Below are 142744 nucleotides of genomic sequence, written 5' to 3'. Positions count from 1 at the left end.
ATGCTCTCTGTCTTTTTGCCTCAGTGATGATCATGAGGCTAAAATAGCTAAGGCATGTGTGTAAAGATGCTTCCCCTGCATTTGAGGGTAAAAACGACATGACTCTGAATCATACTAACAAAGTGGTGTGGCCCCCTATGTCCAAGGGTTCTACCTCTGTGGAGTCACCCAGCCGTTCACCAAAAAGATTTGCTTAAACTTTGCATCTGAATAGAAATAATGACTTTGGTCATTATTTCCTAAACAATACAGAATAACAACTATTAATGCAGCAAGTGATTAACAACTAACCACACATATTACCTAACACATTATATCAAGTGTCACAGGTCATCTGGAGACGATTTAAACTAAACAGGGGGACACGGGTAGCTTAGTGGAGATACTACACCTCTTCACACAAGGACTCATGAATCTTCTGATTTTGGTATCTGAGAGGGTCCTAGAACAAGTCCCTGGGGATGCCGGGGGATGACTGTAGTAGAATCCTAGAGCTGAAACAAGGTCCCCGAGGACCGCCCACCACCTGCTAACAGTGGCTCCTTTGATAGCATCCTTGACAGATGGTGGACCAAAATCCACCCCGTCATTAGATTGCTTTTGTTGGCAAGACACAAAACAACAACAACAAAAAGGCTTCTCTGTGATGGAAATTCGGTGTCTTGGTCTCTGCCCTGGAGCCCAAGAGGGACAGGCAGAAGCCAGTTAAGCACTGGTGGTTGGGATGGTGAGGAAGCAGGCAAACCCTTCCCCAGCCCTGGGGGCTAATGCCCACCTTCCCCAGCCCACTGGCTCCTCAAGCCTCATGAAAGTGATGAGAACAGGTGACAGTGTGGGCGGGAAACTGCTCCTTTCTGTCCCCGCCAAGCTGACTCCAGAGTCACGCAAGCCCAGGGCAGCAGCGGGTGAGCCCCAGGCCCAGGGCGGCCTTCTGAGACGCTACTCCTTTGCTTCATCCTGGCCACGGCACCCAGTCCTCCTGGGCCCCCTCCTGGGCCTCCGGGCATGCTAACCCGACACCCGGCCCTCTTCGCCGAAGACTGGTCATTTGCATGGTTTTGGCCAGGGCAGTGGGGGTGCGGGCTGGGCAACGTGGCTGTCCGTGACCTGACAGACAGCTCTGTACCTGCCAGTGGTGGAAGAATTCAGAACCAATGATCTTCTCATCTGTGCCAGATGTCCCCACCCCCTCCCCATCCCCCCCTCCCCAGAGTAACACCCACCTTCCTCAGCCTCCCCCACCTGACTCCTCCCCCAAGAAAGTGGGGTCCCTCAGGCTGGGGAGGGCTCCCCGGCTCCTGCCCTGGCTAGACACTCTCCCGGCCACAAATCAGCTCTGACCTGCTGGTCTCTTATCAGTCGTCTCCACTTGTGGGTCTCTTCCCCTAGGACGGTCCTCCCAGGTGGGCAGGTGGCCTTTGTCACCAGCTCCCCTCCGTCTTCTAGAGGGGCACCCAGCACACAGGCCGAGCTCTGTGGAGACTGCAATGAAGGCAGGAGAGGGGAGCCAGCCGTACCGGGCCCGTGTGGCCCCGCCAGTGGAGAAGGCTGCCTGCCTGGACGTGGGCACGGCCAGGTCTGCCCTGGGGAGGCAAGGACGGGGAGTGCTCAGGGGAGCTGCTGGGAACCGCTCACTGTGTGCACATACGGGCCTCCTGCTGTGTACACCCAGAAAGCAGCTGGGTCCTACTAAGTGCCCGATGCCTGCTGTGTGCCATTGGGCATGACAATCGGGGAGGGCGAGGACGTCTGCAGCAAGTGAATCCACAGCGCTGCTGACCGTCTCTCTGACCTGCCGACCTGGCACTGCGCAGCCCTGGTGGCTTTGTGGGGGCTCTTAAAATACAGACTTGGTAGGAATAAGTGCTGCCAGGAGGGGGCGGCCGAGCAGGACGGAGAGGAGGGGGCGGACGGAGATGCAGAGGGCACCGCGAGCCACGGCACGCACTGCGCAGTGAGGACCCCGGTGCTGGGCTGGTGACGAGGCTGCTGCACAGCTGTCATGAAGGGGCGCCAGGCACACACTCCACCATGCCCCCGCCGCCCTGCTTCTTGCATCTCACTCATTTAACAAGAATAGAAGTGAAGAGACCGCGAGCCCCACACCGGCCCCAATGCTGCCCGCTCACACCTGAGGAGGCGCCCAAGCAGCAGACAGAGGAACTCACAAAGTGACACCTGGTGTAACCCGATCACCGTGAGGTGCTGCACCAAGAGCCAAGATGAGGAGGAAGAGCTGGAAATGAAAGGGTCCTTCGAAAATGTGAGGGTGCCCCTCCCTCTGGTTGGAAACACCTTTCTCCAGACCTGCCGCCGCGCTTGGGAATCTGCGGCTTCGACCCTGTGCTTTGTGCTTTAGCAAAGAAAATCAGGAGAGAAATGCAGGCGCGGACCACGGAGAAGTCAGAAAGACAGACCTGACCGTGTTTCACCATCGTGACCTCAACTCCGACTCCACCTCACCTCTCACAGTGCTGAGGTCCAGCGCACACACACACACGCACATGATCACACACACTCATATACACACTCATACACACACTCATACACTCACACACACACTCACACCCAAACACTCATTACACACTCATACACACAATCTCACACACTCACACACAGAGTCACACACTCATACACACTCATACACACACACTCATACATACCCACACACTCACACCAAACACTCATATACACACTCATACACACTCTCACACACTCACACACACACTCGTACATGCTCACACTCACACCCAAACACTCATATTCACACTCATACACGGTTAGAAACACCTTTCTCACACACTCACACACACCCATACACACACTCTCACACACTCACACACATATACTCACATACACTCACACACACATATACACACACTCTCACACATGCTCACACACACACTCGTATACTCACACACACTCATACACACTCACATACACATACTCACACACATATACCCACTCACACACATACTCATGCTTTTTGTTTACTAGAGAGATAATACACACTCCCTGGTCACCTGTCTCCTGGCCTGACAGTGCAGGACAATCCCTCATGTCCACAAAGCCAGCCGTCTTCAGGTGGGCTTCAAACTGCAATCCGGGGTTCTAGTCACACTCCCCACGGGGCTCAGTGCGCGTGTGTGTGCGTGTATGTGTAAATTTAATCAACTTAGTTTGAAAACACTATGTGTACCCAGGCATGGTGGCACACCTGAGGCCAGCTGAACAAGGTCGGGAGACCCTGTCTCAAAATAACTAGTGAAAGGGTCTGGAGGTGTAGCCCAGAGGTAGAGCACCCCTGGGGTTCAACCCCCAGCACCAGAAAGAAGCGGCCCAACAAGAGACAAGTTCCTCTGTATTCTCAAACACATCTCTGTTTACCCATGTGTTAAAATGCACTTACAACCCTTTGGTGTCCTGGATGGAAGGCCGGCCCCCTGGCAGGACGGCGGAGCCCACCCACTGCACAGCCCTGGGAGCTGCAGCATTTACCTGTGGCCGTGCTTCTCCCTTCCACCACCAGGGGGCGGGCTCGCAGCTGAATGGCCGGGCCGGGGAGCCCTGGCTCCTCCCACTGGAGGGACCCTTGAGAAGCTGACTCTGGCTCCTAAATCTGCTTTCCCGAACTCCTAGAAACCCAGACTCCACCGAGGGGTCAGGCGGTGTGGAGACGTGCTCGCAGGTTCTTCCAATCAGTCACCTACCCCATGCATGCGTGAGTGTGGCTGATGGCCGCGGGAGGCACTGTGCTCACCACAGGGAGTAGGGCACTGTCCTTGACCTCCAGGAGCAGTGGCCGGGGCCTGGAGAGCCAGGGGAAGGTGCCCAGCGGGGTCTCAGAGCAGGCTGTGCAGCTGCCTAGCAGAGGGGCCGGGCCTGGTGGAGTTCTGACAGGTGGTCAGCACCTTCCCGGAGGGAGAGGACAGACAGCAGGCAGTGCTTCAGGAAGGTTCCTCACCTGGTCCCCAGGGCCCGCCCCCAGACACCCCATCCTGCTCTGCCCCCCCACGGCCCAGAGCCTCAGGGCCCACCCACGGCGCTGTTGCTCCCTGGGCCTTCCTGGCTTCCTCTGGTCTTCCAGCAAGCACCATGGCCTCCCTCCGTGCCCAGCCCTGACCTGGCCTCTCCTCTGACTTCCCCACCTCAGCCTTCGTCCTCCATAACGCTCCTTGTTCTTGTCTGCAACACCAGAGCTGGGCTTTCCCCCTCAGCCCGCCCTGAAGCTGCCCAGCGGGATGGATGGGAAGGCACCCGCCCCCAGCCCTGCCTGGCTCACCCCGTGGACAAGTGAGGGGCTGCTCAATGCTCAGCTGTGGACCGCAAGAGCCCTGGGACCTCACTTTATTGGGGAAATCAACCCTCCCTGCTCTTCTGGAATCAGCTCTCTCTGAGGGATTTTTCTCCACTAAGAGGTGGCACAGAGCCATCTTCCATTCTCAGAAGACGTCTGCAAAACATGAGGATGTCACTGAGTCCTCAAATGGTCCCTGACATCATTTTCCACAACATGGAAGTCCTGGCATGTTCTTGAGTGAAGCGACTGCTGCATGAGTGTCACCCTTGAGAGCACCACGTAATGACCTGAGAAGCCACTGGGGGGTTTGACAGCCAGGGTGCATGGCGCTTGGCAGACCCTCACCCAGGTGGCCACACCTACAGGAAGCAGAAGAGGTCTTGGTAGCTGCTGCACCCACGTGACTGAGTCAGTCCAGGAACAAGAGCCACGTCAGCAGAACCAGGGAGAGTCCCATGGGAGGGCGAGATTCCCTGGCAAGATGTCACTGGTGAGCTTTGTGACAAAGCCACTTTAGAAAACTCCATCATCCTGTGGTTTTCAGCACAGAGGAATGAGGACAGCAAACGCTCAGGGTGCTGACGGGAGAATCCGCCTCCCCAGAGCAGCTCGCACACTGGCTGTTGTCTAGGGTGGTCGCCTGGCTGGGCAGCTTCGTCTGGTTTTGTTACTGTAACAGGACACCTGCAACCAGGTGGCTAATAAAGAAAGAGGGTTATTTTGACTCACAGTTCTGGAGGCTAAGAAGTCCAAGACTGGGCAGTGCATCTGGTGAGGGCCTCAGGCTGCACCCCAGCGGGTCTGACGAAATGAAGGACAAGTGGGCATGTGAAAGAGCAAAGGAGGCCACACTCCCTCAAGAGCCGAGCCATTCCTGCAGAAAGAGCATCAAGCCATCACAGGGGCTCCATCCCAGGAGCCACCTACCTCCTGAGACGTGCCACCTCCCACTGCCGCATGGAGGAACAGAGGTTCCCACACGTGGATTTTGGGGGGACATGTCCACGACATAGCACAGGGCCAAAGCCAACACCGAGATATTACTGGAAACAAAACATCATCGCTTTTTTCTTAGATACTTGTGTTTCCCTCATGAAATACTGGAGATTATCTGAGGCCATCAGAGTAGCTTCAGATCTGAGATTTCCCTTCAAAATAACGATCATAATGAAGTCACAACCGGCCACCTCACTTGGCGTTCGCCTGGGACAGGTTGACACACAGACCTGAACGTCAAGGGAGTGGGACCGGGACGTTTCACCGTCTGCTTGAGACAGGGATCGAAGCTGGTCTGAAAGACAAGTTGGTCTGGGCCCCGGGCTCTGCTCCTGACCCCTGGCCCTGCGACCATTCTGGGGAGGACACTAAGAGTCAACAAGGGGACAGGAAGACGTTGGCATGCATGGTGCACAGAAGGGTGTTGTTCTGAAGAGGAGCTCAGGCTTTCCCCCTTGGAGGATAGTTTTAGTTTTTATTTCTTAATTTTTAAAATTAATCAATTTTGGGGCTGGGGATGTGGCTCAAGCGGTAGCGCGCTCGCCTGGTTCGCCTGGCATGCGTGCGGCCCGGGTTCGATCCCCAGCACCACATACAAACAAAGATGTTGTGTCCACCGAAAACTAAAAAATACATATTAAAAAATTCTTTCTCTCTCTCTCTCTCTTTCTCACACTCTCTCTCTCTCTCTCTTTAAAAAAATAAAATTAATCAATTCTTACCTGACAAACAATAATTGTATATATTTATGGGGCGCAATGTAACCTTTTGATATACATGGACTTTGTAAAATATTAACTCAAGCTAACTAATGTATTCATCACTTTACCTACTAATCATTTTTTGCAGGAAGAATATCTAAAACCAGGCTCTTCTGAGGGACCTTGGAGTGCCCAGTATGTTACTTTTGACCACAGTCACCACGTGGCACATGTATAGCTGGAACGCTTTCCCCGTCTACCTGGAGCTTTGTGCCCTGTCTCCCGTTCCCCGTCCCACTCTCTGCTTCTGGGGTTTCAACTTCTTTGGCTTCCACATACAGGAGGTCACGTGGCCTTTGTTCTCCTGGGCCGGGCTTATTTCATTTAGCACATTGTCCTGCAGGTTCATGCATGCAGGTGCCCATGACGGAGTTTCCCTATTTTTCAGGTGAATGGTGTTCCACGGTGCACGCACCTCACATGTCCTTCACCCATTCTCCCGGTGACGGAAGGTGCTTTGATTTCGGGTCTTGGCTTCATGAACCTGGGAGTGCGCTGACTTCCATGCACTGACTTGGCTTCCCTCCAGGTGTCCCCAGGCCTGCTGGGTCAGATGGCTCTATCTTTGAGTTTTTGAGGAAACTCCACGCTGTTTTCCATAATGTCCGTACTCATTTACACACCCACCGGGGGTGCAAGGGCTCGTTCCTCTCCAAACCCAGCGCCACGTACCTCCTGTCCTGATGCTAAAGTTCTACCTGGTGCTCAGTGCGGCCTTGTTGGTCCGTTTCACTGGTGATAGAGAAGCCCAGCCCTCTTCCTGTTCAGGTTTGACCGTCGGTCACGTTAGCAGTCCAACCTGACTGTGCGTCCAGACTGCCTGGCCCAGGCCCAGCTGCCGACCCCTGGCTGTGTGTTGCAGTGGGCTGCATGATCCCCGAGACTCGGTTTCCCTGCTGACAAATGGGGTGCTCAGGAGTGTCTGCGAGCACCTTTATCCGGGTGAGCTCTGCCGTATGACGCCTGCACATAACTCTCAGCTGACTCAGGTTAGCTATGGTCATTTAATCCCGCCCAGCAGGACTGTTCGGATGAAGGGAGGCAGGAAATGAGGGTCCACTGGAGTCCTTCCTCTGACCAGAGCTCTCCTCGCTCTCAGACAAAAAGCTGAAGTCCTGAAAATCTCCCCAAAGGCCACGGCTGCACTGATCCATTCTCCCCGCGGGTCTCTCCTCTGCATCCGTGTGTCCACCTGGTCCAGCCTGGCGGCCCTCTGAGCATCCTAGCACATGCCAGCACTCTCTCTCCAGGGGCCCTGGGCACTGGTTCCCAGGTGGCCGGTGGGCTCTTCCCCTGGGGTCTCCCATCAGACACCGCCTTCTCCACGAGGCTCCTCTTGACCATGCTGGTCAGTGTTAGCTTCCTACTGCTCGCCTCTGGCTTCACTCTGTCCATGGAGAGTGGGGCCGTCGCTGTCCTCCACGGTGGAGCGCACTGCCCAGGGGTCCTGAGAGCTGAGCGTGGCAGGGAGGTCACCGCATGCTCACTTTTCTCTCACAGTGTCATAAATCACCTAGGTCCTTGCGGCTTAAAATAAGAAACATTTGCTCTCTCGCAGCCTCTGTGGCTCCAGACTTTGGGCGTGGCCTGGCTGGGCGGTTCTGTCTCTGAGTCTTTCCTGACATTTCTGTGAAGGGGCCACAGGTCAGCCTGACTGTGACCACGCCTCTTGTGACTGCAAGAGGCTCACTCACTGCAGGATGGCAGCCCTCAGTTCCTGGCTGGCCATTGGCAGGAGGCCCCACTCGTCATCAGTGGGTCTCAGCAGAGCCGTGGCTGTCCCCGCATCAGGGTGGCTCCTGACGCCCAGACAGAGTGATCCCAGAGACAGACCAAGACAGGGGCTCAGGTCCCTTATGAGCCAGTCGGAGTCACGTTGTATCACTTCCGCCATGTTCTGTTGGCCACACCAACACTGCCACCGCTGGGAGGGCGTGACCACGGGGGAGGGCTCACTGGGGCCCTCTGGGGACTGGCTACCACAGAGGCACTCCTCTTGGTGCTGCGTCCCAGGCCTGGCAGGGGAGGGTTCTCTCTGCATCTGCGGCTCGAGTCTACTGCGTTAGCACAGCTAAGGTCGCAGGTGTTTTGTGAGGTTAAATAAAATAATACGTCATCTCAGGACAAGCCAGGAAGACAGCAAGTAAGCAGCAAATACTAACTGTGCCTTCTAAGACCAAGGTCCTGGTCAGAAGTGTTTCACACGAGGGTGACCAGACCGGACTGTTGTCCAGGAGAGTCACCCGGCTTTGGCGTTGAGAATGGGTCAGGAGGGAGAGAGGTGCTGGTGGCATGGACCAAGGTGGAGACCTTGTGACAGTGGAAAGGGCTAACCCTGGGGAGGACGGGCCATGTGCCATGTGCCAGAACCTCTCCAGGAACCACGGGCATCGTGGGCCTCCATTTCTCTGCAGCAAGGAGACCACAGGGCAGACTGGGTCAGGCTCAGCAGATCAGCCTCTTCATTCCCGCTTCCCTCCTCCAGGTGAGGCCTAGGTCAGGGCGACACGTCTCGGTGCTTGACCAACGATGGCGTCAGTTAGTCCCCTAATGTGGCTTTACGGGTAACGTCAACCCAGTCTGTGGCTCCTGGGGTCCTTCCCAGCCAGTTGGAGAGAGTGGCTGCTCACCAGTCAATCAGGGCCCACCGACAGTTCCCCGAGGACAAGAGCCCAGATTTGATCTTTTCCAAAAATTCCCTCTGTCGTCTTCCTAAGCTGGGGTCAAAAGCAGATGAACCCCGAGTGGCCCTAACTTCCCCTGATAGCCGTGTCCGAGGCAAGCTGTTGGCCCAGCATGTCTTGGCCAGCTTCTCTGAGCTCCTCCCACCTCTGCGTGCCACCGCAAAGGACGCTGTTTACCAACCTGGGGTCTGGAGAGGTGAGTGTGAGGGCTGGCCCAAGGCAGCCCGCGTGGGACCGGGGGCCACGGCAGATCCCCCAGAGCCCCGGTGGGCCCATCTGCAGAGGGATAAGGCAGTCTTGGGGTGTTGTAAAGTTCAGGCGACATGGTGTGTTTTAGTCGGCTCTTCTCATGGCTGTGACTAAAGCACGCGACCAGAACAGTTGTAGAGGAGGAAAGGTTTATTTAGGGGCTCACGGTTTCAGAGGTCTCAGTCCATAGACAGTGGGCTCCATTCCCCAGGGCCGGAGTGAGGCAGGACATCATGGCGGAGAGTGTGGCAGAGAGAAGCAGCTCACATGGTGATCAGGAAGCAGACTCCACTCTCTAGAAACAGAATACACACCCAACCCCCCCCAGCCCCACCTCCTCCAGCCTCACCCGCCACTTCAGTCACCGCTGGGTCAACCCACCAGAGGGCTCTCACAACCCGCCACTTCCCCTCTGACCTCCCGGCCTTGTCTCACACGTGAGCTCTGGGGACATCTCACGTCCACACCACAACACGGTCCTCGTGTCTGCACCTGACAGACACCAGCAGTGTTGACCGAGCCCAGGCTGGGGTGCTGGGGATCTGGGGGAGCTGGGGTACTGGGGGTGCTGGGGGTGCTGGGGTGCTAGAGTGCTGGGATGTTGAGGTGCTGGGGGTACTGGGGTTGCTGGGGGTGCTGGGGTACTGAGGTACTGGGGTGCTGGGGTACTGAGGTGCTGGGGTGCTGAGGTGCTGGGGGTGCTGGGGTGCTGGGGGAGCTGGGGTACTGAGGTGCTAGGGGTGCTGGGGTGCTGGGGGTCCTGGGGTACTGGGAGTGCTGGGGGTGCTGGGGAGCTGGGGGAGCTGGGGTACTGAGGTGCTGGGGTGCTGGGGGTGCTGAGGTGCTGGGGTGCTGGGTGCTGGGGGTGCTCAGGTGCTAGAGGTGCTGGGGTACTGAGGTGCTAGGGGTGCTGGGGGTGCTCAGGTGCTAGGGGTGCTGGGGGTCCTGGAGTCCTGGGGGTGCTGGGGGTGCTAGGGTGCTAGGGTGCTGGGGTGCTGGGGGTGCTGGGGTGCTGAGGTGCTAGGGTACTGAGGTGCTAGGGGTGCTGGGTGCTGGGGGTGCTCAGGTGCTAGAGGTGCTGGGGGTCCTGGAGTCCTGGGGGTGCTGGGGGTGCTAGGGTGCTAGGGTGCTGAGGTGCTAGGGGTGCTGGGGTGCTGGGGGTGCTCAGGTGCTGGGGGTGCTGGGGTGCTGGGTGCTGGGGGTGCTGAGGGTGCTGGGTGCTGGGGGTGCTGGAGTGCTGGGATGTTGAGGTACTGGGGTGCTGGGTGCTGAGGTGCTGGGGTGCTGGGTGCTGGGGGTGCTGGAGTGCTGGGATGTTGAGGTACTGGGGTGCTGGGTGCTGAGGTGCTGGGGGTGCTGGAGTGCTGGGATGTTGAGGTACTGGGGTGCTGGGGTGCTGAGGGTGCTAGGGGTGCTAGGGTGCTGAGGTGCTGGGGGTGTTGGGAGCTGGGGGGTGCTGGGGTGCTGTGGTGCTGGGGGTGCTAGGTTCTGGGGGTGCTAGGGTGCTGGGGTGCTGGGTGTTGGATGCTAGGGGTGCTGAGGTGCTGGGTGCTGGGGTGCTGGGATGCTGGGGGTGCTGGGTGCTGGGTGCTGGGGGTGCTCGGGTGCTGGGTGCTGGGGGTGCTGGGTGCTGGGTGCTGGGGGTGCTGGGTGCTGGGTGCTGGGGGTGCTGGGTGCTGGGGTGCTGGGGGTGCTCGGGTGCTGGGGTGCTGGGGGTGCTGGGTGCTGGGTGCTGGGGGTGCTGGGGTGCTGGGTGCTGGGGTGCAATCTGCGCACTGCACTAAGCCTGGGTTGCTCCCCGCTGTTCCACGCAGGCCGGCTGCTCTGGGCTTGGGTGTCACCTGTAGAGAAGGATCAGTCATTGTGGGGAGATTCCGTGACAGAGCCTTCGCGCACCTGAAGGACAGCAGATGCTTCCCATTACGCTGCCGGCCCCTCCCCGTGGCCAGTGAGGAAGGAAATGAGAGGTGCTGGCCGGAGCCCTGGACCTAAGATTCATAGAAGAGTCTAGAACTTGTCCCCCCAGATGGAAAATCAGACCGAGTAGGGTGGGCGCAGGACAGCACCCAGGCGCGTCCACCCCCTGCTTGCTTCTCTACCGGGTTTTATTGGAGCTCAGCCCCACTCATTCTTTCCCACGTGGCCCCTGGCTGCTTGCCCTCTGCAAGCACAGAGTCGAGTTGGGCAGAGGCTGTAGGGACCTCAAACCTACGATGTTTACTGGCTGGACTTTTTGGCAAAGCTTGTTGACCTCTGCTGTAGGCCAGCAGAGAGGGGTCGGGCTCTGAGTGTGGGAGAGAGAACCACCAGAAGACAGCTAGGCGGAAGCACCGGGGCCGAGGAGGGACGGGGAAAGGCAGGGCCGGCAGGAGATGAGGGAGCCCTTTAGGCAGTAGGGAGCCATTGCAGGCTGTGGAGCAGGGGGGGGGGGCGTGTTTGCTGTCGACTCAATGTGATTATTAGAGGGGCTTAACAGAATCATCTCTTCTCAATTTGACCAAGAGTTTTCATTTTGCTGGAAACAGACGGAACAGATGGGAAGCCCGCGAAGCAGTTGCTGGTTTGGAATGGGGTGTTGGCTTAAAGAGGAGCAGCTGTGACCTGCTTCCCCACTCACTGGTGGGAGGTCACCTCCCTTAGAAGTGGAAGCAGTTACCTCTGCAAAGGAGAGACTCCCTTTGGCTGTGGAGCCGCCCTTTCCCCCAGGTAGGTCCCCAGATGGGACTTGGCCACCAACACTGAGCCTTCTCTACCTCCGGCTCCCGGAACGCCACAGCTCTGCCCAGGGGGCATCTTGAGCCAACTTGTGCCCGACTTTCCCGGAGGGTGTGCGAGATGCTGTTTCTCTCAGGTTTATTTCACCCTGTGTGTGTGCATGCAGGTGTGTATGTGTGTGCAAATGACGATTAATAACCATCTCGCAGAACATTTTTGTTCTGAGAAATGCATTCAACAACCCCCTGTTTGGGTGGCCGGATGGAGGGGGAGCTGTGGGTAGCCTCCTCCTCTGTCCCACTGACGCAGACTGGTGGGTGCCGCATCTCCAACAGAGCTTTGCAGTTTTCCAGATAATTTATGCACATGTTGATTTCTACATCTGCAAGTGGCTGCGGCTTGATTAGCAATTTAAATGGAAATTTTCTAAACACAATGAATTGGCACCTAATTTGCATTTCTTGTCAGTTATCTGTGGCCTTAACTCATGGCCCTGAAAACATTCCAGCTGCAGACTCCGACTCCGGGGAGGCCTGACACTGTTTGGGGGATGAGAGTGATCTAGGGACATCTTGGTCACTTGACTCCAAAGGTCGCAGAGGCTTCAGGAGCATGAAGCAAGAGGACAAGACGGCTTCCATCCAGCCCCAGGGCCTGCGGGTGGAGGTCTCCTTCCTTCAGCCTGTCCCCTGCCGCAGGGCAGGTTCCTCACCTCTGTTTTCTGTTCTTCAGACCCACACGGGGCTAGTCTGGACTCCTCTTTCTGTCTGGAAGGGTCAGACAGGCTCAGCCTCCATTTCCTCTCTGTGGTCACATCCAGAAGGGCCCTGAAGGAGGCTGACAGACCCACACACTTGTTCCCCACCTTCTGCCTGGGCCCGGGTCACCTCCAGGATCCCCAGTCCCGACACTCAACCCCAGCACCCCCTTGGCCCCTGTCAAGCACCCGGCAGCACCTGCCTTGGCAGAAGCTTGTCCTGGGCCTGGAGACCCAGAGCTGATGGACTTCCACAGTCCCTGTTCCTTGAGTCGCTCAGGCCAGAGCAGCAGCCTGATTCAGTCGATAATGGAGCATGCACCAAAGACCCTGGGGGGCCTTCCTCACGGGGAGATGCTAAGGAGAGGGCTGGGGAGCAACTCCCCTGAGCTCTAGCTTGAGGCAAGCATGCTGCTGTTTGGTGGCCCTCAAAACTGGGCTTTAGGAAGCAAGGGGGAGCAGCCCCAGGGGTGGGCAGGCGTGTGGGCACAGAGACCCAGGACAGGGATGGCCCGCACCCTCCTTGCAGGGAGCTGAATCACAATGTGGGCGTGGATCGGTTCAAGGGTTCTGGGGACCAGGGGCAGCTGGTCCCCCTTCCTGCCCTGCCGCAGTCTGGCTGGGCACAAATCACGAGACACTGAAGCAGGAACAAACTTTATTTCTGAACTCCACCAGCACACTCCACACATGCTCCTGGGAAAAATGCCCAACGCCACGCCCGGCGGCTCCTCCCGGGACACACTACCCCAATCGGAAATCCCTCCTTTGGAATTCCCTCCTACCGCACTTCCCCAACCAATGGGAACTCTCCGGGAGTCCCCAGAGAGCTCCAAAGTAGCAGGCCTAGGCGGACAGCAGGGGTCTAATCTCCAATTGAATGCACATCTTAACATAATCGTTATCATCTCAATGGCTTGCTGGGGTCACCTTTCAACCAAAAATGTCATGCGTCATTCCTACTTGGCTATGGCTCTCAGCACTGCCCTGCCACCTAAGGGGTGTGTGGGCCTCTGGCAAGAGACTTAAAGTCACTCCACATGCGATGAAGGAATGATCGCACTCCAGCCCTGGCATAGAGCGCAGTGGGCGCCTGGTGTAGAGGACGGAGTGGGCGAGTGTCGTGCTAACCTCTCCCAAAGTTAGGCAGTTCAGAGAGCAGCCTGGAGCAGGTGTTCAGTCCAAGAGGTGTCCCGTGGCCACTGGAGCTTCCTGGAGTCTATATTTAAGCAGCAAACCTAGATGGAGACGGGCCTGCGTCTGGCCGTTCTGCACAGGCTCGCGCATCTACTGCCCGTCCTGGCTGCAGAGTCCCCAGGAAAGGAGAATGTTTGCTTTGCAGACTGGCTTGATCTGTGGAGTCTGTAGAAGTTAATCAGCATGTTCTCCCTGGGTTAAGGAAAACAGCAGTCCTTTATCTGAGGCAGAAGTCGAACACATCCACTAAGGAATTTAGACGATGAGTTTGTTCTTAAGTAGAAAACGGGAAAACAGGCAGAATCTTTAGCCGTTGAAGGTGTGCAATTCGCGGTCAACAACATGGGTCTGATGAAAGTTTTCATATTTCACAGCAGTAAACAGGTGAGAATGTGCGGCTCTCACAGGAGATTGCAGGAAACCGAGTCCATTCGCCCACGTGGTGGCGAGGTCCGGGTCCCAGGGTGGGGCAGCCTCCCGGCCACGCAGAGGAGACGAGCGGGGCGTCTGCCTGGGAAGGAGTCCTGGAGTCCCACCATCTAGGGGAGGCGAGCGGCATAGGCCACCAAGCAGAGAAGTCGGGGTTACCACAGCCCAGAACCCTGGGGAGCAGCCCCATGTTGTCCTTAAGGAAAAGAAGGAGAGGAGGATCCATGTCCCCGAAATGCCCCATTAGAACCTGGCCCAGGCAAAGGGGCAGAGACACCGGCAGGAGAACCCCCTCCAGGACGCTGGCGTCCCTGGGGCTAGGAACAGGTGGAGGGAGCGCTGTCGGTAAGGGCTGCGTTTTGCACGGCCACCAGGACTCGCTCGTTGGGAGGCTGGCCTGGCAAGCGCGCGGAGCCAGCCAAGAGCCAGGCTGAGGATGTCACTGCAGCTCCCTCCCTCAGTGGGGCTGCAAGGGACACGTGCCACTCATCCAGCCCGTCACCTGGACCAAGGGCCCTGAGAGGGAGGAGGCGGGGCTTGGAGAAGCACCCGGAGGGACGGAGGTGCAGTGTCAGCCTGTGGCCACCCTCCCCGGCCCTAAGCAGCTCTCGGCAGAGCCCCACCGCTCCTGCGCGGTCTGGGGGGGCGGAATTTTGGCTCCCTCGGCCTCCTGCCCCACTGCCCTGGCAAAATTGGGCTGTGGACCTCCCAAGTCCCCACCCTACAGAGGTCTGGGGAGAAGGCACCAGGCACCGGTTAGAGCTTGCTTGCTCACTGGGGTTCCCTGGAGCTGGGACGCTGGCTGGCCGGGGCTGGAGCCAGGGTCTGCTTGTGCTGGATGAGGCTGAAGGCTGAATCCACTGGCTGCTGCTGGGTTGCGGGGCCATCAGGTGGGGAGCTGCCGCCAGCAACAGAAAGCAGACAGGACGGCCACCCTCGTCCCTCCTCCCGCCTTCCTGTGTCCCTCTGGCACTCACCATGACAGGGAGCAGCTGGCAGCTTGGGAGCCGGGTCCACGGGGCTCCAACCTCAGTGCCGCACACAGAGCACTCGAGCGGGTGTGTGGAGGACGCGAGCCCTCAAGTGCCCGCTCTTGGTGACGTGAGGCACATGTGTGAGCACAGGAGGGGGACCAGAGGACAGAAACCTGAGTGTGGACACAGGGGCAGAGGGCATGGGGAAGCTCTTGGGCTCCCAGGCTTTGGAAACTTCTCCACGGCCAACGTGCATCAGTGCCTTGTTTGTGTGACATACACATGTACACACAGACACATATGCACACATACATGTGTGTGTGTATATATGTACATATATGTAAAACACTCTTTTTAAGCAGCTATAAACATGTGACATTAGACACATGGAGAAAGCAGGCTCACGGGAGACTTCCCCTGGGAAGAAGAATCCAGAGAGAAATTCCCCTACTGAGACTCCGTAGAGGGCCCAAGGGTGCAAGTCTGAGGTCCTGGGTGGCCACCCGGGTGGCCCCAGCTGTGTGCTCAGGCTCAGCCCTCCCTCCTCTGCCCTCAGGCCTGGGCCCTCACCGAGGCTCCTGGGGAACCTGTGTCCTGGCGCGTCCTCCTGCTCGGTTGCCATGGTGACGCCAGGCCAGAATCTGGGGAGGTTGGGCAGAGCGGGGTGGGCGCCTGCTACTTTCACCAAGCCTTGGGACCTTCCAGATGGCCTCCTGCTGCTGACCACAGTGCCTTATCCTGCTTCACTCTCTTCCCCTCCCCCTCTCCCTCCCTCCCTCCCCCTCTCCCTCCCTCCCCCTCTCCCTCCCTCCCCCTCTCCCTCCCCTGCTGGCAGCTGGAAGTTTGCCTCCTCACTCCCAACAACAGAGCTTGGTGCTGATAACGCCAAGGTCGCGGGTTCGTTCCCCGTACGGGCCACCAAATGCCGCAGTCTGGCTGGGCACAATCAGGAGCCACTTGTCAAAAGAAACTAACTTTATTTTTAGAACCACACACGACAAACAAAATAGTCTCTCAGGAAAAACCCTCAGAGCCTCAACTGCCACCACCGGCTTTCCCCAAGCCTCTCTCTCCCCCACAAGCTTCTCTCCACCTCCCACAATCCTCCTGCTCTTGAGGCCGATTGGCTGGGTCACGTGGGCGGAGCCAAAAAAGTCCCCCAATGAGCAGCTCCGTGGTCTGAAAGGGCAGGGAAACAGTCCAATGAGCATCACCCCAGAGGAGCCAATCAGCTAGATGTTGCTGGGGCCGCTGTGAGCCAATCATCAGCCAAACTTCCAGCTGCCAGCACTCCCCCTCTCTCTCCCCCTCCCTCCCTCCCTCCCCCCTCCCTCCCTCCCCCCTCCTCTCTCTTCTTTCAGAAAGAGGAAGAAAGCTCCTCCCACTCTCCACAGCCAGCAGCGCCCTGCTTGCCACCTACCTAGGTGCCGCCTGTGTGGACTCAGGGTCTCCACAAGCACCCAGGCATCTTGGGGCCACTTGTGCTCACAGCTAGCCCCAGAGCCACAGGTCCTGGTGGACCAGAGCTGGACATGACCCTGGGCTGTTCCTGGCTCAACAAGCTCCCAGCACCCCACCCCCACCCTTCCCCAGGCATCCCAGATCCCAAAGAGCAGGACTCAGGAGTCAGGGCGAGGCGTCAGGGAGGAGCAGGGGCTCACCAGACGCGCCCCTGCTGGGACGGCACAGGAGCTGGGCCCCATGAGCCCAAGCCCTGGGGCCCGAGGACCTGGACCGTGAGTGTGCCGTCAGGGCCGAGCCTGGCCATGGCTCCCTGTCCCGCTCTCCCAGACTGTCGACCTCTAGGAAAGAAGCCCAGGAAGCCCTGGCCAGCCGGAGCAGTGTCCCCTCCACCTCTCGGCCGGGACACTCAAATCCCCAGAACGTCTGCGAGTTCTGACAACTGCGAACCCCACCCCACCACGCCCGGGAAGCTCCGGGAGCTCGTGAGTTTGGGAGCCTCAGGAACAACCAGAAACCGGGCCACCTGGGAGCCCGGCCACCTGCCCTCAAGTCCAGGTGGGCCCAGGTACTCCGGGAATATTGAAAATGATGAAAAATGCCAAAGCAGTCACTGTATTTGGGTATATTTCTGAAGTGCCAGGTCGTTTATTGAAGACACTTTTTTATGCTTTTAACAGCCTGACCGTGTGACAAGGGACACTAGGCGTGACAACATCCCCCCCCCCCTTATCTGGCCCTGCAGGTTCAGCTCTTGGTGGCTGTGTGACCAGCAGGGTGTGGCCAGCGGCCCCCCTGGCCTGCCCCCAGGGTGGTCCTGCTGAAGCTCCATCTGGAAGGCTCCAGACAGGGACGGAGGAGACCCAGCCTATGGTGACATCCCTCCCACCACCACGTCCTGGCCATGACTGCATCTGGGCCCTGTGTCAGGAGCCTCTCCCCGTGTAGGGCCACACACAAGAGACAGATTGACAGCAGCTTCCAGACACCACCCTGTCCCCAGACCTGTTTGGCCTCTGGTGCTGACACTATCAGCTGGGTCCCAGACTCTCTCCCCAGGCCCCCTGACGGGGCTGACGCTGTGCTGGGCCAGTTGGCAGTAGATGGCCCCGGGGAATCCAGGGAATCCGTCATGAGGCAGTTGGGCAAGTCCCCAGGAGTTCAGCAGCCACTTCCTGGGCTGCGACTCATGTGGAGAGGACAGGAGTGCTGGTCACATCACCTCTGTCCATGGCTCATCAAGTTCAGAAGGGCAGTCTGCTCTCTGACCCAGCCCTCTCTCCCCGCAGCTCCTCCCTGGGCCCTGCCTTCTGCCACAGAGACCCCCCGGGACACTGTTTAGATGCTTGGCCTCTGGGGAATCCCACACCTCCAGGGTGGGCGGGAGCTGGCGTCCCTCACACTGAGCAGCCCCACAAACCTGGACACGACATGAGCATGTGACCTGGGCTCTGATCCACCCGGTGTCCCACCCCAGGCTTTCCTCAGTCCACACGGTGGGCAGATCAGCTGAGGTGCCCCTGCTCCCGACAGAGGCAGCCTGTGCCCGTCCATAAGGCTTGGACGGTGAGTGCCAGCACCGACTCTGACTCAGGAGCAGGTGGCTCTGGAGCCCAGGGACAGCGAGGGGATGCAGTCCTGTAGGTGGCCTGTAGGGGGCAGGAGTGACACCAGCGGAAACAGCCAGCATCTGAGGAGGCTGACAGCATTGCCGTCCTCCATTATCCCTGTGATGAGAACTGGGGCTGGTTCTGAGCCTCCCAGTTCCTGGGACCTTGCTGAAATCTTGCCCAGCGAGGGTGTCCAGCCATCTTCTGTTTGTCTGAAATCTCCACCAACTTTCTGGTGAACTCCTTTTCTACCTAAGGCAACCAGAGTCAGTTTTTATTTGCACCCCAGAACCTGGCCGATCCTTGCATTGTAGAGCAATGGCCCTGGGGCAACCCAATTCCTAGTTGCCCCAGGGCCTTTGCACATGCTGAAGCATGGCTGCCTCCTCTTTCTTGAGCTCTCAGCCTCATCTCTCATCCCATCAATTGCTCCCCCAGGAGCTCCCCCAGTGCAGCACACTGATGGTCTCCAATGCAACTATCAGGCACCTGCCCAACTCCTCTGCAGGTAGGGGACTGTTTGTTTTCCCTCTTTCTTGTGTCCTCCAGACCCAGCATCCCCAATAAATGGCATAGGTTGGCTCCCTGTTGCTTGGGAAGCCCAAATCTCACACTCTGCCACAGGTCCTCCTGCAGATGAGCTCCAAGCCTCTTTTCTGTCTGACTTTGCACTTGATAGTGCAGGAAGATCTTCACTCCCTGAGTGAGAAGCTGCTCTGGGCAGGGGCTGTGTGGCTAGAGCCAGGCAGGAATTCTCCTGGGTTTCTCCCCAGCTGGCAAAAAGCCAAGGTGAGGACCTCCTGTGGCTGTTTCATCACCGTGTGTTCCATTCCTGCAGCCTCCCCACAGCTGGAGCCGGACTCACCACGGACCAGCCTCGCCCCAGGCTCAGGGCACGGAAATCAAGCAGCATAGAGAGACTAAGCAGAGAGCAGGAAAGACGACAGAGAACACAGAGGGGCTCACCCGAGTCATCAGCTGGGTTTGTTCTTAAAAGTAATTTGGTAAAGAAAAGAATAAACGGCTTCTTAGTACAAAAATCCAAGGTGACAAGTACATGGTTTATTCTTTGTTATACTAAGTATACATGGACTAAATTCTTCTCCAAAGGGCAACTCAGGTTGAGTTTTTTCAGCCTGAAGATATTCTGCTAATAAGGCACCTCTGAATATAAAATGGCCCAGAAAGTTAAAAATTAAAAAAAAAAAAAAGGCAAAGACATATTTGGCAAACACAAATGAAAAGAAACAGGAATAAAAGTGTTCACAAAGAAGAGAGAGAGGCAGAGAAAACGCATTAAGTAGGTGAAAAGGCCTGATCTGATATTAGTAAGATTCAGCTAAAGAACAGGGTCCTGGTTATGGATTCTCAGATGTAAGTAAATTGTAATCTCGTAGCAGAGATTTCAAATTCGCAAGGGACTTTCCACCAAAGCCAGGCCGGGTAGACGATTTTTTTTTTACAAGACTGACACTTTATGGCAAAACAAGCAGAAAGAACGGAGGTGAGGATATAGTAGACTTAAAAATCTCAAGTAGCAAGCTGCCTCTCTGTGTAACCATGACTCAAACTCTTTTTGTTTTTAAAAGAAAATGCAAAGGAGCATGGGTGTGAAGCAGCCACCTACCAGCTACAAAGATGATTCACTGAAGTCAGAACGAGGTTAAACAAAACAAAAATCATCCTCAAAAAATTAAGTCCACACACTGCACGACGTAGAAACTACACTGATGATCTAATGGGGCAAAACCACTCTTAGTTGTATTTTTTTACATTCATATGAATTTAAATTATTTGAACAAATTCTTACAGGACCCTCCATTGGGCTGATGAAGCCTGTAGTAAACTTTACATGTTAATTTGGGAAGAATCGACTTTAACAAGTCTTTCCTACCCAGTGTTGGATGCTCAGTCTATTTTTTAGAAAACCTTTCACATTTTCTTCAGGCTGGTCAATAAGTTTTGCAGAGGTAGCATGATTCCCTTCTGAGTACTTACAGGACAAAGCAAAAAGGGAAACTGTGCCTATCACACTCACAAATACAGGTGCAAAAATCCCAAATAGAACCCTAGTTTTAAAAAAAAAAGAGAGAGAGAGAGAGAGTCCCTATGAGGACAGCAGCACATCTAGGCCCAGAGCCTTCCCGTGGGGCTTGGCCACGTGGGATTTATATGAACCAGTGAGCACTAGCCCTCGGTCTTTGTGTCAGGAGACATGGCTGTTGTCCTCCCCTCCCCACTGACCTCGGGGGCACACTGGGGATCTGGTCATACTGCTCATCTCTGATTTGCTCCGCGTTACCTGAGGACACCTCAAGGAGACGGACAGTCATCTAGAGAATAACTAAAACTGGAGAAAAAGAGGCCCAAACAACCGTCCAACAGAGGGACTGTCCACATCAGAGGGGTGCTCCCATCCACTACGTCAAACCTGCAAAATCTGCTACATCAAGTAGACACCAGGCCTCGTTCAGACTGACGCCATTTCAAAGACAAACCCTAAAGAGGAAGGTCTAGAAAGGGGGTTCTAGTGCCCAGGTGCCCGTTAGCCATCAAGCAAGCCACCTTTTCCTGGGCACCCAGGCTGTCATCCTCAAGGACCTCTAGACGGCCACTTCCAGGGGGCTCAGGGTTTCAGATGGACATTCTTCATCTGTCCTGCTGGACCAGCGGCCACAGTGGGAGTCAGACTCAAGATTTCTCAGACCAGATGTCCTGGGGACGGCTGCCTCTGCTGCCCTCGAGTGGCTACGGGGCAATGGGCCAGTGGCCCACAGTGCTGTTGGGTCCAGTCAAGGGCTGGGGCAGAAATCAGACAATTCAAAGAGCCTCCCCCCTCACCTGACCATACACCTCTCATTTTATGTGTCCACGCAGCTGCTGTGGCCCATCTGGGGTGCCTGGACCCTTCCTGCCCAGAAAGCCTCCTTCATGGCTGATGCCCACCTAATTTTAGGGGAATCTTCACCAAAGATCAAACACTCATTTCTTTGCCAAGCCCCAAGTCATTCTTAAGTCTCCCTTTTTCAAAGGGAAAGATCCAGAATTCCAAGGGAATGAGCCAGGAGGCTGTCAACACAGCCTTCATCTTCTGTCACTTCCACGGGACAACTTCCAGCTGGTTCTCACAGCTGTGGGAGCCCTCTACTGGGGGAGGTTCCAATGGTCTCCACTTGGGCTGCTACCACCCACCGAGCGGCTGAAACAGCACACATTTAGTTTCTCACAGTCCGCAGGCTACAAGTTCAAGGTGAAGACAGAACAGGGCTGCTGTCTGCGGGGGCTTCTTCCTGGCTTTTAGACCACCCTTCTCACTGTGTCCTCACATGGCTTTTCTTCTGTGGGTCCAGGGACAGAGGGGGGGGAGAGAGAGAGAGACAGAGACAGAGACAGAGACAGAGACAGAGACACAGAGAGAGAATGTGTCTCTTTTGTCTCTTTCTCTTCTTATAAGGACACTAATGCTATCAGATAAGGTCCCACCCTTCGGATCTCATTTTTCTTTGTCTTAGTCTACTCCTCCGGCGAGGACAGAATACCTTAGACCAGAACATTTATTTATAAGGAACAGAAGTTTATTCCTTCTAGTTCTGGAGGCTGGGAAGGCCAAGACCAAGGTGCTGGCAGGTCAGTGTCTGGGGAGGGCTTGATGTCTACTTCCCAGATGGTGCCTTGAGGCTGCATCCCCTGGAAGGCTGTGTCCTCACCTGGCAGAACACATGGAGGAACCATAGCAAACCTCGGTCACCTTCCAAGGCCCCCTCTCCTATGGGGGCAGAAACAATTCTTTTCCTTTCATCCTTCTAAGCTCCTGGCTGGGGACCCTGTAACAAAACACAGATATCAGGAGTGACCACAAGCAGGAGTTCACAAACAAGTGTATCAAGGGAGTCAACAGAGTAAGGTACAGGCACGGAGGAAGCCCTCGGGGCAAGGTCCATGTGCATCCCTCTGGCCTGTCCCACGTCCACAGAAGGCGGAGGGAGAGGTTTCCCTGCAAGACCTGCCACTCACCTGTCTTCAGCTCAGAAGAATACTTTGGCATGTTTGGGAGTGGCGGGTTCTGTTTTTCTGCATCCCAAGCATAGTCACATTGGGGGTAGGACTTCAGCCTATGAATTGTCTTTCGTTGCATTATAATTTCACATAATATTGGAGTTTGTTTTGACATAATCATATAAGCATGGACTATAATTGCTCCATTTCAGTCTTGAGAACTTCCCCTTCCCCTCCCCTCCTCCACCCCGGTCCACAACACTGTTCTTTAACTTGCTCATCAAACCAGGCAGAAGTGGGGAGAGTCCTCTCCACCACCCTCATGTTAGGAGCTGCGGAGACAGACAGACAGATCCATTCAGGATCAAGTCGTATGGCCACAGCCACATCACAGCCCTGGTCTACTTCCTGTCACGTATCTGTGCTGGCTAGTGGTGGTTTCTGTCACCCTGCCCTCTCACATTCGAGACTCTTCTCCACCCATCTCACTCAGCTCTGTGACCTAGGAGGACATTGGTGGCTTCTGCATTGGATTCCTTTGTCCTCTGGCTTCTGATTGGACTCACCCAACAAGAAACACAGGTGGACAGTGACAAGAGAGGACGGATCCCCTGCCTTCTCCATGCCTGGCCGTGGCTCTGCAGGAGCTGGGCACCTCCCTGGCTGATGCTACTACTACCCTTCAGTGGCCCTAAATCAGGAAGGGTCCCCTAAGGCCACTCTTGCTTCTACAACTCGTCCCTTCTCCCACCTCTCTTCAGCTAACTGAAGCCACTTTCAAGGTTGTTGGATCTCAGGAGACTCACCCGATGCCTTCAGCTTCTTCTTAGGGCCCCTGGTTTTGAGTTATGCTAAAACCGTAACTAGCCCTAGAGAAGGAAGGTGCCAGAGTCTTTGTTACCTCTGACTTCTGTTCCCATCCCCAGAGCCCATGTGCACTCTCTCTGCCAAGCACCCTTGGAGACTCCTCCAGGCTCCAGAACTCGGGGTAACTCCATCGAGTCACCATACCAACATCTCCAGTAGGTGAGGGTCCAGGGCTCCTGTTGAGGGGCTGGGGCTAGGGGCCCCTCGGTGGGTGAGGAACCAGGGGAGGAGAGGTGAACTCCTCAAGCAAAGCAGCCTTGCTCTAGCATATGAAGCCCCCGGGGAGAGGGCACCATGAAAGATGGGATCCCAGGAAGGGCACAGGGCGGGGGCCAGGAGGACAGAGAGCTGGGTCTGCCGTCCCACCAGCAAGGGGGAAGCCTGTCTCCGTGTCTTCAACCAGGGCCTTTCCCCAGGAGTCTCCCCTGCAGAAGGCAGCAGGGCACAGCAGCCTCGCTGCACCTGGTCTGGGAGGCGTCTTTCGCAGCTTCTCGTCACGCGGATGAGACCTCCTTGATCAAGAAATGCACTTTTCAGGAATGAGGCACCATCGGCTCCCCCTCCTCCTTTTCTTTCTTTTGGGCTCCGATTAGATTCTGCCGTCTTCAGTTCTTCAGCATCTATTTGTAGAGTGCCTGAGAGCGGAAGAAATCCCTGAAACCCAGAGAGGCAGACCGCTGTCCCCATGATCACAGTCACTCCAGCCTTCTGGACCTGTGGCCCCAACCTCAGGAGGGTCAGAATTCATCAGTAGGTCTGAGAACACATTTTCCTGCCTGTGACAGTTCCAGCAGCTGCCACACACCTCCTCCCTGCTGTCATGACAGCACCACTGTGGACAAGGAGATGGAGCCAGGGTCCTGAAGACACTGGGGGGGTCCATGTGCCCTGGGACACCTGCAAAATATTGTCTTCTCTCCATTTTTCTTTATCCATTTTAATTTATTTTAAGATCCACACTTATTTCTTTCCACTCTTCAGTTCAGCTGGCCATGCCAATCTGTATAACTCTCCTGCTTCTTTCCTCCTCTTGCCAACAGGACAGTCCAGCTACATGGTCTCTTTCCTGCATCCCATAAATGCTGTTTGCTCAAGACTCCTTTGCAAAGCCAAGGAAACATATGGAATCTCTTTTCAAGAAAGTGAATACACATGACCGAATTCCATTTTATCTCAGGAGTTCATGGAAGTGTGATGGAGCCCACCTAGGAACCACCGAGGGCCAGAATTTCCCAATTTGTTATAGGAGAATGACCTGTATCAGAGTCCCCCTGGGTTGTTCCCAAGATTACATCAGAGTCATCAGAGATGAGTGCCAACATCTGGAGGGTTTATGAGCATCCTGAGCAACTTCATTCACAGTGAACTCTGAGAAGCATTATCAGGGACTCTCTTCTCCCAAACTCTGAACTAATCTCTATTTCCAATGATTTTACTCTTAATGAATCTCTACGGGCAGTGCTCTGTATACCAGTCAAAACACTCATGATCCAATCTCTGCTTGACCCCAGCTGTGGATGGAGAACTTGGATCATGTGCCATCTTGTTTTCTGTGACCCCCAGACCAATTACTTTGGGACATTTTAATGTTGGTTATTCTTTGCAAGGTTTTGCTCTGGGATTATAACATGCCATTTGAACTATTTTCTTTGAAGCAGCTTTAATATTTGAGTTGCAATAAAAAATTGACCAAGTTTTTTTTAAATGAATGTTTTTCGCCTTTGCTTATATGCAATGCTGAGAATTGAACCCAGTGGTCACACATGCCAGGCAAGTGTGCTACAGCTGAGCCATAGCCCCAGCCCCCAAAATGACAAGTTTTCATCTGACAATTAAGTCTAAGTCTCAGTTAAGTCTTATTTCCATGAACAGCAGGTGAGGGCTGGGGATATACCTCAGTGGTAGAGCAGTTGCCCAGCATGTGCAAGGCCCAGGGTTCCATCTCCAGTGCCATGGGAGTAAAAAAAAAAAAAATCAAAAAAAACGGTAATATTACTTCTACTTCAAAGAGTAGTCTTTGTAGAATATACAAGTTACTTTAAATGAATATATATATATATATATGGAATATTTAGAAACAGGGAAAGCATAGTAAAACAGGACTCCTTAGATTTTTTTCAATAGAACTACCCAAGTAGCAGAGGAGAGTAGACTTGTACCCACTGGGGATCAACACCACAACATGAGGAGCTGCTGTGGGGAGAATCTGGAAGTTTTGTGTTTCACCATACAAATTAGTGCAAACAGGGTCTTCCTCAACATATCCATATTTTAAAATAGTGTATTTTCTTCCTTAGAATTTCAAGTAAATTTGATGTCCCTTGAAGTTGCCCCATGTTTATTGAGACTGAATACAAATCGAGGCTCAGTTCTCCGAGGCCAGTTTGGGGAATCTGCCCTTCAATCCTCCGTGCCTGTGTATGCCAGAGACTGAATATCTATCCACCTACAAACGTTCACGTCTGATCTTCAGTGTGATGGATGAGGAGGTGGGACCTTGGGAAGTATTTGGGGCACAAGGGTGGAGCCCTCACAAGTGGGGCTAGTGCCCTTAGAAAGGGATGAAGGGACCAGAATTGGCTTCTTCTCCCAGGAGGTCACCAGGCACAGGCATCAACTCTGAACCAGGGGGCAGACCGTCTTCAGACCCAGGCCTGCTGGCACCTTGAGGTGGGGCTGGCCGGCCTCCAGAACTGGGAGAAGTGCATTTCTATTGTTTCCAAGCACCCAGCCTGGGGGACTGGGTGTGGCCCCATGGATGGACTAAGACAAGGGACATTTCTGAATATGATTTCTCAGATTCCTCCCCTTACCTGTTTACCAGTGTATTTCCTTGCATCCAGATGCTGGCCTGAACCCAAAGTCCTGGCCGCCCTTCACTGTTCTGGGTGGGTCCGGCAGGCAGGGCGCCGCGGTCTCCATTCTCCATGTCAGCCCCAGCGAGCCAACAGTCCCACAGTAGTTGGTGCTCGGTAAACACCTCCCAGGGGTGGCACCAGGGGTGCCCGCCCACCTGTCCTGGTGGGCCCAACGCTGCCCGCTGGGAGCCTCAGTTCCAAGAGGCCAGCCAGGGTGCTGCCCACCCCCACCCCCCCCAACCCCCCCCACCCCCCCGCTCCCTCCAGCCAGCTGCTCTGCCCTCTGCCACTTGCCCCGTTGTCCTGGCGACATAGCTGCACAGCCAGCTGAGTGTGGCTGGAAGCTCGGATCGTCCCTCTAAGCCACACTGCTCATGCGGGTCACGCATTCTACCAGGGTGGCCTCTCCGGTTTGCCAGGGCCCGGTGGGCGCCAAACGCAGACCAGGGTGCACGACTAAGGTTGCTTCCGGGGAAACCCACCTGATGAGCTCCCGGGAGACCTCTGTCTCAGGTCACCGCGGGAACAGGACGCGGACTGAGCCACGCCCTGTGGGTACTGTGCACCCGTGGGCGAGGCTGCTGAGTCGTGTGCGACCTCCCCTCCTGGTCCAGTCCCTGTGGGGAGGGGTTCTAGACTCTGGAAGGATGAGAAGCTTGGAAAACACCCTGCTCGTGGGCACAACGAACTGCGGTGGAAGGCCGCCCCTCCCGGGCTCTCCCGGTGGCCGCCCGGTGCTGGCCTCGCCACGTCCAGGCGCTGGACGTCGCTGTCTGCGTCGCTGAGTCTGGGCCCGGTGGCTCCTCGCGCCTCCTTTCTCTGCCACCAGCAGCCTCCAGGCAACCGCTTCCTCTGTTGGATGTCACGGGAACTCTCTCCTTCCCTTCCTGGCTGAACCATTAGGCGATCTTTATTTTTGAGAAAAAAAAAACATGCACTCTGCTTAGTCTGAGGGAAACAGATTGGATGCAAGAAACTGCAAAGCACCGTGTCAGGAAAGCCGGGCTCAGAGAAATTTGGGGACAATGATCATGATGGCAGTGGACATCTATGCTGAGGCTGGGCCAGGCGCCCCTGAGTACTCCATGGGGGTGGACTCCCTGATTCTCAGGAGGGCCACAGGAGGTGGACTCCAGAGGTGTGTCCACCTTCCAATTGAGGAAATGGAGGAATCCTCACACCACCCATGGAATGTTGGGATAGTCCTGTACTTTTTCCTGGGGAAAACGGGGCCTAGAGATGCCGGGAAGGCTTCATGACCACAGAGCCAACCACAGAATCCGGGATCCCAGCTCCGTCTATCTGACTCCAGAGCTTCTCTGCTCTCGACTGCTCTGGGGTTGACACACATGCGTGCACAGGTGCACCGTGTGTGCATGGAGGTGCTCTGTGTGCACATACATGTTTATAATTGCTACAAGCTAATGCCATTCCTAGCCCTTAATAATCTGACCTGCCCTGTACCCAGCTGGGGACAGGATTGCTGATCGTAGCCAGAATGTTCCCGGCAATTCAACCATCATTTGCTTGCTGCAAGGTGTCCATCCATTAAGAAAAAAGTCAGACTGTGTTTCTTCCTTAACGTTTGGGTTGATTTTGTGATGGGATTGTGGTTCTCTGACAGTAGGTGGAGGGCAGTAGGTTTTTGCATTTTTTCTTACTCATAGGATTTCAAAGAGCACAACTTTTAACACTAAGTTTTAATTGTTTTCTGCTAAAGTGACTGTTTTTAAAAGTTCAAATTTTTGTGTTTTAATTATAACCATGATAAATTAACATTGTGACAACTTTTAGTTTTTCAAAAATTAAAAATTAAATTAAAACATTGCCATATATGAAGTGTTGGGGACAGGAACTCCTGGGCTTTTCAGTGGCCCAGTTTTCCTATGAGAACTTGGATTGACTGGTGGTAAGGACACATTAGGACAGCAGGGACGTGTCCCACTTTGTCTGCGCAGACCCCAGGATTGCCCAAGGGCCTTGGCGTGAAGAGACATTACACTGCAGAGGTTCTCAAGGGCCCTGGCATCCCTCAAAGCACCAAGCCTTCACTTCACCCCTGCCCATCCCCAAGGACAATGGTTACGCTGGAGTCCCTAAAGTCACCCCCAGGTCTACAACTCCCTAGGGCTGTGAGGACTGGCCTGCAGCCCAACTCACAGTAAAGGCATGAAGAACAGACAACAGAGGGACGGTGCAGGCAGAACCCGGGCAGAGGCTGGCACAGGCCTCCAGGGTGCTCTTGACGGATAAAGAGGGAGGGACATGCGGGAGCTGGTGGTGCGCTCAGGGACCGCGAGGAGAAAGCCCTGGACGGGCACAGCCCTCCACGCTCTTAGAAACCGAGGAAACGCACCCTTCAAGTAAGCCCCAGTGACCACTGACTAACATAATTACAGGCCAGAAGTCTGACCTGTGCGGCTTTGGTAAGGGGTCATTTTAGTGATTGTCAGTCCCAAAAGTAAGTGTACACAGAAAGACGATGGGTGACAGAGCTGGCAGGACAGGAGCCACGGTGGTGAGTGCTGGTGAGATGGAGGGTTTGCTGCCCTCCACTGCCCTCTCAGCGCCTGTCTCCCACAGCCGTCCAGCAGTCCCACTGGCTGGACACTCTACAGGAAGACTGCAGCCAGAGCTGTGCCCTCACCCCACATCGCTAGCTGAGGACAGCTGCAGCCCAGGTTCAGTGACTCCAGGGGCAAGGCTCTGAGGGCCTCAGCTAATCGCCTCTCCAGGAAATGTGAGTCACAGTCACGAGCAAAACGTACAGAGAGCTCCCCTGCTCCCGTCTTCCAGAAAATGACTAAAGCATAGTCGTGGCAGATATTTGGACTTTCCAGAACAGTTTTTGTTTTGTTTTGTTTTTTAATGAAATGTCACCCAAAACTATCCCAGACAGTGTCCATTTAAAAGCCTCTACTCGAATACCAACTGGAGCTTTTCTGAGCAGGGAAGTGCTATGGGGATGTTTGCTAGGTCAAGACTCCTGCAGGTCACACGTCCATGTGACCAAGACACCGTCTCCTTTGATGTATGCTGTGTCTCTGCTGCTGTTCTGCAGTTGCCCACATAGTTAAGGTAGCCTAGACTCTGGGCCACCCAAACTCTCCAGCTGTGCCTTGGTACTAGGGGATAGTCCATGTGCCTGGGTGAAGCTGTGCCCTTATCTGGACCTTTCCAGGGACTATAAGAAAGACCCCTTAGGTCTGGGGAGTCAGAGCAGGGACCTGGGAACCCCATAGTCACTCCATTCATTGTTGCCTTCCCCCGGCCACTTCCTGGCAATGGGCCTCTTTAGTTGTCCTGGGCTTCAGCCTAACGTCTTCATTGAGATTAGTCCAGTTGTACCAGACGGGTTTGTTGCAATGCTATTTGCAGACAGCCCAATACCAAGGGAGGGGATCAAGGTGTCACTCAAAGGAGTCTGCTGCTCCTTCTCATTCTGGCTTAACCAGAAGCCTCTGCTCCACTGCCTAGGACTGAGTGAGGTGCAGGGACTGCAGTGCCCACCTTGCCTGAGCATCCCTGGGGACTCCTGGGCAGGGGAGGTGGTGTGCCGTTGGGATGCCCAGGGAAGAGGATCAGGGAGCTCACTCTTACAGGGTAGATGCCCCTAATTTGTGTCCACTGAGTGATCTGCAGTTTGTAGATAAAATCCTTGGTCAAGGCTGATGTCCCCTTCCCTGCCATCAGACTCTCCCTTCTGGCTGAGGGGGTCACATCCTATCTTCAGCCCCCTGGGAGTGGCCTGTCCATCCCCTCTGCAGCCTGTGCCTTCCTTGATGATTCTCCTTAGCATGGCCGATAACATTTTGAGGGTTCTATCTTCATCCCCAGCCTGGGCCTCAGAGTTTGGCAGGATTCATCTCTGCCCTTGTGGTAGGCTAATTGGAGTTGACTGCAACATTTTAGTTAACAAGTAACTTTCAACTTTATAATTTTCATGCTTAACAAATCGTAGTCAAACATACTTGATGACTAGAAGGCAAAGAAAGTGTGTGTCTCTGATGAAGGGGATGAGGTGGGACTCCCCGTGTGTCTACCTGGAAGCGCCCACAGTGCACCCTGCCACTCACGGGCCACCCCTTTTTCCATCACCTGCCCCATAGCACCTCGTAGTCTCCTGGATTGCTTTTTAATAGAAATCTACTTGACATTAACATTGTGTTATCAAAAAAAATCTTTGAATCCAAAGTGCTAAATCCTTGAAGTTCTAACACACTGTGGCTGAGAGGTGCTATCAATCGACTAGAGAATAATATTCATGGAATTAATGAAGCTCTGATTTATTCACTGATATTGTAATCTTCATAGATGGCCTTTTAAGTGGGTAGGATGATTTTAAGATTATAAATATAACTTTTCAATCTTCCACTTGAAGACAGGACATTGAGGCCCTTGGGTGTCCAAGAGAAAAGTCCTATTGTGGTTACCACCTGGACTTGCCAGGGGTCTTGTTCTAGGCTGTGCTTTTGGATCACACCTGGGCTGTTTCTCCATCGGACTGTCCAGTACCAAATCTGCTGTACAGATCCCTTCTTAAGCAGAGCTCTCTGTCCTTCTTTATGGGCACATGACCTCCTCCCCTCACCACAGGAGACCATAATGCAGTCAAGGGACAGAGCTACGGGATCACAGAGATGGCAACGTCTCTCCTGCTCCCGTGCCACCTCCACAGAAGCTTTCCCGAGGACAGTTGCCTGCCTGTGCCTCCTGCCCCTCATCCACCCATCGCCTCTCTCCCCACTCCCCCACCCTTGCTCTTGCCCGTGATGTGGCTGCACCTGTCACTCATCTGTGGACTCCCTGAAGATCAGGGCTCCGCTCCTTGACTCCAGCACTTGACACAAGGAATCTTCACAAAGTACGTCTTGAGTGAGCATTGAGTTACCTCCCCAGAGGATGCACCTCTATTTAAAACGATGGCGTACTCTTCCCAGAATTCCCTTGAACGCTTTCCTCTGTTACAAACTTGGACTATTGTGTGGTGACGCTGGAGCTCGCGTGAATGGCTTAGCCACATGCCGTGGCCTGCGTGGGCAGCATGAGCCATGACTTGACAAGAAAGCGAGAGGAAGGCCTTGCAAGGCTGGGGTCGCTGCAGAGCCCCCGCCATGCCAACGAGAGGGTGCAGTGGTCAGTCAGGGAGAGAGCACGGCAAGGACTCGGGAGAAGATGGGACTGCCTGACCAAAGGGCCCTGAAGACCCTCTGGGGCACCAGATGGAAACAGAGAAGAGGAAGAAAGGGAAGGAGGAGGAAAGGAATTTGGAGATCTGCAAAAAGGGCAGGTGGGGAATAACAGGAAGAGAGGACCCGCACCGGGAGGAAAGGGAGGAGGATTCATTTTTTAAGCATGTGCAATCACTTAACTCCCCACCAGGGGGCAGACTCTGAGTGGGGAGAAGCATCTTGGACACACTGCAGGCTTGTGCCCATGTGCTCAGTGAGAACCTTGGGAGAACCTTGGGCCCTTCAGATCTCAGAAGGTGTCTGTGAATGAGTCAGTGGGGGTCCCTCCATGCAGATCGACATGGGTGAAGATCAATACCAGTGACGATGACTTGGTTGACTATCTGGGCATTCTTGATTGTTCCCTGAATGACAACGCGGATCCCAGCGTGCAGGCATCTGAGATGTGAAAGTGCATTATGACCAGCAGTTCCTATAAAGGCAGGGGGTGGAGGAAGTGACCTGCGCACTAGAAAGTAACCATCCAGAGCATTTCAAGAAACAAGGTCCACTGTGAGAAGAATATTCTTGGGCCACTTGAGTTCAAGCTCCTGTCAGGCCTTGGCCTCGGACGTCGACTTCCCAGGGATTAGACACACACTGCAGGTCAGGTTCAACACTCTAAAAGCAAGATGTCAGAAATGCTTTGTTGCAGAAGGTGTTGTCAGAACGACATCATCAAAAAGGGAGAGGAAAAGGTGTGAAAATCAGAGGACAGTGTTGCTAGTGTGACTATGGGGTGTGTGTCACGGGAGGCACGGGGGCCAGGAGACTCCTTGGACTTTTTTGTGGCATTTTTAATTTCACCTAATAGTGATGATGACGGAAGTTTCTAAACTGGGAAAACTAAACAAATGCCTTTATCTTCAGCCCCTAGTTAAGTCAAACTTGCTGACTCAGATCTTTGGGCCTTTACAACGGGGTGGGGGGTAATGAGTTTACTGAAATGACTGTGGAGAGGGCAAAGGTCAATTTGAGAGGCACAGAGAAGATCAATACCAGTGACAATGACTTGGTTGACTATCTGGGCATTCTTGATTGTTCCCTGAATGACAATGTTGTATTCTACACATTCCATTCACCTCACAATTTCACTAAAAATTAAAAATAGTCTGGGAGCAGGATTCCTTAGAAAATGTTACTTCAACAAGAGGCCCTGAAGTTGCAGACCTGTGTGACCGCTGCTGTCGCACGTATTTAGCTTCTATTTGGGGCTGATAAGAGGGCTGGTGTATAAACCACACAGTCTTGCTTAAGAACAGCAGGCCTTCAGAGGACTGTGTCATTGGGCAATTGCCCTGTGATGTGAGCATCATCGAGGGCACGTGCAGACCCAAGTGACGAGGCCCCCTGGGCCCTGTTGTCCATGTGGACTGTCGTGACACAGACAGACATCATCTGGCACACACAACATCCTTTAAAAATGAAAGGGAGCCTTTCTCCTACAGGAAACTCCCCCTAAGGTCCACGCTCCCAAGGTGGGGAACATTCCCTGTCCTTCCTTGCTCTTTGTCTAAGTGCTGAGCCTGGCTTTGTCCATAGGAAGGCAGGACGTGTGGAAAACCTGCTCTCAAGTCAGTTCGCTACCTACAGACCTCAACAGGAAGCTGCTTTCCCAACACTCTCGTGTGATAAGGTGTTAATGATATGTGGATTAAATGTCGTTATGAAAGACAATTTCCATTCACACACGGCAGAAGGCAGAATCTTTAATTTTTAAGTAATGGCACAAAATGTCTTGGACACATTTCAGTCCACCATCTTCTGTCTCAGGGTCGGCCCTGGGAGGGTCATTGGAACAACCCAGCGGAACTCGGGAGGTGGGGGAGGGGGCAGTATTACACCTTCCCGGAAGGTTACAGGTGTGGGAAGCCCAGTCTCTGTGCCTCCTCCCCCAGGGCAGAACTTCTAAATGTTAACGTTCCTTTAACCTTGTCAGCCTGACCTTGAGGTAGCAGAACAGCAGCTCCAGAGGAAAACGATGCTCTCCATAAATCTGCTCCTGGAAACGCTTCCCAAGCCCTGGATCTCAGTCAAGCTTGAAGGCCACTTTGATGGATCTCCTACAGTTGAACATGAATCACTTATTTATGAATATTTGACATTTGCCCATGTGGTAACTCACTCTCTGGACACTTGCTATATTTATTTTAATTCTTTCTAGAATACACTACAAAACTTAAGGCTTCTGAAATCTGCATATCTAGGCAGGCATTCTTTTCTTTTGTGCGTGCATTCACACACTAAATGGGGTCTTTTGGCTGTTTCGTTATTATGAAAATACTATTTTTACACATATAGAAAACAAATCCCAGCAGTACCTAAGGTTTAGGATGAGCCACGAGTCTCCTTTTCCATCCACTCCACATACTCAGTCCCACGGCCCAGAGATAACCACCAACAACCGTTTCTTGAGAATCCTTTTTGGAAAATTTCTGTATCTAACATCCTCGTAACATGTGCACACATACGTGTATACAGACACACCCATACAAATACATACATACGCACACATGTACAAATACATACCTACTTGTAATAGAGATGGGAGCTTTCAAGTACCAGGCTTTTTAACTTAATAAAGTCTGGATCACCTCAACCCTATGACACAGACAGATTCATCGAGTCCTTTATTAGTCCTGAGGTTTTCAATTGCGTTATTTAACAATATTGCTAGAGATGAACATCTAGTTTCTAGCTAGCAAACCACTGTTCAGGGTGTAAGAGTAAAATAAATTGAAGTTAAAGTGTAAAAAAACCGGGTATTGTAAAGTTTCTAAGCTGCAAAGCCTGAGTTAAAATGTAAAGGACCAGGTATTGTTACGTTCCTATGCTACACCCCCAAAACCTGAAATTCCTGTAGCTGTTAGGACAATTCCTGGGACTGCCCAGTAAATATTCCCCCTGACCATCTAGTTGTTTAATAACCTAGGACCCTGTGCAGCTTGGCACGTAGGCATCTCAGGGCCTAAACCAATCAGTTTGAATGTGTACCCCGCTTTAGAACTGACCTATCACCCCCGCCCGACCTGTTCCCGCCAATGAATGTGCTAATCAAGTTTGAGAGTTGTTGTTTGATTTTCCCGCGCCTCATGATGATTTGTTCTGATGTATGCAAAGCCCCTGCCCTCCCCAAAAAGTGTACTTAAGCACTGCTCAACCCCTGCTCGGGGCTCTGGGCCGCTCTCCCTTGTTGAGTGAGCCTGGAGCCCCAGCGCGCTGGATTGGATCCTCAATAAATCCCCTTTTGCTGTTGCATGAGCCGGTCTCTTGGTGGTCTCTTCCTCCGACGTTCGCCGGACCCTTACAAGGGAAGGCTCCTGTCTGCAGGCAGATCTGTGCCCCTGTGTATCCAGGTGCTAATCTTGGTGTCCTGAATATGGTAAATATGAAAAATGAGTCTAGGCCCATTTTTAATATTTAAACTTGTGACTTTTTTGGCAAAGAAAAAGCTGATTGTTGCTATTTCAATTGTTCTGCCTGTCTAGCACTACAAGAAATCCTAACAATAACGTGGCACATGAAATTAAGAAATAGTAGATAAATAAGCTCGGGTCCCTTAGGAGAAAAGTGAGCGCCCTCAATCAGAGAAATCAAATGTGCTTGGTTTTGTTTTCTCTTGGTGGTCTTTTTTTCCCTAAGCCCTAACGGGGTGAAACACTGCGGGCTAGTTTTCTGGAGCTCCTGTCTGAACTTGTGGGTCTTGCTTGTCCATCTGAGCCCAGTCATCATGAAAGGGATGCACTTGGCTGCCTCGGGGTCGACGAGAGGCCAAGCTGCAGCTGGAGCAGGGAGTAGGAGCTGCCTTCAGGCCCTGGGTGTGCAGCGGTGCTGGGGAGGCTGCAGTCCCCACAGGGGAGCCTGAGAAGGCGGGGGTGTTCTGTCCGCAAGGTGATTCATACCCCAATGCCCTTGGGACCCACTAGCTTCTTCCTTGCTCAAGAAAGATTGCGGTTTCTCTCTGGAGTCGGGCACTTTGGAGTTTCCTGACCTTGCGTTAGCCCTTCTAGGCTTCCCATGCTGCCAGCCAGGGAGGACACTGCTCTTCTTGGCTTCCGTTGCTTAGGACTCCAGAGAGATCCGAACGCATTCTAAGTACAGCTTTCTGCAGAAGAATAATGAGCCGTCTGAAGGATACATATGTCACTGGCAGTGCTGTCACCTTTAAGGAGAGGAGCATGGCCGGGGAGCAGACGCTGAGCAAGGTGGGGCAGAGACTGCTTTTTCAATCCCGCATGGCTCACCTGTCATCCCGGCAACTCGGGAGGTGAGGGAGGAGGATCACAGGCTTAAAGTCAGCCTCAGCCACTTAGATAGGCCCTGTCTGAAAACAAATAAGTAAATAAATAAAAAGGGGGTGCATGCCGCCGTCTAGCTGGGCACAAATCACCGAGCCGCCACAAAGCACTTGTATCTACAAACAGGAAACTTTATTGCCTGAACTCCAACAGCATTCCACGCACACTCCCCGGGAACTCTCCAGAATGCCACCCACGCGGCTCCTTTAGGAACACACCACACACCAACCAGAACTCCCTCCCCCGGGCTGCGCTCGCACAGTGCCACGCAACCCCACGAGAATTCAACGGGAGCTCCAAGGTAGCGGGCGCGCGAGGCAGCAGGAGCCATCCTATTACTGGACAGCAAAGGTCTGATGCACAATTGCATACACAACCTGTTTCAAGCCAACGTCGTCTTAATGGCTCGCCTCTCAACCATACTTCTGGTAAAATGCCAGGGGCCATTCCGACTGGGCTGCGGCTCTTAGCAGGTGCAGAAAGTTCTCCAAGGAAAAAGAAAATGAAAAGGCTTCCCCTGTGAGTGGCCCCTGCTGAATGGCCTTTTGTGCTTTGCGGATGCTACACCTGATTCCAAAACACTTGGAAATCCTCAACACAACCGTCCTTGGTTCTCTCGAACATCAGTTTCTCTGGAGAGAAGTTTACTCCACTGTGAGCAAGTGCAGGGTTGGATCCCCTGTAGAACTGCGATGTCTTTGGCAGGAACAAAAGATATTAAAGAGAAGAAAAAGGAGGAAGACGACGAGGAGGAACAACATCCGTCCCCTTATTTCTTGTGTCCTGCTTTCTTTCCAGGGCCTCTTCTTTCTCGGCTTCTCTGGCTGCCCTGGCTCTCCCTGCTCCGTGTGGGTGCGAGGACATGCAGCTCAGTGTCCTGCAGCTGCGTTAGAGGCTGAAGGCTGGGGGCTGAGGCCAGACTCCTTTCCTTCCATGGAGACCAGGCTGCGGTTCTTCGGGAAGCTGGGCAAGCACTGGTGACATCTTTCTAGAACTCTATGGAAAGCTGGTTTGCAGACAGCCTCTGAGGCCCGAGATCTAAACCAGACATGTCCTCTCTCTCCTGAACACAAGGAGGCCAGTGCCACAGTTGCCTGCCTGTGACAGGTGACGGAGGCACTGAGCCTTCTGAAAGCCCTTCCCTTCACTGATTATGAAGGAAGTCTTAGGCTCAGGGCCACCAGGTTAGTGCCCTCCACCCTGGTCCCCGAGCAGAAGGACAGAGGCAGGTGCCTGGGTGAAGTTCGCCTCTTTCCATGAAGAAAAATGGATGCACAGGCTGCGTTCATCAAAGATATAAAGGCAGCCATTTTCCACCGGAGGAAAACCAATCGATGTCATTTAAAAGTGCTCTCGATTTTAATGGTAAGAGGTCTCTGAAGGAGAATCCTCTGGTCTCCGGCTGGATGCAGGGTGGCAAAGGATCAGGAAGGGCCCTGGGCTTGCCCACTGCCGAGGGCTGGTGTGAAGCCTTGCTGCGTGGTCCTGGCATGGAGACCTAGGTGGCTCGGTCAGCACTCCACGCCCAGATCTTCTGGCTTTGACAGTGAAAGATGCTGAGAAACGTGAGAGGCAGATGGGACCAGCGCTGAGGGAGGACGGGGAGGATGTGGAAGAGCGAACACTGTGCCCGGCACTCTGCCAGCTGAGGGGAGCCACAGGCACAGAGTCTAAGGGTCCCATCAGGGAGGTGCAGGAGCGGGCTTCCGTAGACCTGTGCTTGGAGATCCTGGGGGGGGGGTGTAATTCTGAACCTGTGAGCACCTCCATCCTGGACCGTCACCAACACGGATCAGGCCTGTACCTTAGCGGCAGCAAGAGAAGCAGCAGAGATGGAGGGCACATGGCCAGCTGGTTTTCTTAGGGAAGACTGCTAGGAAGGACGGAGGTCAACAGCTCAGTTGAAAGGTCAGGGATGAAGGGAACCAAAGGCCTTTGTATTTTTCCATTCGTCATCAGTGACCTTAGGAAAGTAGTTTTGGGAGATTAGAGGAGGCAGGAGCAAGAGAGGGGTTTTCTCTGATGGATGGTCACAGTATAACTCACAAGGAGGAAATAATAATTTCAAGCAGCCGTTTCTCCAACTAAAGCAGCAACGCGTCAGAGGTCTCTATCCAGAGACTTGTCCATATTCACACCGAGGAGAGTTCCAGAAAAGGCTCCTGTTAAATTGAAAGGGAAGAGCTGTCCTGAGTGACCACACATCAGACAAAGGCAGGACTGGCAACACACCCTGCCCTGCTCCATGCCAGCTGAGAGAGCCATAGGACTTCACAAAGGCACAAAAACACCATTGTTCCCATCTCTCTTGGGTCCAGCCAAGTAAGTTTTAATTAAATGAAAATAATAGGCATCTCAGCTCACCTGGGGAGGAGGAGAGGGGAGTCGGAGGAAGCCAAGTTTCCATCAAACACTTTTTGGTTCAGGGCTCAGCTCTCATCACCCGATGTTTATTGTTACTGGATTTTTTTTCTTCACTGTAGCTATTAGAGTAGAAATTTAATTACAGTGATTGAATTATTAAAAGAATCACAAATAACTTCTGCATCCCAAATCTTTACTCTTCCCTCCACCGAAAGGATGTGGCACTGAGGAGGGTTGTCCCGCCACTTCAGTAGCCCTGAGTGCTGAGCTCCAAAGTTTAAAGGTCTAAAGTCCTTGATGAAAGTTCACTTAGATACAGTTTAAGTTCTGGGGAAAGATTTTAAAACAATCTTTTATAAGAATCTATTTGAAGATGGTATTGATAGGAAGGTTAATGGCTTCTAAACTTTCATGTCTATTTTGGGGCAGATAATAGATATTGAAGGCGACTAGTGAACACATGAATGGGAGAAAAAAAATCAAAATCAGCAATAATAGTACAAAATGCTCATGGCAGCAGTTGTTGAAAAAATGGAAACCTGAAAAATGAACCCTGTTGCTTAGCAAAACTTGAAAATGAGGCAGCCTGGCATATTTTTTTTCCCCTTTCAGTCCAATTATGACTAGGACAGATAATAGAGTAGCACACCCTGGTCTTTCCTGGGCTCAGGACCAATGGAGGGAAGCAAGAACCTCAGGCACCAAGATGCTTCATTTCTCTTCAAAGCTACTGCCTCCCCGCCTCCAAACTCCCCCAACACAGGAGTCCTCTGTCACCTCCACTGGAAACCTGCTGCCCACATCTTGCCTGGAGTGGAGACAGTCAACTGCCGTGGTGCAGACCGTGGCACCCGTTCCACTCCCTCAGACCTCTGGGAATGTTGCTGGGGCCTCAGCTGCTGCAGGCTCCACTGCTCTGTTGGCCTCCCTCATCCCCAACTCCAAGCCCCGTCCTCCATGACTGCCACTTGATTAGGAGCAAAAATGGCTTTCCCCCCCTCTCTAAGCTCAGCTGGGCGCCCTGGATGCTGTTTTCCATCCCTTGCCCAGTTTCCTGGTAAAGCCCCTTTGTGTCCTGTTGGGCTCCTGGAACTGTCTCCTAGCAATGATCCCCTGGTGTCCACAGACAGGACCCTGCAGACAGGACCCAAGCAGAATAATGCCCTGAGCTCCGAGCCTAGCAGCTCTCACGGTCTCGGTCATTTTGGCGTGACCAGCATGGCAGCTGTGGTACAGGAAGCAGGTTAGGGAGTCACCTGGCCATTCACAAACCCAGAAGACAGGGACTGACATTTACCAGGCGTTGGCAGATGAACCTCTGGAAAGGCCCTCATTTGTTTCCTGAGAAGCTCAGTAGAGGGCACTCCTGCACCAGAACAGTTACACTGCCCTGGATGCAGCCCTGCCCAGCAGGTTTCCACAGAACCTGCAAATCCTCACCCACCACAGCGCGCATGCGTGCAGGCCCAGGCTCTGCTCTCTGCCTTGTCCACGGTTGAGCATGCGTGGGAGGCTCACCTTTGCACTTTGTGTTATCAACCTTACAAAGGCAGAGATAAAGATGAGGAGATGTATTACTCTATCAACTAGATTCATTCAAAAGTTCCTTTATTTGGTGACACACTGTTTCTAAGCCCTTTAAAGGGGAAAATGAATATTGTAGGGTGCAGTTTTCAAAGTTACTGCCATGTTATTGCATTCTGTTTGCTTGAAATAATTGAGTCCTTCTCTGGGTGTAAAGTCATGTGGATGCAGAATAGAAGGAGTAGGGCCAGAAACGGCTCTGCTGCTGGAAGTGAGATTCATCTGAGATGGGGCATCAGAGCAGGCTACTCTCTGAGAACTATCTTATTCCAATTAAGTAAAAGGAAGAAAGGCACAGTGCGGACCACTGTCCCCTGAATGGAAAGTGTGTCCATTGGATGGATAAATACATAATTAAACCGGTCTCTTTGCACTTAGGAAAGCTGACCTTTATTAGGCACTTGCTCTGTGTGCCCAGCACCGGGCCAGACACTGCACGTGTTATTCCGTTTGTTCGTCACACCTACTGCATGGGTTCGGTACATTTCAGAAATGGAGAGCTTAGGGAGGGGTGAGTTATCGATTGGCACACAGCTGGAATGTGGCGGGAAATGGGTGGAAGCCACTTGTGTGTCCACACAGCCAAGGCTGGTGGCCTTGACAGACATCCACAAAGAAAGAGGTTCAAAGCCATGAGTGGCTGATAAACATCTGTTTCTTTTCACAATTCCAGGGCTTTTCAATTGAAATCCATATTTGAAGGAATGTTCCTAGTTGACTCAACCAAATGACATTTTTATGTGTTAGAAGTTAAATTATCAACTGTAAAATCAACTTATCACCTGGTGAGAGAAATTAGAATGTAGAGCGGCTGCTATTCAATTATGGTGAGTTGTGTTTAGCGGCTCTGCTCTGGAAGGCTCTATTAATGTCTATTAATCTGCTTTTGCTACTGGACAACAGACAGCCTTTATTGCTGAACCCTACGGAGGGGATGCCAAATGCAGAGGCTGTAGTCAAAACCACTGGGTTGTTCCTAGTAATTCTCTCAACACCAAAAAACCTATGGGCTATTTCATTAAAATATTTCCCTCCTACTATGCCTAAATAAAAGCAGGACCCGACTGGGGGAGAAGCAAGCAACACAAAGGTGTCCTACATTGAGACTGTTTGCTGGACCTGGAGCAAGAGGCTGTGAGGCTCCTCTGCTCCTCTCCAAATGCCCAGGTCCCACCCTGGGCTCGTGCCCAGCCTCAGCCCTGTCTGTGGCAGAGTGGAAAGAGAAAGAAGACACACTCGTCAGAATGCGGTTGTTTATGGGGCAGACCTTGAAGAGGGCCAAGAAAAATCACTCTGAAAATGCAAAGTCCTGTCCTCCCAGAGTTCCCAAGAACAGAGACGACGTCATCACGGAGCACACCAGTCTGTGATGTTTTGCTTGCTCACTATCATTTGTCCCTTGGAAACGCATTCTTCAGTGGGAACCAGCACAGTCTAGCCCCGAGCAGGGTCAATCAGTTGACTTGAGGTGGGCCAGGCAGGCCAGAAGGATATGTATCACAGGCTTTCTTTGGAGTTGCTAGAGAAGAGAATTACATTTTTATTTCTAGGATCTCCACTAAAGGGTGTGAGTCTAAGGTTGCCTGTAGGGAGAAGGATACACAAAAAGGAAAACAGGAGAGATGGAAAGGAGTTGATCTACATTTTACTTTTGAGCTCCTGGATCCAGCCATGCCTGAAAAGAATACCTAACCTGAAACTTTCAGTAATGTCAGTCAATATATTTCCTTCTTTTGTCCAACTCAATTTGAGTTGAATTTCTGTCCTTGCAACTCAATTCAGGTAGCCTACAGTTTCATCCCCCAGGGAATTAAAATGGTGTGCTGGTGGGAAGGAGTGAGGAAGAGCTGAGCAAGCCCTTGGCTCTCCACATGAATACAGTCAGGGCTCCAGCAGAACGGGTTCAGAATCAGGGGGTTCCAACAACTGTTGATCAAAAATATTTGAAAAAAAAAGTTTCCTGCGGGATGAGGTGGTGGACACCTGCAATCCCAGCAGCTCGGAAGGCTGAGCAGGAGGATCACAAGTTCAAAGCCAGCTTGAGCAACTAAAGGAGGCCCTAAGCAACTTGGAGAGAGCTTGTCTCAAAATAAACAAACAAACAGGTCTAGGGATGTGGCTCAGTGGTTAAGCACCCCTGGTTTCCATCCCTGGTATCAAAACAAACAAACAAACAAAATTTCCTCTGTACTAAATTGGTACTGGTTTCTTTTATTCTTGCCACTGTTTCTTAAACAACGCAATATAACAACTGTGAAAGCATCATATACATAGCACTACCTACTACAGGTAATCCAGAAAGGATTTGAAGGACTTGGGAGGATGGTCATAGGTTACATGAGGCCATTTTTATGGGAGGGACTTGAGCATTGGCAATTTTTTTAAAATAGCTTTTTGGTTTCTTTTTTGGCACTGGGGCTTGAACCCACGCATGTTTTACCACTGAGATCGTCCCTACCTCTTTTTATTTTTTGATTTGGGATAAGTTGCTTAGAGTCTCACTAAGTAGCCCAGGCTGGCCTCAAACTTTAGATCCTCCTGCCTCAGCCTCCCACATCGCTAGGATCACAAGTGTGCGCCACCATGCCCATCTGAGCATTGACAGTTTTGGTATCCTCAGGTGTCTCAGAACCATCTTTTGAGGACATGCAGGGACACCTGCGCTGCTGGTTTTGGAGCAGGCAGTCTGCATAGAGGTCACTCCTGGCAGTCTCAGCACCTGGGCCCAGTTCCTGTCTGGCAGGCTGGGCTGACATCTGCAGGGCTTTCTCCAGTGCCACATTCCATTCCAGTCCCTGGAGAGTAGGTGACAACAGTGGCTGCTGCCATTCCAAAGCGGGGCTTGTCCTTCCTTCTACAGGTGTGGTCTCACATGCTTTGTTACAAGCAAAACCCTGCTTTCTGCCCTAGCTTGTGAAAGAGGTCTGGAAAAGGAAAGTGTATCCTTACTTATTAGATAATCATTAATATTTTCATTTTCTTCTCTTTTGAAGCATCTCCATCTATATTGTCTCAAAAGTCTGACCAGAGGGATGGGATCACCACTTTTCTGCTGTGTCAACGAAGAGTAGCTCCGCAGGCAAGGGATGCGCTTGTTAGGTATCTTAAACTAGAATAACATCACTGAATTGGGGTGACAGGAGGTAGAGTCCAGGGAATATTGATTTGTAAGCCTCAGTGTCATAAACTCCAGGCTACAGACACATTTTACTTCTGCCCCCAAGCGTATGTGGAGCCTCAGGCATGCATTCAGACTGCCCTGTGATTCCTGCTCGGTGATCCACCTGTGGGCGGGTCCTAGTCTCCAACAGGGGGGTCGTGGCTGTGGCTCCTAAATAGAGTGCTTTCCTGGCATGTGAGAGGCCCTGGGTTTCATATGCAGCACCAATTTTTTTTTTTTAAAGCGTTTTCAACATGGGCTGGCAGGGGTGCTTTCTCTATGTCTAACGCTTACTCTGGGATGTCGGCAGTTGGTGGCTATAAAACAAGGCGATCCAGGCGGGGCGTCTGGCGAGTTGTCTGGGTTATCTCGGGTAGACAGGTCTCCTTAGTTCCCTGTCCTGGTGAAAAGCTGGGCGCCCTCTGGAGCTCGGACGAGGCTGGGCTTCCCGAAGGACCTGGGCCCCCGGCACCGGAGGTTTCCGGGACGGGTGGGAACGCGTCCAAGGTCCAGGGTCGCAGCTAGCCTCTCGCCACTCGCCGCAGCCGAGGGCTCAAGGAGGCCAGCGCCTTCCCTCCCGCGCCCGGGCGCTTGGGGCTGACCCCTTCTTCGCCTTCGCTCCCTGCGCTGCACTCTCGCCCCCGCCCTGCTGCCTGCTGGGGGCCGCGGGAGCGCGGGCAGAGCGGGGACCCAGACTGGCTCTCGAGACAGGCTGCGCCCCCACGACTGCGGCGCGGCCGGCAGGGCGCGGGCGGGGGTTCCGGGAGGCCGGAGCTGTTTTTAAAAGACGCGTCAGCTGCTGGGAGGAAGAGCGGGCTCCGGGCCCATTGTCTTCGCGCGGCGCGACACGGCGCAGCGCGGGAGGGGAACCCGGAGGCAGTCGGAACCGACCGAAGCGCGCGAAAACCCGCGGCGCGCCCAGAGGACCACGCCGGACCCCAGGGCCGCGGGCGGGCGGGGCCGGGGGCGGGGCCTGCAAGGGGCGGGGCCGGGGGCGGGGTCGGGCGCCCTGCGGCCGCTGCAGGCTGGCGGCGGCGGCTGCAGCGCGGGCAGCGCGGGGACTGCGGGGACTGCGGGGACTGGAGGCAGCCGTGCAGGCAGCGACGCCCGGGGAAGCCCGCATCCCGCCTGCACCTCCGAGGCGCGCCCCGGGAGCGGGAGCGACCCCGAGGCGCCGCCCAGGGCCAGAGTCGAGCGCAGGGCGCTGAGAGCCCTGAGTCGGCCCGGCGCCCAGAGCCCAGGCAGCGGCCGGAGCGCGGGGGCGCGGCCCTGGGAAGCCGTAGAGCGAGCCCGGGCCGGGGGAAGAGCGCCGAGCGCGAGCGCCCTACACAGCGGCGTTGGAGGCGGCTTCGCGGGAGACGAAAACCGCCGGCAGAGACGCGATGACCGCCGATAGGGAGCCCGGCCGGCTAGGAAGCGGGCGCCGCGGAGTCTGAGCGCGCGGAATCGCGCGTCCCGGGGACGCCGAGGCTCAGGCCGGTGCGGGCGACCGAGGGCGGCGGGCGGGGCCCAGGTGCGACCGGCCGCATCGGGCCCGTGACTGCTCGGGGGGCGGCGCCCTCCCGCCGCAGCCGCAGTGGCCGGCGCCGCAGCGAGGAGCCATGGGCAACATCTCCTCCAACATCTCGGCCTTCCAGTCCCTGCACATCGTCATGCTGGGCTTGGACTCGGCCGGCAAGACCACGGTGCTCTACCGGCTCAAGTTCAACGAGTTCGTGAACACGGTGCCCACCATCGGCTTCAATACGGAGAAGATCAAGCTGAGCAACGGCACGGCCAAGGGCATCAGCTGCCACTTCTGGGACGTAGGAGGCCAGGAGAAGCTGAGGCCGCTGTGGAAGTCCTACAGCCGCTGCACGGACGGCATCATCTACGTGGTGGACTCGGTGGACGTGGACCGGCTGGAGGAGGCCAAGACGGAGCTGCACAAGGTGACCAAGTTCGCCGAGAACCAGGGCACCCCGCTGCTGGTCATCGCCAACAAGCAGGACCTGCCCAAGTCGCTGCCGGTGGCCGAGATCGAGAAGCAGCTGGCGCTGCACGAGCTCATCCCGGCCACCACCTACCACGTCCAGCCGGCGTGCGCCATCATCGGCGAGGGCCTCACCGAGGGCATGGACAAGCTCTATGAAATGATCCTGAAACGCAGGAAGTCCCTCAAGCAGAAGAAGAAGCGGTAATACGCCTGGCAGGGTTCGGGAGCTAGGGGGAGCAAGCCAGGGAGCGAACGAGTCAGAAGTGAATGAATGGTTAGATGGGTGAGCGAGAACCCGCGCCCGCGAACAAAGACAGCGAACCAAAGCGATGCTTCGAATTTTTTAAACTCTATCTCTGTACCCAAATGCAGAACTGGTGACTTAACCTGGCCTGGAGCTGATTTATCAGCCAGCTCGCCATCTGCCCCACCCCCACGCCAGCTCTGGGGACCTTTTGTCTGAGCACCGGAGATACCTAGTGGGTGGGGGACCGGTGGGGTGTGGACCTTCGGTTCAGGCTTGTGCGCCCTCCGGCCCCAGGAGAAGGATCAGATGTCAGAGACAAGGCGATTTCTTGATTTCTTCTTACTACACTGGGCCGGGAGTTCAGGCTGCCCCGCCCCCATTGGGGGAATCACCTGTGAGTTACCTGAGGTATGCAGTTCCCAGAACCCTGGGGGGCACCCATCTGGAGTCAGGGTGGCATTGGGGGTGGCGGTGCTGGGGAGAGGAATGCCCCTTGCATTCAGGGGCTTGGAAGCTGAGTAATTTTATGTCACAGGGCAGGCCCCTGTTGAAATTTCATAGGTCCTGCTCTGGGCCCAGAGGAGGTGGTGGTTTGGGCCATCAGGACTGCCTGGGACAATGCGGCAGCTGGAGGGCACTGGGCGCTGTGCTGCTGGCCTTGGCTGGGAATGGCCGAGAAGATGCCCCCTTCATGGGGCTTTGTGGTGGCTACCGGAGACCGGTTTTGTTGAGAACTGCTTTTCAGCCTGGAATGAGACCTCTTCCAGATGGCTTGGACCCTGTCCATGTGTAGGTCATTATCACACAAAGAGACCAATAAAAATTAAAAAAAAAATAAGAAACTGTTCGAGGTGGTGGCAAATGATGCATTTACTGTTTGCAGGTTAGTTAAAGGTGTTCAAAGGGCAATGCTCTTGGCATAAATCTGGATGGTGTGTGTGTGAGAGAGAGTATACAGGGACCTCCCTCTGTATTCTGTAATCAGCATAAATATCTAGATCCATTCTGTGTGGAATTTTAAATTCTCTGAATCTACCAATTGGTTTGGATGAGCATACCAGCTACAGATGTGTGCTGAGTTGCAAGATGGTTTTTCTGCAAGGGATGTCTCTTGTAATACTAACCGTGTGGTAATGGGTTTTCAGACATGTTTTTAAAAATAACTTACAAATGAATACTCACCTTAGAAATATTCACCTTAGGAAAAAAGACTTTGCTCTGCCCTTTTATATCCCTTGACGCTGCAAGTGGCGACATGTTCAGATTTCTAATTTGGTTCATTGTGGCCTTTCTGGTTTAAGTATTTCATTCAGAACATCTCATTAGAGTATTTGATGTCATGCACCAAAAATAAAACCCCACCTTTTTGCAAAAACGACCTCGTTGCATGGATTTAAAAGCGGAGGAAAAGCTAAGGATGTAGTCCTTCTCCATTCATTCTCTAACTGGCCTTGTAGCCAGCAGGCACTTTGGGCAAATGCAAACAAGGGGTGCTTGAGATAAAAGAAAGCCTGTGACGTCATGGTCACTGCTGCTCAGGCACTTCACAGTTTACTTGAAAGAAGCTTTGGAAAATAGATAAAGTGAAAGAAGAAGAAATGCATATTTTTAATAACGTAATTTTAAAAATCCTTTATAATCAGGACTGAGTCTTGGTTTGCACAACCTGTCGTATCCTGAAACACAGTATCAAAAGGGAAACTCAACAATTGACTGTTTGATTTTTATTTCCTCCCTGAATCCATGTTTTCAGGTAGAATTTTGACATCCCCCTCCCCCCAGTGACATGTTTCTTTGCAAAGGAGGCCTGTAGAAATTGGATGTGGCCATGCGTGAGCATGTGGGTTAGCCCTTGCCCATTGTCCATTACCCTCCGAGTGGCGACGTGAGAACCAGAGGCAGATGTCTGGCTTCCTGCTTCAAACCCAGTTCTTACAGGAGATTTTTTAAAAACAGAAATCTAGCAGCCTGTCTTCCCTTCCTCTTTGGTCAGTGTATTTGGTACCCTTCTACTGCTGGTCTTTTGTAGAAACTCAGTAGAGAAAATAGAGCTAGGCACTGATGAAGGCCGGCGAGATTTCAGTTTACATATCGATAGCATATTCACTGACTTCTGAATGGGCTGGTCCCATCATCTGAAGATTCTGTATAGAATTATTAAAATCAAATCCATCTTCATTTATTTTCTTCACATGTAACAATTTCTTAAGCACTTTTTAGTCGTTCCACACTATTGAGAGAATAATATATTTATTTTGCGACTTTGCAGATGCCAAATACTGTCACCGTCTCGTGCTGACAATACCTAGGTTCCAGGTCACTGTTCAAATCCTGTAATGCTTTAACAATCGTGCGAGATGGTTTTGTTTTTTGCATTATCAATACTTAAGGGTGCCGTCAGCTGTTAGTAATTGTGCAGTAAAGTCAAGCCCTGTGCTGTATCAACTAATAGGTAAGAGTCTCAGTTCATTTCTGTAACGTTTGACCTATTAGTCGCCCTTTTCATCTCTGACCCAACGGAGGAAGCACAGATGAAGTCACCTAGGAGGGGTCACCCAGGGGGAGTCCCCTCCACGTATCAGTCAGCGGTCCATTATGCCTTTTGCCCTTTAGAGATGGAATGGGCTTCTCGTAGAGGAAGCTGGTCTCCCCAAGTGAGCTTTGAAATGTTTCCTGGTAGACACAGGGAGGCCAGTTTTATTTCAGAACAATGCTCTTCACAAATTCTCTGTTATGGTGTTGGGACTGTGTCCACTGGTTTCAGTTTTCATTTCTCTGCTGTAATTCTCTGTCTTGATCATTCTTTGTTTCCATCCCTTTTTATAATGCATATATGATGCTGTGAACAGAAATAAATTATTTATACAATCAAACAACTGGGGACATTTTCTGTGGATGGTTTTTCAAATTGCTGTGTTCATTCTCCAGGCCTCTGCTGGGCAAGGATATGGGTTGCAAGATAGTGTCTGGGGTTCCAGCAGGGTGCAGGGCCGGGTCAGTCACCTGCTCTGTTGGTGTCAGTGTCTGGGTCCACCTGAATGGTGGTTGTAGAGGCTCATGCAAGAGCCCATGTATCCTCCACTCCCTCTGGAGAGCCCACCTGTTGGAGCATCTGGCATCTCAGAGCCTGGCCCGTCTCACATCCTTTAAGAGATGACCAGTTCCTGGCCCACTCTCATTCATAACAAAATCCTGAATTGTTAATTACTTCAAAAACATTATCTGATTGCATAAAATTCAAAATAGCATTGCATAAATCTAAGGGTTCTAGTGAGGACAAAGCTTCTGAGTATCTAAACTATGTCTTGGCTCAGTATCAGGCACACGGGCACCCGTCAGCAGCACTCCAAGACTTGAGACCTCTTTAGTAGTAGGTGTGGTGAGACCCTGGTGCTCTGTAGATGCTGTTGGGAACCGGCACACTTTCTAAGGAAAAGAGTGGTGGGCCAGTGTGGGTAGCAGGTGCAATGGGAGTTCTCGGGGCACTTGCAGGGATTAAGCCACACACTCAATGGTTACTAGGTGACAGTGAAGACCCCAAGTGTCCTCTTACATCTGGAATCAAAATGACCAACTCCAAATACTGGCTCCAAAGCTTGGCTCCCCATGACTTTGCTCAAGTTCCTTTACCATCCAGCCTCCCTTTCCCCATATGTAAAGCAGGATCATAATGGTACCTGAGAGAATGTTGGGGGTTGAAGCATGGTCAGACGGGCGACGGGCTGAGCCCAGGGCCTGCACAGAGCCAGGGCTTGGTAGCTTTAGCTGTTCATGCTACTGGTCGCGAGCAATATGTTGTGTGGATACACGGTGATTTCACCTGACCCTGGCCATCAAATTAGGTGGTCCCAGTCTCCCTTTTGGTACCCTCTACCTGCCAAAAGCAAGGCTGCAGTCCCAACAGAATCTCTGGCCATCCCTGTGGCCTCACCAAGTGAAAGGCTACGCCAGGTGCAGACAGCTCTCCAGACTCTTGAAGCCATTGCTTTTCATACTCCCCAAGTCGCTAGGCTGTGACACTCAAGGCAAGGAGTGAGTTGGTCCCCTTCTGCTACTGTGCAGAGCATAAGGTTAAGCACAGAGTGGGTGCTCTCTAAACATTGGTCAAGTGGCTTAATGTGGATTGGTTTTCCTTGTAAACTCTAACATGTCTGCTATGTAAAATAAATTGTTATTTCCCGTTAAATATTTAAATTAAAATGAAAATAGAAAAATATGAGTATCATTCTTCCAAGTCACTATTGTAAGGTGAACCCCTGCACAAGGATTATATTACATTATGATAAATATGTATGTGGGTTAGAAGCTTTTTTTTTTTTGTGAGTCTGGAATAACAAGTCTTGCAAAAAATGAGCAAGACTTGACTTGATCATTCATGTTACATTGAAGCTAGTTATTAGGAGCACATCACATCAAAAGAGCACAAATGCCATTTTTAAGCACTAAAAACCCCCGAAACTGGTGAGAAAGCTATTTAGAGACCATCATGACATCACATGGGTAAAAAAAAATATTGGCAATCATGGGGCTGGAGTTGTGGCTCAGCGCTAGAGCACTTACCTAGCATGTGTGAGGCACGGTTCTATCCTCAGCAGCACATAAAAATAAATAAAATAAAGATAGTGTGTCCATCCACAACTAAAAAAGTATTTAAAAAATATTGGAAATCATAATAAGCAAAGATTGAAACCCTTAATTTATGCAAGCTTAATCTAACCTCGATGTAACAGATTTCTGGGGATCCAAGGGTGGTAATTTTTCATCCTATATTTTCCAGAACAGTGAGGCAGATGAACCCTCACTGTGACCTCCAGGCACTGAGGGGGCTGACTTTAGTCATAACTGCTGCATTTCCCCAAACCTTTCCCTCGAGGTTCTGATTGTTCACGTATAAGGTTGTGGATGGACACAGACGACCAACCGTCCTATTCTTCTGGGCCTTGGCACTTGTCTCCAGAGCTTAGGCTCTTGAAATGCTCCATTGCCAATGTTTCAGACGGATTGGACATCATGGTCACGTGGTGGAGCAAAACCCAGCACCTGACAACGCTTGACTCAACAGTTTCTTCCAGGCTACAAGTCACCTCTCTCCCTTCTGCCTTGAGCCTACCCAGGTTTGATGCCCACAATCTGGGATTTGCTTGCCGTCTCCGACCACAGAAAGCATTTCTTTCCTCTCCTCCTTTGGCCGTCTCTGCATGTTCATTTACCCTTAAAACAGCTCCCTCCTTCGGGCTCTCCCAGGCTCAGTTGGCACCTGTTTAAAATAGAGTGTGCACAAGTGGGTGGAGCACCCGATGCAGTCGCAAGCCCCAGGCTCAGCCTCCGCGTTCACAAGAGGAATTTGCAACTTGAGGGTTTCTGAGAAAGCGGCCAGTTGTTCTCCAGCTCAGAAGTGAGAATCCACCGGCTGGTGGCTTAGCCCTGCTCAGTTCTCAGAGTAGGGACTCTCTTTGAGTGTCCAGCCTTACCTGTAACTGCTCACCTGGACTGCTCTTAGTGAGAACACGGGGTCGGTGAGGGTGATAGCATGGCATGAAGGTAGAACCGCGAGTTTTGAGTCACACTTGGCATGAGTCTGGAATGACAAGTATCCCATTTGCATTTATTAATCAAGAGCGAGCATCGTGACACTTGGGGCAGCCCCGTCCTTGTCGCCTGTTGGCTTGTGTAATGGTGCCAAGGCCATTGTGACAGGCCCAGTGTGGGCCAGCCACCTGCCAGGGGCTTCATATATGCTTCATCTTATTTCTTCCTCCCAAGGCCCCAACAGGCCAACTGGTTCTATCTGCTTACAGAGGAGAAAACCAAGGTAGAGGTTAGTTTCTCTCCTCCCAAGATTAGCCGCTGTTGAGGGTGTTCAGGTCCCTTCTGCCCACCTAGCCTGCTGCTCCTGGTCTGGGGAGGTCCACAGCTCCAGGGAACTCTGGGGAGGGACTCCCAGTCTAGGAAGGAGAGGAGTCAGGACTGTGTTGCTGACCTGCATCACCCGGAGGGCCCCTCTGCCATCATGCCTGACCCCTTGCTCATCTCAGGATTTTCCATTGTAAAGAACCCACCCCAGGGGTTAGGAAAAGATGACCCCTCTTGCATCAGGGCCTGACCTTGCATAACTGTCTCTGGTATTTCTTTCAGGACAGGTTGTGTCAGGGACACTGCCTCTCTGTCTCATCCAGGGACATTACGCACAGCAGAAAGCCCCGGGCGGGTGTCAGGGAGGCTCCACTCGGCCTCGGATCCGTCCAGTACTCCATGAGGCTGAGAGTCCCTGCCTGCCCACCCCTCGGGGGTGTTCTGCACAACATGAGCTAATAGATGGAGAAGCCCGTGGCTGCCGACCTGCAGGTCAAGTCGCCAACCTGCGGAGGATGCCACTCTGCCTCCCCTGACCCTGGTCTCCAGTGCCGCCTCCTGCCGCACCTGCAGCCGCGTCCTGCTCACCCTGTTTCTCGGAGACTGGTCCAACAGCTCCTGAGGTCCCTCTTCGTTTTCACTGATAAGAAAACTTCCAATTCTGGGGGAGGGTGGCCAAAGGCTTCCCACAGGTGGACACCCCTCCCTGTGAGAGTTCTGACACTGTAGACGCTGTAGTGGACGCTTCCAGCAAGAGACTGTTGGGGAGACAAGCCTCTTTCTGTCAGCTGTTTACAAGATTCTCATTCTTCCGGTGACTCCTCATGACTGTCCTCATTCCCTTAAACACTAACTTCTCATTCAATTAATTTCAACTGCCCATGTCTCTTGAAAACTAAAATAATTTACATGTTTAATTTAAGAGTCGCCATGGTAAGTAATGACAATTGCGAGAGCCTATTTCACACAGATGTGTCTGTGTCCATTATTACCTTGACGAATCTGGCTCTGCTATGTAATTTGAAGTGTGCTGGGGTGTAGTCATGATGGTAAAAATGCTGCTAAAAATAACACATACAAACAGTTGTGACACCCATTATGTAGGGTACACACCACTAGGCAGAGGTGCCAGGATGACTTACCTGCCCCCATTCTTGCCCTAGAAGGGCTGTTATTTTTGCTGGTGAATCAGAGCTAAACTACCAAGTGTGGTGCTTGACTCCAGTGTGAAGTATCCCTAATTTTATCAAAAGCAAAGTCAGCCAATCAGTGCAGGGCTGTAAGCCACACCAGCCTCAGTGTAAAAATAGGAACCACGCGCTCCCTAAGATGCATTGCTCTGTGGTCCTGGCCTGCAGGGTGGGGATATCCACAGCCCTCAGGATCCTGCCCTGGTTCCTGGGCAAATGTCCTCTGCCCCCTCCTCTCTCCAGTCCTTTGTTGCCTGCCACAGAGGTGGCTCTATTATAAGATTCACAGAAGCTGCGATAGGCATGGCGGCTCTAACTGCCGGTCCCACCTGTGTCTACCCCATTCTCCATGTTAAAAGCTATTTCAGTGGCATGGCTCCTTCCTGTTTGCCATGATACAAAAGGAACCTGAATGTCTCAGAAAGCCCTTGTGTATCTGACCCTGGCTCTGGCTCCTGGGGCTGCCTGGGAGTCTCAGCCCTGAGTATTCTTCCTAGGAGGTGCCTAACTGGCGAGAAATGAATATGAATGGATATGAATCCTAGTGTGGGCCCAACTCAGATGTCCCACCAGGACCCTGTCCACCTAAAGGAGATGAGAGATCTGTTAGAATCAACTGGTTCTGGTAAAGTTAGAAATCCCTGAGGAACACTGGGCACTCCCCAGCACCCACCGTCTTTGTTCTGCTCTTTCTGCATCTATTTGTGCAGATAATTGGGACACTGGTATCAGAGGCAATCTAGTTAGATTTGGGGCAAAGGCCACAGAAGGAGGCCCTGTGGGGAACCCACACAAATCAGTGCCTCTTCATCGTTCTTGCTGCTTCGAGCCTGGAGTTTGCTTGGAAGGCCCCTGCTGCTTCCTGGCTGTGGGCTCAGGGAAGCTGACCCTTCCCCAGCTCCAGCCGAGACTATTCTGAGCCATGAAGATAATAAGTACTCTGGCCGGTGACCTGTTAACAATGTGGACAATGGCCAATTGGTCAACAATTCTGACCAATGGGCTGAAGGGACTTTGGAAAGCAGTGAGTATCTGGGCTTGCCAGCTTTCTCTTTATGTAGGAAAATGAGACGTGGGGACCAGAGAGCTCTCCTTCATTGTTTCTGAGTTTTAGTGAATCAAGACATGGTCCCTGGAGAGCCTGACGCCACTCTGACACTACGAGAAGAGCACATCAGGGCAGCAGAAAGAAAGTACCGCGGGAACCTGGGTCTTCGGTGATACCATTAGCTACAGAAATAAGCAGCCCCGGCTGCCTGACCCCAGGACGGGTGGTATGTGAGAAAATGAACCACCTTTCCCTTGGAGTTTGATCAATTACAGCTGAAAGTTCTCAACTGATAAGGTCCCTCAGTCACCGCACCAACTCTTCATGTTGCCGCACATTGAGATCTCTCTGCAGAACTGCTGAGCGAGGGAAACTCCTCACCAGCTCTGTGCCAACAAGCAGACTGAGGCCTGCCCGGCATGGCTCAGGCCCCGGCAGTGGAAGGCTGACCACCCTAATCCTGGTTTGGCAATTACCTGAGAGGATCCAGGAAACTCCAGCCAGAAGAGTGTAACCCAGGGTGCAGGGTGCAGAGCGCCATTCCGTGTGAAGCCTGATGCCCTGATCACTTTCTCTAAAGAAGTAATTGACATCAAGTGCGGCTGTGGATTTATACTAGATGCTGAATTCAAGCTCCTTCAGCATCGTCTCACTGTTTCCTCTTTGAAATGCTATGTGGTAGGTATGATCACCCCTCCTAAATCAGCTGCCTCTCTTGACTAGACAGACAGACAGAAAGACAGGTAATCTTAAAAACAAAGACTTCTGCTCGGAGAACCTCCTGCCTGAGCCAAATTACTCGGGTCCCTCCAAGGCCTTGGCTCGGGGTCCAGATCCTAATTTCAGGCTCTTTGCCAAATGAAAGGGTTCGTGCTCTCATACCCCTGGGAGGGACTCTTAGCTGCAAAGAGGACTCCAACCCTTGAGTTTTTGAGTAATTCTTTCTTGCTACACACGTGGGTCTTTGTATCTTGATTTTCTTAAAGTCCTCTTTTCTCTTACTTCTCTGCTTCTCTTTTAAGATCATGATCAACACCATTCGCAGTAGACATTAATCTAGAATTCTCATCAATTTGCTCTGGAATTAACAGATTCTATGGATCATCACTTCTCAAACTGCAGTGAGCATGGCACTCCTGGGGGACTTGCAAAAACACAAGGTCTCTACCTGGCCTTCTCCTCTGGGTGTCTAGGTGAGGCCCAGATTTCTGCAGTTTAACAAGCTACCTGCGTCACTAATGCTGCTGGACTGCGGACCACACTTTGAGAAGCAAGAGAAGAAGCCACAGCTTCCGTGTTGCAGGAGGCAGATGCACTGCCTGACAAGCGACCCCTGCGGGGCCATGGTGAGCCTCAGGGTGTGTACCTGCCGTGAGGGCCTGACAACTGCCCAGCTCCTCCTCGGACATGAACGTGACAATGGCCTTGGCTGGCACATAGCATCAGAAGGGAGCAGCTAGTGTGGCCCCAGCACTCATGAGCACTAGCTTGTCCGATTTCCAGGACACCCTTCAGTAGCACTGACCTCCTGGGTTGTATGTTTGCTGGTTTGTCCTTTACAGAATCTTAGGGCTCTCACCTGGCCTTGGGGTGGCCTCCCGCCAGGGCAGGCAAAGCAAGGTCTCAGGACAGGCTGGCAGCGGTGCCCCCTCCCTTCTAACCCCAGGAGATGGGGTCTCTTCAGGCCCCCTGCACATTCCTGTGCTCCTCCCCTTTCTCCTGCCGTGGATTGAGCCGGGGTCCTGCCACTGATTCCTACCAAGGTGACCTGAGTGACAACAGGGACTTCCAAGAGGATGTCCCTTTGCCACATTTTTTCTTCCTCTGCAGGACCAAGAGCAGTGGGTTCCCAGTGATTGAGGTGCAACATACAAACAACTGGGAAGTCTGAGTCACCTCTTCCAGGAGAGTTGGGCTGCTTGAGCAGTGCCCACCTGCTAGATGACCCCTCTCTTGTGCTCCACCACTGAGACTTCAGAGGCCACCCATTGGCCAAGCAAGGCGAGCATGGCCAGCCCTGCACCTGCCCACGATCACAGACCCCACAAAGCAGGGTAGGACTCTGGTCACTGGGGAGCTGGTGGCAATGAGCCTGCCCATGCGAAAGTCCCCCAGTGTTCAGGGTAGACAGAGGTCTTGTGCATGCCATCCCCCTTGTAGCAGGGCACACCTGCGCGTTGGCCCTATCAGGTCCTCCCAGGATCCCTCACCTTTTGGCACTGAGGGCCATGCCTCTTGCAGGCCAGCTTCAGGCGAACATCGGGTGCATTTAGATCTTGGTGTTCATGGCAGGTGTATAATTACACCCAGCACAAAACAAGACTCAGATTGAAGGGTGCTGGCTGTTCGTGGGCAGCAGGAGCTTCCCCGGGGAGGTGTATTCATTTCCTGTGGCCACCACAACAAATGACCACAAACCAGGTGGCTTAAAACAACAGAATGCGCTTCCTCTGCGCTCTGGGGGCTGGAGGGCTGACGTTGAGGTGCGGCAGCGAGGGAGGATTCCTGCAGGCCTCCCTCCAGCTCCTCTGGCTCCCGCTGGCCGCTGGCTGCTGGGGCTGCTGGGCCTTGGGCCAGAGGCACAGCACCCCAGGCTTTGCCTGTCTCTACCTGGCCTTCTCCTCTGGGTGTCTTCAGCCTCCTCTTACAAAGAACTCTTCGACACTTAGGGGCCACTCATCTCAAGGTCCCTAACTTAAGGTCCCTACATCAGCAATGATCCTTTCTCCAACTAAAGTCAGACTCGCAGTTTCTGGGTGAACATGTCTTTCTGGGGTCATCATCTCCCCTACTACAGGGAGCAATAAGAAGCGGCTCAATCCAGAGGGAAGATCTGAAATGCCATCTGACCAGAGCTTCGTGGTCCAGGGAGTTTCTCTGTAGCTCATGCCGACTGGGTGTCTCCTGCTCTAGGCTGCACTGCACGGCACGGCCACCGTGCCCTGACGCCCCCCGCAGGGCTTCTCCACCTAGAGGGTCTCTGCCTAAGAAGCCAGACGCTGCCGACAGGCTGGCCTTCCTTTCAGCTGCTGGTGGCTGTCTGCTCGTGCTCACAGGAACCTCGTTCAGAGCACGGACATCTGATGGAAAGGTGGGGACTCGTTCCCAAGGGGGCTTGTCAAACACGTGGCCCACCTGCACCGTCTGTCACAGCACCTATCCCAGGAGAAGGAGGCGAGAGCAGCCCACCCCGATGATGCTTGGGACCCAGCTAACAGCCAGGTCTCAGTTCCGCGTTGAAATCAGAACAGGATGGACTTGATTGTATCATGGAGAGATTAAACTGAATCCCTCTTAGGTTACACCATGACACGGGCGTTACGGAGGACTGTCCACCACAGCCAACTCTGTGAGTGGGACTTGGCTTGCTCCAGTGTTATTTTCACTTCCTAATCAGCACACGGCTCTGTGTCTGGGCAGCCGGTGGATCCCTGACCAAGGGAGCCTTCATCAGGAGAGCTCACCCTGCCTGGTAGGGTGCCAGCAGTGGTCTCTCATCCAGTCCCCAAATGGTGGACATCCTCACAGCACGTCTTTTTAGGGCACCTTGATGGGCCGAGGAGAACCTGCCGCTACTTCCGTGTCTGGGCTGAGGTCCTCCTGGGGACCATATGCATTTCTGATGGAGGACAGCAAGAGAGCCACTCACAGGAAAGCAGTGGCCGCAGGAGTGTGGCCGGAAGCTTCTGGGGTGGCGTGAAGCTGGCCGGGGGGAGCGGGTCACAGAGACACAAGCCTGAGTGCCTGTCCTTTCGGAGGCAAACTGAACAGGACAGATATCAAGGCACCTCTAAAATCTGCTGGGACCTGACTCCCAAGGCTCAGGGTCCCGGGCAACCCCAGGAAGTCTCACAGAGGAACATTTGCAGGCCCCATTTATTGAGGTCACACTACATTGGGGAACTCGCTAGATGCTTAGGATCGTGATTTTGTTTGATCTTCACAGCACCCCCAGGAGGTAGCACGTGAGTCAGAGCTCACTCAGCTATGAGAAAAAACTCGGCCACATTCAAAATGGGGCAACTGGAACTGTGCGGGGCCTGCTTAGAGTGTGGGAAGAAGAGACACAGAATCCAGGCCATCCCCAGGGCCTGGGGACCGGACACTGGAGTGGGTCACCATCAGCACATGCCCCTTCTCCGCCTCCATCTATATGCAAGCTTTTCTCCTGTTACCATGGAAAGGCCTTTGTTCAACCAAAAGGCAAGCAGCCCGGACTCCACTGTGAGCCTCTCTGGGCAAACCCTGGGAAAGAGTCTTCGTGCCTCACTTGTGTGCAGGGCCCCATCTGGCCAACCCCTGAGAGCAGGAGGGCACCGATCTGGGACATGTGCCCACCCTGTGAAAGCTGGGCCTATTCAAGCAAGAAGGGCAGGTGTGAGAACCTACCTGGTCCAGGTAGGGCTGATCCTTTTTGACCGATGAGGTGCCAAGGCTTGGGGAGGTTGCCTGGCTTCCCCAGGGGTTGGTCCAAGTCCAGCTCTCCGAGCTGCCTCTGGGCTCTTCACTTTGCTGTGGGGCTGCTCTGGCCGCTACCCACGATGGTCTTCCAGGCACAGCTCAACATATCCATGCTGGGTCCTGTCTGAATGGACCATGGATTATGCCTGTGGCCCCAGCTACTCAGGAGGCTGAGCAGGGAGGACGCTGGTTGGGTTGAAGGCCCACTTGAGCAATTTAGCAAGACCATATCTAAAGGGGAGGGGGCAAGGAAAAGAAAAAGAGAGAGTATAGGGGCAAAACTGGACATGGGCATGTATTAGTTTCCTATTGCTGCTGTAACAAGTCACCACAAACATATTGACTTGACACAGCCCAAATTTATTAACTAGCTGTTCTGAAGGTTGGATGTCCCCAAATCACTAGGCTAAGATCAAAGTGTCCGTAGGGCTGCATCCCTTCTGGAGGCTCCAAGGCAGAACCCATTTGATGCCATTTCCTGCCACTCAGGGCCACTGTATTCCTGGTCCTGGCTCCTTCCCTGCACCACCTCAGCATCTGCCTCCATGACCAGATCTGCTCTGACTGTGGCCCTTCTGCCTCTCTTAGAAGGACCTTAGTGACTAAATTAGTCACACACTCCAGGATCATCTCAAGGCTAGTGTGTTGCCATGCAAGGTCCCATATGTATTGGTCCTGGGGACTAGGGTGTGGACATCTTTAGGGGCCATTATACTGCCCACCACAGGCATTTGTCATCTGTGCTATTGGGTGGAACCCTGGAGGCTGTCTGTGTGGCCAAGTGTGACCCGTTGTCTTAGCTTGTTTTCTATTGCTATTACAAAAGACCTTATGCTGGGTACTTCATAAAGAAATAAGGTTCATTTAGCTAACAGTTCTGGAGGACTGAGGACATAATGCTGGCATCTGCCCAGCTTCTGGTAAAGGCTTCATGGTGGTGACTCACAGCAGGTGGCTCATGGCAGGAGCACATGCAGGAGAAGACAGAACACCAGATCACTAAGCCCATCCCGAGAGACCCAACTCAGTCTCAGGAGACCCAACCCCATAGAGAGTTCATGAGGCTGGAGACCTCCTCACCTAATTGTCTGAAGTCTTACCACCACCCAACACCGCCACAGCAGGAGTCAGATTTCAGCTTGAGTTCTGGTGGGGACAAACCACATCTAAATCTCTGTACCCTGTAGTTGCCAGACCCGGGGAGGTCTTGGGGTAGAGGGCAGGGGGTTATGGGAGGGCTCAGGCGGGGGGGGCTCTGCAGAGCTGAGTGGTGTCCCAGCTGAGGGCTTGCCAGGACATGTGTGGAGGGCAGGAAGGTGAAGGGGCTGTGGAGGGCACAGAGGCACCCTGTGGGAGGGCGGGCAAGCTTCCTGCTGCTGCCCCTGCTATGGCCAGGTGGTGGGAGTGCCCTAGACTTGGGGTGAGGGACTCAGGGAATCAGTTGTGGCTTTAGGGTGCAGGCCACCATGCTGGAAGAGACCTGCAGTAGACTGCATGATGGTCCCCAAAAGATAGGTCCCTGTTCTGACACCTGCGAGTGTGGCCTTATTTGGAAATAAGGTCTTTGCAGGTGCAATAAAATGAAGGATCCTGAGGTAAGGTCATCGTGGATTTGTTGTAGGCTCTGCATCCAATGACTGGGGACACAGGGAGGGAGACCTGGCCACAGACAGGAACTGGAGTGGCATGGCCATGAGCCACGGGCTGCCAAGGACCGCCAGTGGCCACCAGACACTGAGGGTGGCATGGAAAGGACTCCTCCGTGGAGGCTGCAAAAGGAACCAGCGCTGCCCACACCTCGGCTTTGGACTCTGGGCCCCAGCCCTCAGGGTGCTATAGTTCTGCTGTTTCAAACCCACCCGCGGTGATTGGCTGCCCAGCCTGGGAAGCTGGTCCAGCTCCCGGTGGGACTCAGGGCTCCGCTGTTGAAAGGAAGTCCTTAGTAGCTGTCAAACACCAGCCTGGCCCCGGGCTTAGGTTTCCACAGGAACTAAAACACCCTCCTGCCCCCGCGCCTGGTCTCCACCCTGGGATGGCCCCATTGCATTCTTCCAAGTGGGTCTGGGACACTCCGAAGGCACATTTGCTTGCATTTCTTTCAAACAGCCTAGGAACAAGTGTCTGGTGTTCACCTGGAGGTGATGAAGGCCGTGCTGAGTACAGGCTAGGACCAGTTGGGACCTGGGCCTCTCTCTGTCCACTGCTCAAGACCCTGTGCCCAGGCTGGGGAAGGAGCCAGAGTCTCCCTGCCCGCTCCTGTATGCTGAGTTATCTAGGGTCTCGTGGACAGCTGGTGTCCCCTCCCAGAAGCCCACTAAGCACTTTTGTAGTGTTTGTTGCTGTTATTATTAGTAGTATTGTTATCGTATAAAGGATGCCAATTCTCCCTCTTTGTTCTAAGAGCACAAGGACATCTTTGTGTAAGAGCCACTTTTGGAAATGACTAATCTGTCCACTTGGCCTTGTTCCTGACTGGGGTGGCATTTCTGAGTTCTGCCCAGGACTTTGCCATGACCATCGGCCCCCATTACTGCAGAATCAGCATCTCGGCCTTTTCCCAACTCAGTCACATGTGGTCACGGCAGGAAGGTAGCCACGTCCTTCAGAGAGCTTACCATGCCTCAGGGGACACCTCCTGGTACCACTGATGTGAGGAGAACATAAATGTCTTTCTTTGTGAGATGAATATCTGATGGAATGTACTAGACGAGTTTTGACGTGGGCATTTTCAGAGTTTGCCTTCCTTGTCCCACTCAGAAGCAGAAGTCTGATCCTCACTGGGCATCAAAGAACGATGCATGTCTTGGGCTAGCCCCAGAAGCCTGCCGGCTCTCAAATTCCTTGCTTCTGCACAATTGTGGAGACCCCCTGAGCCTGATTCTCAGACGCGACCTTTGGTTCTCACTGACGTGGCAGTCTGCTTACCCTGGAGTTTGATATAAAGTAAGTGCATCCTCCAATCTATCCAGCACCTTTTCTCCATTTACAGAGCATGGGTCTCCAAATCTGCAAACCATCAATTATGTGTCCTGATTCTAGACTAGAATTTAATCAATACTCGCTTATTAGGGCAAGTGTCTACGTGCAGCTTGCTGAGCCCAGCAAGTCCAATATTTACGACCAGACCAACCTGTTTCCCCTGTTCCTCTTCACTGCTCTGTGGCAGCTGCCGTCCAGGTTCAGGTCTACACTGACTCACCTTGAGCACAGCTTTCAGAATCCATGTCCCAGTCCTTCTGAGGATCCTTACAACTAGGAATCAAAAATCCACATCAAAAGGAGTGCGTTCCTTCCCAAATGTGTGTATTTAACTCAGAGAATGTCAGATTGTATGAGTTTATTAATGTCGAGTTTGGGCAGAGCAATTGGCAAATACTGAGACAGAGCCAGGACGATGGAGGACTGGTACTCTGAAAGGATGCGGGCTTGGGGAGGGCCCAAGACCCATCCTCAACACAGCCCCCCAGGGCGCCCCGAGCCCTGCTCACACCCCCACTCAGGCCCTGATCACATCTGACCACCATGCTGTCTCTGCCTCTCTCCTCTCGAGCTTGGAAGTGGGTCAAGGCAGTGTCTCTTTGGTCACTGTTTCTTGGCTCAGGCATGGCAGAGACAAGGCTCTTGCTGCATTTGGTGGCACTCAAAATGCAGAACCATTGAATAACACCAATGATGATGTCCCCCAGAGAAATTTGACATCAGCCCCCTGGGTCCTCCTCATCTGCCTTTCCCAATAGGACGGGGAGTCCCCGCGTGTGCGCGGGCCTGTCTCTTCCCAGTGACAGTGGAGTCCGTTGTGTCTGGAAAGAGCCCCGTGCTCATTGCCTCCCGGCCCTGGAGCTGATCGCGCTCTGGCTGGCCCAGGACACGCACTGGCTTCAGTGTCGGCCACCACGTGCCGACATTGGTGGTAGGGAATTTATGAAGAGGAGGCACATGGCACGGAAGGGGGTGGGAGGCTCTGCCATGTGCTTCCTTGCCCTAATAAGCACGGATTGATTAAATTCTAGTCTAGAATCAGGACACATAATTGATGGTTTGCAGAGTGCTGGCAGGATGGAGGAGTCCTCAGGAGCCACATGCACAGTGGGGTTCCCCATGCTCCTGGGAGAGTAGCCATCAGCAGATGATTTCCTAAGGGAGAAAGACCACTGGCCTCTCCAGCCAGGCCTGGGAGAAGCCTGTGAAGGCCACAGCTGGGAGGTCCAGGACAACTTCAGCCCTCTGGCCTCTGCTTTGGATGAAAATAAAGGAGTCTCTGGAAGCCATGCAGATGTGAGCCTGGACGTGCTGGGGTGGGGGTCCTCAGGCCAGTGCTCCCCAGCCCCCGCTGAAGGGGGTCTCCCAGGTGCTTGCTAAACATGCAGCTCCTGGGGCCCTTACGGTGGGTCTATGGCACCAGGAGACAGGGGATGTGCTGACAGATCGGGTTTCAAAGGGTCTTCCCAGAGGCTTGTCCTCAGAACCAGAGGAACCTGCCATTCCGGTCCACAGGGAAGCGCTGGCCCTCATCATGCTCAGTCCTTTCCTGGCTGCAGTGGTCACCTAGGACCGCAGTGGGTCCCATCACACTGAGGTATGGGGAGGCCTTCTGCAGGACTCCGGCAAGACCCCTGGACCCCCACTGTCCTGCAGCTGTGGAGTCACATGGCGTCTCCTTCACGGCCAACTTCAGCCCTTGTTCTCCTCGGAGAAGCATCTCTGAACGGTGGGATTGGAGGCTGAGGGCCTTGTGTGTATATTCTCTTGAAAGCGTTGACAGAAAGCAAGCCCTGGGGCCATGGGGCTGGGGATGCTGACCCTCTCTGGGGAGCTCACCCTTGGTCTGTGACCTCTAGCACCACGGGGGTCAAGGCGGCCCCTGGACAGAACAAAAGTTGCAGAGTGGAACCATCTCAGAAATGGTCTCTCTAGCACAGTGTCACCCGCTGTCATGGTTTAGATGTGAGGTATCCCCCAAAAGCTCATGGTGAGATAATACGAGCAGGTTCAGAGGTGAAAAGTGATTGAATTATTCAGTGCACTCACCCTCTGATGGGTAATAACTGGGTGGTGACTGCAGGCGGGCAGGGTGTGGTTGGAGGACATAAGTCTCTGGGGCATGCCTTTGGGGTGTATGTTTTGTCCCTGTTGAGCAGAGTTCTCTCTACTTCCTGGTGGCCCTGTCCCGAGCTGCTTCCCTCCACCACACCCTTCCACCACGAGCCTCTGCCTCCCCTCCGGCCCAGAGCAACTGAGTCAGCGTCTATGGACGGAGACCCCTGAAGCTGTGAGCCCCCAAATAAACTTTTCCTCCTCCCATTGTTCTCTCAGGTCTTTTGGTCACAGCAGGGAAAGGGCGGACAGAAACCTGCCCTACCAGGAGAATCCCAGGTGTCTCCATGTGGTGCCCGAGGGCCAAGCTCCACCACCAAAACCCATCTCTCACTTCTCTGGAGGCCAAGATCAAGGTGCTGGCAGGTTCTCGTGGTGAGGGCTCTCTCCCTGGCCTCTCTGTGTCCTGACGTGGAGGAGAGAGGGGGAGCTGTGGTGCCTCTTCTGATAGGACACTGCCTCTGCCATGGGGACCTCACTTTCATGACGGTCTCAAAGCCTAATTACCAGCCCAAGGCTCCGCCCCCAAGTGCTATCCCTTAGAAGACGAAGGCTAAGGAGAATGATGGGGAACGTGAGCCCTTGGAGCACACCGCCCCACCATCCACGCCACCCACAGATGTCGGCCAGAACCTTCTTGGTATGTCCACAGGGCACGTCAGAGGACCCAGGATTTCATTTGTAGTCTGTGCTATTTTCCAAATTGTTTATCCAATGAACAAGGAGAATTATAGTGGGTCCACAAGTCACCTTGCCATCTGGCCAGAAAGCTCCTGACAATGCCCTAGGATCTAGGTCAGAGGACTGCTGTAGCCTTGCAGGCCTTGGGGAAAGAGGTCAGGACCCAACCACACTAGGACTCTCGGTTCAAGGTCACAGACTTGACTGGAGTCGGACTGAACTGGGGCAGAGACGAGCAACCTGCCTCCAAGAACACCACACACAGGCAGCTGAGTGGCAGTCCAAGTCAGAAATGAGACAGCCCCTGGACACAATGGTAGTGCCCTGGAGGCCGCCCCCTCCAAGAGCAGCCCCCAGCCCACGGCCAGCCTGTAGTGTCCACAGCAACTTGAGTTGCTGCCCATCAGACGGCGAGCCAAAAGTCAAAGAGAAGAGGGGCCTTTCTTTTGGCTTTCTTGTTCCCTCTTTTTCTGCAGTACTGGGATTGAACACAGGAGTGCCCTGCCTTTGAGCTACACCCCCCACCACTTTTCATTTTAAGACAGGATCTTGCTAAGCTGCTGACGCTGTCTTCCAACTTGCCATCCTCCTACCTCAGCCTCTCCGGGGGCTAGGACCGCAGGCACGCACCCTCTCACCCAGCTCTTCCATTATTTATTTAAATGGTGGGTCGATTGGCCCATTTGGGGTGGCCCTCAGGGCTTCCATCTAGGTAAGGAATAATCAGGGCACTTGCTGCAATAATCTCAGGCCAACACAAAACTAAGCAAGGACACCTTCCTTCCACCCTGTGTGACAAGCAGAGGTTTACAAGTTGTGTGCCCGCTGAAGCTTGGAGCTGAAAGAAACAGCGATTCCCATCACTGGGTAAAGGCTGAACTTGACCTGAGAGCCTGGCCCTTCACTGCTGGGGCCCACCCAGGTCCGCCCCCCCCTGCTCTCCACGTTCAAGTCACACACTCTTTCCTGTGCACCTTCTTGATCTCACCTGCCTGGTCCTGCCCAGGGGTCTCTGCTCGGGAAGCTCCCGGCTCCAGTGTCCTCGCGGCCCTCTCCCCTTCCAGTTCTCCAGCTGCCTTCCGTGCTGGTAGAAGTCCTGGCCTGCCCTCCTCTTATCGTGTTCTCCCCTCTCAGCACCATCTCAGCTGCGACTTCCTGTGACTGTGGGACCATCTGCTGCTGTCTGTCCCTCCTACCAGACCTGGAGGTTCACCTGAGCCTTGGCATCTCCTGACTCTCACATGGCATCCATCAGTGGACTCCCCCAGTCGCAGGCGAGAAAGCAGCGTAAGGGGCGGAGTGACCCATCTTGACCTCGCAGCAAGGGGGGCAGGAGGAATAACCACACCTGCACTCTGGGGTGCCCAGGGTGTGCCTGATGCTGTGCCGTTAATGCACCCTGCCCCATTTGGCAGTCGTTGCAGCCCAGATGTAGGTGCGTACAGGTTAAGTCAGCTTCATCCAAATCACCCGGGGCCGGAATGGATTTCATCTTCCTTAGGATTCTGGGATATTGGCATGTACATCAATATCTTGGGGGGGGGACCCACACCTAAATACTACATCCAGTTATGCTTCATGCATACTTCATGCACACAGCCTGGAGATAACTCCCAGGGTATTTTTGGTGTGCCTGTGTCCTTACTGTGATAGCACATGAGGCCAGGGCCAGGATTTTCCATTTGAGGTGTCATATGGGATCTCTCCAAGTTTTAGATCTCAGAGCATTTTGGGTCTTTGGTTTTGGGACCAGCGATGTTCAACCTGTACTGTCATTATCAGTGGAAGAAAGCAGGCTCAGAGAAGGTGACAGTTGCTGGCAGGGCCCCACCTATGTGGCTGAGCCTGCTGAGGGGCCCTGCTGATAGGGCATGGCTTCCTGAGTGTCTGGCTCAGGTGTTCTCCGCCCAGTTAGGACCGGACGGAGGCGGGAGCCAGTGTGGGGGGCAGGCCTCAGCCACTGAGCCAGAGGTTCACCTGAGCTGCCCGGTGAGAGAGCTGCCGGGCCCTGCAGCAGGTCGACTCTGAGAAGCGTTTTCCACAGGCCTTTCAGGTTGCCTGCAGACTGAGCCCCTGCTGCCCACAGCGGAGGCCCTCAGGGCACGTTCCTTACAGGTTCTGCCCTGCTGAATGCCCCCTTTCCCGCACCACTTCCTGGAGTTCCCTCCAAAATAACTGCTTGCACACACAACCCTGGGGACCCAAACTCACACCAGAGAGAAGAGCAGCCACTAGCCCAGGGTCATGCGCCTGGGCAAGGTCTAGAGCGGGGCTTTGGATTCAAGGGCCTTCCTCACCATCCCACCAGACTGCCACCAGCTGCCCGGCTCCAGCGGGGCTGGGCAGTGATCTAGGCCTCCCTGCTTGGCAGCACCATGGACCCTCAAACATTCCCATCAGAACCCCAAAGCCTGTGAATCTCTTCTGTTACAGGTAAGAAGAGAATTAAGGCTGTGGAGGGAATTAAAGCTGCTCATCAACTGGCTTTAAAATGCAGAGGTTATCTTCTGCTGACTTTGAAGACAAAGGAATGTGGGTGGCTTCTAGACATTGGAAAATCTTGGAAAAGAGATTCTACCCTACAGGATCCAGAGAAACCCCGGTCCTGCCTACACCTGAGTTCCACCCTCCCAACCTATGTTAGGCTTCTAACCTCTGCAACGGTGGAATAACACCTGTGTTCTTTATTTTATTTTATTTTTTTAAAGAGAGAGAGAGAGAATTTTTTTTAATATTTATTTTTCATTTTCGGCGGACACAACATCTTTTGTTTATGTATGTGGTGCTGAGGATCGAACCTGGGCCGCACGCATGCCAGGCGAGCGCGCTACTGCTTGAGCTGCATCCCCAGACCAACACCAGTGTTCTTTAGTCCACTAACATCATGATTTTTTGTTACAGCAGCCATCAGAGGCTTATACAACCACTCCAGGGAGCTCTGCCCCTGACTCCCAGCTGTGTTTCACAGAGGCAGCTCAGGTTTGCTTTTATCATTATGGTTTTTATGAATTATAACACAGAAGATCTTGGAGAAGCTTGAGGAGACCATGTGGACTGATTTTGTTCTGAAAACACACCCCTTGTGCTTTGAAGCATTTCCAAGCCAGGCTCTCAGAATGCTCTGCAGACTCAGGCTGTGGAGAGTTGCACCTGTCCACCCTAGGACTGCGTTCCCTGGGCCTGGTCTGATGGCCTGCCTATCACTTGTCTCTTCCGTGCCACGCTCACAGAAACCACAGTGACGCCACTGCTCTCATACCCTCAGCCCTCTGCTGCACGGTGGAAATAAGTGTGAACCATACACCTCTGTGTGGAGAATAGCTCCCACCTGCACCGCTGGCAAACACGGGGAGTGAAGAAAACAATTGGGAAGGGGAAAGAAAAAAGCAAGGGATCATTCACCCAGGAGCAGCTTTTTCCTGGCAGAAGGTAGCTGACGTGAGCACGTGCTTGCCTGACTCTTTGGGGACCTGGAAAGTGGTACTTTTGAATAAAAAGCTAGAAAGTCGATCCAGAGAACACCTTCCGAGCACTGAGATGAGACCTAAGGACTTTAAAAATTGGAGCAGAGAGGTTGAGCCCAGGGGTGCTGCCCGGGGAGACACGGGGGCCTGAGCAGGATGCTGAGGAATGTCTGAATGAGGAGGGTCCCTCCAGCAAGCGGTGGCAGAGGGGGCCAGCAAATGTCACAGGGTCAGGTGGGAGAGCCTGGGGGAAAGAATGTCTGGGAAGCGGCTCTCAGAAACCGTCTGTCCACTTAAGGTTAAATGATCGACCACAGTTGTACTGAGCACTGTCCTTGGCACTCGGGACAGAAGGATGCGCCAGGCCCTGTCGCCTGGAGGAGGCCGCAGACAGAGCAGCAAATAAATTGCACAGCAATGTGCTGTGTGTGCCTCTGAAGAGAGGGTGGGGAAGGATGTCAGAGGGGGCGTGACAGGCCCAGTATGGGAAAGCTCGCTGGGGCAGGTACTGTTGAGATGCTGGCCAGCGGAAGTCACATGGCCAGGCATCTGGCTGCGTCTCCATCTCCCCCTCGTCACCCCTTCCCTCTCTATGGCTTTATCCACTGTTTCCTCTTCTGCACCACTTATCTCGCTTCTACCTGGGGTGACAGTCCGCCATTCACTCCCAGGACACCTGGCAATACAGACATGGTGCCCACCTCAGGCAACAAGCATGAGATCTGCACAGCGCGGCCAGGTTGGAAGGTCAGGAAGAGCCAGGGAGTGGCTGGAGGTGTTGCAGGGACCAGCTGGGAAGGCCCCCCCCATCAGGGGGTATGGGCAGCCCTAGAAAGGGGGCAGGCAGTGGTGGGTGCCTGAGGGTTGGTGATGGTGGGATTGGGGGCAGGTGCTGCAGCAGGAGACACAGGCTCCTAGGGGTCGGGGCAAGCCCCGCTGTGAGGCCACAGCCAGCTGCGGAGGTTTGTGCCTGCTGTGGCTGCAGGATGCGTGACTGAGGGCTAGAGGTGAGTGACTGGCTGGAAGCCCCAGCACCCTCAGCACTAGAATTTTCCAGAGAAGAGGGGAGCAGAGTTTGTGGCCAGTGGTGTAGCCATTCAGGTGACAGGTGAATCTGGGAGTCACCCACCCATCTTCCAAATTCCTGGAGGGTGCAGTGGTCCCTGGAGAAGGTGCTGGTAGCTGAGGTCGGCCCACACCACAAAGCTGCTGGAGTCCTGCGGGCTCAGGAGCTCTGCCCTCAGGGACCCGGGTCGATCCTGGGATGACCGTGCACTGGATTAACCCCTGAATTCCCTCCTATAGATTTAGAGAGTGAGTGAGGTAACCAAGGGCCCTGATGGAGGCTTTCTTTGCCCATTTTAACCCCCTTCTGGAGTTACAGTGACTTTACGTTGGCTTGGCCCTCAAGGCGACTGTGTCTCTGCTCTGACAGTGTAACTCCAGGACTGGGAAATTACATTTCTAGGTTCTGGGGGAGGCCCATAAGGAATTCAACCTGTGGTTACGAACTCGGACATACAGCCTTCTGCGTGAATTTAGGGGGCTCTGTTTCTACAATTTCTGTTACTATAACCTTAAAAGCACATTGATGATTATGCCCCATAAATAACTAGTTTAAATCTGTTTATTAAGAAACAGAAATCTTAGATCTTAAGATTTAAGTTCTTTAAAAGAACTTTCCAATCTGATAGAAATTTAGGGCTTAAAAATAACTTGCAAATTTGATTGAAAAAAAAAGTCTTAGGAATGCATGCATTTGCAGTAGACCTGGAACATGCCACTACGTGCCACCTGAGGATCCTGACAGCCAGCACTGTGTGGTCCCCCTGGAGGCCGTCTGACGGTGTCTCACACAGAGGAACTGTATAATCTTAGGAACTGACCCCTCCCTCTTAAGAGTGGGCTGTTTTGATGTTGATTTTTTCCCTTCATATGTAATGAAAGGGCTCCTGGACCATCCAGTCCTCAGGAAAACGGTAGCTCCAGACAAGTTTTCCCTTTAAAAAACCTTGATTAAGGGTGAGACGGGATCTGAGCCCTGGCCGACAGTGCCCACGCAGATGGTGCCCAGCAGGCCATGCAGGAGCCGGCTGGACTCATTTATGATGAAGCCTGGTGAGCTTGTGGAGCTGGACCGCTGCCAGGCTGACTGCAGAAGGAGCTGAAAAACAGGTTGGCCTTGAACTCCGAGAGGAACTCAGCCAACCAAGGGAAGGAGGAAGCCTGGGAGGATTTCAGATGTTCTGGGCTCACACCTGCAGATGAACAACAAAGTCAGGGTTCCAGTGTCATGGATGATCTTCTGCACGGCCTGGAATGTTCAGATCAGCGAGGTCACATGGGGGTCCACGGGAAGAAGATCCCCACATCCCCACCGCCAGCCGTCCCCAGGGTCAGCACGCCGTCCAGGTTGTGTGGTCTATGGGTGCAGAGAGTGCACATTCTCACTCTTACCTTCTGACCCCCATGGATTCTATCTGCATGGAGGAATAAAGTGATGGATGAGTGAATCGTCCAAGAATTAGCCGACTGGTGTCTTGACCTGCACATTCCTATTGATACAAAAGGAAAATAGCATATGAATTAAAAGTGATTCTAAGATACCTAATAGGGTCAGGATGATATTTTATAGCCATAAAACAGACTGGAAAATCAAAATCTTCAGCTTCCAGCAATGAACAACTAAATTGTATAACTGTATTCCAGATTGTACAATCAGATCTCTGGCACGGAAATTTCTTGACCATGTGCTTTCCCATGTGTCCTTTTGGGAGAGCCACAAATATCAAGTGAAAAGGTTAAGACCAAGAATCGCCCTTGGATTACAGAAGAGAAACAAAGACCCTCTCGTTCAAGTCCACAGTCAGGGCGTGGCGCTGGGTAGGGTTCACTTCCTCCACTCCTGGCTTCATATTGGCTGGAGCAAATTTGATTTCTTGATTCTCAGCAGTGTGCCGTCTCCTCAAAACAATAGAGTTAGTGAGTAGACAATATTTTAGAAGTTCCTGTGAGCACTGAAGGAGGAAACGGCAGGCACTGTGATCTACTTGTTTAATATGAGATAAGACGCATTTTAGCCACTGCAACGACTTCCTTCACGTTTATTGTGGTAACTGCTCCACTTATTACACCCTAACACTTTACTTCATCTTTTTACGGTGCTTTTTCTTTGCTTCTATTTCTCCCCCTGGTGCCTTCTGTATTTTCTGTTTCCTCTCCTTCATTGGTTTGTAAATAATATTTTTATTCCTTTGCTGTTTTTTTTTCCTTAAAGTTTAAGTATGCATCTTAGCACATTGTAAAAAGGATCGGCATCTCTACACTCATTAGTGGCACAGGGGACCTGGAACACACCAACTCTTGTCACTTGCTGGTGACTCCCCTGTAGCGCTGGCTCACACTCAGTGTCTTCCTCCAGGTGCTCCATAGTCATTGCTATTCTTGTTATTTACAGATGATGTTCCTATTGGTCATTTATTACTGCAAACAAACTACTCCAAACCTGGGCAACTTAAAACAGTAGGCATTTATATCAGTCTCTGTGGATCAGGAATCTGGGAGCCGTGTTCTGGGTGGCTCTGATTCAGGGTCCCCAGTGCAGCAATGCCCAGAGGTGGGGCTTTGGGGAAGTGATCGATCACGAGGGCTCTGATTTGATCAGTGGACGAACCATCAGATGGTGTTTGGGTCAGCTTCTGCACCACTGTGACTAAAAGACTTGGCCAGCACAACTAGAGGAGGAAGAGTTCATGTGGAGGCTCCGGGTTTCAGAGGTCTCAGTCCACAGACAGCAGGCTCCATTCCCTGGAGCTCACAGTGAGGCCGAACGTCAGGGAGGAAGAGTGTGACAGGGGGAAGCAGCTCACATGATGATCAGAAGCAAAGAGAGACTCTACTCACCAGATATAAATGTGTACCCCAAAGCTGTGCCCCCAATACCTCTCCTCCTCCAGCCACACCCCACCTGCCTTTAGCTACCACCCAATTAATCCCATCAAGTGGACGGTTCGTTGATTGGATTAGGCTTTCACGGCTTGGTCATTTCTCCTCCGAACCTTCTTGCGTGATCTCATATGTGAGCTTTTGGGGGTTGCCTCACATCCAAACCATAACAGATGGGTTAATAATATGACTAGATTACCAGGAGGAGGTGGGAACTGTAGGCAGGCGGGGCATGGTTGGAGGAAGTAGGTCACTTGGGATGTGCCCTTTGGGACTATATCTTGTCCCTGGCCCCTTCCCCTCTCTCTCTTTGCTTCCCTCCAATGGGAGCTACGCAGCTGTCCTGTGCTGTGTCCTTTCTGCCAGGATGTACGGCTGCACCTCAGGCTCACAGCAATGGAGACAGCCAACCACACACGACAACCTCTGCACGATGAGCCAAAACAAATCTCTCCTCTTTTAAATGTTGGTGTTGGGTATTCTGGTCACAGCAACAAAAAGCTGACCACGACAACATCACATTACTTCCAGAACATTCTGTTTGTCAGATGCAAATCACGGGGCCCTGCCACACTCAGAGAAAGGAAGTTGTACTCAGGCCTGTGACACTGGGACACCTTAAAGAGGGCCTACAGTGATATGCAAATACAACAGATATGACTTCCATTTCTCTCCCTGCCGTTACTTTCTACATCAATTAATAATACTTCAGGGAGGTGACTGGAATGGAAGACCCTGTGCCTTGGTCATATTTTATTTTGTCTTTACTCTTAAATGATCATTTGAATGTGTTTAGGTTCTTCCTTAGCCCTTTGACCATTAATTCCATTGTTATTGGGTTTCTATCATTGTTAGTGAGAAATCTGCTGTCATCCCAGTGTTTTGGCCAAAAGGTTTCTCTCAGGATTTTTCTCTGTATTATTGTTGCACAGCAGTTTCACTGTTGTATTTATACAGAACTTTATTTTTATTCCATTCAAGACCCTCTGTCACTGTCTGATCTCAGTAGAGTTGCCAGGCAAAATATAGGAAGCTCAGTCTAATTTGAATTTCAGGTAAATATGATCCAAGTATTGCATGGGACATACTTCCACATACACACACAAAAAGTTTGTTTGTTTGTTTGTTTGTGTTTTTTTTTTTTGCTTATCTAAAATTTAAATCTTCTATTTTATTTTGTAGACAACGCTTTAATCAGGAAAAGAAAAGGAGAAGGGAGCTTAACCTTGCGGTACAGGGGAGAACTCTGTAAAAGTAAAAACTGAGAATCTTATGTTTTTATTCTCTAAATTTGCAGTCTGAAATTCGAGGATTCTTGGTTTTCATCCAATCTGGGAAGTTTTGTCATAAACTCTTCCAATATCGCCTTACCTCAGCTCTTCCTATTTTCTCTTGCTGAGTTCTTACTGAATGTTTGTCAGCATTGGTTTCTGAGGACTCAACAAGATCACAAACTGGGTGGCTTCAATCAACAGAAATTTATTTTCTAACAATTACGAAGGCTAAAGATCTAAAATCAAGGTGTCTCCAGGACCATCCTCTCTCTGTAGTCTCTAAGAAAAGCACCCCAGCTTCCAGGGCCCAGAGACCCATGGCTTTCCTCTGCATGTAGAAAGCGACGCGGCCTAGGACCTGCCTCTGCCCCAGGCTCCCTGACTCCCTTCCAGGCTCTCTGCGGCTCCAGGTCTTCCCTGGTCCTCTCGGGAGACAGCAGTCATCAGATAGGGCCCACCCTGACCCAGTTTGACCTTATCTTACTTTGATTACATCTGCAAAGGTCCCACACATCCTTAGGTTCCAAGTGGACATGCATTTTGGAGAGACATTATTCAACGCAGTACAATGGCCAACATTTTATATCACGTATGTGTGTGCATGTGTGTGTGCGCGCGTGTGTATGTGTGTATTTTAATAAGAACTTTTATGAAACCAAAAAGAAGGTGGGGGTGGTACAGAGAATGTACTCATGAAAGCTGAGTCTCCCTCTCCTTAGTCAAACTGCCTGTCGTGTTGGGGTTTTCTTTTCTCCCTCTGCCATTAGGTTCCCGTCACGGGCTGGTCCTGCCTTACATTTCCTCTTCCTTCTTTAAAATCACTTCCTTAACTTTACAAGTGCTCAGTTTGTTTTGCTTTTTGTTTGTTTGTTTTTTAGTCTTTTTGCTGATTTGGTTAGTCTTGAATTACTACAGAGGAGTTATCAACCCAGGGATCATCCGTAACTGACAAAGGTGACGTAGGGACTGGAGTGCCGGCTGCACAGATGACACAGACTCAGAGGCACAGCTTTCCTTTCCAGAGCCCTGGGCAGAGGCTCCTTGGCAGGGGTCTTGGTTTCCTTTTGATTGAGGGCACGGGTTTTGAAGACCTCAGCTACATGTAGAGAGCTGGGTCCCGGTTCTACTCCAAGTCTTCCCACCTCCTCCTGCCTTCGTGTTGACAGGCGACGCAGCCCTGCCGCAGGGCCCCTGTGCCACCCAGCTTCCCCATTTTGCTTTGTCCTTGGCTTCTTTCTTTCTAGTATTTGAGGGTCCCACTTCCTTGTTTGTCAACTAAGAAAACGTGGTGATATTTAACTAGCATTTTGGATATTTGTAGCTGGGGCACTTCATGCTGTTGACTCTTCCGAGTGGATTTATAAAGAGCCAGGTTATCAGCTCTCCCAGAGGTTAGCTCCTGTCCAAGCTGGGTTCAGTACCAACCCTCCAGAAGGGGTCCTGTTCCTCACGTGTGGTGTCTCTGGTTTCTGGATCATCTTAGGTCCTCCTCTTGGCTTAGTGTGTTCTTCAGAGCGTGGTTCCAATATTGAAGTCGTGAAACCTTCCCATTTTCAGTCCTGTCTCCCCTGGAGATTCCTGTGAAAGTGGAAGGAATGAATCCTGCAGGCAACAGACGGTGTGCAGCGCGTTCAGAATGTGGATGTTTTAATTCAGTTCAACAAATGAGGGAGGCATAGGAGGTGGGCTGAGGAGTCACAGCTGGACTGGAGACCCAGCCCTGCCACTAACCGGGCACCTGTTCTGTCCAGCGGTTTCCATTTGCAATATTAGAGCCCCGGCAGGAAGGCCTCGCATGCTTCTCCAAGCTCTTGGGGAATTTGTAAAGGTTTGGGGTGCAGGAAGCGGGGTCAAAGGACTATGTGGCCTGTAAGACACATGGGAACTCTGACTGGTTTGTCCTGTTCCTGATGGGGACTAGGTGGCTTCTCTCCAGGGTGCGATCCTCCCTCTGTCCTTTGAGGCTCTCTGGGTGTTCCCTGCCCTCTTGATTCCTTTTTCTTTCCCTTTCTACCTACAAAACACATCTGTCTTCCTGTGTCCTCACCCCTAGCTCCCACCAGGAGGACTGTCCCCTCACTGGCAAAGAGGCGTCCACCATGTGAAACTCTTACACCCCTGCAGAAGCCCCTGCCCCCGCCCTGCCCCAGGAGGCTGCCACGCCCACGGAGAACGCCAGGGTCCTGCTCTTCCTCTCCCGAGTCCTGGCACTCTCCTCATCTGCAGGCTCCATGCCTTCGGCAGTCTAAGTGGTCAGTGTGGTGCTGGACTCAGGGTGACTCTGCAGGAGAGCAGCCCTGACTTCATGACGGCCCAGGGAGGAAGGAGCAGACTCACAGATGATCCTGGCTCAGGATAAGCGAGTGCTTCCAGGAAAAGGAGGGGGAGGAGTGGGGGTGGGTGACAGGGCTGGGGTTGGCCAGTGACTTAGGGGACATCTCAGGAAGGTGGGGTCTGAGGGATGAGGATCCATTTAAGGGTTCCCGTGTCTGCAGATTGGAAGAAGGAGGGAGGCCAGGCGTGCCCAGGCAGCAGGGGCAGGAGGACCTGGGCAGAGTGGTAAGGGGTCCAGGCTGACAGGCCGTTCTATCCCATGGCAGTCACCTCTGCTTGGACCTGAGTAGGCTTCCATTCTAGAATTGCCCAGCAAGTGTCTCTGACCTCAAGTTCTATTCCAGTCCATCTTTCATAGCTCTGCCAATTTATCCTCCTTCATCACCAGAGAGGGGTCTGAGGAGGTCCCCAGAGAGGGGACAGGGGCCTTACAGCAGCCCTGGCAGGTTCTTAACTTACGCCATCGAAGGGAATGTCAGGATGTGTGAGAAGAGGCACAGGTTTGTCCAGGCAGGCAGGCCGCAGAGCGAGGGGCATGCTCGGGGTAGGGTGTGGGGTCCCGGGCTCTTCTCTAAGGGAGACTGTGGGGGTGACAACAGCTGGAGAGCTGGATTTTCTTCACCACAGAGCACGGGTCACATCACTGTGATCTTGTCTAGGTGGACGTCATCAGTCCCTAGATGCCGTTTGGGATATTCATAGGCACCTCACAAGCCTCTGGCAATACTCTCCCTCTGCTTTATGGAGTCTAAAGACACAGGCTGCGAGAGCCAGAGGGGCTCATTAACCAAACTCACAGAACCAAGGCCCTTGGGCCCTCTAAGAATCCCTGTCCAGAGGGAAGCTGGCTTGGGGAGGAGGGTGAGTGTGTGGCCTGCTGCCGACATTAAGGCCGCCGTTGCCTTCCTTTCCCGTCTCTCCTTTCTCCCTCTCCTTATCTCTTCTATCCTACCTCACTTCAATGCAGCTTTTAAAACAATTTTAAGTTTGTTTTAATTAGTTATACATGACAGTAGAAAGCAATTTGATATATCATATATAATGGAGTATAATTTCTCATTCTTCTGGTTGTATATGATGTAGAATCCCACTGGTCATATAGTTATATGTGTACATGGGATAATAATGTCTGATTCATTCTACTGTCCTTCCTACCCCCAGACCCCCCTCCCCTCCCCTCCCTTCACTCCTCTCTGCCTAATCTAAAGTAACTCTATTCTTCTCTAATTCCTTTGTGAATTAGCATCTGCATATCAGAGAATGCATTTGACTTTTGGTTTTTTGATGCAGATACAGCAGTAAACTCCAGGATATATATTTAAAAAACTAAAACAACTTAACACCAACAACAAAAAAAAAAACAGTTAATAAATTAATGGGCTAAGGAACTGAACAGACACTTCACAGAAGAAACACAATCCATCAATGTTGCTTTTAAATATAAATTTTCAAAGCATTTTTCATTTCTGATTGCTGTACGTGTCATCTTTTTACCTCTCTGATTACATTTTAAGGCTCTTCAGAGTAAGCACATATCTCCACTTTCTCTGGGTTCCTGACACTTGTGTCCCAGTGCTAAGTGGGACAGGTACTTTCAAAATGTGGCCCATCCATCCAGTGGGGTACCATTTAGCAATGAATAGACAATATGAGTGCCACAGCTTCGTGAACCTCAAAATCCTCAATCTCAGTAAAAGAAGACACAAAACACCTACATGATGAATGATTCCATTTATGTCCTATCTAAAAAAGACACACCTATACGGACAGAAAGCAGACCAGTGCTTGCTTGCTGGTGTGGTGAAGATGGGTGTTGATTCACAGGGGATACAGGAATCTTTCTGAGTGATAGAAATATTGTGCTTTTTGTTTTTTGCAGTGCTGGAGCTCAAATCCAGGGTTCCACACCTGCTAGGCAAGAGCCCTTACACAGCTGCACCCCCAGTCCAGGAAAGGTTCCAAAACTGGATTATGATGGCGGTTGTACAATTCTGAAAATTTAGAAATGCCATGGAACAGTGTGCTTGTGTATATGCAAAATATAAATATTTTATGCTGTGTAAATTATGCATCAATAAAATCTGCATACACATTTGTTGACCCACAAGCTGAAATAACCAATAGTTGATATTGAGTTTAAAGGGGAAAAAATTAATACTAAGACTTTGCAGCCAGCTTTGTTGAAGGGAGAGAACATTGTGAGCACTCTAGTTGATAGATCTGGTTGATACATCTGGTTCCATTAGACAAGAGCAATTGGGCCATTAGAGGAAATGAAGGGTCCCATAGGAACATTAGGCACTATTAGCCTTGATACCACCATCTCCCAAGTGTCTGCAGTTCAGCCTTTAAGTGAGCCCCAGCCAAGGGGTCCCTTGGCTCAGGCAAATTCTGTAACCACAAGAGCCTCATCCTGGTGCAAACAGTTGTCTTGTGAAGTAGGATTTTAAGAGCCAGATTTCTTAGGACTGAAATGTCCTTGTATTTGGGTTTGGTTTTTGAACCCTCTAACTTTCCCACCATGTGCCTTTGGAAGAGACACCCAAGGCCCCAGAAATCTGAGAAGCTCAGTCCAAAAGTGGACATCACTCCACAGGTGCTTATTCCTGAGGTCCCAGCCCTGCTCTGCCCTGGCTCTGATTCCCTGGAGGAGGGACTCAGGCCCAGGAGGAGGAGGGAGCCAAAGAGCTTCCTTCTGGTTTCTGGTCCTGGAGTTTGAGGCAGGGCCCAGCCATGATCTAGACACCAGGACACATCAGGTGAGGAAGAGAATCCAGCAGTAGGAAACCAGACACAGCACGACCCTAGCCAAGGATTTCAGCCCAGCTCCCTGCAAGTTTAGCAGAGTGACCCAATACAGCCACGAGGCTCCCCTGTCTTGCTGTTGACTGTCAACTTGTAGAGCTAATTAGATTCAACTCAGGCTGAAGCTGGCATTATCTGTCGGAAGTGAAAAGGACCTTGGAGCCAGTGTGCCCAATCCACTTTGAGTTTTGTGACTTGACCCTGAACTTGGGTGGCTGAAATTAAAAATGAAAGTGTAGTCAAGAGGCTGGGGCATACCTAGGAGATTGGGGAACGCTGGGTCACCTGTGAGGCTGCAACTTGGGGCAACTTCGAGGAAAGAAAGGCTGTCAGTTGAAAGACCAGAGGGTGCCAGGTCTTAGACACACACGAAGTCGGAAGGCAGTTGGCAGATGAAGGCAGCGCCCTGTGTAAATGACCAGCGCCCTGGGGATTGTGGTGGTGCTGCAGCACCCTGCAACTCAACGCCAGGATGAGCAAGGTCTTCACACAGGGAAAAGGTGCTGTCTGTTTTTTTCACACTCCAAAAAAGAGCCAGCACGGTTATAAAAGCAGAATTACAAGCATTACCTAGGGCTTCTACATAGATGTGTGCGCCCCAGAGCCAATCAGCAGGATGGATCCAACATGAAAGAACATGCCGCAGTCCGGCTGCAGCAAAATAACTGGGGGGTGACGAGCAACTTGTGTAGATTGATACAGCAGGAGTGGGAGCCGTTTATTGTAGGACAGGAGGGGTATATATACATTACACACAGCTTATCTTAATTAACATAAACTAGATACAGCAGTCAACCAATAAGGAATCTCCACACTTAATGGCTCGCTGGCGTTACTTCACAAACCACTCCCTCTGGCAAAATGCCAGGCGCCATCCTGACTTGTTTACAGACCCTAACAAGAACAGAGAGCCCAATGGCCGTGTTTGTCACACAGAGTGATGTGCTGATTGGTCTGCTGGTTCTATTTGAACTAAGCCGGCCCAGAGCCCTCTGGAGAGGGTTGGGTGCATTGCGTTAGCAGGTGGGCTTCTGGCTAGGGTTCTCGGCCTATTTCAACAATCACGCTTACCAAATGCAAGACCAAGTTCTTTTGTTTTTTAAAATGTTGTTCTGAAAACCCACCAGCCTGCGGGTTTTCCATTCCTTCACCCAAAACTGCACCTACTTTCCTCACATTCACCTCCCTTATTAAAGCCAGACGCCGCAGAAAAAGGACAATGAGGTCATCGGGTCTTCCCTAGGAGTACTGGGAATGCTCCTGGCCCTCCGGAGGCTTACGGTCATTCTTCCCAGCCTGAGCTCCCGTGGACTCATCAGTGTCGCCCTTTCTTCTCAGATCTCTCTCATCCTGCTCCCTCCCCTGCACTGATGACCAAAATGTCCCCATTCTCCAAAGCCCTGCCACTGGGCCCGCAGAGGTGACTCATTCTGAAACCAGTGAGATTGTCATCTCCCTTTTTACTTACCGTCGAGAAGGATGTCGAGCTGACAAAACGATCTTCACACAAAACTCAAAATTTCCTCCATACTCTTCCTTGTTCTGTGCTAATTTCTTTGGTTTTAAGCTGCTTTGAAGGGAGCCCCTAAGAGGACAAGGCCACTGCAGTCCCCAGTCAGGAGTCCCTCCTGTGCTCTTGCTATAACCCATCAGATTAAAAAGGCTTGGACCCTTGGACTTTGGGTCCGGAGGCCCTCTTCCTGGAGCCCTGCTGAGGTTGGGGAGCTGTGTTTCTTGAGGTGTTAATCAGTATTCGCCCAAAGGTAAAAGAGGAAGGAGTCCAGGGGCAGCGGGCATTTCCGAAATGCCCCAGCTACAGGCCTCTCTTCACAGCAGGCCTTCAGGAGCCGTTTCCAGGCTGGGGTCTTTCAAATCCCCAGGGATTCCAAAACTCCTTTTCTTTCCTGAGGAATCCCCAGCATTCCTTGTTGGATTTGGGGAGCTGTGCTTTCAGGGCCTCTGGTTCCACCCCAGCAGGATAAATCAAGTAATGACACAAATGAATAAGGATAAAGGAGTGGTCAGGAGGCCATCGGCTAAGTGCCCGCCAATTAACTCACTTATTTGTACAAAATCTATGGAGCCTGAGCCTGGAATCAGCCTTCCTTGCAGAACCCTGGGCTCACAGCAGCCCTGTCTTATCAGGAACTAGTGGGGAAGCGGCTGCCAGCACAGGGCTGGGTGACTCAGAGAAAAAGCCACTCAGGTTTAGTCTCTTGGGAGGGAGGGAACACTGCGGGCTTTGTGACCATTTAGTGAAACACAAAGGGGACTGCGAGATGACCCTCCCCCACGACCTTCTCACTAATCCTCTTCCACAACAGGGATTTACTTGGTGAGCCAGGGTGAAAATGTTTACCCCCACTTGCCACAGAGGAATTTTGAAAGGTTTTTTTTTTTTTTTTAAGGGGCGGGGCTGCAGGGGAAACAGACTCAGCACTCTGAGTCTTCCGAGGTGGCCGCAGTGATATGCAGAAGCCATCCCTCTCGCTTGGCTTGGTGCACAGAGATACACGCAATCAATTTCAGCAGCCGCAGAGTTTGCTTTTGGAGACTTTAGTTGGCAAAAGAACAAACACGTGAAAATGAAGAAGTGTGTGCGTGTGTACCTGCGTCAGGCTGACCTCAGGGCGCGGCGGCCCAGGGGAGAAGGTTTCCCTTTACTGCCAGGGAAGTCAGGTCACCAGACCCCAGATGTGAAAACCGAGAGGATAAACAAGGATGAGTTTTAAAGGCCTGAAAAGTAACTCACTTGGCGGCTGGAGGTCAAAAAGAAAAGAAAAACGAAATGCTCCTTTTACTCATTTAAAGAAAAAATAAAACAAAAGCGCAGCAAAATAAGAGCTCATTATCAGCTCTCAATAGAGGAGTCCCAGAACAGAACAGAGAAGCTTCTGGAAGACTGGCAAGCACATCAGGCTTTTGAAAGAAAGAATTTTGGCACCCTGAATGCCCACCTTCTCACTTGCACAGCAGGGACAAGGACAGCCAGGTGCCAGTGCCCATGTTTGCAGAGATGAGCTAGAAAGATGAGCTGGGGGGGCTGGAGATGGGAGGGGTCTGACCAACAGCTGTGGTTAGTTGTGACCCTGCCAGGTCCTCAACAGGGGTCTTTGCAGCTTCTGGGGACAGAAAATGGGTGGGGCCAGGAAGCTCCCCTAAGCAGCCACCCCCTTGCTGCTTCCCATGGGAATTTCTGTCACTCTCCAAATAGGTGGAGACGGGGACTTTCAAATGATGGAAAATCAAGCATTCAGTCTGACACTTACATCTTCTGCTGCAGAAGAGTTTTCAACCTCAGAAGGGTTTAAGGGAGAGGATTTCCACCACCATGATTCCTGCCACCAGAACACTTGCTGATTCTTGTTTCAACTGGGGGTGCTCAGGGCCACCACTGTGGGTGAACAACCCTGACAGTGTGTCTGTGCCCTGGGGCTTGGATGGAGGGTCCTGGAGTGACCCTTCCTTGCGTGTGGGCTTTGTGCTGTAGCGTCTCCGCCATGGGCCATAGCTCAAGCATCTGATCACAGTGTACATCAGTGTCTCACCGCTGCCTTGGCAGATGACCCCTGGACCAGGTGTCTTAAGACAACAGAAATTCCCTCATGGAGGCCAGGAGTCCCTAATCAAGGTGCTGACAAGCTTAGCTTCCTCTCCTGGCCTCTGCTGCTGAGGGACCCTTGGTGTTCTTTGGCTCGTGGATGCTTCTTTCCAGTCCCGTCCCTGCTGTCACATGGTGATCTCTCTGAGCTTCTCCATGTCTCTACAGGCCCTGATAAGGATACCAGTCATTGGGTTTATGTCCCACCCTAAATCCAGGATGGTCTCATCTTTACTAATTACATTTATGAAGACCCTATTTCCAAATAAGGTCATATTTTAAGGTCCTAGATGGACAGGTACTGGGGGCACTACTCAGGCCAGTGCATCGGGTTCCTCTGTGTCAAGCTGAGTTTTCCTGGTTATCAGTTGCTGCTTTAGCCACGGCACATTTCCTCCTGTTGGAAGGAAGGCTGCCTGCACCCCTCGCTGCATTTAGAAAGTGTTGCTGTGGCTCAGAGGTGGTCCCAGGAGAGGAGGGGAGGCAGACGGTGCATGGCTCTCTGTGAACAGGACAGCATGGAGAGATACCCTGGAGACGGCAGGGAAGAGCTGTCCTCTGGCCTCTCCAGGGGGGAAGGAGGAGATAGAGGGAGGCAGGTGTGAGTCAGGGCAGGGCCAGGCAAGAAGTGGACCAGGTGGGCCTGGGCCCAGTCCTTGCAGTGCGAGGAGATGGAGGTCTCCAAAGGCCCCTCAAAGGTTCAATCTGTGGACCAGGGTCCAGTCAGCAGGGTGTGTGACTGACAGGTCCCATCTCACCTCCCAGGGAGGCTATGCAGGGCTTTGGTTTTGCCGAGGGAGGGCTGCTGGGCAGCAGCAGAGCCTCTAGCCACTGTCCCCTTCACCGTCCCCAGGCAGGGCCAGTCTGCCGTCCTCACTCCTAAGCCTCAGGCCCAAGACTGTGCTATCCTTAGCTGCTCTGGGCTACCCCCACTTTTCATCCTGGCTTCCCAGCCACTCAGGGAACATTGGAGCCTCAGTAAACAGTCCCTTAAACAGAGGAGCAAGGTGTGGACGCAGGGCGTGCTCCTCAGGAAGGAGCACAGAGAAATCCCACCCTGGGCCCCTGTGGGCGCCGGGCCTGCCTGGCCCCGTTACAGCAAGAACCACCAGTGCAGCAAGAATCCCAGCCTGTGTCCTGCCCCCCGGCCTCCTGTGTTCCAAGTCCAGGCTCCCCCATTGCACGGCCTCGACACCTGTGACCCCATCGCACAGTCCTGAACACAGCCAATGGGCCATCTTAGCAAGGGTTGAAACCTTGGCTCGGTGTTTTGACCAAGAGTCAGAATAACTTTGTCCTCTACCCCCACGCTCAGCTCCACCCCCAGAAGGGAACATTTTAGCCCAGAACTTAGAGTTCAAGGCTTCCCTTCATTTCCACGGATCTCTGTCCTTGGCCACATCTGGCATGTTCTATGCCTCCTGCCCCTGCCCTGGACTGCAGGCTCCCATGGAAAGCCCCTGCTTGGAGGGAGCCACACCCGAAGCAGTGAAGGAAGGAAGTCTGGCCAGGCCCGTCCAGCCCAGGGCCCACCGAGGTCTCATTTCCTTTCTGTTTTCTTTCTAGTGCTCCTTTCAAAATCGCGTCTCTCTCTTTTGGAGCACAACTTCTTTTTTTAACCTGAATGCTAACATGGAAAGAATGTGTTTAGCTTGCAGCGGTGCAGCGGCAGAAGCCATTTGTGGGGTGATTCATACACCCCGGGCTGCTGACTTGCACGGGACAGGGTCAGGGGACATGAGCTGGCGAACTTGCTGTGAGTTTTCACTGTAGAGAGGTGTAATAGGAAGCCAGTACATCAGAATGTCAACTCTCAAAATCAGCCCTTAATAGCTTTTTTTTTTCTATAATGAAGTGTATTTATAAGGGTTAACAAGAGAAGATGGGAATCCTAGGGAAGACTGGATCAGAGGTCAAGTTCAATCTACAGAGGAACTTCCCTCACCTTCCTGAGGATGCTGAGGGAGCCCTGAGCTGCAGAAAGGCAGCGGCCCCTGGTAAAGCATGAGCTGGACCAGGCGGGCTGCGTTCAACCCTGAGGCCTGAGCTTCTGTTCCATGGTTTTAGGCATCTCAACACTGAGAACTACTCTTTAAAAAATTCCGAGAAATCTTGGCTCAGTGTTTTCCCTGTCTCCAAGATCAGGGTCATACAGATAACGCTTGTACTTCTAAAAAGAAGCAAGTTGGTACAATGGACAAAGGTCTGATGCAGAGAGGACAGAGCCTGGGGTGGCTTCAGTCCCTAGCTGTGCTCCACCAGGCACTTAGGCACGCCAGGCTTCCAGGCGAGGGGAGGAATGTGAAGGCCTCACACGGTGCCTGGCGCACAGAACCTGCAGGAAGGAGCGGGCTGTGCTGGTGCAGGTCCCTACAGCAGCGTCTGTGTGTGACCTCTCTTCCGGTTGCCTCACTGGGGCCCTTAGGGACGTACCTGATCCAGAGAGCTCTCCAGCAGACAGCTGGTCAACCCTGGGCTGCAAAGGCCCCAGGTGCTCTCTCCCAATCCTAAAGAAAGAACTTGGAGGACTCAACACAGAGGCTTTGGACACTTTATCACGCATGCGTTCCTCAGGAGTGGCCAGGATATAACCGGTGGCTGCCCCACGCCTGCCCGCAGGGGGATACAGAAGGTGGGTCTCCTGCCCTCCACACAGGTGCAGTTCTCCAGGTGCCCCTGAGTACAGCTGCTCTGCTTTGACCCTCATCACAAAACAGAGAGAAGGAGGAGGCTGTTTCCCTGCTTGGAGGCTGAGGAGGAAGATTATGAGTTCAAAGCCAGCCTCAGCTACTTAGGAAGGCCCGAAGAATTCAGGGAGATTCTGTCTCTAAATAAAATGTTTTTTAAAAAAGGCTGAGGATGTGGCTCAGTTGTTTAGTGCCCCGGAGTTCAATCCCTGGTACCAAAAAAAAAACCACCTTGACTTAATGGTGACTGCCAAGACCCTTTTTCCTTATAAGGTAGCGTTTGTGACTCAATGGCCATAACAGCTGGACAGGAACAAATCACAGAGACTGTGGGAGGCCCAGAGCCACTGCTTCTAGTTGATGTGACTCCATCTTGCTATTGGTGTCTCCGGCCGGCTAGACCTGGAACTGGAAGTATATGGGAACCTGTTTGCTTTGGACTGAAAAAGCTTTTGACCCTCCAAACGAAAAATGTCCCAGCCCATGTATGTTTTTTCTCTGTGGCCAATTTGAACCTAACGTGTTAAGAAATATTACCCCAAACCTTTCCCATCCAAAGCATTTAAGTTATTCTTAAATGAGTTGGATGACAGCAACCTTGAAGCCATAATCCTGCCTCACTTAGATGCACATTTCTGCTGAACTCGATCCTCACTCTCCCCCACAAACACTGTGAGTACATTTGTTTAAGAACACACACGTGTGTATCAACCATGGGAGCACGGCTCAGCTGACTCTAAAATGCTATTATCAAAGTGTGTGCTTCGGAGTTATTGAGCACTTTTTATTTCCTTTGGATGCTATTCAGGTTCCTCGTAATAATGCTTTCTATTCTTAACCTCTAAGCAATAGTAGCATTTGTGCCTATACGTTAAAATACTTTCATTCATGTATAGCATTTAAAAATGGAAAATTGGTAACTTGTAGCTCTATTACTTCTTGCCAACTCTCCGCTTAGATAACTGGAAGAGAAAGAGAAATCGGTTTTTTTTTTTTTCAGTGAAATTTATAATATGTTTGTCAAAGCATGAAACAAAAATAGAAGTGGTATATTGTTTTGTTTGGATTCAAATAATCCTGTAAAGCTATGGGATACACAGCAACTGTATTTTATTTAGACACAGGGCCTCAACTGAGTTGTTTAACACCTCGCTTTTGCTGAGGCTGGCTTTTGAACTCTTGATCCTCTGGTCTCAGCCTCCCCAGCCACTGGGATTACAGGTGTGCGCCCCTGCACCCAGCTAGATTTGAAGAGTGAGGAGGGAAGATATCACAGAGATGCCGAACTCATGCAGGAAGTTCAGTGGAAACCAGATCACTGTCAGTGTGGACTTTATCCGCGAACACCAAACCGAAGCTTTAGATAAAGCGTTCTAATTGCTGGCTGGGTACTTGGTAGCTGTAAGTACACAGCAGGACTCCCTCTCGGTCACAGCAGGAAAACTGCTGGACTCACTCATTCTCTTAACCAACATTTAATAAGCTTCTTCCACAAGCTGGGTGCTGCAGGTAGGGTGGTGGGTGGGCAGGCGCCCTGTCTCTGCTGGGAGACCTCCTGGGGAGAGCCAGACCTTGGGACCTTTCAGGTTCTTCCAGGAAGGCTCTGGAAGTGCTGACCATCATCGTCAAGTTTGCATCTGATGCGCTCATGAGGTCGGAAGCCAGCACACTTGCGGGTGGTCAGGCAGGGAGGAGGGGATAGGAGGCCCGGGGTGGGGTGAGGGAGGAGGGAAAGGTTTCCGAGGCTTCCCTCCGTGAAGCCCACAGGAGCAGGCGCTGGGCCCTCACTCTGCTGGGAGAGCCTGGCTTCCCCGTTGGGTGTAACGAAGCAGCAAGGGTCCCTGTGTCTTGGCCTGGTGTTCGTGCCCACCCCTGCTCTGAAGGCATCAGGCGATACAGCCTGTGGGGAGATGAGGTCACGGGGGTGGGCCTCAGGGGTGGGCCAGGGAAGACCTCTGCCCCTCAGCCCTTTGAGGCCAGGGTGGGACAGTCGTCTGAGAGCCAGGAGGCAGGCCTCCCTGGACACCACATCTGCTCCTTGACCCAGCACTTCCTGGCCTGCAGAGCTTTGAGAAGCAGGCATCTCTTGTCGTTGAGCCGTCTAGGGCATTTTGTCACAGCACCCAGATGGCTTGGACACCCTCCCCGTACGCCCCAAAGCATCTGTTCCAATAAACAAGGTGGCCCCTCTACATGCAGGGCAGGAGGGAGAACATGGCTGAGAAGGACCTCTGGGACACTGGCCGCACAACTGGAAGGCTGGCAGTGCCCGAGTCTGAGACAAGAACATGGAGAAAGCAAGGATTTTACAGGTGGTTGTGGCTCGGCCAGTTGCACTGGGAAGTAGAGCCCACGGCTCTGAGGTGTAGAGGCCTGGGCATTTTTCTGGTTCATCAAGTGAGAAATCAGTTAAGACAGGTACCATTCTCTTCCTTGGGGTGGCCCTGCTGGGTCACCTGGTCACAAGGATCCTTGTTGACTACGGCCACAGTTCCCTGATGATCTTCTCCCAAAGCAAGAAGCATGCTGCTGTCATGGAGACCGATGCCTCCAACCAGCAGAGACTGCAAAGGAGGATAATCCAGGGGAAGAGAGGAAGGGCTCCAGCACTCTGTGGAGCTGTGGTGGCCGAGGGTCCAGACAGGGGAAGAGAAGAAGGAGGCAGTGACTGCTGTGGCCAGGGGACAAGGCTCCTCACCTCCCAGGGTACTCTGCTCGGCTGTGTTCTCCCCACACACGCCCGATCCCTCCTTTACTACTGTTCACCTTTCATGCTGCAAACCCAACCCAAGTGCAAAGAACTCAGCAAGACCTGGTGCCCGGGCTCCGGCTGCTTCCAAGGGTCTCCCTGTCTCCCTGCCGGGTTCCCCAGGGCAGCAGGCCAGGCCTCTCCCTGGGTTCTGATAAGAGTCCAAGGCTTCCAAGAACAGCACCTTCACGTGGGTGGGAGCCCTCTAGGATCACGGTGGTCAGCGGCGCGCCTGCCTGCCATGGACCGTGCGTGCCTTCCATGTGAGCAGGTCTCTCTCATCCACTTGTGCTGTCTCTTTGCATAACACCATGTTAACGCTCTGTGTGATGTATGTGCTGTAAATACCCTTCATTTTCTTCTTTTGATTGGGTTGAGTCTAACATGTGCACACGTGATAGACATAAACCATAGCTGCGCGTACCACATCCGCGGCGATTTCCTGCCCAGGGGAATAAGCTCTTCCCAGGTATGCTCTCCTCTAATTTTATTTATTTTTCTTAGGACTTAGATCTTGAATTATTCAAACATAGTACCATTTGTACAATCGTTCTTGTAAAGACAATTTACAAAGACTTAACAGAATTTGATATTTTCAAAGTAAATCACTGCAAACCCATATCTTCAGTGAAAATGTTGTGTTACAAGAAAGAAGATTCTGAAAAGAACTAAAATTTTCTGTTTTCCAAATATTTCTTAGAAATGTGATGCTTGCCCATGCCTCTTATCTGTAAAACAAATGAAGTCACCCCTCCCATGAGGGCGTGGAGTGGGCCTTCTCCCAGAGCTCTGTCCCAGCCCACCCCTCCCTCCTTCCACCCACCTCTGAGCAGTGCCCATCCCTTGGGGAGACCTTTGCCCCCGTTTTCTCCTCCACCAACGAATCCCATCTTTCTCCCATCCCTACCACGGCCCCAGGCGGAAAGGCTTGGTCAGAGCTAAATTTTGAGCTTCCTGTTCCTTAGGGAGTTGTTTTATGGTTAAAACTTTTCAATTTTAGAAACATCACCTACTCATAGTAAAAAATAAAAATGAAACGAAACAAAAACTGGTGCTATGAACACGGAAGTGCTCACTGAGTTCACACTGGAGAAGGTCTTGGCGGCCACTGCTGTGCCCACCCCAGGGGCTACCTCTCCACTCCAGGTGGCCAGGCAACAGTGGCCCTTGCTGCTGGGTAGGTGTCCCTCTTCCCTTTGGTCCCTGAGGGCTACCAGAGCAGACTGTGGAGACAGGGTACCTGGACCCTCTGCAGCCGCTGAGCCACCAGAAGAGGACCCTGCACAGGGCGAGCGCAGAGGGTGCCTTTCAGAACGTTTCGTCAGACCAGAGAGGTCCGACCCACTCCTGCCACGGTGCAGAAAGCCGGGGGAAGGCCAGGCTGTCCCCCATCAGGCCTGCTGGGCAGCTGGAGGGTGTGGGAGATGAGCTTGCTTCTCATTCAGTTATCCTCTTCTTTGTCCAGAAATAGGCACACAATGAGGAAGTCGCCTGATTCCAAATGGCAACTGTCCCAGAAAAGCAGGTGCCTTGCATCCGAGTGGCTGCGCACGTGCAGTGACAGAGCACTTGCCATGTGGGGCACATGGGCACATGAGGCGCCCTTCAGAAGGGGCTCACTCCCCAGGGCAGAGGGAGTCCAGGAGGGGAGAGGACAGCAGTGTTGGAAGTCGAGGGGAGGGGGCTTCTGAACACTTGGTTTTGAAAGGACAGAGCCAGAGGGGTCCTGGTGCGCCTCAGCCAGGCGCTCTGAGCGAGAGAGGCCACTGTGCAAAGCTACGCACAGTGAGGGCTGTTTTCCTCACCTGTCAGCTGTGGCCTGCAAAGAGCCACCGTTTGTCCATTGAGCACCCCCCCCCCGGGGGCAGGGAGAAGGGCTCAGGACCAGAGCCCCCGTCCAGAGAGAGTGTCCTCAGGGAGGGAGTGCAGAGTGCGCCCCAGAGACACTGAGCTGAGCTCCCCGTGGTCCTCATGAGGGCCCCTCTCTGGGTCTGAAGAGCACAAGGAGAATGGGGCCTGAAGAGTGGCCTCAGCAGCCCATTCCAGGACTTTCCCGGCCTGTTAGCCTGGACCAACCAGGAGAATGAACAAAGACTGAATCTGGGGTCCGCTGTTCTCCCCTCTTCTTTCCCTCGCTCAGGTGATCCAGCGTCAGGGTGCCGGGTTGCTCACACCAGCAGCTCCTAAGCTGCTTCTGCTCAATGCACTTTCTGCTAGTTATGTGCAACTTGGATCAGGGGCGCCATCCAGGGGAGCACAGAGCCAGGGCCGAGCTCAGAGACCCAGGGGGACGTCCACAGAGGGACATGGCTGGGGCCAGGCTGCCACAGCATGGATGGTCCTTGATGCCATAGAGGGACAGAGTGGTGGTCTTTTGCTTCTCTCAGGGTGGCTGGTATCACTGGAAGGGAAGCGATGAAACATCCCCCTTCCTTCCCCTCTCCTCCCCGCCTGCCACTCACACATATTTATTGAACATGTACTACATGTCTGGGGTGACACTAGCAGTTGGGGACATCAATAAAAGCAAATTCTCTTTCTCCTGGCTCCTACGTGCTGATAGAGGGAAAGGGTAAGGTTGTTAGAAAATCAGACCATGAAGGGCCAACTCGTTCCTCCTACCCCCAGGTCAGCTCCAGGGCTCCCCCACACACTGGGTGGAACCTGAGGGGTCCTCGGGGACAGCCCATAAAGTGAGTGCCAAGACTCGGTCCTTCATGCAGAGCTCTGCTGTGCTGAGGGAGAAGGAGACACTGGTGTGGAAGGGGGCTGGGGGGAGCTTTGCCAGCAGAACCCTGCTCTCTGGAGGCCTCCCAGCCTGCAAGGAACCTGACCACAGCCACCCTCTGGAGCTTCTGAGACTCAGGGCTCAGCGACAACCAAGTGCCCTCCCAGCAGCCCCACTCTCCAGCCTCCTGGGACAGCGCCCCATAGCGAGCTCCCTGGGGAGATGCTGGCTCTGCTGGCACTGGCCAGCCGGCCTCACACTGAGAGCACAGAGACCCTTCAGCACTGGCATGAAGCAGGTTAATGCGAGACAGGCAGGTCATGAACGAGCGGAATGCAGAATTACAAAAAACAAAAGCCCTTCTGCACGCCCCAATTTCAGTTGAACAATCCCATGGGATCTGGTCACGATATTTATTTCCATCCCGGAAGCACTCAGTATAATTTTCACATTAAAACCATCGGTACCTTAATTGTTGAGAGCCACAACCAAGTCAAGATGGCGCCTGGCATTTTGCCAGAAGGAGTGGTTGAGAAGTAACGCCAGCGAGCCATTAAGATGATGATAATTAAGTTAAGCTTTGTATAATTATTAAGATAATGACTGATTGCTGTAACTGGATGATGCTAAATTGAAACAAGCTGTGTGTTCAGTTGTGTATATGAACCTCTGCTGTCCGGCAATGGGGCGGCATCTGCTACCTCGGGTGCCCGCTACTTTTGAGTTCTTGCGGAGTTCCCGTTGGTTCTCGCAGAGTTTCCGGGAAGTTCTGGAGAGTTCCCGTTGGGTTCTGGCAATAAAGTAGTTCCTGTTTGAACCTACAAGTGGCTTGTGACTTCCCAGTTATTTTGTGTCCAGCCAGACTGCGGCAAACAGTCTGAAAACAGACCCATCGATAGTGAACCCACCAGGACTTTCAAGAGTGAAGGGTAAAAACTGTGTTACCTGGAAAGTGATAGTTGGCCAAGGGAATGGAATTTTGCACTCTGGGTGTGCATCGGAGGGAGGAGAGAGGTAAGGGACCCAGGTCAGGGAGCGGAAAGGGGCCTGCTGGGATAGAGATAACGGAGCTCAGAAATCTGAAACAAGCGTCCTCCCCCGGCTCTGCCATAGGTAGGTAGAGACCGCGCACAGACGGTCACAGCCTCCCGCAGCCCTTCCACAATCGCACCCACCAGTCAGCATGGAGAGTGAACCTGGGGAGCCCTGGGCTCAGCCTTCTGGCTGCTGGCCAGCAGTGCTGCTCCACCTCCGCCTCCCCACCCATTTCTCACAAATCTGCAAATAATCCTCTGGTTTGAATCCAACAGGAGAAACAGCAAGGATGGGAAGGCGGGGGGGGGGGGGGGGGAACCAGAACATTTTAATTTAACAAATAATTACTGAGCAACGATTCAGCAGGCTGAAACCGGAGAATCACAAGTTTGAGGCCAGCCTCAGCAACTTAGCAAGACCCTGTCTCAAAATAAACAAATGAAAAGGGCTGGGGCTGTAGCTCAGTGGGAAAGTGCTCCCGGTTCGTCCCCAGCACCGCCACTGCTGCCACGACTAGTGTCATGATAGGAACTGAGGGCGCCTTCAGATGCAGCCCTGCTGTGCTCTACAGCTGGGAATAAAAGAGTGCGCTCTCCTCTCTGGGGTTTCATTCCAGGGCCAGGGCAGAGGCAGCAGAGCGGGAAGTCTATAATAGGTCACACGGATGAGCACTCAGAGGGTGAAAGGGCAGGTGAGGATTAGGGAGGAGGACATGCCCAAGGAAGGAGGAGCTTGAAAATCAGACAGGATGGCACGTGAAAACAGGTGGCAATTACAGCTGTGAGACTCCACGTCAGGGCTGGATGCTTGTTTCATTTCCCCCGACCATTTGGGATCTTCCAATAATTGTCCAGGCCTGATGAAAACAGAGACTGCCCCTACCTGCACTGATCATCAAACCAGAGGAGCTTGAAGAATGGTATCCAAGGTCTCCCGTGTTGTTCACATCACTGATGGGGTCATTTGGAGCATGTGGCTGACACATTCACCGGGGTTCCAGGCAATTTCTTTTTCTTTTTGAATCCCCATATGTATGTGCTTATGGGTTCAAAGGCAATGGATTAGCTGACCACTCACTCGGTTCCAGCTCATCTCGTTTAAGCAGAGAGGTGCCTCGTCTCAGTGCAGCCCACCTTTATTTAGGTCTCCTGTGCACAGCTGGCTCAGTGCCAGGGAAAGATGTGGGCAGAGAGACATGGAGACACCAGCCCAGCCCACTGGAACCTGCGTCCCCAATACCACTTGGAGGAGCGTGTCCTGCAGGGCAGGGAGTGGGGATTCCAGGGTAATCCACCAACAGCTATTTTCTGCTCCCCAGGTGCCATGCTGGGCTCCCTGGAAATCACTCCAGCTTGCTTAGGGGCACTAGCCTGCATTATGGTCTTCATTTCACCTGGAACACAACACTCCTTGGCCACCTTCTACATGTCCTCTGAGCTCCTCCCTCATCTCCAATTTATTCTGTAGACTCTGCCCTCAACTCCAGCTTCACACCCTTTCTGGCTCTGCCCAGCTCCACTTTTGCAGGTAACCCAGAGTACTTTTTTTTTAAGTACTAGGGATTGAACCCAAGGGCATTTTTATCACTGGGTTACATTCCCCAGCATTTTTTTTTTATTTTGAGATGGGTTCTTGCTAAACTGCTGAGGGTCTCTCTAAGTTGCCCAGTCTGGCCTTGAACTTGTGATCCTCCTGCCTCAACCGCCTGAGTTGCTGGGATTACAGTATGTGCACCTCTGCACCCGCCCCAGAAAGAGAGAGAAAACCGAAGCATGAGGATGATTCTCAATTTCCTCCTCCCAATACGAAATGTCCAGTGAATTTCTCTCCTCTCTCTTTCTGCCATCTCTGGGGAGGAAACATCTTCTCCTGCACTGGGCAGGGCCGGTACCCCCTGGAGCCATGATCCCACGTCTCATGTCCCGCAGGCCCTTCCCTCCACCCCGCTCCTCCACACCCACCTCCAGGGGGTCCGCTCACTCTCAAGGATCATGCTCAGGTTCCCCTCATCCTAAGAGCATCAGTGCTCTGGCACACACACATGCACACACACGCACACACATGTGCACACACACACACACATGCACACACACGCACACACATGCACACACACGCACACACGCACACACATGTGCACCCACACACACATGCACACACGCACACACATGCACACACACGCACACACATGCACACACACGCACACACATGTGCACGCACACACACACAAATCCACTTCAGCTCTCACCCATCGTCCTGTCCTTGTCTTTATTTTCTTCCATTTTTAAATCATTTAAAATTTTTTATATGGTGACAAAAGCAGTATATTCTTATTTTTGAAAAATGTTGAAGTAGAAAGAAATGAAAGAGAAGAAAAACATCTGTGTGTTTTACCAGGCTCAGAGGCGCATGCCTGTTATCCTGTTTACTAGGAGGGAGACCGAGGCAGGAGGACCACAAGTCCAAGGCCAACCTCAGCAACTCAGCAAGATCCTGTGCCAAGGTTAAAAAAAATAAAGATAAAAAGGGGTGGAGATGCATGTCAGCAGTAGAGCACCCCTCGGTTCCATCCCCAGGACTACAAAAAAAACAAAAGTGTTTTCCACGATGGTCCAGGCTCAGTGCCCATGCTGTGCATCAGCAGCAACCCTGTCCTGTGCGTCCATGCACACCTGAAATCCCGTCAGTATGACTTTGTAGCCTGTGTTAGTTAAGAGTATCATAAGCATTTACACAGTTTAGCAAGAATTTACACAAAAACTTAAATATCTTTTTTTTTTTGTATCAAGGATTAAACCCAGGGATGCTTAACACTGAGCCACATCCCCAGCCCTTTTTAAAATTTTATTTAGAGACAGGGTCTCACTGAGTTGCTTAGGGCTTCACTAAGTTGCTGAGGCTGGTTTTGAACTCACAATTCTCTTGTCTCAGCCTTCCAAGTGGATGGGCTTGCAGGTAGGTGCCACCCTACCTGGCAAAAATTTGAATGTCTTTAAAAATGTATCGCCTCTAATGGATGTATCACACTCGACACACACAATGCTGAAGGCCTAGTTTTCTGAAGTCCGCTTCGCTTGTTGCCACATTTCTACACCCTTAGCAACTCGGAGTTGACAATGTGGCTGCGTAACCTCTGCCCTCACTTCAGCTGTCCTCAGGACTTCTTCCGGAATGGAATCAGAGTGAAGCTATGAACTTGTGTAATGCTCTTTTTCTATCAGAGAAGATGATCTGAACAGAACGGTGGGTGTCCTTGGGCTTCTTCCTGTGTACATGGAAAGGCAATTTGGTCAACCTCCCTCCCTAGCACCAGTAGCTGAATTCCTTTCTAGAAAAGCTGGCTGGTCCCAGGTCACGTTAGCAGCTTCTGATGGCAGGAGGCCTTGGCCACAGTCATGTGCTTGCTGTGTGCTGGTCGGAGAGTCACTGAAGGCGGCTCTTCCAGCCCGCATTTATTCTTAACCCTTCGCTTTTCATATGTCACCAATATCCCTTACTCTTATTTTCTATTACAGATTTTTAAAATGTAGATATCCAAATACATTATTTTAAAACATGAGTTAGAATTTCTTCTAACTTTCTATTGTTTTTTATTATCTTCAAATGTATTAAAGGTTCTATTTTTTTATTTTTTGCAATTCTGGGAACAGAACTCAGGGCCTCCCCCATGCTAAGCAAGCCCCCTACCACTAAGTTACAGCACTAGCCCCCAGGAAAACCTTCTTTGAAGAATGATAAAAACTCATCAAGAGAAGTGCTTTGGCTTCAATCTCTGGAGAGGGAGAATTCTTTTTTAATCTTTGCATTTCTTTCATGACTACCAGTCTATTTAGGTTTTCTACTTTTTCTTGATCACTTTTAGATTAAAAAAAAAAAATCTTTCGTTAAAAAATCACGCCCTGATTGGAAAAAGCCTCAGCATTGTCTTTAAGTCTTCATCTCTTTGGGTTTGTTATCTCATCGTCATTTCTCTTTTTTCTTTTGTTTTTAGTGATTTGGTTTGTCAAAGATTGACCCATTAATTGCAGGAATTTTTTTTTAATCATCTTAAGAAACATTTGGGTGGCGCATGCCTATAATCCCAGTGGCTCAGGAGGCTGAGGCAGGAGGCTCAAGTTCAAAGTCAGCCTCAGCAAAAATGAGGCCCTAAGCAACTCAGTGAGACCCTGTCTCTAAATAAAATACAAACTAGAGCTGGGGGTGTGGCTCAGTGGTCCCTGAGTTCAATCCCTGGTAGGGGGATGTGAATGCAGGTGAGGGTGGCCTTGACCACAGCAGGTGAGGGTGGCTGTGACCACAGCCAAGGACTTCAGGTTCTATAGTCCCTTGTCTGAGCTCTGTGTTCAGGTTTAGGATGTGGCTGTGCAGGGAGAAGGATGAAGGTCACTGGTGACGCAGGAGCCGTGCAGAGCAGGGCCAGGGGCTTCCCTGTTAATCAAGGAAGACTTTCCCTAAAGGTAGTGGGGGCTTTGGGGTGTGAAGGACCCGAGCTGTGCTTTGGAAGAATCCCACTTAGGAGGAGGCGGAGGGTGGGATGATTAAACAGGGAGTGGCTCTTCCTGTGATCTCCCCAGGGGCAGTCAGAAGACCAAAGGGACAGCTCGGAGGAGGCCAAGGCACTAACTATGGTCGTCCACTGCAGGCCGGGGAGGAGCAGCAGTGCTCCCTCCTCTGCTGTGGCTGGTGACATACTCTGGGGAAGACCAAGAGGACTGCGGAGGGCCCGGCAGGCAGGCCCAGAGCCCCCTGAGAAGGGTGAGACTCACAAGGCTAGCGCTGATATAGGTGCTAAGTACCGAGTACTTCCACGCTGTGCTAAGTCCTTCCCAGGCCCCACTGCACTGACTCCCTGGGAGATTAGGGGAGGGAGGAGGCTCAAGGAGGCCAAACTATGTCCCCAAGTTCAAAGGGTCCTTAGTGGCAGGGGCACACCTAAACACAGGCTGCTGGGACCCGGAGCCTGGGCCATGTGAGAGGCTCTCAGAGGAAGAGACTGGGGTCCCAGCTTTCCTTTGAGGGCACGTTGGCAGTGACCTGCGACTCTCATTAGGCCTCTTAAAGCTTCTGCATCTCTCAGTAGCTCCATTGGGGGGCGGGGAACGAAGCCTCCAACACCTGGTCCTCTGAGGGACATTTAGGTTTCAAAGTAGCCTGTTGGGAAACTGATGGTGTCTTGTCTGACTTTTAAAAATTCAGTTGTTTTCTTGTTCTTGTTTTTTCTTAAAGTATCAATTTTTATACAATGAATATTTTCTCCATAACCTAAAAATACTGCGAATAGAATATGAACTGCAGTTGATCGCGAGTGTGTAAGACACATATGCCAAGGTAAAGCAATGAACATGACCCCCGGTGGCTGTTACGGTTTGGATCTCCCATTAATGCAGCACTGCCCGGAGGTGAAATGATTAGATCCTGAGCACTGTGACCTCTCAGTCCATCTAGTGGAGTGGACTGACAGGCGGTCACTGTAGGCAGGTGGTGGGGCTGGAGGGGGGTCACTGGGGTGTGTCCTGGAAGGAGTGCTCTTCCTGTGGTCCTTCCCTGCTCTCTGAATGCTTCCTGACCCTGTCGTGAGCCGAGCAGCTCTCCTGTCCTGGGCTTTGCCACCATGTTCTGCCCCCATGTGCTGAGACCTCCGAAACCCTGGGTCCCAAACAAACTCTCCCTCCTCTGATTGTTCTCACTGGGTGTCCTGGTCACAGCAACATGACAGCTGACTAACAGCCGAAGGTGGAGGCTTCAGGAGGACCCTGTTCTCTGGGGCTTCACCGTGTGGCATCTCCCGGTTCCCTGGTGACAGTCCTAGGTTCCTGGTGGGGCTGAGGGGGCGGAGTTGGCAGCTGCAGGAAGGGGCCTCATACGGCTGTAGTCAGGGGACTCTCTACCTGTCTCAGATTCTTCTAAGGGCCATATTTCTCTCTCCCTCTCTAGAAGTGTTGAATAAATCATTTTGAGCTGGCTTATTAGCCACAATTAGTCATCTTAACCAAAGCTCGTGAAAAACAAAAACAAAAACACAAGAGGTCATGTGAACAAAGGCCCAGAAGATGTGTAGGAAGCTGGCAGACAAGGCAGAGAAGTGGGCCTGGGGCAGAGAGTGAAGGCTGGGGGTGGGAGAGAAGGCGGGGCCGGGTGACCTCTCCGCACAGATGTGGGCAGCGGGCCGCGTCTAGAAGCGGGCGGGAGGGGAACGGAGATGTGGAATCTTGAGTGGGGCTCAGAGATTCCCACAGCTAGCTTGGCTCTCAGACCTTGGCCACCGTGGGGTCCCACCACCAGCCCCCCAGACGTGCTAGAAACACTGCAGTCCATGGGGTCCCCCCACCCAGGGTGGCTGTGCAGGAGGCACATCTGGGGGTGGTGCCTCCAGGTGCTTGGTTGCCTGCAGAGCTGCAGGGCGATGGCGCTGGGAGGGTTTGCCAGGCACCCAGGAGAAGCAGCGGCTCAGGACAGACGCCTGAGGGCCAGGCGTACCGTGGGTCGATGGTTGGCAGCTGCCCGAGGTGAACCAGCTCAGCCACTTAAGCAATCCAGTCCTAACTCATTGAAAGGTACTTCATGATAATTGTGCTCTCGTGGTGTCTGTTGATTATGGACGCTGGGTGTGATCAACAGTCTTTCCCCAGCCTCGGATAGGGAGGCGCTCCCTGCCGGATGGATTTCAGCTGCGGGCAGAGGCTGCCTGGCCAGATTCCGCCCTGAGTGGGAGGGCTGCCCCCCTCAGGGCTGCCCCCGGGAGCTGAGTCTCTGTCCCCAGCAGCCCCGGCCACTGCTTCCTGGAAAAGCCGACAAGAAACCCTGTCAGTCTGGAGGGTAGGAGAGGTTGACCCCTCCCATGTCTTGTCATTTCTGGAAAGTTCTGGGGATTCCTGGGGCCAGGTGGAGAAGAGTTTCTTCCCACGGGGGCGGAAGCTCCCATTCCTCTTGCTCCAGGGCACAGATGAAGGTGACTTCCTGGCCCAGAGTCCTTTCCTAGGTTCTGGGTCCCCGTCCGTGGGAAAGAAGAAGTTCCCATTTCCAGTGTTACACTGCTCTGAAGCCGGTCAGACTGCTCCGCAGTCCCCATTGAGAAGTGGGGTCACCTCTCTCAACTCTTTAAGATTTTTTTTTAAATAGACAAAGGATGGCCTCATGGGGTAAGAAAGGTCTGCTAGTAGTACTTGATCAGTTCATCCTTGTCAGCCCTTCCTGACAGCTGGGCTCTGCTGCTGTCTCCCTGCCTGACCTGTGCTCAGCTCGAATGCCCTCTCAGCCCCACTGGCCCTGCCCTCCTCTCGGGGCCCAGGGCTGCAGCTGAGCCCCTCAGGAAGCAGGTTCTGGGGGGAGATGGAGCTGGTCCCTGAAGGTGAGGGTGGCAGGTAAGCAGTGGGTGGGGCGCTGCATTCCTCCGCATCTCAATGCCACCTGGCACTTGGGCTCTGACATCCTCTGTGTAATTCAGCACGGCAGAGGGTCCCTGGAAGGGAGCCCTCCTGCCCTGGTGAACAGGCCCCAGCTGAGCGTGGCTCAGGGGGGTGTGCTCCGTCCCTGGCACTAGCAGGTCAACAGTTGTCCTCCCTCGAGGTGGAAATGCCAGATGACGGGAGAGCCCGCAGGTGGCAGAGGAGGAGCAGGGTCAGGAAACCCACCCCAGGCCGTGGCGGCTGGCCTGGACCTCCACCTGAAAGAACTTTGCGCTGGTGGACCTCCCACCAGCCACACCTGAGCTGTGTCCGCGGTCACAGAGCCAGGCAGGGGAGGCCCCTGAACTGCCTTCGCAGCTCTCCCATCTCCAGCCAGGCCTCTGCCACCCACCCACAGGCTGGCCTCACTCTTGCTGTGCTCAGCTGCTGGGGACCCTCCTTAGGCAACCCTCCCCTCATTCGCTCGGGCCACGTTTCCTGTGCCCACCGTCATCTCCTGCAGTCTTCCCAGCCACCCAGCCACCATCCCCAGTGAGATGTGCACATCCCCTGGGCTGTGCACGAGCCTCCTCCCACCACCTCCCACCCCCCTAGTAGCAACTTTCCTGGGAGAGGAAAGTCCTTCCTCCCAGGGCAGCCGGCCGGTGGCCTCCACATGCAGGGCAGGTGTGTGCTGACTTGGGAACAGGGCTCAGTTCTCACAGTTTGTGTTGCTCCTGTCGATACTGAGAGGGGTTCCTTTTCCTAATTTTGAAGTTCCTCCTTTACCCAGGGTGGGTACATATTTCTCCCAGAACAGTACTTGATTGGTCGAAATGTTTCTGTTTTCTTATTTAAGTCCCTTTGGTATGAGTGGAGAATTGGGTTTGATTCAGGCTTAAACAGATGCTGTAGTAAATTTTGAGCAGTTATTAACATGTGTGAGAACATGATTTGGAAACAAGTTGGCGATCCCAGTCTGTGCCGCTGTCATTGAGCTGCACACAGAAATCTTGATCTGCAGAGAAAAAGCAGAACAAAGTGTCCAAAGTTTTGTTCCCTTAAAAGATACATGGGTGACTCCTTTCTCTTCTACTCGTCCCCCTCCTCCCAGCCTTGGTCACCCTTCTTGTTACGTCACATCTATGATACCCGAAGCACCAAGCCTCAATTATGACCTGGGGTTGTGCTTGGTCTGAAGGTTAGACCAGTGTGCTGGCTGTCCCCAGGAGTGTGCAGTGCAGGGCCACCCAGGCCACCCAGTGCAGCAATGGCAGCGCTGTCCCCGCAGGGCCCAGCCCTGGCCCTCCGGTTACACTGACTCCAAAGTGTGGAGGAGAGCAACCGATTTCCAGCCCAGGAAAGACCCTTGAGGTCATGGAGAACAGTCCGGTCTGGGTTTCCAATCAACGATTTCCTAAGAGGAGTTTTTTCCTGGATTAAAGTCTTCAGGGAAAGGAGGTCCTCAGACTGCTCTCTAGGTGCCCTTTATTTCCTCAAAATGACACCTGGCTCTACCTGGAAACAGTACTGTCTCCACCACTAGTAATGCATAGCCATGTACCACACGACGGCATTTGGGCCAACACGTGGTCACACGGGGCTTTATGGCTAGTGACATCGCAGCCACCCTAGCTTGCGTGAGTAGGCTCTGAGGTGAGGAAATTCCCAGGGGCGCGTTGCTCAGAATGTCTGCCTGCCACCAAGTGACGTGTGACCATATTAGTTTTCTACTGCTGCTGTAACAAATTACCACAAAGGTGGATTAAAACAGCGCAACACATGTATTCTCCTGCCGTTCTGCGGGACACAGGTCTGGCATGGTCACTGGGCTACAGCCAAGGAGCTCACCCGATGCCTTTGACATCTGAACCGGCATCAGCAGGACCATTCCTCCCCACAGGCCCCTCTCCGCGTTGTCCTCCTCCTCCCTCTTCCCCTTCTGCCTTTGAGGGCCCTGGTGATTGCCCGGGGCACACCTGACCGTGCAGGATTCCTTCCCCTGGTAAGGCCAGCTGCAGGTGGCCCTGATTCCACCTGCACCACCAACTGCCCTGTGCTCTGAAATGTCACCACCTGCAGCTTCCTGGGACGAGGACGCAGGTGTCAGGGGGCGTTATCCTGTCAACCACAAAAACACAGCTGTGCCTCCTGGGAGTGTGGCCTGGGTCCCAGTCCTCGCTCTGCCCTGCAGGGCTCAAGCCTGCGTCCCTGTTGGAGGGCGGCTGGTGGTCGCCGCTCTTCCTGACCCACAGCTGGTTTCTCCCCCCAGGGACCTCTGCCAGTTTCATCGATGTCAAACTTCATTTCTGTCTCACGGTCTCTTTGCTTTCCTCCTGATGATTCGCCAGCTTGTTTCTGTGGTTTCTATGGTTTCCAGATTCTTGCCACTCTTCTGTCATTTTTACACGTCTTGGAACTTGTCGATTTTGAATAAGAAAGTAAATGCTCAAATATGCATCAGAGTCTTTAAATGAAGGCTGGAGGTGTAGGCCGGGGGGAGAGCACGTGTGAGGGCCTCAGTTCAATCCCCAGCAGCAAAACACAGCAACAACAAAAATCCACAACAACAACAAAAATCCTCTTCAATGGACAGAAATAACTACACGTCTTAGAAATATTTTTATGAAATCTGTTAAATCTAAAATTGGTGACATATTCACAATTACTTGTTGTAGAGTTCTTCAGCTCAAATTTAAAAGGGTGTCATCAGCTCTCGGCAGACAGTTCACAGCTATGTCTCTGCTGGTGTCGGTGTTGACACTGAGGCATAATCATGGCTTGGCAGGAGGGTGCAGGGCGGGATGAAGGGGGTGCTCTGCTGAACTCGGAAACTCTCCTCAGAGTCCAGGGTGGGCGGCCTCCCTCTTTCCTCCCGGAAACCATGGGCCTCTACACTCTAGGAGCAGCAATGGTGTGACAAGCACGCCCAGCCAAGGCTCAGGAAGTAAGCTGCACCCCAACCCCCAGCCCCGCCCCATCCACAAGCACGAGGGCCAGCCCCTGGCATCGTCACACAGTAGCATCCAGGCTGCGGGCTCCTGTGGAGCCTGGGCTGTCCCTGGTTTCCAGGAACAGGGGCCTGGAGGCAGGGGTCATGGCTGGCCATCGCTGATGGTGTTCAGCTTGTGTGTCTTAAAAGGAAACAGTGTAAATGTCCCCTGCTCAGTGCCAATCCGTCAGACCTGAGGTATACTGAATGACATGTGGCTTGAAATTGGCTCTTGTAACCTGTGTGTGTTCACTGCAGTAGTCAGCTTGACTGGATTAAGGAATGCCTAGAAACAGGCTAATGCATTGTGTCAGGTGTGTCTCTGAAGGTGTTTACAGAGGAGATGAGCATGTGGGTCTGAGTGGACCTCCCTTCAGGCCCAGGACCCCACTCACCTTCTTTCTCTCTGGTTTGAAGTCCTGATTCTGCAGCCCTGCCCCCTAAAACTGATTGATGATTCCTCCTCCTCCTCCTTCCCAGAATTGAACCCAGGCATGCTTAACCACTGAGCCACATCCTCAGCTCTTTTTTAGATTTTACTTAGAGACAGGGTCTCTCTAAGGTGTTAAGGCTGGCTTGAACTTGCGATCCCTCTGTCTTACCCTCCAAACCACTGGGATGACAGGCGTGTGCCGCCGTGCCTGGCTCAGTTGATGATTTCTATCGTGCTGTTTCTTAGGCGTCAAAGCCTCTGATGTTGCTATGATGTGACCAACATTTACATCTGGTGTCTTTCCATAACGTGGTGGGCCTTATCCAATTCATCCAGGCTACATGAGAAGAAGACGGAGATCCCCCAGGAGGGCACATGTGCCTCCAGGAGACTGTCCGACAGGACCTGTCCCCTCCATTCTTCCCAGGTCTCCAGCTGCCAGCTACCCTGAGGAGTGTCGACACGCCAGTCCCCGCAATTGTGACTCCATTCCTAGAAATAAAGAGCAGTGGGCTGATCTATTGGTAGACAGATGCATCGATTAATACAGACAGAAAGATACCCTCGTGCTTCCGTTTCTCTGCAGAACTCTAACACTCTACCTAAGGTCATTTTCCTCCTTAGAATTATATTGCAGCCCAGTCTGACCTTGAGAAAATCAAGGGACAGAGGACAAGAGAGAGACGTTCTGTTCAACTCCTGCCAACACTCCTCAAAACTGTCAAGGCCTCGGAAACCAGAGCAGCCGTCCAGCTGAGAGGAGCCTAAGGAGATGTGACCCTGGATGGGGTTCTGGAACAGCAAAGGACGTCAGGTGAGAAGTAAGGAAATCTGAATCCAATGCGATCTTTCGTTAACCATAATGTATTGATATTGGTTCATCAGTTGTGATAAATCAATCATAGTAAAGCAAAATGTTGACCGAAGTAGAGAAAATTGGGAGTGGAGTATGAGCGCTCTCTGTACTATCTTTGCAAGTTTTCTATAAATCTGAAATATTCTAAAATAAAATGCTGTGTAGGACTGGAGATGTGGCTCAGCGGTAGAACACTTGCCTAGCACGTGTGAGACCCCAGTGCCACACAAAGAAAGCTTATTTTACAGCACATTTATTTCTCTACTTTTCATACACGCGATTTGCTCTGTGTATGACCAGCTATGGAGTCACATGTGAGAATGGTGGAGATGACGATGACCAAGGGCCCGCTCTCCAGGACCTTACAGTCAGCAAGAAACTAAACAAGGATGCACGCTGTGCAGGTGCAGTTGGACCCGGGCCGCGGGGCAGCCCCAGAGCAGTGTGCTTGGGGCTTAGGTGTGCAGAAAGGGTGCGCCAAGGAACTTAGGGTTCCAAGGGATCCAGGAAGCCAAAGGGGTGGGGCGGTGCTCACGTCACTGGTCCAGCAGAGAAGAGACGCGCGTGGGGCCTCTTTGGTACCCAGAGTGCCTCAGTGGGGAACCTGGAAGGCGGCCGGAGGGTCCAGTGGGAAGCCAGCAGAACAGAGGAGAGAGGTGCAGGCAGGAGGGGCCCGGACACCTTTCCAGCTGGGAATGAATGCTCCCTGCCCGCCTGCCCGGCACCGGAGGCCATCCTGGGGTTACAGTATCTGATTTACACATTCGTTATTGAAATCTGAGGAAAATGAGAAAAGAATGAAGAAAAAGCATCATCCTGCCTTTAAAAATTTTTTTTCTTGTAGTTGTGGATGGACAGCCTGCCTTTATTTTTATTTGTTTATTTTTATGTGGTGCTGAGGATGGAAACCAGTGCCTCACATGTGCCAGGCAAGTGCTGTGCACTGAGCCACAGCCCAGCCCCTGATCTCTATCTGCCTTTTAAAATACATACATACATACATACACACATAAATAAATAAATAAATAAATAAAATCTTATCAATGTTTTAACAATGTATTGTTTTTTCTTCTTTTTATTTGCTGATTTTATTTTTATATATCCATGACAGTAGGGTGTATTTTGACATATTATACACACATGGGGTGCAGCCTATTACAATTTTGACCCCATTCTTGTGGTTGAACATGATGGGGAGTTACACGGGTCATGCTTATAATGTCACAGCAATAATTAATACAGTGGAAGGTCTCTGACCTTTGAAATAACATCTGTAAAACTGACTTCTTAAAATTCAGTTGTAGTTTTATTCTATTTAAAAAATGAATATATTAGACATACTTCATGTTTATATAAATATGTCAAAATACTCTATCATGTATAACTAAAAATAACAAATATTTTTTTTAAAAAGTAATTTATATATATATATATATATAGAGAGAGAGAGAGAGAGCATTTTCTCCATAACTTAAAATAGTTGACAAATCCTCTGTGTGCATAGAGTTCCAGTACATGATTGTGACATGATCCGTGTGTCCATTTGTTTGTTTTGATTCTTTCGTCTTCTCTATCTTTTGTCGTTACAAATGACATGACCATGGGCCTTCTTGTATGTAAAGTTTTTCTATTTGTATTAACTTCAATACGGTCGATCTTAATGCTATTTGGTAAAATTGTGAGAATGTGTTTCTGTGCCCCATGAGATTCGTGGTTACACACCCTCAAAGCCTGGCCTGCTCCACGTTTAGACCATGAATCTTGTTTCCTGAGCCGCGTGCACAAGTCCACAGAAAGGTCACTACGAGCGATTTCTGCATGACTAGGAGCTTAGTTACTATGTGGAATGCTCTAGCACAGAAAACACACTTGCAAAAGATGTTAACGTTGTCCACAGGAGAATGCCTGAAGTTGGCTTATAGCTGTCATCACCCTCATGACTCATTTCTCTTGAAAGGACAAATCTTTGTAACATTTGTATCTGCATAAACAAACTTGTCTTTTGGGTACATCCCATATACATAAATGAACTCAATGCTGGGCTGGGATTCGTTTTCATGGTGGTGCTGGTGGAGGACGATGGTTGTGGGGAACTAGAAGGGACAGGTGGAGACGAGGCCAAGGGTTGTCCCCCCTCCAGGGATGGGGAGTGCATGCACTGATCTTCTTTAGGCCTCACCTCGTGAGTGCTGGTGGGTGGTGTGGAAAGCAGAGAAATGCCCCCTGGGCTTACCAGTTGTCGAATGGACAGCAGATTAGGTTGGCAGAAGAATACTCAGAGCAAAACCCTGAGCACCTAGGAGGGCGGACCCCGCTCAAACTTGACTCAGGCCACCGCAGAGTGCCCTGCTGGGGTACACAGTTCTGGGGTCACTCCTGCAGGCAAGCCAGAGCCACAGTGAGGAACCATGTCCACATGTGTCACATGGGGACCTGGCCTTAGGCATCTGCATGGGTTTTTTTAAAATACTCTTTCCAAATGTGCTTGCAGGTAAGGGACGTTATGTAGACTTTTATCAAGATGTGAAGTACTTAAAATAATACTGCTGTTGAGAGATCTTGTGTGTGCGTGTGTGTCTGCCAGCCTGTGTGAGCATGTGTGTTAATTATGGGAAGAAACGTGGCTTTTCCTATAATTCAAAGTGAACTTTCCGAAGGGCTTCCCCCCGCCCCCATTTGGAGCACTTCCTGTTTGGTTTTGTTTTTAAATCCCCACTTTAGAAATAAAACCAATCAGGGGACTGAGTAGTCAGGATTATAGGCAAGGGCCACCACGCCCAGCTCACAACATATCTTAACTAGTGCAGATCAACCCCGCGCTGTGGCTAAATGACAAAGAAGAGACTTCCCAGTGTTTACTTCCTAGCGAGAGTGGCAATGATGTGACTTTTACCTGGGTCATGACCAGGCCCCGAGCAGCCCAGGTCAGGCCCACTGCTCCTGGAAGTGTACTCCCTGTCCTGGCCTCTGTTTGTCCCTGTCACTGACTGCTGCTTTCCACCCTGGGCCACCCCCTACAGTCCCCCTCCTATCTACGTCCTTCTCCTAGGTGGCCTTTTGAAAATCATCCACCAGCAAATGAAGGCCAGGATTTCCCTTATCTTCAGCCCTGAGCCCTGCCACGGCCCAGCCCACATGTCTGTGCTTGACATTCCCATGGGGATCCCTGGCCGCCTGGAGCTCAGCCGGCTCCTGCTCCCACCCTGCGAGCCCGCCCCCTCCGCTCCGCTCAGCTCCCCTCCTCTCCCTCCCCACACCCGTCTCCTCAGCAGGGCTCCTCCCAAACATGCCCCAGCTACCTCCATCTGCACCTCCATGGCACACCCAGGTCTCTTCCCACCGGCCTCTGCGTCTCTGTCCCCCTCCCCTGTCCTCTAGAGTGTGGGCTCACATTCTAGCAGGTCTAGGACACCAGAGTGACATCATGGCAGGCCTCTGTGTAAAGAGTTCGCAGAACACAGTCAAGAGCCCCAGGCCCACTCTGGTGCCCAGGCCAAGCCTGACCCAGCAGTGGCTTCCCCTGGGGCTCCTTCCGTCCCCCTCTACGGCTCTCACTGTGTCCTCTCTGGCCTCCCAGGGATTTGAGTTAGCCCTTCCCCATCTCTGGAGTGCTCCCGCACTTTTATCTGGCAGGCACTAGTTTGGAGAATTCTGCCCTCTGTGGGGCTGTCTGCCCACCGCCCAGCTGGGCAGCGCCCGACGGGCACCTCACAGCCGTCACCCTGCAGCCCTCCTCCCTCAGGGGCGTTGTTAGTGTTTGGTGGCCTGTTCTTTCCTGGAACCCGAAGTCGATGCTCAGACAGCAGCAGGGACGAGAGGGGTGACTTGGCGAGTGTGTGTGGTTTCTCTGCTGACGGAAGTGTCCACACCACGAGCTGCCTGTGGCTTCTTCCCTCAGAGTCACACCCAAGGGCGACACTGCGGAACAGCAGTATCTCAGCTTCTTGTGAGCCTAACAGAGATAAGGCAGGCCAGGGTGTGGGTAGTCAGCACTGCATGCGGGAGGTACCCCAAAGGCAGAGATCTTATCATGGGGCGAGCACTGATCTACCCTGGTTCAGAACTCGTGTGTGTGTGTGTGTGTGTGTGTGTGTGTGTTAGTTACAGGATAGAACCCAGGGCCTCCCGTGCTCAGCAAGTGCTCTACCACCGAACTACACCCCAAGCCATTTTTATTTTATTTTGAAACAGAATCTCACTAAATTACCCAAATTATCCAATCTGGGCTCCAACTTGTGATCCTCTTGCCTCGGCCTCCTGAGTAGCCAGGATTATAGGCAAGGGCCACCACGCCCAGCTTACAACACATCTTAACTTTCACACTTCTAATCTACAAGGCGCCAGGGCTTGCGTTGTTGGGTGCTTGACATGTACTGGTGTGGGTCCGTGGGTCTGTTCCTCTGTTTTAAGATTCCTGTCTCTGCTGTCGCTATACACGCTGTTTTCATTCCAGTTAAGGTTACATAGAAACTGACACATCTGTTACGTTCTGTCAGCAGGAAACAACCTTCCGAAGTTGTTCTAAGAAGTAAAGTGACACCTTCACCCTGTTCATGTGATCTGGGATGATAGCCTGTTCTTTAAAATTGCCTTTTTCTTGTTTATGATTTTTTTAGAATAACCTAAACAATCTATGACACAGACGTTCTCTAGTACAACTGTTCGTGTTCACCTGGTGTAAACACATTCCTTCTCTGACTGCATCTCTGCCAGACTCTTGTCCTTATTTTTGAGTCATCTGTGATGATGTATTATCCACAGGCACCTTTTTTGAGTCCTTGTCACCTGAGATTGTTTCACCAGCAGAGGACAGGAGTTTGCAGGAGTCCCCCTGCTAAAGTCAGATCCTCTCCTGACTTAGAATTTACCATTCTGGTGAAGCCCAGAGCTTTGTGACACTTTCCTGTGTTTCTTCCTCAGATTTTATTCTGATCCCACACTAAACCCCTCCAGGGGAGAGTGGAAAGTCACAAAACACAGTGGCTGTGGTCTCCACGTGGCCACGCTTGGCACCACGTCCAGATCATTTATCGCATTAGCAGCACAATATTGCTGTGGCGTTTCCGCAGCCTGCTATTTGACTGGCGTCCAAGGTGCAATGCTAATTAATCTGAGGAGGACACTGACCACTGCCCATCTGCCTCCTTTGCTGGCACTAGTACCCTTCCCGTCTGCTTCTGCTCATGCCCCTTTTGGCCTGTGGCTCTGCCGGTGCCTCTGGCTTCCCGTGGACTGATTGGGGTGGCCCTCTGTGGTTCCATGTTACCTGCCGCGGCCTCATCCCGTGTTTCTCTCTCCCAACTGGTCACATCTGCGCATGTTGGCAGGCAACCAGGCAGGGGGTCATCCTTGGACTTGGCATGAGACCTGACTGTAAGCAGGAAGCCAGTCATCTGGGCGGTGTTCACACCCAGCAACCACCCTACTCAAGCCAGTGTCTAGCAGTGTGGACTGCCCCTGCCCTCCAGGACAGGATGTCTCCCACCAGGCTGTTAGGAGGGGTCCACTTCCGCAGTTCCCTGGCAGGTGCCCACCCCACCACGTTGAACAGAGATTTCTCCTTGACTTCAGTTGTGCCCAAACATCCACTCGGAGTCACAGTGGGTTCAGGATTAATGGTCCTGTGGTCCCAAGCCTCTGCCTCCTGACACCCTGAGCCACAACACCTGGGAGCCCCACTCCAACCCCTGAGGCCCTGGGCCAGGGAAACCTGACCTCTCTGAGAGCCCTGAGCATGGGTCATCAGTCACTGGGGGGACCCCAGAGTGTGGCGTCTGAAGTCAGAGCTTAGACGTTAGCTAGTTCAGGGTTGTTAGGGCAAATGGAAGCCAGGACCCCATGGCTGGCCAATGGCTGTGCTCAGTCAGGTCTGGGCGCTCACTCAAGGGACATAGGGACATTGCTATCACCTCTCAGGAAAATCTGTGTCACCACAGCTCACCTTTTCTAATGACTGCATTTTGAGGGGCAGATCCTTCTGCTCTGTGAGGGTGGAGCTCACAGGGAAGACTTCCTTGGGTCCCTAGGAACCCGGCTTCCCTAAAAGTCTGGGGTGATATTTAAACCTGTTACCTCACTGTCCCCATAAATTACAACTCAATATGTACAGGTCCATTTTGGCCCCAGAGCTTTGAAGCCTGACTTAGGACTGAGTGGTGGGCAGTTGAGTCTATTTGAAATATAACACAAAGTCTTAGGGAAGAAATGACTCGATAAACCAATAATGCTGGAGAGACCCTCAGCACACATTGGACACTTGTTGAATGCTGCCAGGCTGCCTGGAAAGCCATTTAAATAGGAGGGACAGTGTGACTTCTGTCTTATTATACTGGGAGATTGAATCGACTGTGTGAAAGTTGTTGATATTTATCGTTTTTCAAATGCATTTTGATTTTTTTAAAAAATATTTTTAGTTGTAGATGGACCCAATACCCTTGTTTTATGTATTTATTTTTATGTGGTGCGGAGGATGGAACCCAGGGCCTCACACGAGCTAGGCAAGTGCTCTCTCACTGAGCTACAACCTCAACCCCCATTTTGATTTTTTGAGAAAATGATTTTTCAGCCTGATTCATGAGTGGGTTTCTGACATTGTTTAAATTAAATTCTGAACTCGTCATGGAGTCAGCATGAGCCACACATAGAACATGCAAATACAAGTGTTGACACAAGCATGAGAAAGATTGTCAGTCTTAGATGGAAAGTAAAAAATAATAATAATAATGTTTAAAGAACATTGGAGAAGGTATTTATATTTGTGTTTCTCTTCTTTCTTTGTTATATTTATTCCTCAGCCTCAGCCAAGTTACTTGGAGTCAGATTTTCAAGGATTCCGCTCTGGGCTCTCCCACGGGCTGATGATTTACGCTGCCTCCAGAGCAGGTTCTCGGAGGAGGAATGTGAGCAGGCGGACAAGCAGGTGAGGAATGTGCTGGCCCCTTGGCCCTGACCTGAGGGGCAGGAGGAGACATCCCTGGAATCCGGTCCTGAAAGCAGAAGGCAGGCGAGATGGAGACCAGGGAAGCTAAAGGGGAGTGAGGCCAGGGCCCAGTGACAGCTGCCCCCAAAGCTGGGGGGCCTCCCGGGTAGGACTGTCCTGGCAGGCATGTCCTCTGTCCTCTGCCCCCGGGGGGTTCACACTCCCAAGAAGTGGAGGAGGGGAGGTCCTACCCAGAGGTGGAGTGGATGGCCCTGTGGTGGCTGAGCAGGGCCCGCCATGGCTGCCTGCCTTTCCCCACGTCCCCAAGTGTGCCCGGGGGGTCTTCATCGTTTCCTGCTGAGGTCTTAAGGCAATCGGGGGGCCCTCGGAGGAGCTGTTGCCCAGAGTCTCCCCAGGGAATTCCTGGTCAGTTGGGGTGGTCACTGTGGCGGAGGACCAGGTGGGTGGGAGCGCCCTCTCTCACCACAGTGTTGGTGAAGGACCAGCCGGGCCAGCCTCATTGCCCCTCAGTCACCTCTGCAGCCGAGGGTCCCGTCGACTCCCTTGACACACCACCTCACCTGCCGCCCGGCTGATTCCCCTAAACGCCCTGCATTCCAGAGAATTGGACCAGTGACAGCCCCACACAGGGCCTCCTGCTTGTGACACTTGAGCCCCCTGCCCAGGGCCCATGCCTCCAACCCCCCTCTCAGGAGGAATTTGACCCGAGGCTCCCTCCCCCCTGGAAGGGCAGGCCACCCTGTTCCCAGGCAGGCTGCTGCCTCTCCCCACCCCTGCCGCCACGCGCTCCCACCCCATCAATCCCACATATGATTCTTACCTGGATTCTTACCTCAGGGTCACCATGGGGTAGGAGGATCTGTCGGTTCCTTGTCCTGTGAATTTGAAAGGTGAGTTCCACAGACACGAAGAGTGAGAACAAAGTGGCAGGATTTATTAAAGTAATCGAAACAAAGAAAGCGGACTCCCACGGGGGAGGGGTCCCAAGGAGCGCTGCCGACAGGTGGCTCTTGTCTGGGGTTACAGGCTACCATCAGAGGGCAGGAGGACCACAGCTGGAGGTTTTAGGGAAGTGGGTCTCCGAGTCCAGTCACGCCACAGAGCTGCTGTCCACGCAACCCCTGTCCAGTCAGGATCACGCACCGCTGCGCCTCTGGACTGGCTCAGGGCTCCAGGCTGACCCTCAGGCTCTGATGGAATCACTGGTGGAGAGGAAGGGGGACCCTTGACCCGGTCTGCCTAACATGTTCCCGTCTCCTGCTCTCCACTACAGCTGTTATGGGACCCTTGGCTTTGGGGCACACACAGGATGGAGTGTGTTTCATGAGTCCTGGTCCACGGCAGAGGTGGCAGTGTCTGGGCAGGTAGAGTCTGCTCAGGCCACCAAGGCTGGACTCCAGCCTTCAGTAACCTCCTGTGTCTTGGCATGACATGCGCCCAGCTCATGGACTGCCCCTGCCTGGGCCAGCCACTCCTGCAAGCAGCTCTTGCTTCCTGACTTCTAGACTTGGACATTTCTCCAACCTAGGGAGGGTAAAGTGGCCTGTCACTGGGACTGCAGTCTGTACTTGTCCAGGTCTTCATAGCGTGCACATCTTCACGTCTTTATTTACCAACGACCAACAATGCTTTCGCCTTCTGTAATCTTTTGTCTTCATTTTATCCAGTTGGCACATATCTAAGTGCATATATGTGTATGCACATATGTGAACATATGCAGACATGGGTACCCATATCCACCTATGGCCATGCATGTAGGTGTATTGTGTGTGTGTGTGTGTGTATTTCACTGATGGATTTATAGACATTTATTTATTCTGCACGGTAAGCATCTATCAGTTGTGCTTTACAAATATCTTGCCTTGTCTTACGGTACCACCTGTGGAATAAAATTTTAAATTCTATGTTCATAGATTTAAAACATTATTTTTAAATGAAACACTTTTAGAGGGAAATATACAAAACAAAAATGTACTATATACATATATATATATATATATATATATATATATATTTATATATATTTATTTATTTACATTTCAGCAGGTTATCACCAAGTGAATGCAGGTCAGCCACCACTGTGTTAGGAAAAGGACCCTGGCCCCCATCACTGCCTTGTCCCTCCTCCCAAGGGTGACTGCGATGAGGCTGCAGTGGTTTCAAGGCAAGGCCTCTCCCTACAGGGGCTTCTCTGAGCCCGCAGCCTGACCACCACAGTTTATTTTTTCTTGTTTGGAAGGTCTTTATGTAAACGCGGACACTCGGGATGATTTGTTCATGTCGTTCACTTAGCTCTTTTGGAAATTGACAAGCAGATGTAAAACTTCTATGGAGATTGAAGGGCCAAGAATGACTAAGTCCATCTTGGAGGAAAACAGATCTGGAGACTCCGGGTCCCGGGGCGCCGCCTCACGGAGCCTCAGCCACAAAGCCCGTGTAGGCTGCTTTCCCCACATGGACCCACGGAGGTGCGTCCCTCCATCATGTGGTCCATGGATGGTTGTGCTGCCACCAGGGGACAGTCAGGAACACAGTTGACACTGACCACGGAAGGGCCTGTGTCCATCTCTTGCAAGTCATGAGCAAGCATCTGCTTGGGTAGGTTCCAGAGGGTGGAATAGCTCTGGGGGGTCATAAGTAGAGTGACCTCAGGTTCTTCGTGGCCCCAAACACCTGTCATGCTCTGCTTGACGCCTTGGGTTCACACCTTGCCTGACACGAACATCCTATGGTCCTGGGTGATTCGTGGTGAAGATGACCCTTTCCCAGGTGCTCTGGAAAGCCTCCTTTGCCATCAGGTGTGTCCTCTACCTGTTCCTCCTGTTGTCTTCACCTGTGAACAAAGAGGTCCCCTGGCCCCCTTCTTGGTGCCTCCATGTGGGTGGCACCCCCCTGTGACTCGATCACAAGAGGTGGCTGAGGTTGGGCAGACTGTGGGCAAGGTCCTTACGTTGTCTCCCATCTTCCCTGGTCCTCTGAAGACCACCAATGGAGCAGGAGGACCGCCACAATCATGCCCACCAGCCACCAAGTGTCCTGCACTCCTAGGTGACGCATGGGCTTCATGTGGAGTGGGCACTTCCAGTATCCCACCTGCGATGGAAGTAACTGGAGTTTGAGGGGAAGTCCTTGGTCCAGGTGACAGCTAAGAAGGGGTGACTAGATGGCCCAAGGTTGCTGGGAGGGGAGTCACACATTCCGTGCATGCCTGTGTCATGGGAGCTGCCGCCTTGGCTCTGGGCTCAGACCTGCCCGGCACCTGCCCTGCTGCGTGTCTCCAGGAGCACACACGTGGCTTGGGGCCACCAAGCATTGGCCATGGCCCCACCCAGCCTCCCCAGAAGTGAGGCATAAGCCCTCCACACCCTCTGCTGGCTGGAGGCTGCTGGCTCTCTCCTCTGTGGGGGTAAATCCACAGCCGTTTCTTTTCTTGGCTGTCAATGCAGCGTTTCCTCTCCCTGAAACTCCATTTCGTTTTGTATTGTGTTCAAACTTCCTCCTTTTGTGTAGGGATTCCCCTATTTCCGGTTAAGTGCTTAATTTTTCTTTGTGTCCGTTACTGTTTAAATGTTCAGCATAAATATCACAGAATTTCCCTGCCCCATTGGGGCAGACCCCTGGAGCCTCACAGAAATCCCCCTAAGGGGCAGCAGTGCCACCATCCTGACCCGCCCTGGGCAATCTACCTTGGCATTCAGGGAGAGGGTCGCTGGTCATTGAGAAATCACCTGGAGCCAGCACAGGTGGTTAAAAAGATGCCCAGGGGTTCAGGGAATGAATTTAATTAGAGTTCCTTTCATGGGAAATTTTCAGAAGGTGTATTTTTAAAACTGATTTATCTGGAAGCCAGAAGGCATATTCTCCAAAGAAACTTAGGTTCACAGAAGTGTTTGTAATGTCAAATAATAGGCCATTTTTATGAAAAATGTAGTAAGCAGTTTGATGTCATCCCTAGTAACAATGCAATTTAAAAATCCATCCCAATGGGATGAGACACAGACACACTGCAGCGGCAGAGGGCAATGGAGCACAAGCAGACTTCTATGGAGAGATTAAACGGGACCCTTAGTGCTTTAAGGTTTATAGGAATCTACTATTATACCTAATTTCCCTTTGAAGGTGGGGCTTTATTTTCTCTTGAGCAACTTAACTGATAGCTCAGCTTTACCAAATCAACCAAGTTGGTGGCTGGACGTGTCAGAAGGTGGAAGTAGTAGGAGCCACGGTAGGACCCAAGACACGTGTCATTCGCTCTCTTCTCGGAACCACCTGACATTCCTTGCATAGAGCTGTGCACACTGAGGTTCAGACGGGACTAAGCTGCCCAGTGACTAGGTCCCAGGGTGCTCTTTGTAATCCACAACCCACATGACCGTACAAAGAGAAAGAAGGGAACAGAGAAGGAGAGGAATCTGTGTGCGCCCAGCATGAGGGCGGGAGGGAGGGCGAGAGCAGCGCTCTCCAGGACCCCCAGACAGCGAGTGGGGCAGCAGCCACTGTTTCTTCAGTGTTTACCTCCTGACTCTGCCGTCCTGTCTCATGCCATGAATCCTCACAATGACCCCCAACTAGGAGCCCCCGGGATCAGTGCTGCTTTGAACTGGAGGGGACTGACGCAGAGGTTGAGCTGCTGCCCTGAGTCCCGTGGTGAGCGGGCAGGACACTCCTAAGCCAGCCGGCGCCCGCCCCTTATGCACACTGGCTTTGTGAAAATGGCTTCAGACCCGGAGAGGTGTTGAGTGACAGGTGATAAGACAAGCAGACAAGGTCAGATGGTCCTGAGGGAGCAGGAGTCCTTCTGCGGAAAGGCCACTCAGGGAGGTGACAGGAAACGAAAACAAGGAATAGGCTTCTTGAGGAGGGACAGCCAGGAGGGACAACTGGTGTCACAGGCTGGTGAGCTGCTGTGTGGACTGAGTCACGGGGCTGGCAGTGAGCTGAGCTGACCTCGGTCCCACCCAGCTTTGTTGTCTCTGCTTGGCCGCTGACACTCTGAAGCCCATGCAAAGGATGTGACAGCACTGGTACATTTGGGGACTTGCCAAGGTCTTGGGTGACATTCTGGGCTAAAGTCTACTGTGATGGAAAACTCAGAGGCAGGCTTGTCCTGAAGAGATGCAAAGGTCCTGCGGCTCAAAGAAGCTGGGCAAGTCAGAGAATCTGAAACACCAGAGAAACAGTGGACATGAAGGAGATGGAAGTGACAGAGACAGAGAGACGGGGGAGGGGGGGCAAGGGCCAGTCACGCAATTATTTCTCATTTCTGTGGACATGGGGAAGTAACAGGCTTGTACTCTGAGTAACATATTGAGGATCCCTGGGGAGGGCAACAAGTCCTCAGGCTGTACCTGCGGCCCTTGTGCCTCCTTGGCACACCCAAATGTCTCACTCAAGGAGAAGATGAGTCGGGGGAGAGTGCACCATGGTCCATGATCACGAGGGAAGCCTGGGACTATCGTGGTCACCTCTTGCCTGTGGTCACCGTCCTGAGGAGCGTCTCCCATTCTGTCCTCCTGGTGACGTGGAGAGCCTTATTCATGTCCTACCTTCCCAACAACTCTGCACATTCAATGGAATTCTTGTTTCCCCAGGTGGAAGCCAACTGTGAGTTCCACGTGTATTCAGATCCGAGGCGGAAACAGTGAGTGTTAACGACAAAATGAGAGAACAATTAACTATGGCAGGAAAACCCTGCTCGCGCTCTGGTCTCCGCGGGTTGTTTTCATTTTAAAATTATAAACGTGCGATTCTGTCGTCACGGAACCAGTCACCACGGTGGTTTTTGGAACAATGAAATGGCCCCCAAACGTTTGCCTTCAGGTGTGAATTATTTCACGTGTGAACGTGCCCTCGCCTGGGCACACTTCCCTGGTGCACACTCATCGACGTACCCAGAGGAGAGGCTCCCTTAGCCTCCACCTGATGCTTCACCTCGGCCTCTCTGAGCCACCATCGCATCTGAGCACCGGCGTCCCTCCTCCGTGGCCGGGTGGCCTGGCTGGCGTGTTCTAGGACTGCCTGTGGGGACCGTGCTGCAGATGTTTCTAGTTTCTGTTGGAAGGCACTTTTTATGAGCTCATTCTAAGAAATTTTACACTACAGGTGCTTTTTCCCAGTTCTCTGAACTCTGCCTCCAACCAAAGGGCAGATTCGGGAGTGCTTGCCCTGAGCCTGGCACTGGGCGACATAACCTCAAGTACAGCTCCCCCCAATCAAATCGTTGAATGTTTATTACCACCCTTCCCTCAGCCTAGGTCCACACAGCCATGGAGCCGTGAAGTGGACCCGGGTTGGAGCTGGGCTGCCCTGACTTTACAGCCTGGGCCCCTGACCTCTACTCGGTTCCTTGTCCCTAACTCCTGACCACCAGGAGGTGAAGCCTCCAAGAGAGATCCTGAGACAGCCCAGCAGCCAGCGCCGACCTGACCACTGTCCTTGGCACAGACGCCTGCTGTGGAGCCCCAGCCTCTGACTCACTGGCAGGACTGCCCAGCCATCTGCTGGTCCGCAATTCCCTGTGGCCTTGTAGACTTGGGTGGAGACTAGAGCGCACCCTGGTGATCATCCACACCTGGGTCAGAGCTCGAGAGAGCAGGCGTGCCTTTTTGTTTGGGGTCAATGAGAAATGAATCAGAGTAACTGTAACACCCTGGAGGAGCACAGGACGCCTCCGTCACACCCGAGGCAGGGAAGTGGGAGCCCCTCAAAGTCCTGTGCCCAGAGAGCCCACCAGGAAGACAGCCTGGGGGGGGCTCCAGAGTCAGGTCACCATCTGTCCTGCTCCACACCTCGCCAGCATCTGGTCCTGAGAGCGATTGGCTCTTCTGAACCCTCCTCTGGAAGTGGGGCTGGTGCCAGGACCTCCAATGTGGGGCCATTGAGAGGATTGAAGGTGACAATGGCCCCCAGGGCCTAGCTCACAGAGCGGCTCCAGCTAGGCCGGGTGCTGCTCCTGTACAAGTAACTACACAAGAAGGAAATTGTCTGACACACTCACAGTCATCCTGGGTCCCTCTGACCCGGGCACACATTTGTGGTCAGGTTCCCAGGGTGACTGGCCAATGCGGCATTTTAACCAAGCCTCAGCTATTTTGTGACCAGAACTCTCTGGACACCAACATGACACTCTGCCTTTGGGAGGTCACTGGACTCATCCCAGGTTGGCTGTAGCACATGGCACGGGAAGGGAAGTGGCGCTAGAAATGATGCATTCAAGCTGGGCTGTTGGGCTGGCGTTGGTCCTTGGTTGAGGCCACGTGTCCTAACCTCATGCCACACCGTGTGCAGCTCTGCAGCAGAGAGAACCCCTCCCCGCCTGCTACGGAGGGGCCTCCAGAGCAGGGCTTCCAGTGTTTCCCGCTGGGAACCACCTACTAATTATACTTGAGGTTGGGCTTTGAAGGACCCAGGGTGGGACACTCCAGACCTCCTGAGGCTGAGGCCCACTGTGGTCACAAGGCTGGCCTCCTGGCTTGTCAGTCTGTGGGCGGTCAAGGAGGTCCCCAGCTGCTGACCCAGAGAATCTCCTGAGCAGTTCCCATGTGCTGCAGCCTCCCGGCACCCCACAGAAGGGACAGAAGCACCCAGCGTGGAGGGACGTGGGAGAGGGGGGACGTGGGGTGAACAGCACAGAGGTGGGCTGGAGCAGCCTCAGCCAGAGTCGGGACAACCAGGAGCAAAGAGATGGCAGGATTGAGTGGAGGACAAACGTGCCCCTCTCCCTGGGAATGGTTGGGTTCATATGGTGCCTGTCCTCGCGCGAACCTGTCGGTTCTCAGAGACTGAGATGCCAGACCCACAGTGAAATATGAAAGAGCCCCGAAACCTCTGCCATCTATTTAGGGGGAAAAGAGTTCTCCCTAACTTATTGGAAAACACCCAGGTCCTCTAACGTGGATTCCTGAGGACACTGAAAATCCTCTAGGAGTTTTCTGGATGACCACAGCAGTGTGTGTCCTTAAACAACAAAGCCCAGGGGCCCAGGCTCCTCGGGAGGCCCTTCCCTCACTGACTAACACGTCAGACAGGCCCTGCTACCTACCTTGAGCATGAGTGCGCTTCGCGTCCGGTGAGAGGAGGCTAGGCAGCGCTTGCAGGACGTCCAGGTCCATTGACAGCAAAAGAACATGAGCCCTTGGCTCGGCGCCCCCTGCCTGCACCTGCTCACAGCTGGATCTGAGTCGGGGACACGGGGGCTTCCTGTCCCCGGCTCACTGCTCGCAAGGTGGAGACCAGGTCCTTCCCAGAAAATCCTTAGCACAGGCTTTCCTTGGGCAAAGAGTCAGCCAGTGGGGACTCTCTGGGGCATCTAGGAAAGCTCTTGACCTCAAGGTCTGAACGCGCAGATGTGCAGGGGTCATGACAGCTGAGACCTATTGGACCTAATCAATCAATCCTAGCTTGAATGGATCAACTGGGAGGTGACTGTAGGCAGGGGCGTGGCTGGAGGAGGTGGTCACTGGGTCGTGGCCAGGCAGGGCATCTTCCTTGCAGCCCTTCCCCTTCTCTGTCTGATGCCAGGGGCTAGGTGGCTCTCCTCCCCCACTCCCTTCCTCTGTGACCTTGTGCTTCACCTCGGCTCAGAGCAGTGGCGTGGGCCCACCAGGGACTGAAGCTCCGAAACCCTGAGCCAAAATCAGCTTTTCTTCCTCTAAGTCGCTCTTGTAGGGTATTTCGGCTACAGGGACTGAGAGCTGACCGACACGCCCAGTGAATTATAATGGAGAACATGAGTACTGTGACTCCAGCCCAACGCATTGGCCAACCTGGCCGCCCACATGGCTGGGTCCCTCTTGCTGGGGTAACTTAGGGATGAGGGTCCATGAGGGTGGGAGTCTCAGCTGTCGGGAGCCGGTGCTCACAGGAAGGAGCACACAGGCAGCCCACAGGGGCGGCTCTTCCTGGCACTCAGAGGAGGGGGGAAGCAAGGGTTGACAAGCTGCAGTGATGAGTAGGGGTGTGTGTGTGTGTGTGTGTGTGTGTGTGTGTGAAAGGCAAAGAGCGTTTTACAACCAGTGCTGTTGGGGGCAGCGGACAGAGTGTGTTAGGTGGGCAGAGAGGGCTAAGGACCCTCTCAGGAGATTACAAATGGGTTAGACGGTGGTGACCAGTGACTCCACTGGAGCCCGGAGCCAGTCCCTGGGATGGAGTGGCACAGGATCAACATCCCGAACAGCTTCTTCACAGTCTGTGGCCTGTGGTCTTCGAGGCTGCCCTGCTCCCCTCTACTCTTCTCATATAGACCCCTGACCACAGCCACCTGGCAGCAGCCCTCCCTGGGACCCGTGTCCCTGCGGGAACTCTGCTCTTGTCCTGTTACTTTGCTCTCACCCTCTGTGTCCCTGGATCTCATTCTTTGAATCTGTGCGACGAATCCAGCAGATCCCCACGTCTCCCTGTGGTCTGGCCCTCAACTGCGCTTCAGGGACTTCTGACCAACTCTGGTACCATTTGAATTTTCCGACAAGGAGGCGTGTTGGTCTGTACCCACCGATGGCTACGACGGGCGCCTCCTAAAGCGTGTACACGGGCTGTACGGACTGGCGTTGGGCCTGAACTTTGGCTCTGGAGCCGTACATTTAGTGACACCACTAGTTGGAAAGGTCGCTGTCTGCCTTACCTAGAGGGCAGAGCTGCTGGGGTGGGTGGCAGGGGGGAGCGTCACAGCCTTGGGTGTTTCCCACACCGGATCGACACAGGGCTCTCAGCAGCTGTGGCCACCAGGATGCTCTGGAGATGACAGGATCCACTCTCCCCAAGGGCCATCCTCACTGCCTTCAGGACTGGGGTCCAGCCACCCCCTCCAGCTGTCAGGTTCATGTGGGTCGTGGGTCGTGACCTTGCCCTGGGTGGGTGGTTCGGGGCCAGGCACAGTCTGCCCACGGCCTGCAGCCTTCTCCTCTGTGGATTTCAGGTGGGTTCTTGGCCCAGGATGGCCTCAGTCCTTTGGAAACTCGGGTGGTGCCGCGGGCCCCTAGGCACAGGCAGCTGTGCAGCCCCACCTGCTCTCACGGCCGAGTAGCTCTGGTCACCTGGCTGGGGCCAGCTGGACTCCTCAGTGCCGTCACATGTAGGCACCGAGTGCGGGTCACTTTCTGAACCTCCCGCAGCGGCCGGATTAGCTCCCCTTGATGGTGCGGCCAGAGCCCTGGGTGACCTCTTTCCCGAGTATCATCATGAACTGCTTCCTTTCTCCTGGGACCAAGGGCGCTGCCTCCACACCCCATAAAACAGGACGGTCTCTCTCCAGACCCCCAACGCAGGCGAGACTCACTGTGTCCAGTGCAGGAAGTGCCCTCAAGCCCAGCGAGTTAGCATCCAGGGCCGTCAGAGTCCATTTCAGGACGGCTCTGTCTAGGGGAGGTCAGCATCAACCTGGGTAGACCAGGGGATGAATGCCAGCTCAGGGGACAGATGCCATCCCAGGGGAAAGCCAACGGGCCCCACCTGGACAACTGCGTGGTTACCAGCTGTCCCTGTGGACAAGGGACGGTGGTTCCTGGTCTTCACTCCTCAAGAGTCTTTCTGGAGAGTTTTCTGGGGGGAGGGGCTGAAAGAGAAAGAAGACGAGAGTAGGAGGCTGCTGGCCCCACTCCAGACGAGCAAGGGAGGCCTCGCGGCTCTCACCGTCACTGGGACCCTAAGGCCGCCTTCCGACACCCCTCTCCTCCCGCGTCCTGGTGGGCGGAGTGTATTGTCACACAGGCATCCCTACTTCCTGCTGCTGCTGCTGCTGAGCACAGATTTATTCCACAGGAAGAACTGGGCCCCGCTGGCAAGATGTCAGCATGTGACCCAGAACAGGAGCCCTGCCACTCCTCCTATGGGACACTGCCCGTCACCTAGACCCATTCCTGCCTGCTCTGCTGTGAACAGGGTTCAGAGTGTCCCCCGGGCTCACAAGCTGGAAACTCTGTCCCTAGTGGCAGGATCAGGGGGTGATGGAACCTTCAGGAGGAGAGGCCCAGGGGAGGTTAGGGGTCGTCGGGGGTGCAGTCCTCAGGAGGGCTCAGTGCTGGTCGGGAGAAGGACTTGCAATGACTAGAGCAAGGCTGGCCCTCTGTGCTGTCTGGCTTCCTGTCTCTCCCCATGGTCTCTCCGTCCCTCACATGCTCCTGCCATGACGCCATCCACCACGATGAGGTGTAGCCACAAGGGCCCTCACCGGAGCCAAGCAGATGTCCATGGCATACTCTTGGACCTCCAGAACTGTGAGCTAAATAAACCTCTTTACTTTACAAAGTGCCTGGCCTTGATTATTTTGTTATAGCAATGGAAAAAGAATAAATCATTCCCCTTAAAGTCACAAAATGTGACATAAATGTATTCATATGTGGAGGTGAAGGCACCCGAGCACCCAGCTGCAGGGTGCCTAGGTTCCAACATGGTACAACCACAGAGGTGTGACCTTCAGACTCAGTGTCTTGCAAACTGTCAGCATTTAGATGGCATGGAAGAGCTGGCCCACACTGAGCCTCAGCAGAAAGAAATCCCCTCCCATCTTCCATCTCGCTTCTACCAGGTGCCTGCAAAATTAAAGAAAAGCAAAAAAAGAAAATCCCAATGGTATCACGTTGTGATGGTTAAACACACCTGAAATTACAGAAATGCAGACAGAGAATAATTTGACTGTTAAGTGCACATAACATACTGTTGATCTCAATAGAGGAGGTAATGGGAGTATAAGACATTGCTGTGTCTCTGCAAGACGCACGTGAAACGATTAGGTGTAAAATTTGAGGCCTGACTTTAAACTACTTTGGCAAAGATGAGAGACTTTTAAAGATGGCTGTAAGTGGGTGACAGCTATGCTTTTCTCTGTACTTTTCTGCACATCTGAAAAATTCAGGAGGAAAAACAAAACCAAAGCAGCGGTTATTTGTTTGAAGAACAGGTTTTAGGGGGAGCTAGAGTTTTTTCTTCTCTGATTATAAAACGATACAGTTTATTGTAGGAATTTCAGGTTACACTGCAAAGCCACGGCGGGGGGGGGGGTGAAGGGCCCCTGTGATTCTGACACCCAGGGACAATGCCCACTGCTGGTGTCCAGAGGTGTCCCTATCTTCGCCACCCACTTCAGACCATTGGGAGTCACAGGCTCTGGGGATGAACCCCTTGAACTTGGCCACATCTGCCATCCTATCCAACCAACCAGGTTCCAGAGCGTCCCCCGCCACAGCGCTGAACGTGAACACAACTCTGATGATGGTGTAACATCTGTGGACTGTTTTGGACTGCGTTGCGTTACTCCTAAGTTCCTGCTGCTGTCCATGACGATGTGGTCTGCAGTGTGGTGCATAAACTGCGTTTGAATTTCAGGACACTTCTCCAGGTTCCCAGCAGTGAAAGGTGGTGAACAATTCCCAGGCTCTCGACCCCTAGTCCTAAATCACTCTTCCGAGGCTCTGCTGTCCCTGCAGGCAGTGACTTCCCATGCCATCACACCAGCACTGGGGTCCTCCTGTGAGTGTGTTCACCCATGAAATGGGGAAGTGCGCATGACAAATTGCATTTCTCACTCTTCTTTGATTTGAGGGCCATTTATCAGCACCTCTTTCCCTCCGACTGCCTCCTTTGATATTTACTAGTGCATTAGGATCATCTTAACATGTCATCAAAGTTTCCTAGAAGCAGGCCTTTGTAATTCAGCATAATACCTTATACATGTAGAAAAGTTTATTAACTTTTCCTTCTCATTGGACATTCTGGATGGTTTCTGGGTTTTTACAGTTTTAACCAAGGCTGTATTTTACATGCTTTTCTGTAAGTCCTTGATATGGGAAAACAATAGTCATTTTTATTTCTGTTAAATCTGCAGTAAGCATTCTTCTGAGGGTTTTTGTTTTGTTTTTCTTTTTGACCTTTGTATCTATTTTCACATCCAAAAGAATCACATGATGTATGTGTATGCCTGTGTGTGTGCGCATGTATATGTGTGTGCCTCTGTGCATGTATGTGCAGGTGTGTGTGTATGTGTGTGCACCTCTGTGCATGCATGCGCATGTGTGTGCATGTGTGTGTGCCTCTGCATATCTATATGCAGGTGTGTGTGTGTGTGTGAGTGTGTGTGTGCCTCTGTGCATGTATGTGCATGTTGTGTGCCATTGGTTCTGTTTTTCTTCAAAATCCTGACTAAAACAAAGTCCAGTGCCCAGGGCTGAAGGTCACCTTCTTTAGAATTGGGGCATTTGCAGATGAGGTCTTTAGGGTGGGCTCTAGTCCAACGTGACTGGTATCCTAATAAGAAGGGGAAACACAGACACAGAAACAGAACTTCCACAGGAAAGATCGTGTGCAGTCTTGGGTGGTGTGTCATCTATAAACCAAGAGGGTTCTGATGGTGAGTGCAGGCGAGAGGCCTGGGCAGCTTGTCCCTCACGGCCCTCAGAAGGAACCAACCCCCCAGCCATCTTGATGTAGGACCTCCAGTCTCCAGAACTGGAGGCCACCGATCCCTGTTATTTAGACAGCCCAGGGTGTGGTCCTTGGTGCCACAGCCCTGGAGAACTAACACAGGCGTCTAATTCAGTCTCGGCCTGTGCTTTGAAGGAAGCCTGAGCTGCAGAGAGTGGGAATCTCCCAGGAAGAGCAGAAACGCCGCCTGGGGCTGTGCCAGGCAGCAGCACTTGGCCCTGTGGCCGCCCTGCTTCCAGCAAGTACCTCTTTAGATACCAGCCCCCTTGTCCCAAGGTAACCTGGAGAGACCTTGGTCCCCACCAGTGACGGCCGGTTCGGTTCCCTTGTCTGTCTGGTTCCCTGGCACCTGGCTGTGCTCCTCGACACTTGCTGCACGTGGGTCAGGAGCTGAGGCAGGGAGGAGGCTGACCGTGGACGGCAGTGTGCACAGCTAGTCCTGGGGGACAGAAGGCTTTCCCAGGAGAGGATTCTCTCAGAAAGTTGGGAGCAGGGCGGTCCTGAAGCTCTGGATGGGGAATGCGCTGGACCAGAGTGAGAACTTCTCAAGAAGTCTGCCAGGCTACACCAGTAGCGAGGCAGCTTGGTGGTGGAGCCCGCGCCCAGCATGCATGAAGCCCTGGGTTCAGCCCCCAGCGCCACAGTATAGAAGTAAATAAAATAGCATAAGCCATCCCAGCCCCAGCCCTGCCTTAAAGGACTGTGCCCGCCTCCCATTCTGAGCCTCAGGCAAGGGATGCAGAGGCGGAGTGCTGGTGTCCCCTCAGGGCAGCCTGTTGTCACCTGCCTCTTGCAGTCTAAGTGTGAACATCAGAGTCAATCCTTTGACATCTTTGTTATAAGTAAGACAGGGCTCCCTGGTGGTCTGAGCCGGCAGGCGAAACGCCTTCAGCCCCAGGGACACCCGGCTGATGAGGACCGAGGGTGGAAGCCCGGATGTACCCACGTCCACACTGTAGACTACAGGAAAATGAAAGGCAAAGAAGACCTTAGAAAATCCCACATAACCACACAGAGATGATTACCGCTGACATTTTGCTGTGAACCTACCTCTCAATTACACAAGATTGCTACATTTTTAGAATAAATTTGTGAAGAAATGGACACATTTAGAATATGGCAGTAATTTTTCCTCCACTTTTTTTTATTGGTGCATTAGAGTTGCACACAATGGTGAAATTTGTCGTTACATATTCATGCATGCACATAATATGACTATATGATTTGGCCCATATCCCTTCCCAGAACTCCCCCGTCTCGTCCCGCCCTCTGTCCCTTTCCTCTCCTCTATTGATCCCCTTTGATGCTTAGGAAACCCCACCTTTCTCTTCATTTTTCCTCCCTAGCTTCTGCATGTGAGATAAAACTTATGACCCTTGACCCTCTGAGCTTGACTTACTTGGCTTAACATAATGGTCTCCAGTTTCATCCATTTTCCTGCAAATGCCATAATTTCATTTTTCCTTATGGCTGAATAAAATGACACTTTGACATATATATACACCATATTTTCTTTATCCATTTATCCATTGAGGGACACCAAGGCTGGTTCCACAGTTTGGCTGCTGTGAATCGTGCTACTATAAACATGGGTATGCATTATCACAGTAGTGCGGTGACTCTAATTCTTCAGGATAAATACCGAGGAGTGGTACAGCTGGGTCATATGGTCGTTCATACCTAGTCTTTGAGGAACCTGCATGCTGATTTCCACAATGGTTGTATTAATTTACAGTCCCACCAACAGTATAAACGTTTTGTCCATATGCTCTCCATTATTTATTATTATTTGTAGTTTTTAAAATTTTTCATTTGTTCTTTTTAATTATAAATGGCAGTAGAATACATTTTGCATGTCGTACATACATGGAGTATAACTTCCCATTCTTTTGGTTGTACATGATGTGGAGTGACCCTGATTATGTATTCATACAAGAACATAGGAAAGTTATGCCTGATTCATTCTATTCTGTCTTATTCCCACCCCTCCTTTATTCATATTCTTGATGACTGCTGTTCTGTCTGGTGTGAGATGAAATCTCAGTGTTATTTTGATTTGCATTTGTCTAACTGCTAATGATGTTGAACATTTTCCCATTTATTTGTTGGTGTTGATATTTTTTTCTTTTGAGAAGCATCTGTCTAATTTATTTGCCCACTTATTAATTTATTTGTGGATTTTGGTGCAGAGTTTTTTGAGCTCTTTATATATTCTAGCTATTAATCCTCCGTGAGAAGAGGAGCTAGCAAAGAATTTCTCTTATGCTGTGGGTTTTTCTTCACATTCCTAATTGTTTTCATTGCTGTGCGGGACTCTTTAATTTGACGCCTTCCATTTATTAACTGGCATGATTTCCTGAGCTTTCGGAGTCCTATTGAAAAGGTCATTGCCTGTTCCTAAAAGCTGGAGTGTTGGCCCTACATTTTCTTCTAGGAGTTGTGTAGCTTGTCCTAATCCTAGGTCTTTGATCCATTTTGAGTTGACTTTTGTGCAGTGTGAGAGACCAGGGTCCAATGTCGTTCTCCTACATATGAATAACAAGTTGTCCCAGCACCATTTGTTAAAGAAGCTGCCTTTATCCAATGTATGTTTTGGGCAGCTTTGTCAAAAATCAGATGACTGTGTCTGTGTGGGGTTGTCTCTGTGTCTTCTATTGTTTGCCCTTGGCCTCTGGGTCTGTTTTTATTCCAGGACTATGCAGTTTTTGTTACTATAGCTCTGTATCATAAGAAGTCAGGTATTGTGATGCCTCCAGCTTTGCTCTTTGGGCTCAGAATTGCTTTGGCTATTCTGGATCTTTCATTGTTCCAAATGAATTGTAGGACTGTTTTTTCTAGTTCTGTGAAGAATGTCATGGGCATTTTGATGGGGGTTGCATTGCGTCTGTATGTTGCTTTTGGTAGTGTGGCCATTTTAACAATGTTAACTCTGCCTGTCCATGAACACGGGGGGTGCCTTATCTTCTTGTGTCTTCTTCAATTTCTTTCTTGAATGTTCTATGGTTTTCTGTGTAGAGGTCTTTAACCTTCTTGGTTAGATTTATTCATAGGTGTGCTTGTTTGTTTGTTTCCCTTTCAGGGGTTTGTTATCCTGATTTCTTTGACAGCAGGTCTCTTGTTGGCATATAGGGAAGCTATTGGTTTCTGTATGTTGATTTTGTAACCTGCTACTTTGCCCGACGTGTTTATTAGCTCTAACAGTCTTTGGTGGAACGTTTTGGGTTTTCTAGGCATAGTACCATATTATCTGCAAACAGTGATAATCTGACTTCTTCCTTTCCTATTTATGCTCTTTTTAATTCCTTCTCTTTTATTGGCACTAATACTAAAATAAAGTGACTCAAACTGCCCCTGAGCTAACTTGTGTCTCCAATGTGATTGAGAATGTGCCCAAGGAAAGAGGTGGCACTTGCCACCACCAGAGATGCTCCACTCCAGCGCACTGTGGTTCTGCCACAGGAATGTGTGTGCATGACCGCGGGATGTTTATCAATTTTGCTGAACCCAATTGCAGTGGGTCAGATCAGAAATATTAAAGGTCTGAGAAATTGAAGAAATAAAGACGGGGAAACAAGCGGAAAGCAGGGCCACAGTGGGATGGGCCAGCTCCATCGGAGGGGGCCTGTGAGCTGGGTTTACAGGTGTCAGAACACCAGGGGCTCAGGGCAAGAACTTCCTGAGGAAAACAGGATGGGGAAGGCAAGACAACTTGGTTGGGGCTTAGCGGGTCACGCCCACCTCCTCTACTGCGGGGCGGCGGGCGGGGGTGAGGGTGGGGTGGGGGTGGCTGCTGTGTTTGAACCTAGGACCGTGTGAGCGGATGGGCAGGGTGTCAGCATAATCTGTGGGATTTCACTGAAAGTTCTCAGAAGAGCAACGCCCCTGCCTTGAGATGCCTCAAACAAACCCATAATTCATTCACAACCCATAATTCATTCAGTGAAGTCTATACTTTTGTTTTTCCTTTTAAGGAAAACCACAACATGAAAACAACCCTTAACTCTTGGGGAGTCCTTACTGGGTTCTGAGTACTGATCTAAGCATTTCACAACCATTAGTTTCTAAATTCTCACGCAATTTGTGAATTTGGACTTAGTAATGCGTGTTAGAAGCTACTGCAACTTTGTGTGATAAACATAAGGAAACAGGGGGCCTGAATCAGTGGTCCAATGTCTTGTAATTGGCCACCCGAGTATTGAAACCAAGGAGTTTGGGCTTCAGAGTTCAAGGCCTTTATCACAGGCTGTGCTGAAGACATCGAGTGAGAGCTGCAGGGAGTTCTCTGGTCAAAACCAGTGAAAAATCTCAGCAGAGACAGGGAGATGGAGGCCGAGCCAAACCAAACCCAAACTGATGGCCAGAGTTTAGTGCAATGTCCCTTAGTTCTGGGATCCATCTTCACGAAATCCCACGCTGCCCCACATCCCTGGGGACTGTCTGCCTCACCTGGTTCTCTGGGTTGGGCTACCGGGCACCTTCTTCCACAGAACCACATCCCCAGTGTGCACCAAGCAGCGGCCGGGATTTCAGTTTCAAAGGCGGCATCTCCCACTTTTCCAGATGAATTTTGAAGTCATGTTCAAAATTCCTAAAGAGAACCCCATGGAGAACTTGAATGTAGTCATACTAAAACTATAGCACTCTTTTTTCTTTATTCTAATTTGTTATATGTAACAGCAGAAGGCATTACATATTACACACTACAGAGCACAATTTTTCATTAAAACTATAGCACTGTTTACCGCAGAGCACAAACCTCCCCATGTCCCTCAGTGACGTTTCATGGCCTTATGTGACCTCATGTGGTTGTAATTTTATTGCTTGTTTTACTTTAGGTGGTGATTTTTGTCACATAAGAAAACCATGTATGTATTACAAACTAACACACCAATGTGCGTACCCGTAGAAACAGATGTGCACTTTAGATTTCTATTCGCCACTCACCTTATTAAGTCTAGAAGATGACTTCAGCTGCATAACAATGACTAAAGATAATTTCTGCTTCTTTCCAGTAATTATATCTCACTGAAATGGCTGGAACTTTCAGAGGAGTGTTGAATAATAGTGACGATATTATTAATACAGAAAAAAAAAGTACAAAGTAAAAGAATGACAGAGAAATTATCAATTCATCTGTATATTCCCTTCAGTAGGTTTCTAGGCAATCACTTAAAGCGATGGTGAAAAGAATATTTAACACAATGGTAAATTGACTATCACATCCTTTTAAATGAGAAAAATCTGATTCCAAAACGTTTTCATTTTCAGGAAAAGAAAAGACAGAGGAGGACAGAGGAGGGCCCAGGTGAGCCTCAACACGGATGCTCAGGATGAGTGCTGCTCTGACACCCAAAGCTCTGGAAAGGAACAGGGCAAAGTGGCAGGAGAGGCCCAGGATGTTCCGAGGCACCATGGAACCTCCCCCGCAATTACTAGGGGGCAGTAGGAGAAGATCAGGTCAAGGTGAAGCCCGGGGCCAAGGCACTGCAGTGTTAATATCATGGTGCCCACCTGAGTGAACTGGGAAGTTCACAGCCTACTCAGGGAGGGAGCGAGGAGAGGGGGCCTGGCGTTCAGCTGTGCTACAGAAGCTTTTTCGACCCACCAACCCTCTTGGCCACCGTCTTGGCCAACACTCTTCATGCTGTCTGCAAACAGACTCAACATGGCCCCCATCAGCTGAGGTTAGTGACTTGCTCTCTGATAAATCCTTCCGGACTCAGCTGGTTCCAAAACTGATATATGCTAGCTGTACTGGTTGTTACCAGCAACTAAATCATAGATTCTCCAAAGATTGTGAATTTATTTGAAAACAGCAGTGCAATGGGGTCTCATGTACCATGGTAAACTGTGTGCGCATCCAAAGAGCCAGAACAAGGAGAGGTTTTTAAAGGGAACATGGAAAGGATTGGATGCATTTCTTCAAGCAATAACCCTCAGCTGCAGGATAAGTGATGTGGGTGGCATTCATCCAAGGCCGGATGGGCAGCGTGGCTGGCAGACGTCTGCAGGAGGGTGTTCTATGTAAGGTCCCGGTGGCCTCTGTGCAAGACTGTGCTTCTGGAAGACTCGTGGTGGATCTTGTTATCAGACATGAGCATGAGACTCCCTCCTTCATAACCTTCAGGTTTTATTTATTTGTTAAGATTCGGCCCAAGCAACTCCATTTTGATTCTAAAAACTTATATGTTAGATTATGTGATTAATAAATACTACAGGATTCAATGGTGTTTGAAAGCCAAAGCAAAGCCAACTATTATCTCTATAAACACTAAGATGAATGCTCTGAAAAGACTTAGCCCCTCCTGCCCCCTTTTGTTTTGTGCCAGGGGTTGAAAGCTGCATCTCTTAAAAATGTTTCTTTTTAGTTGCAGCCAAAATAATAAAAATATTGGGGTGAGATAGGGATTGCAAAAGCTGAGAAATATTTTAGGTACGTATTGCTTAGTGGGTATTTCTAAGATTTTGCTCCATGTTAAGGAAATAAGATCTAAAAGTTTAGGTGAGGGGTGGGGGTGTAGCTCTGGGGGAGAGCACTGGCCTACCATGCACAAGGCTCTGGGTTCAATCCCCAGCCCCACAACAAAAGTAAAATAAAATCTAGGAGATGCAATGAAAAGGTGGTCTGCAGAGGAGGTGGGACAGGGCTCACTGAGGAGCTCCCAGACAGAAAGAGTGGTTCCACCTCTGACAAATTCTGGCATTTGTATCTTTTTGTTTTATTTTTATCTATTTGTAGCCTAGTATTTTTAAAGATCTTTGTATCTTTTAGGATCTTTTATCTACATTGAAAGATCGTTTGTATCTTTGTATCCTTATTAATTTTTGCTTGTTTTTTCCTATGCTGGGTGCTCTACCACTGACCTATATCCCCAACCGCTTTTCAAAAAAAAATTTTTGAGACAGGGTCTGGCTAAAGTTGCAGAGGCTGGCCTCCAACTAACCATCCTCCTGCTTCTGCCTCCTGGGTAGCTGGGATTACAGGCCTGTGCCACTGTACCTGTCTATTTTTATCCCATGAATTAAAGTACAATGCTCTCTTTCTGTCATTTCTTAAAGTTTTTGTTTCCTTATCAACTTCTCTGTGGATTGCATCAGATAGGAGGACAAGTCTACTGCCCTTAGGCACATCCTGGTCTACCTGCTCTTTTAGGTCCAGGACACATCCCAGCATGTGGCATTGTGCCATGCACGATGTGAGCCACTGCAGTTGGCCAAAAAAAGCAGAGGCTCCTGAGGTCCCAGAGCATGCCACTAGTGAGTGGTGACTTGGCTCTTGGTCTTAGAAGTTTCCCCAGGACAAGTAGAGCGATTCCTCCCTTCTGCATGTCCTAGGAGGGAGGCTGACCTCCCTGCAGGAATGAGGGAGCAGCGTTGTGAGATGCCACGCAGCGGGCAGGGACAGGTGTCCAGTGCCAGGAAGGATGTTAGAATGGCTCCATCCTTGTCCTGCCAGCAAAGCTTACCGCCCCCGCTTCTTCTCTGCCACCAGGAGAGAAGTGGAAAACACTGGTTGCAGCTGTCACCCCTGCTGCCTTCCCAGGCGGCACCCGGAAGGAGGTCCCTCTGAAGTGGCAGAACAGCCTGGGCTGGGAGGGCGTTCTGGGCGAGGCTCATGCTGTGGAGCCTTGGAGTAAAGCCTTGGATTAAAGCTGTGGTGGAGGTCGCAGCGTGAGTGCCTGTAGAGCTACTCACTCAGGAACACAATCACCCTCCTGAAACCAGACCCGCCCACACGGGGTCACACACTTGTCTGACCCACTGCACACCTTCCCACCCCTGGGCCTGTGAACCTCTTGCCATTTCTTTTCATGATGGCAGACACTCCAGCACCTCAACACTGGACCATCGGTCTTTCCCAGAGTTCCAGGGTCGTTCCAAGCCCTCTGATAAAAGAAGGGAACGTCCGCACAATCCCCATGAGTTTCCAAGTTGCCAGAGGAGTTGGAAGAATTTAGATGACAGCAGGGAGAGCTGGATTCTTCCAACGACTGCAAGTGGCAGCAATTCGCCCACAGAAAGTTCTACGAAGACATCAGATCAAACCAGTCCTCATCACGCATTTGGCTCCATGCTTCCTGAGTACGAAAGACAACATGAAACGTGAAGTTGGTGATGAGGCGTGTGGCCAAGTTCAGCTGTTCTGCTGTGTTGCTGTTTTCTTCACTCGCAGACATTGAGGCTGAGACACTGGCAAGGACGGGATCATCTGAAGTGCCCACTGTCCCAAGATGCCCAGGAAGAAGGGATGCCCAGGATGGCTCTCGAGTGGCCACTTTTATAACATGAATGGTTTGGGCTGATTACTAGTCAACCTTCGTCAGTTGTAGAAGCACCCACCCATCAGATCTGGGGAGGGGACACCTGGTGCAGGACAGCAAGAGCAGGCGCACTTTCCACTGGATCAGAGCGTCATCTCCCTCTCCTTCCTTTCCTCTCTTTCTTTTCTGTTTTCTTCCTTTTGAATTTTTTTTAAAAACTTATTGCTTCATACTTCTTTTTATTAGCATCCCTTCTATTTCTCTTGCTTGCTCTCAAGTGCATCCATTTGAAAGCCCGGGCTGGCAAGAGTTAATAAATGGTGGGGGGGCATCAAATTAAAAAGCTTCTATGGGGCTGGGGTTGTGGCTCAGTGGCAGAGCGCTTGCCTGGCACGTGTGAGGCACTGGGTTCAATCCTCAGCACCACATAAGAATAAACAAATAAAATAAAGTCATTGTGTTCACCTACAACTAAAAAAATAATTAACTAAAAACTTCTGCGCAGCAAAGGAAACAATCAGGACTGTGAGGAGAGAACCCACATAATGGGAGAAAATCCTTGCTAGTTACTCTTCTGACAGAGGATCAACACACAGAATATATAAAGAACTAAAAACAAAACAAAGAACCCAAGTGAATTGGGCAAATGAACTAAACAGATGCCTCTCAAAAGAAGAAATACAAATGACCGATAAATATATGAAAAAATATTCAACATCCTGAGCAATTAGGGAAATGCAAATCAAAACTACACTGAGATTTCATCTCACACGTCAGACTGGCAGTCATCAAGAATACAAATAATAACAAATACTAGAGAGGATGTGGAGAAAAAGGAGCACTTTTAAACTGTTGGTGAGATTGTAAAGTACAGCCACTGTGGAAATCAATATGGAGGCTCCTCAGAAAACTAGGCATGGGACCACGGCACACCCCAGCTACAAGGTCTCCCTGACAAAGTCACCCTACTGTAGTGATAATGCACACCCATGTTTATAGCAGCACAATTCACAACAGTCAAATTATGGAACCAGACTAGATGTCCATCAACAGATGAATGGATAAAGAAAATACGGTATATATCCACAGTGGAGTGAATATCAACCCTAAAGAAAAATGAAATTTTGTCATCTTGCAGGAAAATGAACTAGAGACCATTAAATCAAGCCAAACACAGAAGGTCAAGGTCATATGTTTTCTCTCATCTAAGGAAGCTAGAGAGGAAAAAGAAAAGAGCAGGCATGTGTGGATCTCATGAAAACCAAAGGGACATCAGTAGAGTGTCGGAAAGGGACCAAGGGGTGAGGGAAGGAGAGAGGGGCAAGTGCTGCGGAGAGACGTTGGCCAAGTCACGTTGTTATCTTGTGTGCAGATTGGAATATGTGGTGACAAATCTCAAACATGTTAGGGGGGAAAGAAGCCGGGGCAGGAGCCGCCTGTGTCCTCTGCAGTGGACACGCACTATCCCGACGCACAGTTCTCTTGGGCCTCAGCACAGGAAATTTATGGATGCAGTGGGTCCTCAGAAGATCTAGGGAACAGAGAAAGGAAAAGAAGAACAGGAGCGGTCTCGGAGGAAAGCGCCGTGGGGGGAAGTCTGTGTTTCTAAAATTCTTGTTAAGCTTAATCCCCAAAGGAATGGTATTGGGGGTCAGGGCCTTTAGGAGGTGACTGGGTCGTGAGGGCTCTGCTCTCAGAGGGGGATTGGTGGGCTGAGGGAGTCTGTCTGTCCCTCCCACGGTGTGAGGATACCTAGGAGAGGCCATTTTGAAGCAGAGGGAGTTGGCCCTCACCAGACACTGACTCTGTTGATGGCTTGGTCTTCCACCTCCTAGATGCCAGCACTGTAGGAAATTAATTCCTGTGGCCTATAAATTGTCTAGTCTAAAATATTTTGTTATAGCCACCCAAAAGGACTGAGATAGCAGGCATGAGTGCAGTCTCTCTCACTACCCTCTGTTCCGTCCTACCTAGCAAGACTGGGTGATGGCTGGCCCTGGGTCTCCTGGCTGGCCCCAGGCCATGTCCAAGAGTTGTGGGAAGGCAGATCTTCCCTCTCCCCACCTGGAGTCTTCATGATCATGTGAATTCTGTTTAAACCAGTGCTGATCCCGTATGATTCTATGTGCTTTCTTTCACCATGAATGGCAGAAAGAAAATAGCATAGAGCCACTTTGGACAATCCCCTCTTTTTATGCCCCGTGCTCCAAACACCCCACATGAAGGAAGAGAATACAAAATGAAATGACAGCCTGCCTGTCTCTGGCTGGGTTTGAATTTCTCTTCACTCTTGCCAGCCCTGCTTCAAAGCCCTGGTTCCTAGGCACAAGTACTGAACCAGTGCTTGGCTAATTGTGGAGACAATTAGCCATTTGTTACTTGTCTTAATGAGCCAAGTGGATAATTGTTTCGGCTGGAGCCACTGGGGATACAATCAGCGGTCTGCATTCCTAATTTTTAGGTTAAATCTGTGCTGGTGGAAAGCTCCTATCTGGAAAAAGACAGAAATGTTGTTTTTAGAATTGATAAAAGGTCATACCCCACTGCTAAAGTCATTCAATTACACCAGACCTGAGACTTGGATTTGACCCCTCACTACCTTTACACAGTGACAAAGGTGTTCCTCACACATTCCTGCAAGGTGGCTGGATGGTGCAGAGAATGAGGGACACACTCTCTTCCCAGCTACCAGGGGGGAGGACGATGTCAGGGTCATCCTGCACGTGCCCACAGAACCCAATGGCCATCGCAGACCTCCTGGGAGAGCCGGGCTTTGCCTGTGCACGTCCCTTCTGAGGCTCACTGAATTCTTCTTCATCTCTCAGCCTCTGGGTGCTGCTGGGGCTTCTCACTGGAAATTGCCAATCACCACTATCAGATGGGCAGCCAGCCACCCTGTTCCCGCTTGTCAGGCTGTTCTGAAAGTGGCTTCCCTCTCACCAAGGCGCCGGCTTGGAGTTACTGGCTGTTCTGCTTTGGATCAAGGCTGATGTTGGGTCAAACTTCCTCCAAACCCCAGAGCAGCCCTGATACCCACAGCACAGACTGAGCTTCTATTTGCACTATTTCTGTGACTAATGCAGGTTTAGATAAGACAGGGAGCTCAACTGGAAAGAAGCCCTTATCTCAGGCATGCTGATATTTCTAGATACATTTTGATAAGAGTAACACATTTTATGCTGTTTTGTTTCCTTGAAGGGTGAAGTAGCTGAATTGTTTAATTATGTACAAAAGTAAAGACTTGCTTTGAGTAATTTCAAACTACTGAATTATAATAGAAGTTGCTCTTGGGGTTGGCTGACCCACGGTGTGTGTGTGCGTGTATGTGTGCACACGTGTACATATACAGGAAACTGCAGCATCTGCTTGTGTGACTTCCCCTGCTCTTGTGATCCCCTTCTCTGTAGGGGAAAGTCATGGGGAAGCAGGGAAGGACGGCACATGCCCCCATCTATGTGTGATCAACTGTTCAGCTGTGCACCTTTTCCTAGTGTGCTCTTCCCGTCTCCCAGAAATAGTGGATTTAGGAGAAAAGGACCACGACCTTTCTGGAGCCACCCCCTGTGCCCTGGGCATGTGGCCTCCATGCCTCCTTTAACTCTCAAAGAGACAGAGGTGTCAATGTCCTCTTTCTAAGGATGTGGAATCCAAGAATCAGAGAGGTCATTTGTTGAAGATCACCTCTGGGCTTTGGATATGAGGAGTCCCCCAGAAGCCCTGGGTTAGTGAGAGGTGGAATGATTAGATTTGAGAGTCATAACCTGATCAGCTGTCCTAATTTGAAAGGACTACTGGAGGTAGTACCTCTGGGCAAGTGGGATATCACTGGAGGAGGTGGGTCCCTGGCAGCATGCTCCTGGGGACAGTATCTCGTCACCCTGGCTCCTCCCTCAATCTCTGTCGGCTTCCTGCTTTCTGTCAACAGAGCAGTGCTTCTTCACCAAGCCCTTCCACCATGACTCCTGCCTCACCTGGGCCCAGAACAATGGAGACGTTCCCAACAAAGAATTGAGCCAGGCGCAGACGTGACAGACAAAGCATAGCTTTATTGAAGGAGGAAATGAGGCTCCATAAAGTGGAGGGAGCTGAGTGAAGAGAGGCTCCAGGCCCCATGCTGGGGTTCTTGTCCAACAGGCTGATCTGGGGGAGTTCCCCCCACAGAGGACCTAATTGAAGACCTTGCCCTAATTGCTCCCACTGGTTACTTTTCAAAAAATTGTATGGGTTCTTTTTAGTTATACGTGACAGTGGAATCCATTTTGACGTAATTATACAAGCGTGGACTACATCTTATTCTAATTAGAACCCTGTTGTGTGGATGCACACCCATTGGTTACTTCACGACACCTGATTAGAACAGTGCTCCTGTGGCAGGAGTCGTGTGGGTGATCGGCCTTCAGAGCAGGAGTTGTCACGTGACCAGATTTATCACAAACAGGGACAGGACAACTCCTCTGTCTTGTACTACAGCCGGCATTTTTCTTACACCCTTCATCCGCCATCTTGGTGTCCCTAAACTCCTGCCTTGTGGACTAAACCTCTGAAACAGCCCAAACAAACTTTTCCTCCTCCGGGTTGCTCTTGTCAGGTCTTTTGGGCCCAGAGATGCAAAGCTGACCACCACGATTGCACAGCAAGCAGGTAGTAGACGTGGGATTTGAATGGAGGCAATTGGATACAACGTGTCAACCCTAGAGCCATAACCTGATAACAGAGGGGCCTTCTACTCTCCCCCCACCCACCGTTGTCACTGATGTGGACCCAGGCCTCAGAGCCATGAATGAGAAACTCAGCCACTTCACCAGTCAGAAAGCACTATGCACCTCGAGCACTCTGTGGACACAGGAACTTGGCTAACATAGGTCTGGGGAGCGGAAGGTCACAGCCTGCAGCTCTTTCCTTGTCTTTCTTTCTCTTCTTTCCTTAGCTCTGCTCTTGCACTAGACTCCTGCTTTAAGAACTGGGAAAAAGGGGAAGAAGCCACACTCTACGGCCCCCCTCCCACCCGCACTGGAGAGGGACCATGCCATGGAATAACAGTGCATTTGGGGATCCAGAAAGACTTCTTTCTGTGGGATCCCAAGCAGCCATAAACAAAGTTATAGGAGGCCGTCATTTTAGACTGAGGTCTTTGTTTCACCAGGCCCCCAAGAAACCAAACCAAGATGGAGTCGCTCTTGCTAATGTTCCTGGTCAGCACACCAAAATTTAGTCACATATCTGTCTTTCCAAGAAACCAGGAGAGAGAGATGGCAGGTAAATCCGCCAGCCCAGTTTTAGCTGGTGTGATAAGGGAGGTCCCTTGAGCCCCTTGACAGCAAGACACAGAGGCCACTGCTCTTAACCAAGTCCTTCTTAGTCCTACACTATCTTCTTGTTCCTGCTGAAGCTGCCTTACAAAACCAACTGCTCAGCCAGCTCAACAGAAGGCCCCTCCCACTTCAGAGACAGGATGCTGCCAGTTTCATGAACCACTAATGAAATCCAATTGGATCTTTAAACCAAATTCATTGAAATTTTTTTATTTCTTTTTTCTTTCTTTGTTTCTTTCTTTCTTTTGACAAAGTGAAAATCTCCATCTTTAAAGAAAAACATCAAATGGACTATTTTGTTCCAACTGCCAAGTCTGACCTTATCTAAAGCACTACAGCAAAATGCACACATCAGAGATCCCTTCCTGGAGACTGGTGGTCCAATTGGAGGCAGAATATTTGAGACAGTTATATTGAAAAAAAAATTGTTTGCTGGGTTCTGAGACTCACATGTGACTGGAAGCTGTATATTTTACCTGACAACCCTAAGAAGGAGGAACACGAAAGGTAGTTTAATTTCACAGAGCTAATTTTCATGAAGGTTATACTAGACACTCAGAATGATGGTAATTCAAAAGCACAACTGTTGGGGGAAATGGTTTCTTAAATCTTTGAACTCATTTCCTGTGAATTAACCACTCTAAAGGTGTTGGAAATACCCGGTGAAAAGTGTTGCGCTAATTGGAAACATTGTGATCACAATATCCTAGGATGGTTCTTAAGTTAACCTGGGGAAACTGCAGCTTCCAGATGCTGTTAGCATCAGTCCCAAGGAGAAGAGAACTTCACTTCCCCCGGAGATGCCCTGGGAGGGCAGAAAGGGACAGGGGCGTGGGGAGGGGGGAGAAAAGGAGAGAAAAGGAAAACAGGGCATCCTCATGCCTGCAGGCCCCTCCAGCTCTGGCTTGCCAGAGGCTGCTTTCTTGACTCCCCACTTACAAGAAGAACCTGAGGATCCACAGGACCCAGGCTTCCCATCAGGAAAAAAAAAAATAAAACTGCAAACAACCCAGCCTGAGAATCTGGATGTTATATAAATGTTTCATGTGACTACATTAAGTACACAAAAGAACTCTCCTGCTTTGTAGACAAAATAAAGTCAAATGCTGGCAGTCATCAGCTAATCCTTCAATCGCTCCAGTGCAAGTGAACGTGTGAACGCTGGCTGCAGCTTCCTAAAGCCATTAGCTGGTGTCCTCCTGTGGGCACTTAGAGATCTTCATGCTCATGTCCTTTTCTGTTTCCAAAGCTTAATGGGTTTTCCCTTGGGATTTATAAAAGCAATGTATTTTCATGTTAAAAGAACAAACAAACAAACAAAACCCAATTCACCAAAGCTAGCAAATGGTATCCATAATCTCACCACCCAAAGCCCTGCCTTGCACTCTGCTGCGTTTCTTCCCGTCTCTTTGGTGTTTTGTTCTGGGTTCCATGGTGCACGCCTGTAGTCTCAGCTATCCAGGAGTCTGAGGCTGCAAGATCACAAGTTGGAGGCCAGCCTAGGCAATGTTTCTAAGACCTTATCCCAAAATAAAATTTAAGAAGACTGCGTGTGTAGCTCAGTGGTGGAGCACTTCCCTAGATTTCCTCCTCAGTACCTCAAAAAGCGCAGGGTCGGGGGGTGTCTATTTTTTATAGAGCGTGTATTGTTGTGTTTTGCTTCTCCCTCCTTCTAAACATGTTCATGGTAGCGTTCTTCATCATTGCAAAAATAAAAAAAATATTAAAGCTACCTCACCACTCAGCACTGGGGACTGGCTAAGTAGGCTACAGACATGTGCATGATCCTCTCAGTAAGTGGAAAACGCAGTCATCAAAGCAGACTTTCGGAAGACACCTGCTGATATCAGTCAAAAAACTGATGTCAAGGTTTATGATCAGTCCAGTTTAACATGCTATGGAGAGGGTCTAGAGCAGAACTCAAGAATAATAACGATAGCCAAATGGTAGAGTGGTATGTGCCTTTTCTTAAATTCTGGGTTATCTAAATTACCCTTCATGTGTTAACTAACCCTGTTGGTCTGTTTGTTCATTTTCTCCCGTTACCTTTTGGGGGTCAGATAAAGAGTGAGACTTTCAGGTCCCTCCAAAGCCACCCCAGACTTCTTGTGCTTGTACATGTTAAATGTCCCACAAATCTGATTCAGGAGTGAGAAGCTCACTCTGTCCATCACAAAGCAACATCTGTACCGGAGCAAACTATTGAGGCTGGTTATCATTACCTAGAAAATCGGTTTGCTTGGGCCTCTCTTTTGCAGCTCCTAGAAATGGGCTTTTACTGATAGGCCATGGAGGAAGGATAAGCACTGCAGGGTGGAACCAGAATGAGCTGGCCTCTGCCGGCACCCGGGGGTGGAGGGCAGCGCCTCCCCACGCATGCCCCTTCAAGAAGTGGCTCCAGGGCTGGCCTGCCGGGCAGCGCCCCTTTCCTCTCACCTTGGCCACTTGGCTGGGCAGCGTGTTGGTACCTTGCAGTGGGTGATGGCAGGTGGGAGCAGTCTGCAGGGGCCAGGATCGTGCAGGAGATACCCATCTGGCTGCACGTCCCAGGAAATGAAAGTCCACCACTTAATGTATCCAAAAAAGCTGCTGAGTTTGAACTGAACCTGAGTCAGTGTCCCCTGGCCAGCGTCTCATTCTGCTCTTTGAGGCACAGTGCAGAGGTCATGGTCTGTGGTGGAAGCCTGACAGTGCTACTGAAGCCAGATTTGAGGATAGGTAGTTAGTGTAGCTAGGTAAACCGGGTCTAATATCCAGTAAGATAAATAAAATGGAGGCCATTATAGAGAATGGAGTCCAGGGAAGCAGAGCAGCACTTGGGGAATTGAAATGTTAATGTCCCCAAGGCCTAACCCTAACCCTTAGGAACCCATCCTAAGGAACTGTTAAGGAAACAGCTCCCAGCAAACAGGGAGGTGGTAATCAAACCACCCCAGGCCCTTCCAGCCCAGACGACTCCTCCAGCCCACCTAGCCCCCACCTTTTTGGCCTTCTTACCTGCATTCCATCACTGCAGGACAGAGGGAAACAAAGGACAGGAGTGTGGGAGGACTAAAAGTGACCTTAGCTGTGAAAAAGGGAAGACCTCCCCCTTCCACGGATTCTGCCTTTCGGGTCCCCTTCTCCCTCCAGGGAGAAGTCTTCTCTGCTGTCCTTTAATAAAACATCCACTGTCCACTCTCCACCGGCCTCCGCGGGCTTCTCTGGTGTTATACTTCAGCATTCTGGGAAGCAAGGACTTGTCACCGGTAAACAGTGGTAACACTAAGTGGCCACAGGTCGGGAGTACAAGATGCAGCTGGAACAAGAGCTCCAGTCAGGTGGGCCCCAATCCCCATGTAGAAGCTGCTGGGGGTTCTGTGCAGTAGACAGGGTGACCGCCCCCAACTGTTAACCATAGGGCAGGTTGTTTATTGTTCTCCATCTTTGGTTTCCCTCCCCTGTTAAAAGCATTCATAGCCGGTTCTCCGTGTCTGTGCACCCACATCTGGGAATTCAACCAACAATGTGCTGCATCTGTACGGACATGTGCAGGCGTTTTTCCTCGCCATTGATTTCCTAAACAATACAGTATGGCATACCATTTATATTGCATGCATTATAAGAAATCTAGAGATGGTTTAGAGAATTCCAGAGGCCAAGTACAGGTTACAAGCAAACACTAGACACCATTTTATATATATCTTGAGCATCTGTGGATTCTGGTATCCAAGGGGTTCCAGAACCCACCCCCATGGATACAGCAGGACAATTGTGAGGTGCTGCCCATCCTCAGTGGCCACAGTCCTGTCCCACCAGCAGAGGTCTGGGGCTAAGACTCTCTCCTGCAATGAAATATGAGCAGAAGAGATGTCATGCACCTATTCCCAGAGGAGATTGTTTTGTTCTGAGATCTACTGTTTTGTAAGCCAGGGACAATGGAGAACACCTGCAATCCCAGCAGCTTGGGAGGCTGAGACAGGAGGATGGCAAGTTCAAAGCCAGCCTCAGCAACGGTGAGTTGCTAAGCAACTCAGTGAGATCCTGTCTCTAAATAAAATAGAAAATAGGACTGGGGATGTGGCTCAGTTGTCAAGTGCCCCTGAGTTCAATCCCCAGTACCAAAAGAAACAAAAGAAAGAAAAAAAGGGGGGGGACTTACTGTTTTGTACTTAAGATTTCTCCATCCTTCTCTTTGCAGGAGAACTCCCCTGCCCCAGAGCTGCTGCACCTTCAGGATCTGGTTGTGGGAAATCTGTGGGGCGGAGCCTGGGGTGACCTCTGCTGACAGGTAATAGGGTGAGAAGCTGCGGAGGCTTCAGAGGGTTGTGCTGTAGCTAAAGCCTTACCCTACAAATGGGACCCCTTGGGCCTGCTGCTGGATCCCAGAGGTATTTATCAGGGCTGCTTCTATGGCTCTTGTGACAAGTGAACAGGGCAGTGTTGGGCATGGTCTGCACTCTGCCCAAAGAAATGAGTGTTAAACGAAGGCCTCCCGGCCGGGTGGGGGCTCAGTGGTGAGCCTTAGACTGTCTGAGCTCTGCTTTCCCCTAAACTGGAATTTCTGTGCCTCCTTGAAAAAAGTGGGTGTAGAAATGAAATGGCTGAGGCTCGTGCATTTCTTTGTGTTTGTTTGTTTGGTTGAGAAACACAGTGTTGCGGAGGGAGAAGACCCTCCCTGGGGTTGAAATGGACCCTCTTTGTTGCTAGCCGGAGCCTGACATTCTGCAGTGAGGAGTCCCCAGGCCTCTCAGGCCGTCCTCGCTGAGATGGAGGTTACACAAATAGCTGAGCTAGAAAAACCTGTCCGGTCCCCGCCTCTGCAAAGGGTGCTGCACTGTGCTGGCTGGGGCAGGGGAGCCCGGCCAGCTCTCCTGCCCTGCGGGGTGGCTGCCCTGGCCCCCTCCAGCCCCTCCACCATGTCAGTTGAAGCCCCGGCTCCCTCAGGCCTGGAGCTGTGGAACCGCTTCCCCCACTCACTGCAGGGGATTCCTCTCCTACAGCCCTGGCCACCCGCGTGTCCCCCTGGGGGGCTTCCCTGGCTCCCTGATGTCCCCAGTGTCACCTGTTCTCTGGCTCTCGGCTCACTGTCAACTTCAGCGCCTTCTCTCCGTGCAGGATTCGCAGGATTCTCCCGCTACTGTGCTAACCCCTTTCTACTCTGCAATCCCAAGTATTTTCTCGCACCTCAAAAATCCACCTTTGCACTTAAACTTCATTTTAATTACTTATCAAGCAACATATGATCAAGGTGGAAGTATTGGAACTTGGAGAAAAGACAGAAGATGACCACCCCTCAGGAGATAACTGCCCTGGAGAGGGAGCAGGGGAACGGAGCTGGACGCGCAGGTGGGCCTAGGGGCGTTTTGGAAGGCAACAGAGCAGTAAGGCTTTAAAGCTACCCAAACTGAAAGATGCCCATATCCTTTGGTCTAGTAATTCTTCTCCTTAGGATTTACACTACAAAAATAGAAGCAGAAATACGCTAAGGTATTGGTTAGAAAAATCTCATTGTATCATTGTTTTTAATAACACAAAAAGAAATTAAAAGCAAGAAGAAAATTGGAAACAACCCAAAGGTACATCGGAAATTAGTTATATCAATTATGAGACACGCATTCAATGAAATGCTATGATACCGTTAACAAGAAGATAAACTGCAGATTAGAAAACACAGTGTGATCCAGTGTGTTGGATTTTTAAAGTGTATGTTATCATTACCTATCTGAAGCCAAGTCCAAAGCTCTTTGCCTACATTATTTTCATGAAAAGATTTCACATGCATAGAAAGAATTTTGGCATATATTATACCAATTACCAATGGTGTTAATCTCAGAGGAATAGAATTAAAAGAGATTCTTTTTCTTCTTTGTACTCTAGTGTATTTTATAATAAGTAAAATGCTGAGTCTCACAACAGACTAAAATAACAAAAACTCATGACTGGGACTGTTTGAGTGGAGGATCGTCCACAGGGTTCCTAAGAACTATTGGAAAAAATAAAAGTGCTTTAAAAATAAAATTGTATATTTAAAATTGCACATAGACTTGGGGGTGGTGATGTGATAAAGCAAAAAGAAGAAAATCCTAAGTGAGCTCTGCTGCAGGAGAGCCTGCTGGGTCCAAGGACGAGGTCCGGGTTCTAGGCCTGCAGTTCTGTTCTCCCCCAGGGAGGGCCCTGACTCCCCCAGGCCCAGAAGGTGGCCTGGTCTGAGCAGATCCTTCCTCCCGTCCTGGCTGCTGCAGGGGTCCCCTCCTGCACACTTCCTCCCTGCATCACACTTCAGGCACTCTGCCAAGATGATTTTGACTTTTCTGCAGAATCAAAGCCTCTCTAGCCCAGGCTGTCTTCACACCAAGACAAGAATTTGCACCAAAACTCACCAAAGGTAAACAAACACAGGCGGGTCCCTGCAGCTCTCAACCCCGGGGACCAGGGTGGAGCAGCGTGGCTCTTCTGGAGGGCAAGGCCTTATCACAGAAGGCAGAGCCAGTGTGCTGTCCTCTGCAGTTGCTCCTGTGTCAGCATTTCAGCAATGGGCACTTCAGAGGACAGCACTGTCACCAGGCCTTGCGTCCCTGGTGCCAGGTGTACTGCTGAGTCCTGCTGCCAGCCGCTGTGCCGTGGGCTGCCTGTGCTCTGCTGTGCCTCCTCAGGGCTGAGGCCAGCCGCGAGAGCAAAAGGCACTTTCAGGTTGGGACAGAGTTTAAAAATAGTTCTGCACAAATAAAACCTGAATCCCGTGCAAGGCAGCATGTCTGTCCCTGCAACAATTTCTTACCCAGGACTGCAAAGTTTAAGCCTCTTCAAATTTTCTGACCTGCATCCTAGTAAATACAAGAAATGGTGCTCTCACGTGCAACTGCAAGGGTTCAAACTCAGTATTTTTTCAGGAAACGATCTTTCCTGAGTTGCTTTCCCACTCCTGGGCCCAAGTTTCTTAACTAAGCTTCTGCTAGAAGAACAAAATTAAACATTCACTCCGGCGATTTTCCAGACGCTGTGGATTGCAGGGCTTGTTAGTGCCGTTTGCAATCCTTGCTAAAATCCCAACAAAAGCGAAGAGCGGCAAACAGTTCCCAAGGCTTCTCTGGCACTACAAGAAGCTACAAAATTAATGGCAATTTCTCAAGGGAGCTGCTGAGATTCCTTTCAAGTTTCTTAGTTGCTTGGCATTCACACATGCTAAGTAGGGCTCAGCCCCAGCCCTTTGAAGTTTCCTCTCCCACAGGTCAGAAAGGCAGTGTGATTTAGGACGGTCAGCAGGGGGGACAGTGGAAAGCAGGACCTCCCCACCAAACAAGTAAACAAAGCCAGCTAGGGTCACGTGGGGCAGCCTGGCGTCCAGGGGGTAGACTTGCAGAGCCAGCAGGAAGAGCAAGTCAATTCTTTGCAGACTGATTGAAGTGTCATTTCTGTTTAAGCTACTCTGAAGGAATAGAGGGATTTTTTAGGGTTCTGGGAAAAGGTGAGTAAGAAGCCATTTGCATGTTAATATCTAGTTATTTCCACGT

General features: G+C 51.7%; 1 protein-coding gene across 2 annotated transcripts; it reads left to right on the top strand.

Annotated features, from left to right (window-relative positions):
- Window positions 1–43547: 43547 nt before the first annotated feature.
- Window positions 43548–108139, top strand: Arl4c (ADP ribosylation factor like GTPase 4C). 2 transcript variants are annotated; one of them, XR_009226291.1, is made up of 2 exons: window positions 43548–45121; window positions 108120–108139. XR_009226291.1 is itself a non-coding variant. In XM_046439965.2 (1 exon), exon 1 carries the CDS (start codon window positions 44093–44095, stop codon window positions 44669–44671), a length of 579 nt encoding a protein of 192 aa, XP_046295921.1. In that variant the 5' UTR covers window positions 43548–44092; the 3' UTR covers window positions 44672–47589. The 2 variants fall into 2 exon arrangements, 1 of the variants encoding a protein (XP_046295921.1); XM_046439965.2 differs by lacking the exon at window positions 108120–108139 and having other exon boundaries at window positions 43548–47589.
- Window positions 108140–142744: the final 34605 nt, after the last annotated feature.

Source organism: Marmota monax, unplaced genomic scaffold, assembly GCF_021218885.2.
Source record: "Marmota monax isolate L192 unplaced genomic scaffold, Marmota_monax_Labrador192_F-V1.1 WCK01_AAM20220418_F8-fsc00041, whole genome shotgun sequence".
Classification (NCBI taxonomy): Eukaryota; Metazoa; Chordata; class Mammalia; order Rodentia; family Sciuridae; genus Marmota; species Marmota monax.
The sequence above is the reverse complement of the archived record's forward strand: the minus strand, read 5'-3'. Positions and strand labels throughout refer to the sequence as shown.

What these genes read in the sequence shown, in the direction of transcription:
- Arl4c (XM_046439965.2), top strand. Translation starts at nt 44,093, where the DNA reads ATGGGCAACATCTCCTCCAACATCTCGGCCTTCCAGTCCCTGCACATC.